This window comes from Sander vitreus, chromosome 1 (genome assembly GCF_031162955.1).
Source record: "Sander vitreus isolate 19-12246 chromosome 1, sanVit1, whole genome shotgun sequence".
NCBI classification, from domain to species: domain Eukaryota; kingdom Metazoa; phylum Chordata; class Actinopteri; order Perciformes; family Percidae; genus Sander; species Sander vitreus.
This window is the reverse complement of record NC_135855.1, coordinates 27,127,650-27,271,828: the sequence shown is the minus strand read 5'-3', so window position 1 is coordinate 27,271,828 and position 144,179 is coordinate 27,127,650. Positions and strand designations below refer to the sequence as shown.

Genomic DNA, 144,179 nt, shown 5'->3' with positions numbered 1-144,179 from the left:
ACTGTAACATTAATAGAGATGCCTCAAAAATCCTGCAAATTTGATTTATGGATGCAGCAGTAGGCAGCACATGTTAAATAAACCATCAGCTAACTGATTATATACACCTTTACCTTCAACCCACCCAAGTTACAGTCAAGTAGTGACTGAGCTGAAACAAGAAAAGACTCTTTTCTAATCAAGGTTAACAAAACAAATCCAGGTTAAGGACAATGCAACATGTTGGTAATGTAAAAATCAAATAATTATTTTCTGCAGCAAAATGAACATGAGCTGAATTAACTTATTCTGCATTATTAGATATTTGGCACTGATTTGTGACCATACTAATGAGGATAAAGTCCTGGCAATCTTTATCTGACCCTCCAGTGCAAACAAGGCCAACGTGGAAACCTTGGTAAGTCCTGTTGAATAGAAGCAATGAGACTGAAAAGAACCAATTTGAAATGCTTGCAAACTTGTTTTAGCAGTGATGTAAGGACAGTACAGTATATACGAATATCATTAGTGAAGTCACAAAAAGACACAAAGGAAGGGAGATTTAAATTACTTAATTATTAAAGATTACCTATTTGGTCTCAGTTTCCAACTTCACATCAAACCAAACGAAGTTCAGTAGCACATTAAATTCACATTTTTCATGCACGTCATAACAAGTGCATATGTGTAAAACAAAAAAAACACACACTGGATTATATGTTTTAGGATGCTCTAGCTAGCCAATTTGAATATGCATTAATATTTGTATACGCAACCCTGTCTCCTATAAATTATACTTCGAAATAATTTAGCCAAATCTGTTTAGAAACTTAATTGTTACATTGTTTCAAGTGTGGTATGACAAGTATAAGTTGCAGGGAGGTGGTCTGGGTGGATAGAGCGCACACAAAACATAGGACTTTAACACACGTCATAGCTTGTGCTTCAAGTCACAAGGTTTTGTAACTAGAGGTACGTTCTGTGTGAACATTTTGCCACATTATCCTTTTTTTTTATGTCATGTTGACAAAAAATAAATTGTGTCTCACAGATTGCAGTTTAGAAGTATGTAAAGCTATAGGAGACAGGGTTGCTGTACTTAATAATCCTGAGATATCCTTTTGTTATGGCAGTGGTAGTCTATATCGTTGACATTCCACTTCCGGGATTGCTCACTTGCATAGTGCAGTTATAGCCGATAGAGGGCCGCAAAGCGAATGCAGAAGTGCCGTTCACCCTGTTACGAGTTGATGAACCACTGAAACGATTTTGGAAACATTATTTTAAGGTACAAAAGAATCTTTGGTGTTCAATCAACATAAAACTGATCATCTGAAGCAGACTCTGTGTCAGGTCAGCTTTTACATTTTTTCTCATTATACCAGTAAGTTGACTGAAGATGATCAGGACATGTTTTTTGAAGAGTCAAAGTTAAGGCTTTGATGAAGAAAATGTGAGCAATACAAACATCCCTTGTTGTGCTGGAATAAAAGTTCAGTGAGCACTTGTGGTCATAAGTGGATGTGCAGGGTACTGTATAAAGACTTATTCTACAGTCTCAAACCTCAAGTCTTAATAAGGCAAACACGTCCTGCTTTCAGATGACAGAAATGGTGTCTTAGCCTACAATAGCTTGCATTGGAGATATTGGAAATGGTAGTAGTCGGATGAAAGGACCTGCTTCACCAGTGGTTGTATAAAAGGAGGCGAGCAATACTTCAATTTGTAGCAAAAACACAGGTATAAAAAGTAAGAAAACGGTCAGTGCTGTAAATTGTGGTTGTGTATTGGAAATAAATGTCATATTACAAAATCAGAAGCAAAAGTGGTTCAATTGGTTTTTGAGTTTATCCCTGAGACTCTTTTGGGCACAATGCAGCTAAAAGCATCAGCTATATCTAAATGAGCTCTTTTTCCCACTCATGCATTAGTAGTACACTGTATGTTAACGCAGTAATTAATAGTTAACACCACAGTGAGCCCTGCAAACATTTTTGTGTTATATACATGCAGTAAGTTTACAGTTAAACTGAAAAAGGAACTGACACTTGAATATCAAACTCTCAATAATCTGGTTGCTGAATAATTCCTTCTTCCCAAAAACAAACATGAAAAAACATCAACACACAGCAGAGTGAGCATGTAGTAAACCTGCAGTTCAAAGGCTCCCACGGTGGCTGCAGTCCTTTTGCTAATTTTTGTTTTTCAGTCGATCTCTGGCATACACCTAAACCATTTGCCCATGCGGCCCTGCTTCTTGGTTTCTCTTTCATCTGCGCTTGAGTCCAGTAGGTCCATGTAGTTACCGTATTCACTGATGGCGTCTTCAACACGAGTGATGTACAGCCAGCTGACTATCACACCAAAGAACTGGAGACAAAAAGAGAGAGAGAAGCTAAGTATAGTAAGGGAGGTCGCCATGGGCGCTTCACACAAATCTCCTTGTTTTCCTCACTTGCATCTTTTCCTTGTTTTTTTAAAAAGAATTCTGTTCTCCCTGACTATAATATTGTCCATTAATGAAAGACCAAAAACGGAAAGAAAAATCTTTGATGATTTATGAAAGTTGTTTTATGCTTCCTTCATTAATCAGACCTACTGGTATGACAGATCCACCAGAATACTTTGAACTAAACGGTGAATCGGAACTCAAGTAAAATCTAAACGTGTTGGTGATGTTGAACCTGAGTTGAATCTAATTTAGGTTTGAATCAAACACCAACAGACGAGTGGTGTAGTCTATATGTAGGCAAGTATACGCAGTATACCCACTAAGAAAGTTCCAGGATTTCCATATACCCACTTAAAAATGCCCAATGACATGCAACAACATACTTTCCATTATATTTTTGATATATTTTGAATTGTTATCTGTGTTTTTCTTTTTCACAACAAAGATATTTCCACCGTAAATTGGTGCATAAAAGCATCAATCAAAATATGGGAAATGAAGTTTGTGATGCTCAAAAATTCCCTGGGGGGGGACACCCAGACCCCACTATGATATACCCCCCCTCCCCCAGAGGCAGATTCTGGCCTATATATATGTGTGTGTGTGTGTGTGTGTGTGTGTGTGTGTGTGTGTGTGTGTGTGTGTGTACCTGAGGCAGAAGGATCCCTAATAGCAGTCCAGCCATAATCTTATAGTTGTCCATCAGCCAGATGAAGAAAGCATCAGTGCAGCCTCTGATATAGATGGCTTCAATCAAGTCCAAACGCTGCAAGACAGAAATTGCTTGTTACTGTAGCATTAGTTTCAGTTACAGTGGATACAGTCAAGGAATTGGTTGCTTAGTTGTTTTACTAGTTTGATGTGCTGCTGGTATTAGATATTTCACTATTCAACAAATACATATTTATTATTCATGTTTTAATTTATAAAATAACTAAAAATGATCAAGTCCCAGCAACATCCTGGAGGATCAAGGATATAGACTAAATACACAGCAACCGTCTAATAGTTTGGAATAACTGTCTGAAAATGCCACTTTAAAATTATAATTGTCTGGCAATTAAAAATGCACTTAATATTTCAAACTGACATTAAAGGAGGGGAGCTGGAATTTAATGAGAAATCAGTCTTTTCTTAATTCAGTAATGTCAGACTTTGAGGCCTTACCGTTTTTTCCAACACCTTGTACCCACACATAGTGTTGGCCACTTCATTAGGCTGAAGGGGAGAAAGCAAAGAGAACAGATAATGTTAAGAGGTAGACTAGTATGTGGGAGACTGACAGAAGCCTGTGAACAGCTTTCAGCCTCAAAAGGGAATCAACAGCAGACAGAAGAAAGCAGGGTTAATGTGGTGAAAACGTCAAATAGACTGCCAGGGAAACGCACACAATGACACACATTATAACTGCCTCTCCCATGCACACACAGATGACAGTCCTGAACCACAAGACTGCTGAATACACCAAAGAAATGTGTATGTGACATTGAGCTTGACACTGACCACAATACTGTTGACCGTTGAAAGCTCAGCTGTAATGTGTGTGTGTGTGTGTGTGTGTGTGTGTGTGTGTGTGTGCGCCTTATGACTTTAAGCTTGTGGTTTTCCGATATTCAAAATATTTAAATTTATTCATATATTCAAATGAGACGACACAAACTGCCAACCTCCTGTGACCGTCTCGCAGAGAAAGAAGAGAAGGGAGGAATGATCACCCTATTTAAGTCATTATACACACTGTATTGGCTTTATTAATCAAATTTGTTTTAGAATTTTTAATACATTACTACAGTATTATGATGACAGTAGTAGGAATGGGAGGGTAACTCACAATTCCACACTGTCACCATTTTTTGCCCATGATAATGCAAAGTGACTGAATGTAATACTGTGTTCTATGATATATCATAATGTAACTAAAATGGCAAAATCTGGAATCAGTGTCCAGTTGTGAGTTTGATTGCAGGCGCTGTTGTCTCTGCTCCATACATTTCAAGGTGGGAAAAACTTGCAACTCTTACGCCTGAGAAGTAACACAATGCAGTTAATTGCTGCATTGTGTTAATTTGAACTTACAGGCCTGCAATTACAAAGATAATTAAAATATTATAAAGTAGAAAACAGCATTGATGTGAACCTAAATATAGACATCATATATTATCTAAATATGGATGAAATGATATGAGCCGTTAAGATTGATTACACAATTGATGGACAAGAAAGACGTCGCTTCTATCCATCTTACATTTTCACCAATGGAGAACATTTTAAAGAATGAAGTGCAGGGAAATGGCAACATGACTTGCAATTCCATAATTTCCAACCTAATAATGTACTTTGTTATATATTATAATGTATTCCTATAGATTTTCAAGAAAGACGTGCTGTCTCTGGCTGTTATGGGAACCTGGTACTACATACTTCCAAGAAAGGAGTATTATAAATAAATCTCTAAATCTGTGGATTTCTTGTTTGCTAGCCAAGACGAGCCTGTTTCAAGGGCAATAGTACCATGCGTCGTCTCTGGCACACATGGTGGTGTGTTTTGTCAGTCTTCCTCATCCTTCACTTAACGTACGTCAAATTTAATTTACTCATTTATAATCCATCTGTGAACCACAATATCTCTATTATGAGAACAATATAATTACATGATGAAATGATAAACAAAGTGGCAGTGGCTCCTGTTATAGCAGAACATATTTTAACTGAGAATCAATCAATTATTAGTTCATTATTCTATAACTTGTACAGTGAAAATACTACAGTAACAATATGACATTGGCAGACTTTATCTACAGTTAACAGTAGTGAGCTGGGTGAGTTTTGTTTGTTCCCTTTCCCTGTAAACTCTGGGGAGTGTAGGTGTATTAATTAAAGGGAGCACATTGTTTTGTGTGGGAGGAAATTGCCTGTGAGTGTGTCTGGCATGGAAAAGGCGTAATCACCATCATAAGGATGATGAGATGTATTTTAAATGCAACTCCACACTATTACAGCTATTCCTATAATGACATACAAACTGAACTGAGTGTTCATGGCTTCACAGACCCATTATAAAAGAAATAGAGCCAGGAACGATGAAAAAGCTGTAATGCAACAGGTGACAGTCCTAGTTGCTGTAATGTAATGCGGTGTTGTAGTAGTGATAATACTTATAAAGGGTAATAGTTATACCTACCTTAGTAGTAATGCAGCAGGTATAAGGGACACCGCAGGCCAATGGACCAGGGGCAGAGCAGTTGTGGTACATGTTGACCGACCAGTCTGAATACTCTTGACCTCCACAACACTTAAACTGCCAGAGACGTGAAAGATGGCGGAGTAGAGACAAGTGCAGAAATTGGAAGGAGGGGAAAAGTAAAAAAGACAGAGAGAGATGGAAGAGGATATTTAAAGAGAATAGGAGATAGAGAGAAGGGACGCAGGGATGAGGGAAAAATAAACAAACAACTTGATAAACAACATGTTTATGATGTGCTGGCGTAATGGCAGTAACATTTTGGGATGAAATGAGCCATAATTAACAACACTTTGCTTTTAATGATGAGTCTGTTTTATGTCAGTGTCTAGTGTACAAGAGGTGGTAGGGCTGGGCGATATGGTTAAAATCAATATTATGATACTAGAATATAGTACAATATTAATTAATTAAAAAATACAGTACAGTTTTCCAGATTACATGCAAACAACAAATCAAGATCATTGCAATTCAAGGAACCTAAAGCTCCATTTGTCCTCTCATCATACTTGCGTACATTTTTCTACTGAAAGGCCTCTGCTACCTATCCTACACTCTCAGCCAGCGTCTGAAAGCAGCAGCCTCACAGACTGAAGCGTTTGCTCCTGATACAATAACACTTGCAGCCAAAATTAACAGATTCATACTTGCACAAAATAGTGTGACACGAACCAAATGTTTTTGTATTGCCCTCTATTTCAGCCATTACTGACAAACCCTGGAGAAAAGGAAATATTATTACTTCACAGGAAAAATAAACAAGCTTTGATAAGCTATCTAAAGGACGTTGATTATTATTGGTTTTGGCTGAGAGGTTTTGGGTCACATTGACTAAACGCTGCTTCAAACAACTTCATTATCAGAGTTTAACTGAGTGTTGCACGGTTTGAATGCTGTTTAGGTGACCACCCTGCAGTAAATGTTCATTTAATTATCATCAAAATATAACCTAATAACCTTATCATAGCAGCAGAAGCACAGGTGTATTTTATTTTATTTATTTAACCTTTATTTATCCAGGTAAGTCGATTGAGAACTAATTCTCATTTGCAACGACAACCTGTCACACAGTTACACATTCATACCTGGAAGCTGCCCAGTACAACCACAGTCTGATCTGCTGGCCACTGAGCAGCTCCACTGGAGCGGTTGAGGTTAAGGGCCTTGCTCAAGGGCACCTCAGTGGTGGTGATGAGGGAGGGACAAGTGCTGCTCTTTCACTTTCCCGCACCCAGATTTTATCCCGTCGGTCTGGGGATTGAACCGGCGACCTCCCGGTCTTTAACCTCTAGGCCACCACTTCCAAATAGCATTAATAAGATGCAGCTGTTATTAAGGTTATTAGTTACACTTGTGTTTGACAGGTCAAAATATGTGTGAAAAGACTATTCATAGGATAGATATGACAACCATCACAGACCAAATGCTTTTCAATATTTTAATTTAAAAAATTCACTGCTGCAATTGATGGCACTCACAATACAGTACAACAATCCTGTTATGCCCCCATTCAGTTTCTATTAGATTTATACTTCCACAGCAGACACAAGGGCTCCACAGCTGCCTTGGAGAGTAAACACTGGCAGAAAAACCCTAAAGCCGCACTATTAGCACTGCTTTGTAGTCATTTACTGAGACAGATATTTTATTGGGAGGCAGAAGGCGAGTCAGGAAAACAGTAAGAGAGAGAGAGCAAATAGGACAAAGGGTCAGACAGAAAGAGAGGACGAGACACGAGATAAAGAGAGAGGACGAATAAATGAATAAGTATGAAGCTGCTCTTTGCCAGGCCCTGTGATCAGTATGCTGACATGATGCCAGTGGGCCAGGAAGTTACTCCCTTTTCTCGTTGGCATGACTCCACAGAGCACCGTTAATCAAGCACCGGGTCAGGTCCGGAACGAGGGTCACAGGAAGGCAAAGCAATTATGATGTGATTATAATGTCAGCAAGTGTTGTGTATAAGTCCAGCAATATTACAATTCACACAGAGTTATGGGTTTAGTGCAGTAGGAGCCACTGTACAGCATAATTCAATCCCACAGTCCTGCAGTAAATCCTATCTTTGGGAAGACTGATGTTGAGTTCAATTCAGCGGGCTTTGTATCCTCACGGGAGAAACCTGAAGGACCAATCTCTCAAAACACGTCAACACCAATGAGGCGGCAGGAGACGAGGGAAGAGACTACAGAGACTGTCCTTGTCACTTTCAGATTTATGACTGGATTACACAACAATTTGTTTACTAAAGTTATAGTAAAATACAACACTAATCAAATGTCATGCTTTTTCCTTCATCTTCATCTGTGTCTGTCTGGCTCTGCTGGTGTCACAAATTAACTTTCTTTACAATTTTCTCTTATTTTTTTCCATTTTTTCCTGTGGTTTTCTATTGTCTTTTCACTGTTGGATGATTTCTTCAGAGGGACCGGGAGACAGTCCTCAGAGTCAGTCGTGTCTCTGAGTATGAAGGAGTAACTGATTTTGTTGCCAACTGCCTAACTGACTGATGACCGGCTGTTCACTGGCAGACTGGCTGACTGAGTGACTAACTTAGTGGCTAATTGACCAGCTGACTGCTTAAAGTGTGGGTAAGACAGAAGTCCGCCCATCATGTACTCCCTGCCTTCATGATTACATGGCATCCATGCAGCGATGTTGAGACAGATCTTCCATGCATGATTCAAGGTTACCATAAAAAAAGCTTTTCAAAACAGTTTTGGCAAACTTATCATGTACTGCCATTCTACATCAAACTCTTTTATATTGGTAAGAAACACTGGTCTTTCTGAATTGCTGATTTCTGTAGCTGAATCTCTCTGCAGTTATGTGGGGAGCTGCCTTTTTTTCCTTTAAAAACGCACTCAGGCCGAAAAAAAAACCCAAAGCAAAAAGCTTACTGAAGTTATCTAATCTATCTTAACTGGAAAAGGTAGATTTTACACAATCCTGACCTTTTTCTACCAGTAAACCACCAAAAATCGGGTCAGAGACAGGCTCAAACTATACAGTGCATGCCCAGCTTAACAGTCTAGGTAGTTTCAACACATAACTTGTCCACAGATTTGATGAATGCCAAAAAATTAGGTTTTTTGTAATAAACTACTACAAGTTTGCCAAAGCTGATGAGAATGTTGACTGGAACGCATGCCAAAATAAATATGGCAAAGTGATTTTTTGACTTAAATTTTAACTGCTCAAGTGCAATTTTCTATATATCTCTCTCCAGCAACAACTATTCCTGGCAGCACTGAAACGATTGACACAGATGGCACAGAGTCTCTCTAAACTGTTACGGCTGCCGTAGGCACTAGGGCTGGGCCTATCGATCTTGTTGTTGTGTTGTTTATATTGTTATATTCATATTTATACATTGTGGCATTTGTTTACTTATTTTGCACAACTGACTTTGTTACTTTACTACCGACTTTATTTTTCACAAATATCTGTGTGCAGTGTATTTTCTGTTGTGTTTTTTATATTGTTATATTCATATTTATACATTGTGGCTTTTGTTTACTTATTTTGCACAACTGACTTTTTCACAGATATCTGTGTGTAATGGAAGGTATTTTTGGTTGTGTTGTTGACTTTGTTATATTTATATTTTGTTATATTATTTTTATACTGTTATATTGTTTTATATTGTTCAAGTTAGTTAATAAAAACATTTATATTTGCCTAAAATCTTTGTCCTGTGTTTTATCATAATCATAATCAACTAACTAAAGGCAAAATCACAAAATTATTCAATGATCGTGATGTTACAAGTAAAAAGTATCGGTATTGGCGATACTAGCCCTGTATTTACTTGGTATCGGATCGATACCAAAATTCCCAGTTTTGCCCACCCCTAGTAGGCACCCTCAGGTGTGTGTTTAACTGAGTGTTCTATTTCTGAGACGCAAAGCAGGCTGTGCCATCCCGTGCTCTGGATTGGATGGACAAGGGAAGTCCCGCCCAGTTCCTGGAGGAGGAAGCTGATTGGTGCGGCATGTGTCAATGAAGTCTGCCTCCAGCTTAAATAGCCTGATTGATTGCAGCTGAGGGCAGCTTTGGGCAGAATTGTGTGTCTTGTTAAGACGTGTGTGTGTGTGTGTGTGTGTGTGTGTGTGTGTGAAGAAGTGGGCCAGGGTTGAGTCTAAACTGATATTTGCATTCAACAGGTTTGTCTTGTATAGTCTCATTAGGCTCAGGGGTGCTGTGAGTATTGTGTTTTTGTTTAACCAAGTACCTTAGTTAGAGAGGATTTTGTTTATCCTTTTGTTTAATATAGTTGTATTAATAGTCTTCCTTTTGAGGATCTCCTTTTGTTATTTTCTGTTTTTGATTTCCACAGCACCCATCGGCCCAACTTTTAGTTGTAAGTTTGCCCTATTCAAAATAAATTTCCTTTCAAATACCAATTACATCTGGTTTTATGTCCTGATACCCCTAGTTACGGGACATAACAAAACTAAGACATTTTTATTTTTATATATTTTTTAAAAGGAGGAAGACATGCAGAACAGGCCGTGAGTCGCTGCGGTAAAGATTCAGCCTTAAAGGGTAAATAGTTTTACTCAACCCGGACCCTATTTTCCTATGTTTTGTGTGTGTGACTGATGGGAACAACAATCTTTGAAATTAGTCCAGTATTGAGCGAGAATGCTGTGACCAGCAGCCCGCAAACCGGGCTGCAATGTAATCCTATAGGGCAAATGTGCATTGTCAATTTCGTTCACTAAAAGTAAATTTCTTTGCCACTGGGAGGCTCATATTGTTATTATAGTGTCTGACAACATTATGGAAAGGAGAGAGACATTTTTTGAAAGAGTAAAATCCTTTTTTTGTTTGTTTAACAGTAATGGCTCCTATACTACCAGAAACCATTTAATAAAACAATAGTTTTAGTGTGTATAGAGGAAACATATTTTCACATACAAATCTGTAAACTAGGTGTTTATTGAACCATATCTAGAGTTGTGATTGTTGGAAAGGTGGAAGCACAAACCAAAATGGCTTTTCATAGTTTTATTTTGTGTCTGTCGACTTTGATTGAAGTGTATTTTACGATGATAAAATTACTGTTTGTTTACATGGATTATGGTGGCTTTAGCTATAGCAATTTCGCAGATGTTTAAAAACAAACTGATTTTACTTTTAACAGAAAGGTCGACCTCCTTAGAAATCCTTTCCATAATGTTGTCAGACACTTAGAATAATAATCTGAGTCTGTCAGTGGCAAAACAAGCACTTTTGTGGATGTAAATTGAAGGTGTGCAATTACCCAGTAATTGACATTGTAGCTTGTTTCGCTGACAGCCGACTGCAGCAATCTTGCTTAATACTGGACCAATGTCAAAGATTGTTGTTCCCATCAGTCACTTAGACACAAAAACAGTAAAATAGGGTCCAGGAAAAAAAAAACGAAGTTACCCTTTAATGATACGCTCCCTACCTCGCTGACCTACCAGGGCGCCCCCAACTAAGACATTCATGAATTGCATTTGACCAAAGCATGGTATTTCTCTATAACATTATATACTACATATGCAAAAATCATAGTTTAATTTTGGAAAAAATTTGACTGTTGTTTGTGCATATGCACCAAACAAAAGCTCGGAGTATTCGGCCTTCTTGGAGACCCTGAATGGAGTTCTGCATTGGGCTCCAGTGGGGGACTCCATAGTTCTGTTGGGAAATTTCAACACGCACGTGGGCAATGATGGAGACACCTGGAGAGGCGTGATTGGAACGGCCTCCCTGATCTAAACCCGAGTGGTCGTTCATTGTTGGACTTCTGTGCTAGTCATGGATTGTCTATAAAAAACACCATGTTCGAATATAGGGATGCTCATAAATGTACTTGGTACCAGAGCATCCTAGGCCGAAGGTCAATGATCTTATGATCGTATGATCTGATCTGAGGCTGCATGTTTTGGACACTCGGGTGAAGCGAGGGTCGGAGAGGTCAACCAATCACCATCTGGTGGTGAGTTGGGTTAGGGGGTGGGGGAAGGAGGAGGCCCCTGTCCACAGACTTTCAACTCACACCTCCGGGGGAGCTTTTCGTGCATCCCTGTGGAGGCTGGGGGCATTGAACCTGAGTGGACAATGTTCAAAGTTTCCATTGCTGAAGCTGCGGCGGGGAGCTGTGGTTTAAGGGGTCTTAGGTGCCTCAAGGGGCGGTAACCCACAAACACTGTGGTGGACACAGGTGGTCAGGGAAGTCGTCCTACTGAAGGAGTCTTTCCGGGATATGTTATCCCAGAGGACTACGGAGGCAGTTGCAGGGCACCGAAGGGCTGCAGCCTCTGCCGTGAAAGAGGCAAAGCAGCGGGTATGGTAGAAGTTCGGAGAAGACATGGAGAAGGACTTTCGGTCGGCACCAAGGTGCTTCGGGAAAACCGTTCGCCACCTAAGGAGGGGGAAGCGGAGAACCATCCAAGCTATGTACAGTAAGGATGGGACGCTGTTGACCTCAACTGAGGAGGAAATAGGGTGGTGGAAGGAGCTCTTTTGAGGAACTCCTAAATCCAACTAACACATCCTATGTTAGAGGCAGAGCTGGAGGATGATGGGGTATTGTCGTCAATTTCCTTGTTGGAAGTCGCTGAGGTAGTCAACTCCACAGTGGCAAAGCCCCGGGGATTGATGAGATCCTTCCAGAAATGCTGAAAGCTCTGGGTGTGGAGGGGCTGTCTTGGATGGCACGCCTCTTCAACATTGCGTGGAAGTTTGGGACAGTGCCTAAGGAGTGGCAGACCGGGGTGGTGATTCCCCTGTTCAAAAAGGGGGACCAGAGGGTGTGTTCCAATTACAGGGGTATCACACTTCTCAGCCTCCCTGGTAAAGTCTACTTCAAGGTGCTGGAAAGGAGGGTTCGGCCGATAGTCGAACATCAGATTGAATGTAACAATGTAGATTCCGTCCTGGTCGTGAAACAATGGATCAGCTTTTCACTCTTGCAAGGATCCTGGAGGGAGCCTGGGAGTATGCCCATCCGGTCTACATATGTTTTGTGGATCTGGAGAAGGCGTATAACCGGGTCCTCTGGGAGATACTATGGGAGGTGCTGCGGGAGTATGGGGTGAGGGGGTTCAATCTCTGTATGACCAAAGTGAGAGCTGTGTCCGGGTTCTCGGCAGTAAGTCGGACTTGTTTCAGGCGAGGGTTGGCCTCCGCCAGGGCTGCACTTTGTCACCAATCCTTTTTGTGATATTAATGGACAGGACAACGAGGCGTAGTCGGGGTGGGGAGGGGTTGCAGTTCGGTGGGCTGGCGATCTCATTGCTGCTTTTTGCAGATGATGTGGTCCTGATGGCATCATCGGCCTGTGGGAATGAGTCCTTGTCCAAGTACCTTGGGGTCTTGTTCACGAGTGAGGGGACAATGGAGCAGGAGATTGGTCGGAGAATCGGTGCAGCGGGTGCAGTATTACATTCACTTTTTCGCACCGTTATGAAGAAAAGAGAGCTGAGCCAGAAGGCAAGCTAGTCTCTAACTTTGACTGTCTGCTAGAAGGTTCTAAGCAGGTAGTGTACAGTGGCTTAGGAGTTTTTTTGCTGATGAACAGCTGCCTGCTGCAGAAAAAAAATTATGCTATGAGAGCAGCAAGAGTGAACCAAAACAGTTCGGCCAGCAAAACAATGAGCTGAAACTATAAAACTTGTAGGTCACTATAAGGGACCCTTCTCACATTGTCACATTGTTTTCATATTGCCATTCAATAGATTGTTATAAAAATAACGATTACAGCCGCTTTAAGAGATTAACGCCAAAAAACTGAAGGACTGTGTCATTTTGATCAGATTTGATTGACAGTAGCCTGGGAAAAAAGCCAACAATCTGTTATCACATTTAGATTTAAATATTGCTACATCCTGATTGGTGCAGAGGAGTACGTGACATCCCCTTTTTCCAACTGAGCTCTGTCCTTCAAACCAATGGGAAGAGACAAAAACACAAATACAGAAAACTTTCATGTGAAACAATTGAGAACTGTTATAACTTTGACAGATAGTGTGTTCATGCATGACCCCATTGATCATACTAAGAAATTGATATAAATGGTAGAATTGGACTGCCTTGGCATACTGAACATCAGGGGAAACTTGCCTGTTAAAGCTGCTAGTCTACAAATGCCTGGAAGTTTAGACTTTTGAATTCAAGTCATTTATTAAAAGCTGACCAGTCCACTGTGACGGGATTTGAACTGAGGAAGGTGCTTGCTAAACCACCAAATTACCCTTCAACACAACATCAAGACACAATCCTGCTCGACTAGTACTGGTGCTGGTCACTTGGCACAATCCTTAATAGCATGTGGCATGTAGCCTGCAGACTGACAGATCGTTTGTCTTTTCTCTTCTGTTAATCAGTGGTTTGGTGCAGTCTGCTTCTTCATTTTAATGTGTGATCAGTCTGCTGCCCCCAGACACTGCATTCCCTTGCGCTCGATAAAAAGTTGGTAATGAGATCTTTAGCTTCAGGCTGTGTGTACGGCAGCATTATGCATTCTGAGAGCAGGTGCAGCGTGATGGCTCTGCACAGTTCTGATTATTCTGAACACAACTTGCTGTGATCATCCAAAGTCACTTCAAATCCTGACTTGAGCCTTGTAAAGCTGAGCAAGTGTGTTGTGTGTGTACTGCATTGTATGTATGAATTCTTTGAAAAGCTCATAGGGACCTTTTAATCCTGTCACGTGTTCAACTGGAAGGTTCAAATGACAGAAAACCAGAAGTGACATACTGTGAGCTTACCTTCTTCTGTACAAAGTCCATGATGTTTTTGAAGTCCAGGTCATCATAGTAGTTCACTATGCCTTTTCGGATGTTCTTGTTCAGTAAATCCAATGTCTGTAAGGGGGAGAGAAAACAGACAGAGTTGAAACACTTTGTGTGTGTTAATGGGATAAAGGATGTCATGTTACCACATTTATGTTGTTTCCACGACACAGCTGATCTACATCAATGTGTTAGACATGCAGCTCTCTGGAGGAAATGCTCTGATTCGTCAAGGTGACTGGTCCACTGAACTGGAATATTAAAATATGACCCTTTGACAGCTCACATCTGTCAGTCACAATCTGGTGTAACAGGGTCTCATTAGGTTAATGCTTTAGTCTGTCCGGAAACTAGAATAAATATTTTCAACTTGGAAATCCACTAAGTACGTTCATGGAGAGCTTTTCATTTAGGGAACTCATCATTTTTTCCCACTAATTTCACTTCACTTTACTATTTGTTCGGAATACATTAGTCTTAATTATACTTTATTAGAGGTGGGGGCAACAAATAATTGGGCTTTTTACCCCCATTCAGGCCTGTCGATGCTCTGTCATTTCTCTCTTTTAATCACAGTTAACAAAAACTTGAATTGGCTCCTCTCATGAGAGTCACAGAGATTAAAAGGGACTGAGCCTTTCATTTAATTTCTTTTCTTCTTCCCCTGAACATATCAGGTCTTCACAGTGACTCTATAGGGGGAGGACCACATTACAATGAGCAGATTTATAGACTTGGAGTTAGTCTACTGAAGCGTTTTCCTTTGAGACAGAAAACACTGAACCATTATTAAAGAACCCACTATAGGCTCACTTATTGTTATAAAATGCACTGCCATATCTTTTTCATCTCAATGTAAATGAGACGACAGAAAAATAAAGATGTGACACTGTATTAGATGCTCAGTTTTATTGTATTTTCCATTAACACACTGAAATCATTATTTTGATAATTGAGATTCTCTTTTGAATAACAGGCATAAACATTGAAAAGCACCACACAATATTATTGAAAAAAGTTATTCTAAGGCTGGCCATTATTATGTTTAATGTAAAAGTCATGTAAATGAGATGAAAGCATATAAGAGGAGAAAAGACAGACTGATACTCAAGCTTTTCCCCAAAGAGCCAAATTAAGATATTCACAGTTTTCATAAATGACATCTCAGAAGACTGTTATAATCATACCCCTTAGGCACTTTTATCATGGCTCATGGTCACATTACTACATTAGCACTATCTCACTTATCAAGGTGTGATGTTTTTTTTGTGTAAAATCTAATGACCATCTAATGATGAAAATCTTATATATGTATATACACATACAAATATTATATAATGTATATATATATATTATATAATATATATTACTACAAAAATAGTTTGAGGCACTTTAATGCATCGTCAGCTGTACCATGATCTTCATGTAAAAAACAAATTCTGACATATCTGATAAGAAAGTTTAGCAGCAACCATGATGATGAAGGGTACAGTGGCTCTCCTATTTGTTTGGATGCAAATTTAAAGCAGTTATCTTTGTTAGAGGATCTTGACAAGAAATAAATACCTGATCTCACTCCTATAGAGAATCTACTAAAGGTCAGCATATTGTAGGCACAGTTAGTATGTGTCATGTGCTTACCAACTCTGATTAATGTTTATAGCAGCTGATGATTAACATATAATACTGAAATGATGATTTGAGAATTTTGGTCAAAACATTTAAAGTATATGACAGTAAGTTGGAGTCTGTTTGAACACTGTTTGCTTTGGATGAAAAATAAAATTACTACAACCCTTACTCCATTACAAAATAGGTAATTATTTAGGGTCTCTCTAGGTCACGTTAGTCTTTTTTTTCCCACAAAGCAATGTTCATAGTCGCAACGCGAGAAAGCTGCTCGTACAGTCACCACTGCATAACAAAACCCGATCATGCTGCATTAGTATGCACGGGAACATTATTGGGTTTTATTGCAGGGAGGGAAATTAGATCAAAAACTGAAGACAGAGATAATAAGTAAGACAATGGGAGAAACAAAAAGGATGCAAGAAAAGGTTTAGGAGAGAGATATTTGACGTTAGAGGGAAGAAAGATACATAAACACAAATACAGGTCAGGAAAGCAGAATGTTTCATCTGCATACTGATATCATTCAAATGATAATTCTATCTACTCTTTGAACAGATCAGTTCTGATTATACTGTCTCTGTGCATTTCCTGACTAGAAATATGAGAGAATAAGATTTCACTGTGTCACTGAATCAAATCAACGTTCATCATTTGTCTAAAATATGCCATTTGGTGACGGTCAGCTCTGAAAAAAGAGAATTATGACATACATTTACTTTAACTTACTCCATCCCATTAAATCATGGTATTTTCCACTAAGTGTAATGTAGGTGGTCATGGTTTAATCATTCATACTACCTTGTGCAGTTAAAAGAGACATGCAGTGTTGAGAGAGCAGAGCTGAGACCAACCAAGAACCAAACTATACATTATTAATCCGATTCATTTTTCTTGGTTTGGAATATTTCCTCACGATAAACAGTATGTCAACATCAGTTTACTGCTGCATAAAGCTTTGATTGTTATGTGTGTGTTTCTAACGGTCAAGTTATTGATCAACACCTTGGACAGCTCACCTGATTGCGAAACATTAGCGCCATTATTCCTCCCAGCAGCTCCAGGATCAGACACAGAGACAGGGTGTACATGAACTGTGACCAAACACACAACAGAGAGGAAGAGCCGTTATACACTAACACATTATTCACTTCAAATTTCAATATTTATCTTTAAAATATATTAATATTATAAAAAAATAAATATAAAAATGTAGGGTTTCTACCACTGCCTCAAAACTATATCTCTTAACAGTTGGGATGCATACGATGTTTTTACATAGAAGCGCAGTTATGGTGTGCATTAAGTCCTTCCACTGCTGGCTTTTCTCAATAGGACAGCGACAAGTCAACACCTCAGGCACCAATGTCTGCAGTCTACTTTTCTAAATATACTGCATTCTATAAGACTACTTGTATCACAGGCATATCACATTTTCAAACATTCCTAATCCTGCGATGTACTTCATTTTGAGGTCAGAAGAGGTCGCTTGTTTTTCTGAAGTCATTAAGTTCCTGTATTTGCAGTACTGTCCGTCTTTTTTTTGCATCCCTGTTGTAGCGTAAAAGAAAAGCAAATGCTCCAATGCCCAAAGTAAACGGCTTTGTTAACAAAAACAAGCAGAGTATGGAATGTCACTGATAGTCAGACTTATGGTTTAACATCTCTGCTGGTTAGAAATGCATGAGAAACTACGGGAACATGACAGAACACACAGAACCCCCTCACACAGAACCTTCATATACATTGCAGGAACATACATCAGCATGAGACTTAGGTCCATGTGACACAGTAAACCAGGGGGCTATCCCATAGTATATGCAATATAGTCACTTAACTTAGAGAAAATGCAGGTCAAACATCTCTTGCCCAGTCAGGTGACTTTCTCACACTCTATCTTCAATCACTAATATACTGTTAGTAACTGTGTTTCCGGGAAACAGCTTGTCATTTTCTGTCTTGTCAGGTACTGCTATTAACCAACAGGACAACAGGAAATTTACCCATTAAGTATATTTGCAACAGTGAAATGGTCTGTTAGTAATCTGTTCATCTTCACTTCATTATCTGCCTTTTCCCATCTAACAACACTTTCACCTCACTTTATAATAAAGCAACCTGAATCTGAAGAACCGACCGTTAATACCATTTCATTCTGAGACACAACAGACAAGCCCTGTGTTATACTGTATAACTGTGTGTTTCTTTTTCCACAGGTGTTTTTTCAAAAGGTATTTATTGGTACAAATGAAGTTAAATATTAACACACTGGTTCATAACTAATGCTGCTTTATGAATAAGAAAATGAACAGTGAAAGCATGCATTGTTCTTAAAGTGTGTCATTTTAAAAACAAAAACAAAGAAAAAATACAACATTTACAGACATACTGTATTCTAAGCATCCCAGCAGCCACTTTGTTGTTTAAAAAAGATACATTACCACTCACCACTTTCAGTAGGGTTAGATTATCCCTCAGTGATCCCAAGACTCCAATGAGCGAAACAATAAACATAAGGATTCCCAGAACGATCAGGATTATAGCTGGGGCCAAAAACACTCCCTCCAGTGTCTTGAAGCGTTGTCTCTCCACCTCAGCATAGATACCAATGGCCAGGATAAAGCCGCCTATCAACTGGAAACACAATAAGAAGTAAGGATGGGTAAGTCATCAGCTTGATCTTGATGGAAAACAAGCAGGTGTCTGAATTCATATAATTTCAGCAGCTTTAAAATATGAAAAGCCAAAGCTTCATGATTTCCTCAATTAGATGTCACGTTCACAGCCACCCGTCGGTTGGGAAAATGACAGGTTAAGTGTAAAGGAATCATCGGCAAGGGAGCGTAAGGGGTTCATCAGGTTATAACATATATCATATGTACAAATCTGATCAAAAAGATGTTAACACTGCAGTTTATACTTTTTATTTTGCTTGTAGATTCCCATTCAAACTATTCATGTTTTTAGCCATGCTAGCCACGTGGCTGTAAGATTGGCAATGATGCCAGTCGGTCCAGACTCTGAACCGAGGTGATGGACCGACTGGCATCATTGCCGATGTTTGAGACATTTCAGTCTTACCTTCAGACTGAAATATCTCAAACACTATTAGATGGATTGACATGAAATTTCATACAGACATTCAAAATACATAAACTAATGACATTGTAAGCATGTAAGTGTGCTGACTTTAGCATTTACTGTAGCTTCTGTGCCCAAATGCAGCCTCACAGACCAGCTAGCATGACTCTTGTTTAATATCAGTGGACCAAATCCAACTATCAAAAAGTGACCTCCCTAAGCATTGGCAGTGGTGGCCTAAAGGTGAAAGAAACGAGCTTGGGACCAGGAATCGCCGGTTCAATCCCCAGACCGGCAGGTTAAAATCTGGGTGGGCCAAGGGGAAAAGTGAATAAGCAGCGCTTGTCCCTCCCTCATTACCACCACTGAGGTGCCCTTGAGCAAGGCCCTTAACCCCAACCGCTCCAGTGGAGCTGCTCAGTGGCCAGCAAATCAGACTGTGGTTGTACTGGGCAGCTTCCAGGTATGAATGTGTAACTGTGTGAATGTGACAGGTCGTCGTTGCAAATGAGAATTTGTTCTCAATCAATCGACTTACCTGTCTCTCTAGTCTCGAGAGTATAACACTTCTGCTTATGACACCATACAGCCTGATAAGATTCTAATTATAATCTGCATTTTCACCAGACTGGAGTGGACTGCAGTAACAGATGATTCAGTGTTGGAATTGTAATTCCGCTTTCTTAAATCAGGTTCTTTAAAGCACTTTAATTTGCGATACAGTGAATGTACTGGGATGCCATTTGTACACTACTCTTCAGCAGTCTTTGTGAATTTAATCCTTCTGTTTAAGGCTTTCATTGCATCCATCCATTTATAAAAAAGAGAATTATGTTGATCATGGTTTCCTATCATCAATATTTCAGAAACATCAGGGTCACTGAATGAACAGGATGGAACATCACCATCATCAAAACACTATCACTAGTCAATAATCACTTTAGCAATATCAAAACAAGTAGGAACTGCCTCCTCTTCTGTGCTCAAATGGAATCACAATTTCTTTTTTTAACAAAACTAGAAAGAACAATTCAGAGGTTTTGAGAAAAGGTCAACAAACCTCCAATTAAATGGGGATACATATAATTAGAAAAACGTAGATGAATGTTTTGAAAACTGAGATCTTTCACAACCTAACTATACAGTAAAATTATCCCAACAGTATAATGATGGTGGCATGGCTTCTAGTGTTTAAATAGCAGTGCACCTCGATCAACTGTCTAATTTGGTATTATGCTACAGACATAAAAGTAGTCTCAACAAGTACTGTATAGCTGCTAATGGATGCTAATTGCAGGCTTTACTCTCAAGCATTTGTAAACAGGTCAGCCACAAGTGACTGACCATTAAGGTCTAACTTTGATAAGAGTGCTGGTATGTTTTAATAAGCCTTGGCTGCATGGTGAGATATTCAGTTTGAGCCTGCAACTAAAAACTTACAAAAACTGAAAACCTCTAAACCACAACAGAGCAGCAACATACCACTCTCTACTAACTGAAGGATAGATCACATTAGCGCTCATTTACATAGAAATTAAAATGGTTAATTTGATCCTTCCTCAAAAGGTCAGTTTAATTACATTATTGTAAATAATTTCATTTAATTTTAGCTTAATTAAATTTAATACAGACCAGAGCTCACCGCACGACAGAGAAACAGCTGATTGAAACAGAAACGTGATTCTTCATTCAAAATAATTTGCAAACTATCCAGTCCAGTGTTTTGTGCCTTCCTTTCCTCATCTTATTGTCACATTAACATACATCAAAGCTGCATCTACACTCTGCATTAAATTAACACCTGGAAGCAACTAATTATGCAATCTGCGACAGCAACTGTCACTACTACAGTATATTATGAGGCTGAAGCAAAACTTAAAAGGGTCAGTTCACCCAAATTACAAAGAAAACAAAAAAATATTTTCCCCCTAGGCTCTAATATTATCTAGCATGGAGATAGTTTTGGTTGTATGAAATATCTGTGTATGATAATTTGGCTGCCAACCCAAAACAATAGAGGTGTTTTTAATTTGTGGTGCTCTCAGCACTGTAAACAATGCCTCAGTTAGTCAGGATAATCAAAACACCTCGCAGTGAACAGTTTTAAGTATAATTACTTTTACTAAAGACAGAATGAATATTTTGGATGAGCTTTGTTGACTCATTTCAATAACTGACTGATAACTGATAAAACAGTACATCCATCAGCATCATAGCAGTTAACAGTGACGGGCAGTCTGCTGAAATGCAAGGACAAATTGTTTGTGAATTATAAACAGGCCTTGCACTCATACACTCAAGTCTCCTGATAGTTTGTTTTATCGTGCATGATTGAAGATGATATGATATGTGTTACTATTCTTATTCTTGATCTTAAAAGGAGACGTGAGGGCAAAAAGAAAAATTCTGGTGAAGCAGATTGCAGCAGCTCTTTCTTCTCCCTGTTAATGTATACTGTAAATTGAAGTAGAAAATGAACACAGTCAATACATGACAACAATTTAAATGACCAAGCCTGTCCCTAAAATGAGCTCCGGGCAAATCTAAAATTAAAAAGGCCATTTACACAGATTCAATTTCAGCCAAATGGCACATGAGTAAATGTAGGACTGTAATGTGATAAGGCAGCTGAAGCAGTAACTGGCCACAAACCAATGGCATATAATGACTTCAATTTCTTTTTTTTTGTTCATGTATCCAGGGAGGGTCAAGAGAGTCTAAAACTAACAACATTTGCCTTTCAAGCACTGTACAATGAAAAATCTATATATTCATGGAAGCTGCTAAACACAATACACTAACACACATGACACGAGGAAAAGACACTCTATAAACGAAAACTGTGGTTTATTATACCTTGGGTTTTAGTTTTGTTCAGGCCACTATTTCTAACAGTTATGATAACATTTTATGCAAGTAATTGCTGAGATCAAATAGGACCAAAGGGGCAACAGCTCTATTCACACGTTTGTGTGAATAGAGCCACTTATTGTGCGGAGTATTCACGGCGAGAGAGTGGGCTTGTTAACGTTTCTAATGATGAAGAAAATAAACATGGGTGAAGAAGTGTGATTTAGATAAAGACGGCAATGAAAATGTCTAACTGGAGCAAGGGTGCGGGAAGGGGGGTGCTGAGGGTGCTGCAGCACCCCATGCTGGCAGGAGCTGGATTTTATATTTTTTATTTTTTAAATAATTACTAATTCGCTGTCTGACATTATTTATATTTTTGTATATCAAATAATGAGGCAAATAGCAAAAAAGGGTTATGGCTAGGTTTGAATATAGCCTACTAAAAATTAACTGTTATAGCTGCTATAGAGGTCAAAGTGAAAGTGAGTTAAGTGACGTGACTCGCTGAGAAGCGAGCAGGCTGAGGCTAGTTGACTGGAACGTTAGTTGTAGAGAAGAATATGTCGCAGAAAAGGATACAAGATTTTTTCTTCCGGCATAGTAATGCGGCTAAAATTAGCAAGATTTCATCTGTAGATGTTACAGTCCACCGCCGAGGCAAACTCTGTTGGGGCAGCTGAAGAGTCAGAGTCTGAAATAACGTTAGCAAGCAACTCGGCTAACGTTAGCAGCACCATCATAGCATCTAACGATAACTTTACAGAAGGATTCGAAAAGCCCTGTCAGCCAAGAAACTTCAGTTATCCTGGAAGGAGGTTCGGGACAGAAACTTTTCAACGGTCTTTTCAGCTGAGATGAGAATTAATGATAAGCCGTTTCTTTGTGTTAGAGTGCCATCTACTGGGCACGATTGGTAATTATCCTGAAATACGGGAATATGTTCAGCTTTCTTCCTGTTCATGTGTGGAAAAGAACTATGGTTTACACGCTGGTTCAGTGTCTCCTGAAACTTTGGTTATTCTGCAAAAAGAATAAGTTGCTTTAAAAGATAATTCCGTTCCCTGTGAGGGCAATGCCTGTAAGTACGATTGTTTTCATTGCATACGTTTTGTGTAACAGAAACCGCTGTGACGTGGTTAGGACACATTTGCTGTGGAGAAGGCGCAGTTAGGAAATTGTTGGCCAGGTCATTGCAGCCTGATTATTAGCATATATTTTCAAGCCAAACATCTCTGGTGTGGTTTTGACGATCAGAAAAGTATACCTTAGCTATATACTGAAACAGGCTAATGATGTCAAGTGCGCTTCTGTGATGTTAGAGTGCGCAGTGGAGTCGGAGTGGCGAGTGCTGTCGCATAATTGTGGAATAGTGGAATTTGTGGCTGCCCAGGCTTTTCTAAAACTTCTCACTCTCACCCATACACTGCGCTAAAATGACGTATTTAGCTGTCAAAATCCAAAACATTTCCTGGGGGAGAGAAATCGTCAGACATCCATTATTTTGTTATTCAGCACCCCTGGTCAAAAACAGGTTCCCGCGCGTCTGAACTGGAGAGACTTGCCTTCTGCAAGCTCTACCCAGGCACCACCCCTCGCCTCAACCAAACCAGTAAGTGAGAATGCGTCTGACATGGAGAATATCCTGTTGTGTGCTGCATGTGTATAAGGGAAACTCAAGACATTGTCCAGAGTGAATATGTGGAAATGGCTAGACACAGGCAGTTCAGACATGAGTGGTCAGATTGGCTTTAAACAAGCTGACAGTTTTGCAGGCGTCTGATTATCTAAACCACTTTATTCAAAAGGTAAAACTGAGCGCAACCATAATGAGGTTTTGAACAAGACTAACCGGTTTTTAGCCAAATGTTAACATCACAAAGACAATGCTAATATGTTGAGCAGGTGTAATGTTTACTATCTTAGTTTACCATGTTAGCATGCTAACATTTGCTAATTAGCACAAAACAGAAGGAACTATACAGTAACATACATCCGAGTTGTCTTTATACTACACACCAGCAGTCATTCAATGGAAAACAGTTAAAAGGTGGAGTTAACCTTTTGAATTCAGTCTCTGAAGCAAAGACAGACAGACAGAAAGACACACACACACACACACACACACACACACACACACACACACACACACACACACACACACACACACGGTTTAGATTACAGCATTGTGACTGCAAACATCTCACTCTTTGACAGGATTGTTGCTAATTGCCGTCTGCCTCCCCATGATTTATCTTCAGCCTTTTCCAAATTAAGATTAAGACATGTCTGTGAAAAAGAGGAGGAGGAAGGAAAGAAAAGGAGTGTTTTTACATTAGGTTGAAGCACTGTTTATAATCCACCACTATGTCTTTTCCTTACATGTCTCTGCTTGCTGTCTGTTATGGTATCTCGCTGCTGGCTGGTCGCATGCCCACCCTGTACTAACTTCTTCAGTCAAGAGGAGAGAGGGGGGCACTTAAAGCCATAGAGAGAGCCTTAGAGCAACTCAAAATTTCTTTGTAAAGATGATCATGAGTAATCATCTTTACAGAGTAAACAAATCTTACTTTAAATAGCTGAGGTAATATAATAACATGGGCAGTTCTCTGTTTATCAGCATGCACTTAGCCGAAGATCACTTAGTGACAATATCAGGGCATTAGTCTTAGGTTAAGTAGTATAACCTAATTCACTCTGCTAAAACAATTTCACAGTGCTATAAGCGTGCTTGACTAACTCATGTGGGGGCATATAGTGCAGTGCTGAAACTCAGATGAAACTCCGAAACCATGCAAGCTACAAGCTGCAGACATGGGACAAAAAATGCACTTATACAAGGACTCACTGCAGGACTGTGACCTCAGGGCATCAGTTGTCTGCTGCTTTACAATTTCACACAAACTAATCTGAAGAGGAATCAACTTCGATTTGAAGATACCTATTGTTTAACAGATTTACCAGATATTCAAACTGTAAAGGAACATTAGAAAGCCATCATTTTTAGCCACACTATTGGCATGGCTCCATGGATGCAATGTCGATCTGTCTGTTGGTCAGTCCTTTACTTTGGTCCAGACTGAAATATCTCAACAAAAACTGACCTCCCTAAGCATTGGCCTGTCTGAGAGACTCTAGAGCTTGAGAGTATGAAACGTCTGCTACTGACACCATACAGCCTAATAAGACACACAACACTGGTGTGAGTTTACACAGAAAATAATAGGGAAAGGACACAGCCCTGGGTCACCCCAGCACTATGTGGATAACAAGCTCAAATTTACTTTCCACTCTGAAGCATTATGCAAAAAAAGGCCAGCAGTGTCTGTACTGCCTGAGGAAACTGTCCAAGTTTTATGTCGACAAGTCCCTCATGATTCTGTTCTACAGATCTTATATTGAATCTGTCCTGACCTTCTCCCTTCTCTGTTGGTTCGGAAATCTTAACATCAAGTCCAAAACTGCACTAAACAGAGTTGTGAAGATGAACAACAAGATATTGGGTGTCCAACAATGCACATTATCAGACCTGTTCCATGGACAGATAGTCAGGAAAGCTAATGCTATTCGCTCCGACAGTTCCCACCCTTTATTTCCTGAATTTCAGTCCTTGCCGTCTGGCTCCCGTCTAAGATGTCTATCTGTAAGGAGTAACAGGTACAAGTACTCCTTGAATAGTGGTCAGGGGAGGAGTCTTCTTTGATCTCTTGGCTACTTTCTTTTCTTTCTTTCTTTATTTCTTGGTTGGTTATATATTCTAGTCTGTTGATTATGTGTTGAGGATGTCAGAAACGTTGATAAAAGGGGTTGGTGATGTAATGTAATGGATGCTGATGTTCTTCTTCTTCCTATAATAATAATAATAATAATAATAATAATAATAATAATAATAATAATATGCGTTTGAGCATAGTTTTGAGGTGCCTCTGCTACTAAAAAATGCACGACAATTGGTATGCCTGTCAGACTTGGTGAAAATTGCAATCTCTGGCTGCAGGTCTCTGGCTTGGGCATTGCAAATTGGCTCGATAGCACCCCCTATCAGTTTTCAAAGTTAAAGCCCCCTCCTTTAACTCTCATGTAGAGGCAGGAAATTTGGTAGGCATATGTAGCTTATCCAGACATACAAAAAATCCTCTTGGACCCACCCCATAAACCCAACAGGAGGCCCGCTGTATTGAAATTCATTTTCAAAATATGGACGATTTTGACCTCTTTTAGGGGTTGTACTTTAACAAACTCCTCCTAGAGATTTTATCCGATTGACTTCAAAATTGGTGAGTGTGATCTAAAGACCTTGGCGAAGCTACATTGCAAAGCTTTTTAGTGCACGCCAAAAGTTGTGGGTGGGACATGGCGTTGATTTTTCATGCTTCGCAATGAAACAGGAAGGAGTTAGTAACTAAACTGTACATTGTCCAGTCTGTTCCAAATTGCTCAGGCTGTATAAGGGTCCTGGCCTGAAGACATCTACATGTCAATATTGAGGTATAATTATAGCGCCCCCTACTGGCAACAGGAAGTTACAGTCGTTACACTTTGATGTCCTCTACCTAATGGGTTTACCAGATCCACCTTAAAAGTGTTCAGGAAAGCTGTTGTTTAAACATGATATACGGCAATATGACGTATACATAGTGTGTTTTCTCTAACGCAACATAGTGGACAAAGTAAGTGGTGCAGAATTTGAAATATGTAATTTCCAATGCTATGCACTATATGGAGGGAATTCATTTTAAATCTTGCGTGCAGTGTCCGACGGTCACGGAAATACACGGCCGCGTCGACTGGGAGCTGCCGGCACCCCCGACGTGCACAGAGTGCGATCACTGCTTGCAGCTTTTATTTATGTAATTGTTTCTTTTACATTTTACATTTATTGTTTATTTCTTTTTAAGATGTTTATGTATGCACCATCCACCAAGACAAATTCCTTGTGTTACTTGGCAATAAATCCTTTTCTGATTCTGATTCGTAGGACACCAATGTGTCTTGGACTTTAGCCTATTCTGATGACAATTAAACCTTGTGATTTTTACATGAAGCACACAGGGATATTTTTTCTTGATAGACACATAATACCAGTAAAGGGTGCTAGAATAAAGGAGACTCAATGAGTAATGATTCCCTCACACACACACACACAAGTTGTTGTTCAGTCAGTAAGGCACAAAGTCAGAAATTACAGTGCATATACAAGTGGTCAAAAGTCCTGCGTTAAACTAGGAAGTCCCAATATGTGCACGTTAAACTAGGAAGTCCCAATATGTGCACGTGTTTTAGTGTGTATCAGTATGAGCCATCAAGTGTGGTCCGTCAACCCTTACTGGGTAGATACAATTTAAGAAAAGCACATAACTTCATATAGCAGACTAAGGTGAAATAAACCCACAGGAACAACAAGTTGGGATAACAGTTCTAAATAAAAATTCTACATTAATTAGATTTAAAAATTCAACTGACATATGAAAGCAAGTTATGACAAATTACAGATGGTAATCATAACAAAATGCTTTTACAGCACTCCAATTATGATCTAGTAATCAAAAATAATAGCTTCATCTTTAAATGTGACTGATTAAAACCTATGATACATTGCTTACTAACTCTGCTCTGCATGCCTACTAAATGCACTGCATTATGTCACTGCACACATTGTTATAACAACATTTCAGAATACCTTTCAGAGGCAGTAGACTTTTGGAATAATCACCTTACATGCTTTGGTTATTGCTTTTTGGTTTGGGTTACTTTTTGTTTTAGTCTACATACAGTATACAGTAACGCTGGATTAGAATAAGTAATTCTCCTTGTACAACTTATTTTCCACAGTGAGCAGGAAATAACTCCTGTACATTGTTCCTCCAACATAACTATTTCACGTGGCTGTTTGCAGCCTCAGCAGCTAGTTTCCAGCACATGGACATCCTGTCCTGCGGGACACTGAAACAGGTCATTTTAAATTAAAAAAGAGGATTTAATAAAAATCTGAAAGCAACACAGTGAGAGACAATTATACTCTTACAGCTTCCTTTTTAAAGTAGTTTGAAAGATCAGTTAATTTATGAGAAAGCCCAAGGTCTAAGGTTGGAAACATGCCACTGGAACGTGTATGGGCGACACAAACGTACCAATAAATCACTACCAGAGAACATGGCCACTGCTGCCAATAAAGCTGCCAAAGACTGGGAACAGCATGCAGTCAATAAAAAATGTGTTTAAATTACTCCCACACACCTGATTTATGAAATATTATGGCACAAAAAAGTTGGGGCTAATTTTAATAAAAACGCTGTGTGTGTGTGAACATCTGCTACTGTCAACGTTTTACTGCAGGATGCGACAATATGAACCAAGCGGCTCTTTATTCTTGACTGTAGCACGCTGAGATAAACCACATTCCTCAGAGACAGCATGTGGTCGCTTTAACATGACTGAATCACCAAGGAGCAAATTAAATATGACTCTGTTTTAGGCCTGCACGATTAATCGTTACGCAAGCAGTTAAAGAGTGTGCTAAGAAATCATTCTGTTTTTGATACTGTACTTAAATTGGTAATTGACAAACTCCATTTCTCTAGAGACTGAAGCTGTAGTTGCAGCATGTTGATTGACATGTTTTAATTATGTAAAGACATGTTCAAGGAGTTCAGATAGAGCCTGTATCAGGGCCATATTTTGTTCAATGTGCTAAATGTCACTATTTTTGGTAGCTTACATGGCCAGTGTGTACTTTATTTTCTTTATTCATTGAAGCCTCTATGTTTACAGGCTTGTGGTGATGCACAATGTGCTATAGGTGCCAAACCAAATCTATGTTTGGTACTGCCAATTTGTTTTGTTTTGTCATGGTTCATATGTGCAATAAACATTACACTTCGTAAGAAACAAAATCGTGGCAGAGAATCGTGATATCAATTCTAAACTAAAAAAAATCGTGATTCATATTTTTCCCATCGTGCAGGCCTACTCTGTTTCACCCCTCCTATCAAGGCAGCATTCATTCTTCATAATAAACCCATTACTGACTCCCTCTGCCTCACCATCCCACTTTCTCTCTCCATGAATAAATGTTTCAGAAATGTCTCACAGAAGAAAGAAAGAAGTGATTTTCTTTGTACATTAAGTGTTATGTCAATCAACCATCTGTCTGCATTAATATACAATCTGTCATGTTGTCTATGAGAGGGAGCAGCTGCAGAGTTGGGCTATGTCACACAAAAACATTTATTCTTTAAATAAAACTGACATAGTGTAAGCCATTGGAGTATCTTGTTTCAGTTATAAAGTAATTTCAAGACATTTGTTGAAACAAGTGTCATCACCACAAATTATATGGCTTTAGGTTACTGCCTTCAAAAAATAAACTGATGCAAGTAAATAATAAATTTTAAGGCATTTCACCCTTGTTTGGGCAAATCGCAGCATCTTAAAACATATGTAAGCCCTAAACCACTTACAATTATGATCCCATGCAGCTGAAGATGTGTGACTGTTAGGCTGCAAAGGGTCTCCATTACCAATACGATTTACTTAAGTTGTGAACACAACATTGCAATATTGTCATTTTTAAGTTGATATGACAACAGACATTTGCTTATTTACACTTCCAGCAGTTACAGAGCAACATTATCATTTATTTGTGAGTTATGCTTATGTCTGCCTAATGAATGCAAGTCCAATAGTCAGTCTCTTTCTGGTCTCTACTGTCTCCTGAGGGAAATATCTGGCTCTTGAGCTGCTAAATGCTCTACTATGTTCACTAGCTAGTCTCTAACTGCAACTGCCTGCTGTTTAATGCTGAGCAGGTAGTGGACAGTGGTTTTTAGAGTTTTTTTTGCTGAAAACAGCTACCTACTGCGAAACTATGAGAGCAGTGAGAGTGAACCAAAACAGTAATGATGCAGGTTATACAGCTAAACAATGGAGCTGAAACTCACTATAAAGCTCTGTAAAGCAGAGGGGAGCTGCATATTCACATGATAATTCTCTGTAGGTTCATCCCTATGAGCGACCCCTTTCACATTGTCATTTTATACATTATACAAAATATCAATTAAAGCCACTTAGCCTATCAGACACTAGCGGCTCCCTTAGTTTGTGCATTTATAAACAAACATAATATGTTAATCATGTTGTCATGTTGCTTATTACCAGTGTTAACCAGGCTACTTGGAAAGTGTAGAGAGCTAAGCTACCAGTTATTCTACATTAAATAAAGCTTCACTACACTGAAGCTAATGTTAGCCCCCAAATAAATGTAGCAAGCTAGGCTACAGCAACATGACAACAGTAGGCCTATTGAAGCTATTTTTTATATAATGGATGTACATGACATACACGTCTGTGTTTGGTGGTGGCGTCAGTGATCCTCAGTTTTATTTCAGACCGCAGCACCAAAGCTCCGCTGCACTTCAGAATTCTCGGGGAAGCTTGTGTGAACACTACCGCACTACTTGATCAATAAAAGAGCTAAGCTACTCAATGAATGAATGAATTGTTTTATTTTCGCTACTAATAAGCTGTTTAATTCAGAAAACAGCTACACTATTGAAAAATAGTTAAACTAGCAACACAACTTCTCAACACTTCTTGCAATACAAGTTGGATTTAGCGCTGTGATGGCTTCGGCAGGGGTTGCTAATGTTGGATACTTTTTAACTTGCCAGAAGGTGTCATAGTGACAAATGCCTGTTCAACCGGTTGGCATGTATTTAAACCGGTTTAGTCTCGTACAACGGGCCGGACTGGCGAAACCGTAAATCTACCCAACACTACTTCAGATGCAAATAAAGATAAAGCCAGGCTTTCGGTCACTCAACCTTCATTTAGGCAATATCTACTCTTGCATTGCTTTAAACCAATCACAATTGTCTTGGGCAATGCTAAGTGCTGGACGCAGGTACGGTGCCTCTGCAAACTCGGGAAGAAACTTGTTTTGGTGGAACATGTGCATGGGATTGTTCTGGTGCTGCTCCCTTGCAGCACCAGAACAATCCCGTAAATGAAACGTTGTCGATATAGACTAAAAGACAGTGATCAACCTAAATCAGTTGATGGGTGTCCTTCAACAGCAGTTATTTTATTTTCGATTAAAAAAAATTGTTTTCATAAATGTATCAAACACCATTAAACTATAGCTGTAGTACACTATTCTGGAGTACTCAATCAATGTATTTGTCACATGAAATCATATAGAAAATAATATGTTTGCATATAGGCCTACAGTATACTCCCACCATGTTCTGAGATTACAGTGCAGAACTATCAAATGATTTAAGAAGAATATTACCAGAAGGAGCCATTCACTTGCTATGCCTTCCCCTTTCTATTATCTTTCCTCCCTTTTCCCCATTACCCAACTTATTTTATGTATTTATTCATTCACTTTACTCAGAAAAAGCCTGACACTGGCTGGCAGATTAAAACACACATAAACCTCATGCGAATGTAACTGCATTTAGATTCAATCATAGTTATTGTATTGTTATTCTTGTTGTGTTGACTTCCTTGTTTAAAACAGCTTCAAATGTTAACAAAATATTCAAGACTCGTGTTAATGTTCCGTCATAAATATCTGAAAACTTTGCTGAATATGCCTGAAATACTAACTTGATGCCACTGTGCAGATTATGTTGTTGGTAAGATATCCGAGCAATTGGCTACAATTACTGTACAGTCATTTAGAGCAATGTAATGCTGTCATTTAGCTTTCTTACATTCACTGAAACATTTGTTGCTGATCTGTCATCTGGTAGCCCACACGTGACTCATGTCTGACCACAGTAGGACACGACAGACTGTTCACAAAGAGCCTGTGATATCCCAGAAACAAAGCCTGAATGTATTGTTCCTCTTTCTTTATCTGCTCTCTCGTTGTGTTTACCCAGTACGGATCAGGCAGGTAAGGGCAGGGTAAAGGTGGACAGAGGAGGGTGTGGCCACATTATAGCAGACAGACGCTTATCAAAGTAGAACACTACTCCACAGGCACCTGTCGCTTCAAAACTGTAGATCACAAAACTGAACGCTGCAATTTGAAAAGGGAATCCAATGTCGATCATTTTCTCGCAATAGTCATATTTCTTTCTATGGAACAGAACACATGGCACCACAACTGAAAAACACACACACACACACACACACACACACACACACACACACACACACACACACACACACACACACACACACACACACACACACACACACACAGTCTGTCGGTATGTCTGTCTCTTCAAGCCGTATTATCTGTGCAAACACAGAGCGCGTTCCTCTTTAACAAACGATAATCATGCCGTTACTCACCCACCAGATGATGGCATAACTGAACAGGATTAATTTGAGGAAAATGTAGGAGCATCGCTGACAGTATCGGATATCGTCGTTGTTGGACATCGTGCCTGACTGAGGACAGTTCACTCCAGCGGCTCCCTGCGCTGTTGACAACACACTTCCGCGTTGTTATCGTCACCACACCTGGGAGCGCACGTTGAGTGAAGGATGGATGGGAGATGGGCGATCATTGCAAATGATAAACGAAGGGGTTTTACGCCATTAAAACGTTTTATGTTAAATGAGATTTTCGAATGATTGATGTGTTAGATGAATTAGCCTACAATTGTTTTTGACCGCAGAACCACAAAATTGTTCCAGGGGCGTATCCAGGAATTATGGCTCATTGCACTTCCTCCTCTTTTCCTTCATTTAAAAAAATAAAAGTCTCAGTGAAGTTATAATAAGCACCTTTTTAGGAGAGGTTTGGCCAAGAAGACGGCATTTACTTAGCCTGGAAATCCAGACACAAATCCGAAAGATTAAGGGTCTGGCAATGAGTAATGAAAATGGCCCAACTTGAGGGGCGGTACCAAGCGTGCATTTGAAAATCTCACTGCACACAATTGGATAACACTACGACCAATCACAACAACCACCAGTGGGATTTTGCTAAGCCCCATACGCTTAGCTACCAGCGTAGCTAACTAGTAGATTAAACTCTTGCCGGTCGGCAAAACAGCAAAAACGTCCTTCTTGCAAATGAACGATTCAAGCGTCGTCTTCTGGTCCTCTTTTAGATAAAAAGCCAAGTCTAACTCGTTCATTGTACTGGCCAAAGCCGTTTCAAACAACTGGTGTTCATCCATAGCCATCTTGCAATGTTTACTAATGACTTTGACGTTGCAGCGCTGTCGTCATCTGTTTAGCTCGCCTCTGGCCCGCCTATATCAGATACACCGATGTGATTGGTGCAACTTGGCTACAAGGGCATAGTTAATGAGCATCATTACTGAATGCCAGAGTGACTCCTAACTTTGTTGTCTACAAATCACCATAAAAAAAGAAGATTTTAAATGATAAGGCTGTTCTCAAGCTAATGAATATACAGCTGTGTGGAACAAATTACATTTTAGTGCCCTGATACAACAAAACAGCAGGCAGCCACCTTTGGGCTGTCTGTGGCCAACTATCGGCCTTGGTGTTTGCAGTGTGTCTGGCTGGCACCATTGGCTCTGGTCGACCCTTGTCAAGAGCCATTCAGCCGATAAAGTGTGTTGAGTCAGTCAGAAGCGGGAGCTGTCTGAGTGGTGTTCAGTCAAGTGAATCACTATTTTCACTCTATTAGTTTGGCTATTCTTTATTTATCACCTCCACCTTTCGTTATCTTCTTCCACAAACAAAAGACCTTTGGCTGACAACACCAGTACAAAGTAAAGTAAAGCAAACCTGAGCAGTTTGAGGTTTTATAAGACATATTCTTAATTTGCATTCTGAGAATATCACCAGACAGTTTAACCAGATTCGTTATGGCATCAAAAAGGTTGTTTTTGTTTGTCTTTCAGTGATATTTTTCTAGACTAGGAAAACAGACTACTGACTAATTAGTATGTGTGAAATGTTCATGCATGTCAGCAGTCAGATGTAGACTTTGAGATGTGTTACATTGTGTGCAAAATTTAACAGAAGACGTAAGGAAGTGTGAGTCAATGCAGCCATCTCTCTTTTTTGTGCTAGTACAGGATGTGTTTCATCCCCTCCTCATTAGTGTTATAGGCCCTAGATAGTAACTACTGTTATGTGTCCTTCTTTCATGCCAAAGGCTTTAGATTCACTCAGGAGACTGTGTATTTTATGTACACTTAAACCAGCTTGGTAACAACTTTTCATTTCCCTGTCTGTACCCTTCAACATGCCCTTCACCAGGCCCTGCTGGCCAATAAGGTTTTACTGAACATGTGAAAGTACACATATGCAGTGCATACTGTACACACACAACAGAGAAAAGACATAATGAGTTAAGCTGAAGTCAGCAGGCTCTATCTGTTCTTTTCTGTGCAAACACACGCAAACAGAGAGTAGATTTCCCCTGAGAGGCTCGGAGAGTCACACATGACATGCAGGAGGGAGAAGAGACACAAAAAAGCGTGAGATATAACAGACAACAAAGGGGGTAGTTACTGTTGGTGAGAATAAAAGCAACAATAAGCCCAATAAAATATATAACAGTAAAGCAGAGAGGCATAGAAACCATTAAACATTGAAAGCACAAAACTAGACTACCTGTTGTGTGTAGGGAAACACAAATAAAGTCAGAGCAATGAACAAACATCCCCACAGTACTTTATAGAAATGTGAACACAGTGTACAAATGAGTGTCCTTTGTGGCACCATGTGCTAATTAATGACCAAGTTAAAAAATACATATTTAGACCCTATATCTCTTTCTAAACACACATGCATTGATGCAGTGCATGTGTTTGAAGATAAACCAGGACAATGCCAAGACTTTGACCAAGTCCCCTGTGTGAGTGTGTATGTTTACATGTACTCAAAGTTTAATACTTTTATCTAAGTTCACATTTTTAAACCATCAGCATATAAAGTGACTTGTACGATCTCTGGGGAGACATTTAAGTGTTGTGTTTCAGATTGCTCTAACTAGAAGTAGACAGCAGCAGTTTGTCTATATGTGTGACTGCCAATAACTGCAAACAAAGGGCTGTACTTTGCAAGTACTTTGACATTGATTATCAACCTCATTTTGAACTCTACAGCTTCCACAGTTCATCTCACATAAATTCTCAACCCCTGGGAGGCACTGCAGTTAATTCAGAGATCACTCAATTCACCTTAGAGCTTATTAAATGTGTGTTCAGTATAGAAACGATAATAAATATTGTATTGATATTATGCGGTTTGACAATAGCTTAGGGGTACAAGAAAAACATGAAGCACAACCTCAAAAAGATCCACATCGACACCATTGACTGGGAGGACATTGCTCAAAACAGAACAACATGGAGAAACAGAAATATTATTGGAGCGACAGCAAAGAATGGAGAGACTCCCCACCAAGAATTGATCTCCTTCTGGCAACACCAAAAATCCATACACATAAGTTTTACCTCTTCAGTCATGTCAAAACCAAATACAAAGGACACCTCAGGAGGACAATCTCACTCAATCCCAAGTGATTGCTGCTGCTGTTGATCGTGGGTTACAGTGCTTTCAGTAAACTGGACCCTTTTGAATGGACCCCAAGAGTTTTGGTTCAACTTCATAGTCGTTAAGACTGCACAATGAAATGCAATTGTAGTCCCCTCCGTGCTACACACAGAAAATGTATAAACATATAGTAAAATATTTAAATCAGAATAGAATAAAACAACAAAATAGGCAATACAACAGAACAAAGTATATACAAGTAGCAATAAATGAAGAAATAAAAAGAAAAACTAAATTATATTTACTCGAAAATATACATTTACATATATATGCATACAAATACACACAATATGTACAATATGGGCAATATCAGTGTAATTTGAAAAAGTGAAAAATAACAGAATAGATGTAAAATTCACAGTTGCAGTGCATTGTATAGAACAGGGTGCAATATAACATGAGTAACACGTAGAGCCGAGGTTTATTTGGTGTAAAGATCCAAGAGAACTTTTGAAGAAGCATAGATAATAAATAGTATATACAATGTTATGGGTAACCCATCACAAGTGTTTTTGTTTTTCAGGGGAGCTGGAAATTGATGGGAGACTGGGGTTGTGTCTTTCTCTTCCTTTTATTGTGTAGCTGTCTCATCCAAGCTGTCAGCCATCTACTTTCCTTGTTTTAGATGGAGTCATGCACAGCCTTCAATTAATGTCACTCCATTTCTCTTTCAATATTTCAAGTTTTTCTCTCACATTTCTCACACACAACTGATCCAGAAAATCTGAGTGCGGACTCTCTCTCTCTCTCTCTCTCTCTCTCTCTCTCTCTCTGTACATGGAGTTGGCGCAGCTCCATGCGCACAGTCGCATGCCTGTGTGTTGGTGCGTCTTACTCTCAGCAGCTTGCATCGTAATCAGTTACACAATCCAGGAGAGACAGAAACAGTGTGAGAGAGAGCGTGTGCAGAGATGTCTTGATGGATTATTGGATGGACATGCTTGCTAATATTCGGACATTATTAACTATGGATTGGACAAACTGATGTTAAAACTGACAACTTAACCGCTTAATCAGGTAAAACGAATGAAAGTAACAGATATTTTGTCTTATGTGTGTACCTATTAGTGTGTGTGTGTGTGTGTGTGTGTGTGTGTGTGTGTGTGTGTGTGTGTAATGCCCGTGATGCATGTTGGCTGATGAATGTATTTGTATTAGTCACAGTTAATAAAACATCTTTTCAATCAAATGTTGGCTGAAAAAAAGTTTTAACACACACTGAAATGGTTTATTAAAACTAACGTGCTACTGTAAGATTAGGCTATCAGTAGTCTGTGGAACTTGCCATAATAGTGATATGATGTATGATTATTAACTAAGGTGACTCTGCTGATGTTCAGCAAGCCAAATGCTCTCACAGTGTAATTTAACACTGGACGTGATTGCCTCAAATCTGAAATGCATAGATGTTTTTCTGGTTCAAAAACTTTAAAATGAAATATGTGCAAACCAAAGGAAAAATCCAGCTTGTACAACAGCTTATATGAACTGCATGATATGTTTCCAAATCAAGTGATATATTTGGTGACTCAAATATCTACGGCTATTGCCTTTAAGAAGAATATGAGAAGATGGAAGATCATTGAAGGTTAAATTACCTACTGTGAATCTCTTATGACCCTCATGACGCACATACAGTTATAGCCTACATAAAGTTTCTGTACCAGGTGAACAGGGAGAAGATTATGGATGCCGAGAGTCTTATTCAACACATTGAACGAGAGATGGCGGCCACTTCTTTACCGTTTTCAGTGACCACCGACTGGCTGGAGGACGGAAACGAGACGATTGGGAATCAGTTCCAGCAGCCCGACTGGCAGGTGGGAGAAACAGATCAGAGATAAAACTGTCAAGAACCAACTCTTTCTTTACTGCTTTCTTTATTACATCCAGATCCTCAAATCATTTACAGCAAACTTTGATCAAATGAGAATGGATAAAATAGTGCACTATATAGTTGTTTTATAAAACCACTACTACAAACCAACAAAACAAGTATGCCATCTTTTTAAAAATGTGGGTAATAGAGATGGTCCTCAGGATGTATAAACAAATAAATAATGTGTCTACCTGTTCAGGGACTGCGGATGGAAATTAGCCAGCCCTTTAAACTGCTTACTGTAGCTACACACAATATATACATTTTTCCCAATCCTCTCCTCTCCTCTCCTCTCCTCTCCTCTCCTCTCCTCTCTCAGGTGGCTCTGTGGTCCATAGCCTACTCCCTCATCATCCTGGTGTCCATCACTGGTAATGTCACAGTGATCTGGATTATTCTTGCTCACAGACGCATGAGGACTGTGACCAACTACTTCATTGTCAACCTTGCCTTCTCTGACGTTTCCATGGCAACCTTCAACACTCTTTTTAACTTTGTCTATGCGCTTCACAATGACTGGTACTTTGGCCTGGGCTACTGCCGATTTCAGAACTTCTTCCCCATCACGGCCATGTTTTCATCAATATACTCAATGGCTGCCATCGCAGTGGACAGGTAAGAAAGCTCTGTTACAAAGATGTGCAAAGACTATATTAGCTGTAATTTGAACTTGTTTCTCAATTACATTGCAGTTAAGTGGATTCTCTCATCCAAACTGCCGTTGAAATGAACCTGAGCACCTAAGAAACGTTTTTGTTGTTGCAAATAACCCACTTAACTGCTACATTACTACACTATCTGTGGTATATTAATGCTTCTTTCTTTATGGATTATAAATTATGGTGTATAAGAGTGGCTAAATTGTAAAATTACTATTCATTCAGATACATGAGCATCACTTGATATCAGCAGCAGCAGAAACTATTCACCCATTACACAGGCAAATGCTTCATGAAGGAGAAATGGGTCAACAAGCAGCAAAGATACAGATGTCATTAATGCAAATTGGAGCATGAATGGTCAGACTGTTAGTTAGTCTGAAACTGCACTTAACATATGATGTTGATATGATATCACAGGTGTTTCTAATGTTTTGTCCACTCCCATTTACATACATGAGAGGTACACAATGTTACTGTAATACAATTCAGTGAAATAAAACACCATCACTAATTATGGCCATAGTGGTAAATCTTCACCTTTCTGACACAGGGTTGAACAGTATAAACTTCATCTGACAGCACAGGTGCACCCAATAAACTTGTAAATGTATTTACACTGCAATGGGACATTTTCCACAGAGGAGAGTTTCATTGGAGCATTTCTTTATTCTCTCATATTTATGCATGACATATATGATACATGGCCCTCTGTGGCTCAGGACAAATGTAGTGATGAATGAGCCATTTATGCTAAGATCAGACCAGGTGTTGCTTATAGTGCGATAAGTCCTCCTCATTACTTTCCAATTTGTGGAGTTTATGGGACTTTATACAGGCATTTTCTTTGGTGTTACCAGCTGCAGCACCAAGCTGCAATGAATAACAATGAATCACATACTGTGAAACAATCTGCATTCATAAAATGATCTCTGCCACCTTCACATTACAGCAACCACCTTAAAGGTTCCACCTACCCTTTACAGGTGGGTCTGATGTGACGTGCGACTTGTGCCAACCAAAACAGGTTTAAGAGTGAACTGAGAATGAAAATGAGAAGTGAGAGTTAAAGTTGATGTAAAATACCTGACAGTGGGTTGTTTTACACAACAGAGCCAGAATAACAGATTAGCCTACTTGATATTCTCTCTTATTTACAGATTATTTGTGTAATTTGTGGTTTATTATTTCTGCTTACATTTTCAGGTTCACTTTATTTTTGGTGTTTGGTAACACGTTTACATATTTTCTTTTCATTTATACTCTACTGCCCTTAATACAATACCACAGAATAAAATTCCATCTTTAAACCATTAAAATCGATTCATGCTGTCGGTCCTGAATAATTCAAATGAATAATTCATAGTTGAATCATTTGATTATTATGGTGATGATACTGAGAATTGTTGTAAAGCAAACGCATGTAATACTACTTCGCATGCGATTTACGATTGATTGCCATGGCCACCGTGGTTATTTGTATTTATTATCATTATTCCACCTTTGTTGAGACAACGTTTCAATGTCATACTGCCATCAGCAGACAAACTAGTTACACCAGAGGGAATTATTTCTTATTAATCCATTTTACATCTTCATTCATAAAAGCTCTTGTTCTTGCACATACAGACACACACTTATGTCCATGATCAGTTATATTGCATATAAATGACAAGATCATGAGTCGTTCACTCGTCAAAGTTAATTCACTTGGTTAAAAGGATTTTTTAGATTCCACAAAATCATTATGACACATATACATAAAATATATTTTAAGTTTGACAATTTAATGCCAATCACTATACTCTTTTTTTAATTCATTGAATTTAGTTTATGTCACGCAGACATGCAGTGAGGAATAATATATATATATATATATATATATATATATATATAATATTCAATTACAGTACTTTGGCAGACGGCCAGGACAGACAGGCAGAGAGTCATTAATACATCCAATGCAGGTTTATTGATGAATAACCCTTTGCCTCTTTGCTATATGACTCTCAAAGTGCCCAGAATTTTTCTGAATTTAAATAATTCAGAAACCACACTGAATATAGAGCTGTTAATGTTTTTGCAGTGTTGTATCTCTCTTTCAGAAAGAGCTCTCTTTCAATAAGCTGATCACCTCCACTAAAGCAGATATCAAGCCAACAGAATCAGTGTAGTCATTTTTATTAACATTTCATTCAAAGTCAGTGCTTCAATTTTCAAGTGACAGCACTAATTGATTTAAAAGGGATCAAGCCTTTATTCATCATCATTATTAGTTTGAATTACAGGGGATTTATCATAAAGCTTTTTAGGTTGAGAATAACAGGAACACATTTTCTCCTTGTAATTTGATATAAATTCTGCATATTGATAAATTATTTTGTTAGAGGCTGTCAAAGACGAACACTTTACAAGAACTTTTAAATTACCTTGAATCATTATTTCATAGCTAATGGTTTGATGGATGAGGGTAGATTTTCTCCTGAAAAGAGAGAGCTTAACTTTTAACCATCTGTGGCACAGAAAAGCATTTATAAAGTCACTCTGGTTTCTTTACGCCTGATAGATATATGAACGAATAAAGCTTTTTATCTTCTTTCAGGTACATGGCCATCATCCACCCTCTGAAGCCCCGCCTCTCCTCCACCTCTACAAAGGTCGTGATCGCCCTGATTTGGGCTGTAGCAATCTCACTGGCTTTCCCTCAGTGCTACTACAGTGTGACAATATTTTACTACCCCAGAACTGTGTGCATGGTCGACTGGCCTGACGATTATGGAGGAACACATCAACTAAGGTAAAAGAACAAGATTAATAAAAAAAACAAAAACATAGACAGACATTTACAACAAGGCAGATCTATACATAAAACAACAAGTTATCAACACAAATACACTGTCTATATGACTGATACACTTGATACACTAGTGTTTATTGGGGCAATCAGTAGCTACACACAAACTTATTATAGTCATACTGACTGTACCATTCACATACTGTACATGTACGCTCATAGTCCTAGAAATTTGGTCATTATAATAAGTTTTTGTGTAGCTACTGATTGCCACACTTGATGTTTTGTGATGGTTTGTATTTTTAGCTCCTAAGGTTTGATGCCTTCTGTACGAAAAACATCTGGACCAAGAACTATTTACTAAAGACTTACCGACACTAGTAATTGCAGGCTTGATTGACTTTTATAAAGGGTTATTATTTCATTTTGTCATTTTATAATCTATCAAGTCACTTTTAAATGTTGTGAAGGCAGTAAGTGGGGTTGGTTTAGAAATAAAGTAAGCTATATTGGCAGAGTATGTATATCAACCAGAGGGACCGCTCAAAAATGTAAAAATTTGTGAAACCATTATAGCTTTATTTTTTCTTTATGCCGCTGCAGTTACCAGTTTGCAGTGATATTGCTGATCTACTTGCTCCCTCTACTGGTAATGCTGGTGACCTACAGTTTGGTTGGCCAATCGTTGTGGGGTGGGCACATCCCTGGAGAGGCGACATACCACTACCACAGCCAGATAACAGCCAAGAGAAAGGTCACTTTATTTTTCTGCTGTCATAAACTTTAAGTCTGGGCTTTTGATATGTCAACTATCATCACAATGCTAAGATAACCTGGGCCTAACCTTTAGCATTGTTAAATTATGTTAGACTGGAATTTAAAATATGGCAAAATTTGCTTACTTTTCCTTTCTCTTTGATTCCTGACAGGTGGTGAAGATGATGGTTGTGGTGGTGGTGACCTTTGCCATGTGCTGGTTGCCCTACCACATCTACTTCATACTGGGATCATTTAACAGAGACATTTATAAACAACATTACATTCAACAGGTTAGCATCTGCCTTTCTGTCTGTTTACACAAATTACATATTTGTAGTCCAATTTATTTATTTACTGGGCATCCTTTTTCCTTTCTTTGTCAGGTGTATCTGACCATATTCTGGTTGGCGATGAGTTCGACCATGTACAATCCTATAATTTACTGCTGTCTAAACCAAAGGTAAAATACATACTGTATTCACACAGCCAGAAACTCCTCAAGTTTCAGTATCCCAAAACTCGAGGCAGAAAACCAATTCTCCCCTCTTTCTGCAGGTTTCGTGCGGGTTTCCGTCATGCATTTGCTTGGTGTCCCTTCATCAAAGTATCAGAGGAGGACAGGATGGAATTGCAGCACACACACACCTTCAGAGTCACCATGACACGCAGCCACCGCAATGACAGTACATACGCACACACCTCCATCAAAACAAACAACACCTTTGACACAAATTTGTCTGTCAGCACTCAGCTAAACAAAGAGAGAGATTCTTGCTTGCAGCTTAAAAAATCACCATTGGAAACATACAGCACACATGCAGTGAAGAGGCCGGACGACACAAAATCCCCAGCAGCCAAACTTATCCAGCACAGCCGCTGACTACTGAAACAATTCATGATGAACACATTCATCATGGGAAGGCAACAGGGTTTTTCTACAGTGACAGTGATAATAAATAGACTGCAGCCAATAAAGACAGAGGAGAGCCTGCTGACTGCTAAACAGAGTGGAGCAAACATGGTGACATTCATCCATGTGGAAAACCTTGAAGTAAAGAGTTGTTCATTGGACCTGGTTTGGAACCAATAATCTTCTTTGTTAAAGAGGAATATAAATTAATGTGACTTTCAAGCTGATGGATGTTTTGCTGTAAATGCCAAAGTGGTCATATGAGCTTGTGGAAACATAGTTATATATAAAGAAACCACACCTGCATACTGGACAACAAGAGAGGCTTATTCCTGCAAGTGTTTGCTGTTAGTGGAAAAGTCTGTAGATAAATCCATCCATCATTCATTTCTTTTACTAAAGCCCATTCTCCTTCCTCCTCCCTCCATCATCTATATACTTTCTTTCATCACTGACTTTTTCTGCATCTGTTGTGAACTTTGGATATGTTTGTGTAACTATAGAGTTTTTTGTGTGGTTACTGGTTTTTCAACAGCATGTAATGGATGAACAATCCACTGGCATCAGCACCAAGCCTTAATGTTTTTATGTGTTTTCTTCTTTTTATTGCCACAGAAATGGGACTTTGAAAAAAGTTTTCTTTTCTCAAAGGGACATTTTCTATTGCATTTGTTTTCTTCAGCAATCACAACACAAAGTTGCAATTACAGTTAACCTTTAGTAGCTCAGTTTATTAAAGAAAAAAAAAAGTATTCTCTAATAGTTAGTGTAGGATCAGCCATATCGATGACCTTATAACAAATTACTTTTATTAAGTTAGTAAAGATCTGTCTGAGGAGCTCTGTGGTATAAATTAAGAAGTTAAGGATTTTTTGCCAATACTGCTGTCCCTACTGTTGGAACTGAAATAAAGAAAAGTAAACTTAAAGTAAATTTAAATTCCAACTTGCTCAACATAAAAATGAACAGGCACATAATTAGCTACTTAGGATGTAACATGTAGCAGCAGGGCCGATATGGACCGACTGGAGTAAGGATATACTCAACATTTTCTATGTCATAGTGTCATCACCAGCTATCAACACAATTTCAGTAGCAGTGAGGGCACCTCTTCCTGTGTCTGACATAAATATCAACATATATCAACACTGACATTAACTGATTATTATACATTTTAGAAGTAAAAAACAAAATTGAATTGACCTTATTTCATAGACTTTGCTGGATCTCCCTCATTATCAGTTATATGGTGAGCATGTATCTGTTACTATACAATGCTTTCTGTCTAACATATCGGTCACATAGTGTACATTCATACAGTATGTTGCTCATATATTGTGACTTCGCTGGTTTATGCAACTGTCATTTTTTATGGTCAGTGTGCAATAGAGTCCAGATTAAAAAGTAAGCGCTGCTACTTAGAAGAATGTGATGTAAAATGTAATCTATTGAGTATATATTAATGTAGAATATGCTGATGAAGTGGACATGTAAATATGGGACTTTATGATGGTTGTGCACATACAGTAGGAACATGATGTTATAAATACTGTCCCCTGTTAGTGTCAACATTTCAGAATGTAGAGGAAAAACCTTTTGATTCCTTGTAACATCTCTTGACTTTAAAATACAGTACACACAGTGACAAAGTGAAACATTTGTATATGTTGTATACACAAAGCAGCAGGGTAGTTGTATGTGCCTAAATAAAATTGATAATATGTTTAATAAATGTGAAAAATCAGCAGTGTATCAAATTATGTATATGAAAGTATATGTTCGTGTGTGCAATGGTCCCTCAGTTGTCTGCTACACATGACAATGTCATAATGTTACAGAGGTCTGGTGCTGCAGTACAGTACACAGTACAGGACACTTCAGAAGGCCTGGTGCTGACAGAGCTTATGATCTTATTGTGACCCTAGTGACAGGGTTGTCTCTGAACACTAACACCACTAAACATAATCTGAACATACATATATATGCAAAATATCTGGTGCAAAAAACTACAACATTGGGTTGACACAGGTTTGTCTTTATTTAGTGACTGATTCGTTGACGGTGTTGGACAGATACAGTCTGGGTTTAGTGAACAGAAGCAAAGAGTGTCTGTGTGACGTGAGGCTACCTTTCAGACTTTTCTATGACTTTCGGGAACATCTGAAGGCCTGCTGGAGAGGCTGAAAGTTTGAGTAGTAAGTAGGAATGGAAATTTAACTTGCTTGCAATGTCACTGCTAAGATTTCTTAACTGTACTAACTTTAGGTTGGGTTGGTGCTAATCGGTCACCACAAGCCAGAATTTTAACTGTGGTTAACAAAGATGGCTATAAAAATGTACTGTAGCGTCTCACAAAACTGCCAATGACCTGTTAGCAAGAAAAATGCCATGAGTATCATTAACAGAAGTACTTTAATTATTGGATTTTATTACAGAGAAAAATAAATATGACTTTGCATGAATTGTGCATCCCAGTCTCAAGGCAGTTCGTGTAAATGTCACGTTATTTTTAATCTATTGATACGTGTTCACGGGAACGTTTTTCTCGTTTTTACGTCGTGGCCTATGGGGTGCCGTTTGTAAAGCGGCTCACGCTGAAAATAACAGCAACATTTTGTCACATTTAGCTTCAAACAATGTTTAAAAAACTGGTATGAATTTTTGACAGTCACTTTTTAGCACATTTACAAAAATATTTGTCAACTTAGAGATATTTTAAATAGTTAAATCTAAATATTAAATGTTACACCTAAATGTTAAATGTTAAATCTAAATGCTAAATCTAAATCTAAATGTTATATCTAAATCTAAATGTTGAATCTAAATGTTTCAGATGAAACTAAATATTTAACTAGTATGCAAATTCAAAATGCCGGTAACCGGATGTGCCAAAATAAAAGCTTGAGGAGGTCAGTGTGTGTTTATAGTGTCAAATAACGAATAAAAACCATCTCATCCGGGGAAATGGACTCTTGGACATGGATTGTCGTGATAATAACTACCTAAAATAATAAACACGTTTGGAGAACGGTTTGGCCTTTACTCACAAGATAAAACCGTTCTCTGCTTGGCTAGAGAGAGAGTAATGCTGATGGAGGACAGAGGCAGTCACAATGATAAAGACATTTAATTTAATGTGAATAAGGTACCAGAGTCAGAGTGCATACTGTAAAAAAGCATAACATGTATATCTCTTTGTTTCCTTTGCCAATCTCAACCCTGTTTTTTGACTGCTGGGCATATAAACATTAAAAACACATGAAATATAATGTTGCTATTATTTTACTAATGTCTCTTCAGGCTCCCACCACCTACAATAACACACCGGGGCCAGCCACGCCCACCACCTCCACTGGGACATCAAACGGCTCGGTATACTTTCATTCTCATGTAACCTAGCTGGCTGTTTGTTGTTTTTTTAATTTGTGTGGTGTAATGTTTCGGCATTAGTTCCAATCATGGTGGCATATTTTACACAACACCAGTGTTTTGATTTAATAAATTGCTTATTGACAAAAAAAGGTTAATGAACCATCTGGTAATCAATCAATCGTATAGAGACCCCATGATGAGTTGATGATACTATCAGTTAGTTGGTTTGCATCTACAGTTTGCATTCACAATGAACTAAAAACGTATTGCTCTCTTGTAATGCACAGGTGTCTGTGTTTTCATTGATTTCAGGTTCACTTTCCATCAGTTCTTCAAAGGCCTGCTACACACTCACGTTTTGTCAGAAAAAACAAAGCCTGCAAACACTATACAAGAGATGTGTGCTTGCCTTTTTCGTCAGCATCAACATTCCACATTCCAAGGGGAGACTTGAGCAAATTTGGCACAAGATGGCCTTATTGGGAAGATCTCCTTTACATCTGACTGGTCTGAAGCACAACTTAAAGAAAAAATGACTGCCATTTTCAGAAAGAACGTTTGCATTGTCTATGGGCCAGTCATTCCCATTTGAGTATTTGAGTACAGTCAAGGGATGCAAAAGACTAATGAAACCAAAGGTCTCGAGCAGTTTTCTGTGGGGTGGAAAAGAAGTTCCCTTGATTAGTTCAGCCACTTGTCTCTATATAATGGCATTAATACGCAAGCCTGTACAGGTAAACAGTTTATATGACAGTACAGAGTTTCAGTTATGGGCAAAATTCAATGTATTAGAAGTAAAAATATGTATGTTGCTTATTCTGCTTCTTTACATAAATAACATATCATTTTTTTAGGTTAACTTAGTGTTAAATACTTCTGCATTGCCACTGGCTTGATGTATAATATATCACACATAACATACTTTTTTCTCCAGGAGGAACCTGAGGAACTCTCCGATGTGACTTTGAAAGTCTTGTGGGCTGGAGAAGGAGAGGTGGATGTGAGAATTTGAAATGTTGTTTCGCAACAGGCTGTAGGCACAGTTGGGCTTCATAGAAATACAGCAGTGTAGATGTTGGTCTGTTTACATTATGAACCTCTGATGAAAGTCTCTCTCTCTCTCTCTCTCTCTCTCTCTCTGATTTCTGCTGAATTTTCTGCTGTCCCTGTTTATCTCCGTTTGCTCAGCCCTGTTTATCTGGAGGAAGATGAGGCTCTTGAAGAGGCAATTCAGCGTAGTCTACTAGAAGAGTGTGATGGACCTGCTGTTAATACTTTAAAGTAAGAGTTACAAGTAATTTTTTATTACGGTAAATATCTTGTTTACACCAGTGTAAACATCGCAAACAACATCGAACAGTTATATCATCGTGCACTGAAGGTGATAGTGGAGTAAATGCACAGATAGCCAAAGGTCTGTTGATCTTTGTCATTGTCTTTTTTAATATAGGTCATCTGAAATGCTGAGCAAAGAAGAAATTGCAGGCCTTCCACAAGCTCACAGTGAGAGAGTTATTACATTGGGAACAAGACAGATCTATATCAGTCGAGCCAATGTTTGGACCACAGCCTTACGTGTGTTTAAGAGACCCAGTTTTGCAGAAAGCTGTGACACGCTCTATGTCACATTTGCAAGCGATGAACATGATGCTGTGGAAGATGCTGCTGACCTTGGGGGTCCCAGACGAGAGTTTGTCTGCTTACTGGTGAAGGCTATCTTCCAGGACAGTGGAGTTTTTGAAGGTTTTTTATAAATATATATATATATATATAATATATTTTGTGGCTACCTGACCACAAATATTGGTTTGTAAATGCCAAAGAAAATAATACAGAATGTGCTGCTTAATTTATTTAATCTTTCAGGCACACCAAATGGATGCACACCAAGACTGAACATGCTCCACTTGCAAAATGGAGTGTATCGAACCATTGGCAGGATGATGTCTACAATAATAGTGCAAGGGGGTGAACCACTTCATATTACCAAATAAATAACTAAAAATTCCAACTTTTCTTGTCATAGGTAAGTAACTATTAAGTGAAATGCACAGTCTACATAGTACTTCTGTAAATGTTGGTTAAATGCATTAATTTGAGAAAATAACATTTGATCTGTAATATTTAGGTTCAACATGCAACCTTGCAGGATGATTTGGAGAAAGCAGTCAGCTGCTGTGACTCATGGCGATATCAAGTAGAGGGGCTTCCACTCGTAGTCACCATGGCCAACAGAGATGTGTTTGTGAAAAATGCAGTTCTATACCATACTGTTGTGCAACGGCAGAGCTGTCTTGATCAACTCATTGATGGCTCGTCCCACTATGGAGTAAGATTTACCTCACAGTTCTGTATCATCTTTGATTATCTCTATCGCCTTTCATTTATGGTGTTGAATTTCCCTCCAGGTTTTATCACTCCTGAGAGAGAACCCCAGCTTGCGTATGCTGCTTGACATACCAGGAGAGGACAAAGGTCAAGAAGCTGATGTTGTAGCTGGTATTCTCAAACCAAGCTGCTCCGTACTGGGGAGCAACAGAAGAGCTAAGGAGGAGTTGATGGTGGTCAAATTTAGGGAGTTTCTCCAATGTGTTGAAAGAAAATATGTATTTGTAATTCAGTATATTATACAATAAGGCAATCCAGGAAATGTACAGATTCATTTTATTCTTTACAACTCATGAAGCTGTGCCTATCTAATGTTTATGTACCACAAACAAGAATACAGTTGTTATCTGATTGCTTTTCAGAATAAAATTGCTTTTTTACCGAAATACCTATACAGTAATCCATTAGTCACTCAATTATTTATTGATTCAGGCTTTCTTAAACCTGAGTATTTTCCAGTTTCCTAGTCAACACTGGTTTCCCTTTGCTTTTAGATAAAGAGCTTAGAGACACATATGGGGACAGGACTCTAACCAACGATGAGGAGGCATTCCTGAAGACTTTGAGCCCTGGTCACATCCTGGCGTTTGCTACAGGGAGCAGCAAAGTCCCAGCCATTGGTTTTCATCCAACTCCTAAATTAATATTTATTCATGATGAAAAAAAACATCTTCCCATTGCGCACACTCATGCAAATGAGCTTCACCTTTTTGTGAACGCAACAACAATGGCTGATGATGATGAATTTAACTACTGCTTCCTAGTAGCACTAATGAATGGATCTTTATTCAGCACCATTTAAACAACGAGATGTTTAACAGCTACCATTAAAATTACAAGGCTTATTTTTTGCAATCACAACTGGAGCATAAGTGTACTATCCTAGTTTTGATTTTTACTGTATATCTACTACTAATTTACTGATATCAGTTAATTTGTAAGAGAACCCCTGCAGTGTAATACACCACTGTATAGTGCAGGGCTCCCCATGTTTGTCAAACCAGGCTGCTGTGGTGTTCTGTGTACCCTCTGCCCCCCTCATGGTAACAACCCTAAAACTTTACACTACAGCCCAGTGGTTGATTGTGTCCATGTGTACGTGTATTTCATAGAGGACATAGTTTGTCCATATTATAAAGCAGTGGTTTCAACTGCAGTACATAAGAGAAGCTGAAAAAAAAATACTTTAGCTCATTTTCCCATCTTGCTCCACATTCTTTGCCCTGTTTTTTTTAATTGTCAAATTTTCTGTTAAGAGAGTGTGCAACCGTAGCCCCTTTGAGTTCATTATAGGCTAAGGACTTAAAGTTTGGCTGTACGTATTAGTATAAAAGGATTAATAGAGCTATCGGCTCTGGTTTCCGATTGTTAAAAACTCTATTCCTGTTTGTGGATGTTAATTACAAAAAGTGTTTACCTCTGTGAGGACTGTATCTGACCCTTCTTTATACTGTAAGATGTTGTACTGTATGATTGGAAGGATATGGAATCAGTCATTGGAGTAATAAATCACTAATGTAGTTACTTTAACCTTGTGATGTATGTTTTTTAACAAGGATTGTTGATGAATCTAACTACCCGAGTTTTTTTTATACTGAAACAGTAGTGAAGGAATAAACTATGTACATTTACTGAAGTAAGGTACTTCCGTAGAAATTTGAAGTACTCTTCCGATTACAATTTTTAATTCCCCTCCTCACCCTTGAAAGCCATGTATATTCAGATTTAGTGATGTTGAATGTTTTGTGATAAACTGAAGAATGTATTTGTTGAAGAAATTCCTTCTCCTATTCCTACTCCTCAAGCACTTTACAAAACCTTTTGGAATAGCTGCAAAATGCATCGTCACAAAGCTGAAAACTGTTTTTTTCTTACCTTACGAACAGCAGTCTTCTCAGAGATACATAATAAAGATACAATAGTTATGTATGTAATGTATAAGATATAAAACACTGACAGGTATTGTTTTACTTCACTGAGTAGTTTTACTTAGTAGTATTTCACTGTTCTTTCACATAACAGGAGTCATCTTGTATTCATCCACAGAACCATTGCTTTTGACTTGACAGAAAACTAACGGATGCAAAAGTGCGTCTGTAGCCTTTTTAACACTGACATCAAGTATGTGCCATCATGTAATTTTCAAACATCTATATGCTGGCAAGAGGCTTTAAATCTTGCAGTTCAAGAAGCACAACATCAATATTTGTTTCACAGTGTATTTTTGAAAGTTCAATAAGGCTAATGTTACCCAGTTGTCCATGTTATGCTGAGATCACACATTTACAAGTTTATCAAAAATAAACTGTTGTGTTCTCTGAAACAATGTTTTGCCATTGTTGTTGTCATTTTGAAGAGGGTTAATGGCATCATTCAGTTCTTGGAAATCCCTGTGATTCAATGGGGGAAATCCTCTTTGAGAGTTTGGTGAGGAACAAAAAACTACCCCTGCTGTTGAGAGTTCTGGGTTGTGAAGATGAGGCAAATCATTGTCCAGAGTAAAAAGCTGAACTGGTGTTCTATTTCCTTCAGATGACATAGAGTGATTGTTAAATCCAGCTTTGAATTCCTCCAAAGTGCGGTTGATTCTGGGTAGAAAGATATAATGGAGACAAAATAGGTATGTTGCATTGTCTATGTCTAGGATACCCAGGGATTCCAGTTCATAAAAATGGGTGCATAAATATGGCTGCAGTTTTTGTTCAAGTCTCGGTTAAAATGCTCGATCCTCTGGTTGTGTACAGAACTTCCTGTTAAGACAGAGCCTTCCCCCCTGCTCGCATGCATGTCCTCCCAAATCTGAACGTTCTCTGCTCCTGATGTGCAGTGTTCTGCCAAACTGTCCAACAGCTGCAGTAAAGAGGTCTCTTACAGTTTCAGCACCATTATTGTTGGAGCAGTGAAGAAACATCTGAGGCTGAGCAATTTTATCGATTCTGCGATATAAATCGATATTTTTTTTCCCAAGAAAGTATTGATTTTTAAGCCGCGAGTATCGATACATAAGTCCCATTCAAATCCCCCATGTTTACCCCCGTTCGCGTTGCAGGGCAGTCGGGACTCACCCGGAAATCTGACGAAAATCTTTTAAACTAACCTTTGTCGATCTGAAATGAAGACAGATTCAGCAACTGCACGGCCTATTTCTTGCTTAAAATGTTTGAACTATTTTAGTACAATATGAGATCGTATTCTGAACAAGCCGCCATGACAGTCTGGCTGTGAATTTCCGGAGAAAAAAGAACCACGTGACGCGTTTGTCCAATCAGCTAATGGTTTTCATTTTCTGGGAAACAATCAGACTGTTAATGGAAACAATACAGAGCAGCGCCGCCTGCTGCTATGGAGACGTATTACGTTTCGCGCACGGGCAGAGCGTATGCTCAAGTCGGCGTTTCTTCGGTGTGTTCTGAGGAGAAGCCATGGTACTATGTTTACTTACCTGGTGACTAGACTGGCTACCTCATATGTTCAGTGTCAAGCTAAAAAAGCTGTCAAAGGAAACTGTTCAGAACAGGCCACTTGCTGCACTTTTTAACTCTCCATTGTTAATTGCAATACTGCACTTTATTTACTTTTCAAAGGCTTGTAAGCTTTCAATAAATGGAACTAATTTTCTCAACACATCTTTGATTCATTTTGTCCAGCATTTGCAAGTTGTCCCCTTTAAATCTTTCAGAAAATAATGTAAGTGTATCGAATTATATCAAATCGTATCGTTGGCTAAATATCGTGATATATATCGTATCGTGAGCTGAATATCGTGTATCGTATCATATCGTGAGATTAGTGTATCGCTACAGCCCTAGAAACATCAACATCCTACTGTAGCCGTCTATGGCACCATGAACAACCAAATTCCACCTAATCAACTTATGATTTCCGTCTACATGCCATATGAAATTTGGATGTGGGACAGAGTATACTCGCCGAGCTATTGCTGTTCTTTTCCTGGCTAGGACACCGATAGGGTCCATCCTTCGCAGTGAATCTCTTACACGTCGTCTTTTGAACCACAATGTTTTTTGGAGCGGAGATGCCCCATAAGCATCACTTCTCCAACATTTGGGTGTTCAGTTTTTTATTTGTGACACTTCAAGATCTAACTGTTGATCACAGATGCTCTTAAAATTTGACGTTGGGATATAGTCTTGCAGTAACTTGTAGAAAGTTGGCCTTGAGATTGAAAGAATAGATTCCGCTTCTGTAAAGGTGGTTTTCAGTGAAAGAACATGTTCTTTCCTCTTCCTCTTCCAAAGCTCCTCTTTGGAAATCTGATGTCTTCCTTGGTAGTCATTCTAGAACACAGCAAAGAATATGACATTTGGCATGTTTCTATAACAAACAATGGTTATTCAAGAGAGAATTATAGACATTATAACAGATGAACATTCACATCCACTCATTATCTTTCTGACTGAAGAGAATTATAGATTGTACTGTACATTTATTTAAGGAATGTTTAAATAAAATGGACAATTAAAAGATGAGAGGTTACTGAGAGGTAAATGAGAAATAAACCAAACAAATATGAACATGAATATTAATGAGTACTTACTGACAGGTCACTGGAGCGAAGTCTGTTGCTGGTAAAGATATGGTAGCGCTGGTGCTGGAGCCCTGAGAAGTTTTAAAAATATAAACAAAATACCAAAGACGTTATCTTGTCACATAATAGTGTTGTGTAAAATATGCCACCATGATTGGAACTAATGCCGAAACATTACACCACACAAATTAAAAAAACAACAAACAGCCAGCTAGGTTACATGAGTATGAAAGTATACCGAGCGGTTTGATGTCCCAGTGGAGGTGGTGGGTGTGGCTGGCCCCGGTGTGTTATTGTAGGTGGTGGGAGCCTGAAGAGACATTAGCAAAATAATAGCAACATTATATTTCATGTGTTTTTAATGTTTATACGCCCAGCAGTCAAAAACCAGGGTTGAGATTGGCAAAGGAAACAAAGAGATATACATTTTATGCTTTTTTACAGTATGCACTCTGACTGGTACCTTAGTCACATTAAATTAAATGTCTTTATCATTGTGACTGCCTCTGTCCTCCATCAGCATTACTCTCTCTCTAGCCAAGCAGAGAACGGTTTTATCTTGTGAGTAAAGGCCAGCAGGTAAGCCAAAGTGAGATGTCTGACTGAGGACAGAGGCAGATTTCCATTTGACCAACAATTTACAGTGTCATTTGTGGGCCTGAGGGGTGACAAGTAGCATCCGTTAGCTGTAACGCTAAATTATATAATTTATGCTTTGCTGCTCAGAACATCTTCACATAATCTTGAACTTACATTTACTCATGAGTTCATCCCACTGCGTCACTTAACCGGTGTGAGTTTTACAGTTTATAGAAACAAATGTGCTACACATAAAGTGCATGGTGCTAGTAGCAAATCTCTACTGGCTACCGTTAGCTAGTTTGGTTAAGTTAGCCTTGACAAGAATCCAATGCTACGTGATTTGGAAAACATACTTACCGAGCTGGCCTGTGGTGGCCCTGCGGCGGTTGCTGTCGCTGTTGACAAATTTTGTATAGCCGCCAGGACGGCTCTGCCGATGTTCTCGGCTGACGCCGATTAGTTGGACATTTTCGCAGAGCGACCATGACCGACAATACCGTACTTGGTCAGGGGCGGGCGGGGATAGGCTCTTGCTGGCCTTTATGCAAGCGAACATGACAGATCAGTCAAAGTGAGCCCCCTCGTGGCTGGCTATAGTGGCTACAGGTCATAAGTCCCGCACTCTTCATAAAAGTGACACTAAAAACTCAAAGTACTCTTCAAATACAGTTTCTTCAAACGTGTTTATTATTTTAGGTCGTTATTATCACGATAATCCATGTCCAAGAGTCCATTTCCCCGGATGAGATGGTTTTATTATAACATATTAGTTAAATATTTAGTTTCATCTGAAACATTTAGATTCAACATTTAGATTTAACATTTAGATTTAACATTTAGATTTAGATTTAACATTTAAATTTAACATTTAGATTTAGATTTAGCATTTAGATTTAACATTTAACATTTAGGTGTAACATTTAATATTTAGATTTAACTATTTAAAATATCTCTAAGTTGACAAATATTTTTGTAAATGTGCTAAAAAGTGACTGTCAAAAATTCATACCAGTTTTTTAAACATTGTTTGAAGCTAAATGTGACAAAATGTTGCTGTTATTTTCAGCGTGAGCCGCTTTACAAACGGCACCCCATAGTGGCCAGCACGAAATACCCTACGGTGAAAGGACGCTCCATATGCCGGGAGACGGCCGCTGGGGACGCGCGACAATAACGGGACAGGGCGCCTCACATGCCGGGAGACGGCCGCTGGGGACGCGCCACAATAACGGAACGGTTGTGATTAGGAAGACTACGGGAAACAAAACACCACACGCAGGACGCGATCCCCGCTCGCCTGGGTGAAACTCCTGTGTTGCTTGACCCATCCACCACCACGACCAGCTATTTTCAGTTCTTTATAATACTCGCTACCATTTTCGTGCTGTGACCACGAAATATGCTTCCCATTGAAATACATTACTTCACATTTTTTGTGCTGGCCACCACGTAAAAAAACAAGAAAAACTTACACGTACAATTACACGTATCAATAGATTAAAAAATAACGTGACATTTACACAAACTGCCGTGAGACCGGGCTGAATTGTGTTACATGAATGAGTCATACAGTAGTTCACTTAAACACCCTTCTGAGTTTTTTGGAACATATGGAGTACAGTGAGTGAGGATAGGGAGACGTTTTATTTCCAAAATGTTTAAATTCCCTTTAAAGTTTCAGCTACTGTACAAAATGTCCTCTTATACACTGTTTTGGCCATTGTTGTTCCACTGGCATCTATGTTAGCACCGCATTCCTGTTTCATTGCTTAGACTGGCTACCTCATATGTTCAGTGTCAAGCTAAAAAAGCTGTCAAAGGAAACTGTTCAGAACAGGCCACTTGCTGCACTTTTTAACTCTCCATTGTTAATTGCAATACTGCACTTTATTTACTTTTCAAAGGCTTGTAAGCTTTCAATAAATGGAACTAATTTTCTCAACACATCTTTGATTCATTTTGTCCAGCATTTGCAAGTTGTCCCCTTTAAATCTTTCAGAAAATAATGTAAGTGTATCGAATTATATCAAATCGTATCGTTGGCTAAATATCGTGATATATATCGTATCGTGAGCTGAATATCGTGTATCGTATCATATCGTGAGATTAGTGTATCGCTACAGCCCTAGAAACATCAACATCCTACTGTAGCCGTCTATGGCACCATGAACAACCAAATTCCACCTAATCAACTTATGATTTCCGTCTACATGCCATATGAAATTTGGATGTGGGACAGAGTATACTCGCCGAGCTATTGCTGTTCTTTTCCTGGCTAGGACACCGATAGGGTCCATCCTTCGCAGTGAATCTCTTACACGTCGTCTTTGAACCACAATGTTTTTGGAGCGGAGATGCCCCATAAGCATCACTTCTCCAACATTTGGGTGTTCAGTTTTTATTTGTGACACTTCAAGATCTAACTGTTGATCACAGATGCTCTTAAAATTTGACGTTGGGATATAGTCTTGCAGTAACTTGTAGAAAGTTGGCCTTGAGATTGAAAGAATAGATTCCGCTTCTGTAAAGGTGGTTTTCAGTGAAAGAACATGTTCTTTCCTCTTCCTCTTCCAAAGCTCCTCTTTGGAAATCTGATGTCTTCCTTGGTAGTCATTCTAGAACACAGCAAAGAATATGACATTTGGCATGTTTCTATAACAAACAATGGTTATTCAAGAGAGAATTATAGACATTATAACAGATGAACATTCACATCCACTCATTATCTTTCTGACTGAAGAGAATTATAGATTGTACTGTACATTTATTTAAGGAATGTTTAAATAAAATGGACAATTAAAAGATGAGAGGTTACTGAGAGGTAAATGAGAAATAAACCAAACAAATATGAACATGAATATTAATGAGTACTTACTGACAGGTCACTGGAGCGAAGTCTGTTGCTGGTAAAGATATGGTAGCGCTGGTGCTGGAGCCCTGAGAAGTTTTAAAAATATAAACAAAATACCAAAGACGTTATCTTGTCACATAATAGTGTTGTGTAAAATATGCCACCATGATTGGAACTAATGCCGAAACATTACACCACACAAATTAAAAAAACAACAAACAGCCAGCTAGGTTACATGAGTATGAAAGTATACCGAGCGGTTTGATGTCCCAGTGGAGGTGGTGGGCGTGGCTGGCCCCGGTGTGTTATTGTAGGTGGTGGGAGCCTGAAGAGACATTAGCAAAATAATAGCAACATTATATTTCATGTGTTTTTAATGTTTATACGCCCAGCAGTCAAAAACCAGGGTTGAGATTGGCAAAGGAAACAAAGAGATATACATTTTATGCTTTTTTACAGTATGCACTCTGACTCTGGTACCTTAGTCACATTAAATTAAATGTCTTTATCATTGTGACTGCCTCTGTCCTCCATCAGCATTACTCTCTCTCTAGCCAAGCAGAGAACGGTTTTAGCTTGAGAGTAAAGGCCAGCAGGTAAGCCAAAGTGAGATGTCTGACTGAGGACAGAGGCAGATTTCCATTTGACCAACAATTTACAGTGTCATTTGTGGGCCTGAGGGGTGACAAGTAGCATCCGTTAGCTGTAACGCTAAATTATATAATTTATGCTTTGCTGCTCAGAACATCTTCACATAATCTTGAACTTACATTTACTCATGAGTTCATCCCACTGCGTCACTTAACCGGTGTGAGTTTTACAGTTTATAGAAACAAATGTGCTACACATAAAGTGCATGGTGCTAGTAGCAAATCTCTACTGGCTACCGTTAGCTAGTTTGGTTAAGTTAGCCTTGACAAGAATCCAATGCTACGTGATTTGGAAAACATACTTACTGAGCTGGCCTGTGGTGGCCCTGCGGCGGTTGCTGTCGCTGTTGACAAATTTTGTATAGCCGCCAGGACGGCTCTGCCGATGTTCTCGGCTGACGCCGATTAGTTGGACATTTTCGCAGAGCGACCATGACCGACAATACCGTACTTGGTCAGGGGCGGGCGGGGATAGGCTCTTGCTGGCCTTTATGCAAGCGAACATGACAGATCAGTCAAAGTGAGCCCCCTCGTGGCTGGCTATAGTGGCTACAGGTCATAAGTCCCGCACTCTTCATAAAAGTGACACTAAAAACTCAAAGTACTCTTCAAATACAGTTTCTTCAAACGTGTTTATTATTTTAGGTCGTTATTATCACGATAATCCATGTCCAAGAGTCCATTTCCCCGGATGAGATGGTTTTATTATAACATATTAGTTAAATATTTAGTTTCATCTGAAACATTTAGATTTAACATTTAGATTTAACATTGAGATTTAACATTTAGATTTAACATTTAGATTTAACATTTAGATTTAGATTTAACATTTAAATTTAACATTTAGATTTAGATTTAGCATTTAGATTTAACATTTAACATTTAGGTGTAACATTTAATATTTAGATTTAACTATTTAAAATATCTCTAAGTTGACAAATATTTTTGTAAATGTGCTAAAAAGTGACTGTCAAAAATTCATACCAGTTTTTTAAACATTGTTTGAAGCTAAATGTGACAAAATGTTGCTGTTATTTTCAGCGTGAGCCGCTTTACAAACGGCACCCCATAGTGGCCAGCACGAAATACCCTACGGTGAAAGGACGCTCCATATGCCGGGAGACGGCCGCTGGGGACGCGCGACAATAACGGGACAGGGCGCCTCACATGCCGGGAGACGGCCGCTGGGGACGCGCCACAATAACGGAACGGTTGTGATTAGGAAGACTACGGGAAACAAAACACCACACGCAGGACGCGATCCCCGCTCGCCTGGGTGAAACTCCTGTGTTGCTTGACCCATCCACCACCACGACCAGCTATTTTCAGTTCTTTATAATACTCGCTACCATTTTCGTGCTGTGACCACGAAATATGCTTCCCATTGAAATACATTACTTCACATTTTTGTGCTGGCCACCACGTAAAAAACAAGAAAAACTTCCCCGTGAACACGTATCAATAGATTAAAAATAACGTGACATTTACACAAACTGCCGTGAGACCGGGCTGAATTGTGTTACATGAATGAGTCATACAGTAGTTCACTTAAACACCCTTCTGAGTTTTTTGGAACATATGGAGTACAGTGAGTGAGGATAGGGAGACGTTTTATTTCCAAAATGTTTAAATTCCCTTTAAAGTTTCAGCTACTGTACAAAATGTCCTCTTATACACTGTTTTGGCCATTGTTGTTCCACTGGCATCTATGTTAGCACCGCATTCCTGTTTCATTGCTGTTACCAAGTAACTGATGAGTCTCACTGTGATGATGAGTGTAGCCAGCACTTCTTAAGACAACAAGGACAACTTATCAACAGCTGTGATTAGAACCAACAACATTGTAAAATACAAGTGCTCTTTGGACATATTTTACAGTACAGCACATAAGAATAGGATTGCTGTCATAAATTAGACCAAATCTGAACATTAAGCAAGCATGTGACATATCCTGCAGATCTGGTAACAGTCCCTCTTTTGTCACCTTTCTTCCCCGACGTGGTTTATTAAATCCTCCACTACAGGACAGGTACCAACTGAAGTCGCTTCCTCTGTGTGCCTCATTATATGAACAGCAAAAAATTTCAACATTGGCCAATACAAAAATAAAATAAATAGCAGCAGTGTATGTATAACATATTGTATCCTATCTGGGTAAGATCTTACATTTCTTAAAGCAAAAATATTCCCTTTCATCTCATTACACATTTATATATCACCTCGTATCCCTTCTACGTCTTGTTGTAGAGACGGTGAGCAGCAGACAGCAGAAACACTTTGGAAACTTTGGTCTAAAACAGTGTTTTTATGTCCTTGCATCCACTCAACATGTTGTGAGGATAAACATTTCTCTGCAATGCATTTGGAAATTGTCTTGCAACTGTTGTACTTGGTATATTGTAACAGGCTGCATTTATCCTCCAGATGGCGATGATAAACAACTCATGGGAGCATTACAGGAGTGTGTGGGCACTTTGTTTCCGCCCTGCACATTACAGGAGTTGAATGTGCATGTTTTATCTCCTTTGATAAATTTAACCTTGGAAATCACAAAAACTTTAAGAGTCTGGGTACATTTACAATGGTTAATCAATGTAATCTAACTACAACATAGTGCCTGACTCTGCTACCTAACATAACAGAGAAAGCTATCGTCCTCTCTGTAGGGCTGGGCGTATCAACCTAAATATCGATAGTATCGATACCAAGATGAGTATTGGTATCGGATCGATACTGTCGTGATGAGATTGATACTTTTGTTGCAGTTTCTCTCCGAGTTCATGCGAGCACAGCGTCTCTCCAAGTGTGTGCGCAGCGCACCTCTCTCCCTCTCTCTCTCTGCCCCATCCCCCTCCCTGCTCTGCCAGAGGCGGAGAGCAGAGAGTCAAAACAGTGAGAGAAGTCCGTGATGATGGCAGAAAGAAAGAGAAGCGCTGTGTGGAGTTTATTCACTCTAGCTGATACGGACACTGCCACATGTGATGTGTGCAAAAAAGTAATTCTCCACTGTGGTAACACCACCAATTTGCATAAACACATTAAAACATTTAGATTTGCCTGAAATCTTTGTCCTGTGTTTTATCATAATCATAATCAACTAACTAAAGGCAAAATCACAAAATTATTCAATGATTGTGACGTTACAAGTAAAAAGTATCGGTATCGGCGATACTAGCCCTGTATTTACTTGGTATCGGATCAATACCAAAATTCCCAGTATCGCCCACGCCTACCTCTCTGTCATGTAGACGAGCTAAAGCAGCTACAGGAGCGTGATACGTTGACTGGAGTGGTTGGATTAAGGACAGAAGACAAGGGGAAAGAACTGGGTGGAGAAGAGAGGGGATACACAGTAAGGTGGGGAGATAACAGCAAGACAGAAGAGATATTTTCTATTTATTGTTTAACTCCTGTCTCAACTGGCAACCCACGGCTGTGATGAGTGCCACTGATGAATTCAACTCACTGTGGATGCAGTTTGTAGAGTGTCCCGTCCACCCCTACAGTGATGTCCAGATGGTCCAGTCCTCGGTTCTCTCTGATCTTATCGACCACAGCCGCCATTCCTGCCCCACAAATCTGACACGCACAAGGTGACACTACCCCACATACCTGCATAACAATGAAAACCCTTGTTATTGCAACATTTAACAGACTGTTGGTGCCACAGTTTGCCAGACAATATAATATCACTCCACAAACATTGAAAATAAATATAACTTATCATGCCTGTTTCTGTTAACTCTTGTATAGTCACATATGCCTGCTTCTTTCACAAGACAAGTGTTGATAACAATGTTTGTAAGGCTCAGATTCTCAGAGTCCACTATATACACTCAATTGCCAGTTTATTAGGTACACCTAGTTTAAACTAATACAGTTTAATATACCAGTCCTGCAATAAATCCTACTTTCATGAAGGTTATAATGTTCAGTTTTGTTGAAACTGTTTTAGAGAGGTATTGATTCATCTTTATGGTCAGTTTGGAGCTAAAGTAGATATGTGTATGATAAGATTGAAGTATCTTTGGGATAAAACCTAAGAGTGGCTGATCCCTCAGATGAGACTGCAGCTGAGGAGGGTGTGGAGGGCTTTTGCTAAAGAAACTGACAGAGCAGACTGAGATGCAATATTATCTCTGACTAATGACAGAGGGAATAGGAGATTCGGTCCAATATTCGGCCGAATCCGAAGACAAATCTGGGCATCTGCAAATGAATAAAATAGAATTTAAAAAAATAGAAAAAAATTAAAAAATAAGAATGTAAAAGCAATATTGTCCAGCCATTCTCAACCCCCCCACATACACACACACTTAAATTATGTACATTCCGTCTCCATCAGGAATAATGTAATAAAAAAATCTCAGTGATTGGCAAAAAAGTACATTTTTAAAAGTTAATAACTGTATCCTTAAAAAAATGTCATTGTTTTGTATGTAAATCCATCAGAAGACAATATTGGCCCAATATTGGCCCGAATCCGAAGCAGAATATATCCTGGATTCAGTGTTAGGATTCGGTGCCAGGATTCGGCCGAATATTGGGCCGAATCCAACACCATCCTCACTCACACAAAAAGAGAGGGGTGAGAGGGAGGGCAGGAGAGTAAAGTACTTGCTATCCTATTAACCAATCAAGTTAAAAGTCAAGCAAGCAACCACATCTCAGGATTCCAAGGTGTTTTACTAATATTTTGAGCATGTAAAGGCAGGGCCCTGATAGCACAGATGAAATCAACTCCACTTCCATCTATCACTCTCTCACACATACACACACACACAAACACACACACACACACACACAGGGCGAGAGAGTGAGAAAGTGAGCAGGCGAGCGTGAGAGTCCTTGTGATTGAAGTATCTTTGGGATAAAACCTAAGAGTGGCTGATCCCTCAGATGAGACTGCAGCTGAGGAGGGTGTGGAGGGCTTCTGCTAAAGAAACTGACAGAGCGGACTGAGATGCATTATTATCTCTGACTAATGACAGAGGGAATAGGAGATTGGGCCCAATATTCGGCCGAATCCGAAGACAAATCTGGGCACCGAATCCAGCATTCGGCTTCGGGATCGGGTTCGGCCGGGTTTGGGATCGGGTTCGGCCGGGTTTGGGATCGGGTTCGGGATCGGGTTCGGCCGGGTTCGGTAGGGTTCGGCCGGGTTCGGGATGAGATGCAATATTATCTCTGACTAATGACAGAGGGAATAGGAGATTTGACCCAATATTCGCCCGAATCCGAAGACAAATCTGGGCACCGAATCCAGGATTCGGCTTCGGGGTCGGTCGGGTTTGGTCAGGTTCGGCCGGGTTCAGGATCGGGTTCGGCCGGGTTCGGGATAGGGTTTGGCCGGGTTCGGGATTGGGTTCGGCCGGGTTCGGGATCGGGTTCGGGATCAGGTTCGGACGGGTTCGGTAGGGTCCTGCGCCCCGGGTTGCGCAGTAAATGAGCGGTGAGGTGATGCGTTTCAATTAGAATAGAATAGAATTCTTTACTGTCATTGTACAGGATACAAAGAAATATGATTGTATTCCTCTTGGTGTTTTGCAAATGAATAAAATAGAATTTAAAAACATAGAAAAAAATAAAAAAATAAGAATGTAAAAGCAATATTGTCCAGCCATTCTCAACCCCCACACACACACACACACACACACACACACACACACACATACACACACACACACACACACACACACCACACATTCCAAGTTGTATGTAAATCGGAATAACTTGCCAAGATACAACCGTTCCTGTTTCAACAGCCACCTACAGGAAGTTGGTCCTCCATAACTTGCGCATTGCGTTAGCTATCAAAATTATTTTGATAACTTTTAGTCACGAGGGTCCACATTTCCAAGTTTTCGTGCAGATTGGTCTCACGGCCCAGGAGGAGTTAGAAGAAGTAGGTTTCCCATATATCGCGATGTGGCTAATTAATTAAAAAAATTCTAACACCGCCATCTAATGGCCGATTCTCTCTAAATTTGGCATGGATGCTCAAGCCCCTATGCGGAACAACTGTGTCATGTTTGGTGGCAATCGGAATAAATCTTGGTAAGATACGCAACTTCCTGTTTCGACAGCCCCCTACTGTAAGTTGGTCCTGTGTAACTTGTGCATTGTGTTAGCTATCAAAAATCTTTTTGTCATGAGCAAATTTGCTAATTAATAAAAAAATTGATCGCCATCGCCATCTAATCACTAAAGGCCGATTGACGACATATTTGGCACACAGCCTTATTGGCACATGATGAACAACTGTTTTAAGTTTTATGTCCATCGGAATAGCCGTTGTCAAGATACAACCATTCCTTTTTCCACACCCATCTACAGGAAGTTGGTCCTCCATAACTTGCGCATTGTTTTAGCTATCAAAATTCATTTGATAACTTTTTGTCACAAGGGTCCTCAGAGTCTATATGCAAGTTTTCGTGCTGATCAGATTCATGCCCCAGGACGATTTAGACAAAGTAGGTTTCCCATATATCAATATTTTGCTGATTAATTAAAGAAAATTAAAACAGCGCCATCTAATGGCCAATTGCCGCCAAGTTTGGCACAGATGCTAAACCGGCCATGAGGAACAACTTTGTCAAGTTTCGGGGCAATCGGAAAAATTCTTGCCAAGATAACACAACTTCTTGTTTAGACAAGAAGTTGCAGTAACTTGCGCATTTTTTCAACTATCAAAATTCTATGGATATCTTTTTGTCATGAGGGTCAACAGATACTACCTGCAAAGATTCAAGAAGATTGAAATCACGGCCTAGGACGAGTTCGAAAGAATGTAAAACACATGAAAAATGCATAAATAAAAAATGGCCGCCTTCAGGTTCGGCGGAGCTAATGAAGGTAAATGGGAAATATGTCCGCAATGATTACAGTAATATGTGTATTAAATCTGGTGAAGATCGGAGCAACTATGTCTAAGTTAAGGCCTTCCACGCATTAGGGGGCGCTATGGAGCACGCTTACAGGTACGGGCCAAATCGCTGTAAAGTCTCGCAAAGCTCCCAGGTGTTTATGTTGGCGCCAATTTCTGTGAGTTTTCGTATATATAGAGGCCGTCAAAAATGTGCCCAAGTGCTAAAACCAATTAGGGTCTCATAGGCCACGCCCACTTTGACCAATCAGTACCTTAATCATGGCAACCAAGAATCTAAAGTTTCGCGTTGATAGTCTTAATTGTGATTGATAGTCAAAATTCTTTTGATACATTTTTGTGAGGTCGGTCTGGAGATGCTGCTTGCCAAGATTTGTGCAGATCGGTCGCACAATCTAGGAGGAGTTTGACAACGTAGGTTTTCGATAAATCACGATTTTTCACGCATATAAGTCTAGGCGGAAATGGGCGTGGCCTATATCAGGCGATTCAGTTGAAGCCAGGGAATACGAAGATATGTGGTTTTTGAATGTGCGGTGTAAGGTTTGGGAGTTATAGGGTCAAACACGTTTTTTCTGAAGTAGCGCCACCTAGTGGTGGATATGTGTACGTTTTTTAATCTTTGTAGTTTTTGCCAGGTCTGACATGTATGCACATTTTTGTGAGTTTTCCAGCATGCTAAGCCCCTCAAAAATGCGAGTGACGTTGCGGAATAATAAACTTAGCAAAAACAGTAGGTCCTTGCAGTTTCACTGCTCGGGCCCTAATAAAAAAAAAACATAGACAGACATTTACAACAAGGCAGATCTGTACATAAAACAACAAGTTATCAACACAAATACACTCTATATGAGTGATACACTTAGTGTTTATTGGGGCAATCAGTAGCTACACACAAACGTATTATAGTCATACCGACTGTACCAAGGTCAAGGTCAAGGAGTCTTTATTATCCCCTAGGGGCAATTCGTTGTGCAGAAATAGAATGCAACATAAACAACACATAAGCCATACAAACAACAGACACTATCAATAGAGGACACAAATAGATACATACTACACAGAAGTCCACGTCTCACATTGAATTATTAACAAACCCTATAGCAGCAGGAACAAAAGAGTTTTTGTGTCTGTTTGTCCTACATTTAGGCAGACAGAATCTGCGGCCAGACGGCAACAACATGAAGTAACTGTTCAGGGAGTGGCTTATATCAGCCAGGACTGACTGGGCCTTCAAGGTCTTTGTCTCATATAGCAATTTTAAGTCAGTCAGAGAGTTGTGGGAAATGTTGCCACACACTTTAGTTATGTATTGCAGCCTGTTTTTGTTTTTAAGAGTGAGGGACCCAAACCAGCTCACAAAGGCAAAAGAAAGAATAGTTTCAATAAAACATCCTCATAAAGGTCTTATCGACATTAAAAAATTTTACGAAGTTTACGATAAAAAAACATGCGCTGGTGTGATTTTTTACAGGCAGTGTCAACTTGAGGCTCGAAGGTGAGTTTGTCATCTATTATAATACCGAGGTATTTGTATTGCTTCACTACTTCGATAGCTTGATCGTTAATAAGGGTGGGAGAGAGGGTGGGGGGATTCTTTCTAAAGTCGATCAGCATTTCTTTAGTTTTTGCCGCGTTAATGTTCATAAAAGACGACTTGCACCACTCTGTAAAATCATTTAAGGTAGCGCCATACTCCGGGTCGTTGTGCTTCAGCAGCGACACTATTACCGAGTCGTCAGCGAACTTAATGATATGACGCCTGGTGTGCTGGCTTTGGATCGCGGAGAGGACGCAGCCCTGGGGGGAACCGGTGGAGGAAAAGAGAACATCGGATAAGATGCTATTCACTCTCACGCGTTGAGACCTGTCAGTTAAGTTATCAGCCAACAGATAAGACTAGGATCAATATTAAAAGTATTCTTTAAGATCCCTGCCAAAATATGTGGTTGAATGCAATTAAAGGCTGAAGAAAAATCAATAAAAAGCAGCCGCACAAAGCTCTTTGCACCCTCAAGATGGGTATAGATCAAGTTAAAAAGAATACATGCTGCATCTTCCACTCCCCGTTTTGGTCTGTAGGCGAATTGAAGCGGGTCTAGTAGATCCTGTACAGAGTTCAAAAGTTCGTCTTTCACGATCTTCTCTAACGTCTTCATAATAAGGGACGTGAGTGCCACAAGCCTAAAGTCATTATTATTGCCTTATTTTTAGGCACTGGGACAATAATTGAGTCTTTCCAAAGGTTAGGAATGGTGTGGAGATTTAAGGACATTTTGAAAATAAAACAAAAAATGTCTGCCAGCTGTTCAGCACAGTTCTTTAATATACGGCCTCCAATGCCGTCAGGGCCAGGATTTTTCCTTTCCTTAACACCTCTGAAGAGTGTCAGGACCTTATTTCTGACAACCTGGACATTGCTCTGCCCAGGGGCAACGTTATTAAAGACTGACAACTCCTCACTAAAGTCATAAGTATTAAAACGATTATAGAAAGTGTTCAGTTCATTTGAGAGGGCACGGTCTGATATGCCATTTAGGGAAATCGGACACTTCTTAGACTGCATCCCCATCATGGCTTTCACTCCCTCCCATGCAGGATGTGAGTTGCCTGTGCTCAGCATGTTCTCAACTTTGTCTTTATAGTTAAGTTTTGCGAGCTTAAGTTCCTTTTTAGCTTGTTTTTGAAATACTCTATATTGAGTCATGTTACCTTGGTTGAAGCTAATATTTTGTTGATTAATTATGCTTTTAACTGATTTGGAGACCCAAGGTTTATTATTTGGATATATGGAAATTAGTTTTCTAGGAATGACTAACTCCTCACAGAAGGTGATGTATGCGGAGACAGTCTCTGTAAGCTCATCAATATCCTTACTTTCATTTTTAAATAGATCCCAATCAGTACAGCAGTAGCATTCCTGTAGACACTGGATTGAGTCCTCTGACCAAACCGGAACCAACTTTCGTTCCGGCTTGTTTCTCTTCAGTACCGGTTTGTAGGACGGAACCAAATACAGAGTTGTGATTGGACATGCCAAATGGAGCTTTGCTGTAGGATTTATAAGCACCTTTGACGGGTCCATAACAGAGGTCCAGCCTTTTGGTCCGTCGTGTTGCATAGGTTACATATTGATAAAAATTACACAGGGACCTCCCTGGCTTACAGTTATTAAAATCGCCCATGACGAAGTTTGGTGCTTCAGGTGAAATCCCCTGAAGCCGCTGCACACACTTCACCATAGCCCGAGTCGCTAGGTCGGCATTAGCCTTTGGGTGAATATAAACAAGTGTTACAAATATCTGTGGGAATTCGCTGGGCACTTCTCCGGGAACCATCACCTTATCGTGGTGGAGAGGTTTGTGTGTCCCTATGAACCTGAGGGCTGTGTTGTCTGGAGCTTGGTGCTCCTGGTAGGGTCTCCCAAGGCAAAGTGGTCTCAGGTGAGGGGCCAGACAAAGAATGGTTCAAAAATCCTATGAAAAATCGAGGAAGGGATGAAGTGACCCTGCCCGGAGGAAGCCCGGGGCCCCCGTCTGGAGCCAGGCCCAGATGGAGGGCTCGTCAGCGAGCGTCTGGTGGCCGGGTTTGCCACGGAGCCCGGTCGGGCACAGCCCGAAAAAGCTACTTGGCGGACATCCCTCCATCCCATGGGCCCACCACCTGTGGGAGAAACCGCTGGGGTCGGGTGCGCTGCCACATGGGTGGCAGTGAAGGTCAGGGGCCTCGACGGACCAGACCCGGGCAGCAGAGGCTGGCTCTGGGGGACGTGGAATGTCACCTCTCTGTGGGGGAAGGAGCCGGAACTTGTGCGGGAGGTGGAGCGCTACCGGTTAGATTTGGTGGGGCTTACCTCTACGCACAGTCTTGGTTCTGGAACCATACTCCTGGATAGGGGTTGGACTCTTTTCTTCTCTGGAGTTGCCCAGGGTGTGAGGCGCCGGGCGGGTGTGGGGGATACTCACAAGCCCCCGGCTGAGCGCCGCTACGTTGGAGTTTAACCCGGTGGACGAGAGGGTCGCCTCCCCTACGCCTGCGGGTTGTGGGGGGGGGGAAAAACTCTGACTGTTGTTTGTGCATATGCACCAAACAAGAGTTCAGAGTATTCGGCCTTCTTGGAGACCTTGAGTGGAGTCCTGCATGGGGCTCCAGTCGGGGACTCCATAGTTCTGCTGGGGGGGGACTTCAACGCGCACGTGGGTAATGATGGAGACACATGGAGAGGCGTGATTGGGAGGAACGGCCTCCCTGATCTAAACCAGAGTGGTTGTTTGTTGTTGGACTTCTGTGCTAGTCATGGATTGTCTATAACGAACACCATGTTCGAACATAGGGATGCTCATAAGTGTACTTGGTACCAGAGCACCCTAGGCCAAAGGTCAATGATCGATTTTATAATCGTTTCATCTGATCTGAGGCCATATGTTTTGGACACTCGGGTGAAGAGAGGGGCGGAGCTGTCAACCGATCACCATCTGGTGGTGAGTTGGGTCAGGGGGTGGGGGAAGACTCTGGACAGACCTGGTAAGCCCAAACGGGTAGTGCGGGTAAATTGGGAACGTCTGGAGGAGGCCCCTGTCCGACAGACTTTCAACTCACACCTCCGGCGGAGCTTTTCGTGCATCCCTGTGGAGGCTGGGGGCATTGAACCCGAGTGGACAATGTTCAAAGTTTCCATTGCTGAAGCTGCGGTGAGGAGCTGTGGTCTTAGGGTCTTAGGTGCCTCAAGGGGCGGTAACCCACGAACACCGTGGTGGACACCGGTGGTCAGGGAAGCCGTCCGACTGAAGAAGGAGTCTTTCCGGGATATGTTATCCCAGACGACTCCGGAGGCAGTTGCAAGGTACCGAAGGGCCCGAAGGGCTGCAGCCTCTGCCGTGAAAGAGGCAAAGCAGCGTGTGTGGGAGAAGTTCGGAGAAGACATGGAGAAGGACTTTCGGTCGGCACCAAGGTACTTCTGGAAAAACCGTTCGCCACCTCAGGAGGGGGGGGGGAAGCGTGGAACCATCCAAGCTGTGTACAGTAAGGATGGGACGCTGTTGACCTCAACTGAGGAGGTAATAGGGCGGTGGAAGGAGCACTTTGAGGAACTCCTAAATCCGACTAATACGCCCTCTATGGTAGAGGCAGAGCTGGAGGATGAGGGGGGGATTGGCATCAATTTCCTGGTGGAGGTTGCTGAGGTAGTTAAACAACTCCACAGTGGCAAAGCCCCAGGAATTGATGAGATCCATCCAGAAATGCTTAAAGCTCTGGGTGTGGAGGGGTTGTCTTGGTTGACACGCCTCTTCAACATTGCGTGGAAGTCTGGGACGGTGCCTAAGGAGTGGCAGACCGGGGTGGTGGTTCCCCTTTAAAAAAGGGGGGACCAGAGGGTGTGTGCCAATTACAGGGGTATCACACTTCTCAGCCTCCCGGTAAAGTCTACTCCAAGGTGCTGGAAAGGAGGGTTCGGTCGATAGTCGAATCTCAGGTTGAAGAGGAACAATGCGGATTCCGTCCTGGTCGTGGAACAACGGACCAGATCTTTACTCTCGCAAGGATCCTGGAGGGAGCCTGGGAGTATGCCCAACCAGTCTACATGTGTTTTGTGGATCTGGAGAAGGCGTATGACCGGGTGCCCCGCGAGATACTGTGGGAGGTGCTGCGGGAGTACGGGGTAAGGGGGTCCCTTCTCAGGGCCATCCAATCTCTGTACGACCAAAGCGAGAGCTGTGTCCGGGTTCTCGGCAGTAAGTCGGACTCGTTTCAGTTGAGAGTTGGCCTCCGCCAGGGCTGCGCTTTGTCACCAATCCTGTTTGTAGTATTTATGGACAGGATATCGAGGCGTAGTCGGGGTGGAGAGGGGTTGCAGTTCGGTGGGCTGGGGATCTCATCGCTGCTTTTTGCAGCACTCAGCCTTCAGCACTCACTGGATCGGTTCGCAGCCGAGTGTGAAGCGGCTGGGATGAGGATCAGCACCTCTAAATCGGAGGCCATGGTTCTCAGCAGGAAACCGATGGAGTGCCTTCTCCAGGTAGGGAATGAGTCCTTACCCCAAGTGAAGGAGTTCAAGTACCTTGGGGTCTTGTTCGCGAGTGAGGGGACAATGGAGCGGGAGATTGGTCGGAGAATCGGCACAGCAGGTGCGGTATTACATTCAATTTATCGCACCGTTGTGACGAAAAGAGAGCTGAGCCAGAAGGCAAAGCTCTCAATCTACCGGTCAGTATTTGTTCCTACCCTCACCTATGGTCATGAAGGCTGGTTCATGACCGAAAGAACAAGATCCAGGGTACAAGCGGCCGAAATCGGGTTTCCTCAGGAGGGTAGCTGGCGTCTCCCTTAGAGATAGGGTGAGAAGCTCAGTTATCCGTGAGGAGCTCGGAGTAGAGCCGCTGCTCCTTTGCATCGAAAGGAGCCAGTTGAGGTGGTTCGGGCATCTGGTAAGGATGCCCCCTGGGCGCCTCCCTAGGGAGGTGTTCCAGGCACGTCCAGCTGGGAGGAGGCCTCGGGGGAGACCCAGGACTAGGTGGAGGGATTATATCTCTAACCTGGCCTGGGAACGCCTCGGGATCCCCCAGTCGGAGCTGGTTAATGTGGCCCGGGAAAGGGAAGTTTGGGGTCCCCTGCTGGAGCTGCTACCCCCGCGACCCGACCCCGGATAAGCGGATGAAGATGGATGGATGGATGGAATTCGCTGGGCAGATAGAAGGGGCGTAGAGATACAGACAAAAGTTCTATATCAGGAGTACACAGTTTTTCTCTGACAATCACCGTATTGCACCATTTCTTGTTTATATAAAGACATAAGCCTCCACCAAGTGATTTTCCCGTCACTGTGGAGTCTCTGTCAAGACGGACAGGTTCCCCAAAACAGTCCAACTCAAAATCAGAGAGTGGATCCTGATCTTTGAGCCACATCTCTGTCAAGGCGAGGAGACAGGCGGATCTGTATTCTGAAAGGAACTTTACTTTTGCCTGAAGCTTGTCCACTTTATTTCATAGGGACTGGACATTGGCGAGGATAATTGAAGGAAGAGGTATCCGACGATGGCCTTGTCGCTTCAATCTTTGCCGTACGCCGCTGCGTCTCCCCCTTTTCCTCACTCCTGTCCTGGGTGCCCAACTCTGGTTCTCTGCGGGGGCTGCCGACCGGATGATCTCTGGTGGAAGAGCTGCCTGGGAGTCCACGATTCCCGCATCAGAGTTACGCAGGAACAGGAGAAACTCGCGGGTATATTGGGGGGACTCTTTTTGTTCGCAGAGTACGCACAAAAGTTTGCATAAGAGCGTAAAAAGGATAAAACATCCCATCAAACTAAGGTGAGTCATTGTTATGACCGTCACATGCAGATCAGTTAAAAATCCAGGTTAGTAAGGACACTAAAACCAGGTTAAACGTTAAAAGACAACACTCTCACTCTGCACTCTGCTGCTGCCTGTCGCCATTACAGCGCTACTCAGGTTAATACTGTAATACATACTGTACATGTACGCTCATAGTCCTAGAAATTTGGTCATTATAATAAGTTTTTGTGTAGCTACTGATTACCACACTTGATGTTTTGTGATGGTTTGTATTTTTAGCTCCTAAGGTTTGATGCCTTCTGTACGAAAAACATCTGGACCAAAAACTATTTACTAAAGACTTACCGACACTAGTAATTGCAGGCTTGATTGACTTTTATAAAGGGTTATTATTTCATTTTGTCATTTTATAATCTATCAAGTCACTTTTAAATGTTGTGAAGGCAGTAAGTGGGGTTGGTTTAGAAATAAAGTAAGCTATATTGGCAGAGTATGTATATCAACCAGAGGGACTGTTCAAAAATGTAAAAATATCTGAAACCATTATAGCTTTATTTTCTCTTTATGCCGCTGCAGTTACCAGTTTGCAGTGATATTGGTAATCTACTTGCTCCCTCTAATGGTAATGCTGGTGACCTACAGTTTGGTTGGCTAATCGTTGTGGGGTGGGCACATCAATGGAGAGGCAACATACCACTACCACAGCCAGATAACAGCCAAGAGAAAGGTCACTTTATTTTTCTGCTGTCATAAACTTTTGATATGTCAACTATCATCACAATGCTCAGATAACCTGGGCCTAACCTTTAGCATGGTTAAATTATGTTAGACTGGAATTTAAAATATGGCAAAACATTTTTTGTCATAATTCTTTTCCTTTCTCTTTGATTCCTGACAGGTGGTGAAGATGATGGTTGTGGTGGTGGTGACCTTTGCCATGTGCTGGTTGCCCTACCACATCTACTTCATACTGGGATCATTTAACAGAGACATTTATAAACAAAAACCCTATGAGTGACCGAGGAAGAGATGGAGTGACCCTGCCCGGAGGAAGCCCGGGGCCCCCGTCTGGAGCCAGGCCCAGATGGAGGGCTCGTCAGCGAGTGTCTGGTGGCCGGGTTTGCCACGGAGCCTGGCCGGGCACAGCCCGAAAAAGCTACGTGGCATCCATCTCTCTATCCCATGGGCCCACCACCTGTAGGAGGAACCGCGGAGGTCGGGTGCGCTGCCAATTTCCCTGGTGGAAGTTGCTGAGGTAGTTAAACAACTCCACAGTGGCAAAGCCCCAGGGATTGATGAGATCCTTCCAGAAATGCTTAAAGCTCTGGGTGTGGAGGGGTTGTCTTGGTTGACACGCCTCTTCAACATTGCGTGGAAGTCTGGGACGGTGCCTAAGGAGTGGCAGACCGGGGTGGTGGTTCACCTTTTCAAAAAGGGGGACCAGAGGGTGTGTGCCAATTACAGGGGTATCACACTTCTCAGCCTCCCCAGTAAAGTCTACTCCAAGGTGCTGGAAAGGAGGGTTCGTCGATAATCAAACCTCAGGTTGAAGAGGAACAATGCGGATTCCGTCCTGGTCGTGGAACAACGGACTAGATCTTTACTCTCGCAAGGATCCTGGAGGGAGCCTGGGAGTATGCCCAACCGGTCTACATGTGTTTTGTGGATCTGGAGAAGGCGTATGACCGGGTCCCCCGGGAGATACTGTGGGAGGTGCTGCGGGAGTATGGGGTGAGGGGGTCCCTTCTCAGGGCCATCCAATCTCTGTACGACCAAAGCGAGAGCTGTGTCCGGGTTCTCGGCAGTAAGTCGGACTCGTTTCAGGTGAGAGTTGGCCTACAAACAGGATTGGCCACCAATCCTGTTTGTATTATTTATGGACAGGATATCAAGGCGTAGTCGGGGTGAAGAGGGGTTGCAGTTCGGTGGGCTGGGGATCTCATCGCTGCTTTTTGCAGATGATGTGGTCCTGACGGCATCATCGGCCTGTGACCTTCAGCACTCACTGGATCGGTTCGCAGCCGAGTTTGAAGCGGCTGGGATGAGGATCAGCACCTCTAAATCGGAAGCCATGGTTTTCAGCAGGAAACCAATGGAGTGCCTTCTCCAGGTAGGGAATGAGTCCTTACCCCAAGTGAAGGAGTTCAAGTACCTTGGGCTTGTTTGCGAGTGAGGGGACAATGAAGCAGGAGATTGGTCGGAGAATCTGCGCAGCGGGTGCGGTATTACATTCAATTTATCGCGCCGTTTGTGACGAAAAGAGAGCTGAACCAGAAGGCAAAGCTCTCAATCTACCGGTCAGTTTTTGTTCCTACCCTCACCTATGGTCTTGAAGGCTGGGTCATGACCGAAAGAACAAGCTCCAGGGTACAAGCGGCCAAAATGGGTTTCCTCAGGAGGGTGGCTGGCGTCTCTCTTAGAGATACGGTGAGAAGCTCAGTCATCCGTGAGGAGCGGAGTAGAGCCGCTGCTCCTTCGCGTCAAAAGGAGCCAGTTGAGGTGGTTCGGGCATCTGGTAACATCCAGCTGGGAGGAGGCCTCGGGGAAGACCCAGGACTAGGTGGAGGGATTATATCTCCAACCTGGCCTGGGAACGCCTCGGGATCCCACAGTTGGAGCTGGTTAATGTGGCTCGGGAAAGGGAAGTTTGGGGTCCCCTGCTGGAGCTGCTACCCCCGCGACCCGATACCGGATAAGCGGACGAAGATGGATGGATGGATGGATTTATAAACAACATTACATTTTTACCCAATCATCTTCTTTGTTAAAGAGGAATATAAATTAATATTACTTTCAAGCTGATGGATGTTTTGCTGTAAATGCCAAAGTGGTCATATGAGCTTGTGAAAACATACAGTGGGGAGAACAAGTATTTGATACACTGCCGATTTTGCAGGTTTTCCTACTTACAAAGCATGTAGAGGTCTGTAATTTTTATCATAGGTACACGTCAGCTGTGAGAGACGGAATCTAAAACAAAAATCCAGAAAATCACATGATATATGATATGATATGATTTTTAAATAATTAATTTGCATTTTATTGCATGACATAAGTATTTGATCACCTACCAACCAGTAAGAATTCTGGCTCTCACAGACCTGTTAGTTTTTCTTTAAGAAGCCCTCCTGTTCTCCACTCATTACCTGTATTAACTGCACCTGTTTGAACTTGTTACCTGTATAAAAGACACCTGTCCACACACTCAATCAAACAGACTCCAACCTCTCCACAATGGCCAAGACCAGAGAGCTGTGTAAGGACATCAGGGATAAAATTGTAGACCTGCACAAGGCTGGGATGGGCTACAGGACAATAGGCAAGCAGCTTGGTGAGAAGGCAACAACTGCTGGCGCAATTATTAGAAAATGGAAGAAGTTCAAGATGACGGTCAATCTCCATGCAAGCACCATGCAAGATCTCACCTCGTGGGGCATCAATGATCACGAGGAATGTGAAGGATCAGCCCAGAACTACACGGCAGGACCTGGTCAATGACCTGAAGAGAGCTGGGACCACAGTCTCAAAGAAAACCCTTAGTAACACACTACGCCATCATGGATTAAAATCCTGCAGTGCACACAAGGTCCCCTTGCTCAAGCCAGCGCATGTCCAGGCCCGTCTGAAGTTTGCCAATGACCATCTGGATGATCCAGAGGAGGAATGGGAGAAGGTCATGTGGTCTGATGAGACAAAAATAGAGCTTTTTTGTCTAAACTCCACTCACCGTGTTTGGAGGAAGAAGAAGGATGAGTACAACCCCAAGACCATCCCAACCGTGAAGCATGGAGGTGGAAACATCATTCTTTGGGGATGCTTTTCTGCAAAAGGGACAGGACGACTGCACCGTATTGAGGGGAGGATGGATGGGGCCATGTATTGCGAGATCTTGGCCAACAACCTCCTTCCCTCAGTAAGAGCATTGAAGATGGGTTCGTGGCTGGGTCTTCCAGCATGACAACGACCCGAAACACACAGCCAGGGCAACTAAGGAGTGGCTCCGTAAGAAGCATCTCAAGGTCCTGGAGTGGCCTAGCCAGTCTCCAGACCTGAACCCAATAGAAAATCTTTGGAGGGAGCTGAAAGTCTGTATTGCCCAGCGACAGCCCCGAAACCTGTAGGATCTGGAGAAGGTCTGTATGGAGGAGTGGGCCAAAATCCCTGCTGCAGTGTGTGCAAACCTGGTCAAGAACTACAGGAAATGTATGATCTCTGTAATTGCAAACAAAGGTTTCTGTAGCAAATATTAAGTTCTGCTTTTCTGATGTATCAAATACTTATGTCATGCAATAAAATGCAAATGAATTACTTAAAAATCATACAATGTGATTTTCTGGATTTGTGTTTTAGATTCTGTCACTAATAAAAATTACAGACTTCTACATGCTTTGTAAGTGGGAAAACCTGCAAAATCAGCAGTGTATCAAATTATGTATATGAAAGTATATGTTTGTGTGTGCAATGGTCCCTCAGTTGTCCGCTACACATGCCAATGTTATAATGTTACAGAGGTCTGGTGCTGCAGTACAGTACACAGTACAGGACACTTCAGAAGGCCTGGTGCTGACAGAGCTTATGATCTTATTGTGACCCTAGTGACAGGGTTGTCTCTGAACACCAACACCACTAAACATAATCTGAACATACATATATGCAAAATATCTGGTGCAAAAAACTACAACATTGGGTTGACACAGGTTTGTCTTTATTTAGTGACTGATTCGTTGACGGTGTTGGACAGATACAGTCTGGGTTTAGTGAACAGAAGCAAAGAGTGTCTGTGTGATGTGAGGCTGCCTTTCAGACTTTCCTATAACTTTCGGGAACATCTGAAGGCCTGCTGGATAGGCTGAAAGTTTGAGTAGTAAGTAGGAATGGAAATTTAACTTGCTTGCAATGTCACTGCTAAGATTTCTTAACTGTACTAACTTTAGGTTGGGTTGGTGCTAATCGGTCACCACAAGCCAGAATTTTAACTGTGGTTAACAAAGATGGCTATAAAAATGTACTGTAGCATCTCACAAAACTGCCAATGACCTGTTAGCTAGGATTTAAAAAAAACATGTCTCAGAAAAATGCCATGAGTATCATTAACAGCAGTACTTTAATTATTGGATTTCATTACAGAGAAAAATAAATATGACTTTGCATGAATTTTGTTACATGAATGAGTCATACAGTAGTTCACTTAAACACCCTTCTGAGTTTTTTGGAACATATGGAGTACAGTGAGTGAGGATAGGGAGACGTTTTATTTCCAAAATGTTTAAATTCCCTTTAAAGTTTCAGCTACTGTACAAAATGTCCTCTTATACACTGTTTTGGCCATTGTTGTTCCACTGGCATCTATGTTAGCACCGCATTCCTGTTTCATTGCTGTTACCAAGTAACTGATAAGTCTCACTGTGATGATGAGTGTAGCCAGCACTTCTTAAGACAACAAGGACAACTTATCAACAGCTGTGATTAGAACCAACAACATACTTTGTAAAATAGAAGTGCTCTTTGGACATATTTTACAGTACAGCACATAAGAATAGGATTGCTGTCATAAATTAGACCAAATCTGCACATTAAGCAAGCATGTGACATATCCTGCAGATCTGGTAACAGTTCCTCTTTTGTCACCTTTCTTCCCCGACGTGGTTTATTAAATCCTCCACTACAGGACAGGTACCAACTGAAGTCGCTTCCTCTGTGTGCCTCATTATATGAACAGCAAAAAATTTCAACATTGGCCAATACAAAAATAAAATAAATAGCAACAGTGTATGTATAACATATTGTATGCTATCTGGGTAAGATCTTACATTTCTTAAAGCAAAAATATTCCCTTTCATCTCATTACACATTTATATATCACCTCGTATCCCTTCTACGTCTTGTTGTAGAGATGGTGAGCAGCAGACAGCAGAAACACTTTGGAAACTTTGGTCTAAAACAGTGTTTTTATGTCCTTGCATCCACTCAACATGTTGTGAGGATAAACATTTCTCTGCAATGCTTTTGGAAATTGTCTTGCAACTGTTGTACTTGGTATATTGTAACAGGCTGCATTTATCCTCCAGATGGCGATGATAAACAACTCATGGGAGCATTACAGGAGTGTGTGGGCACTTTGTTTCCGCCCTGCACATTTTTTTTTTTTTTACAGGAGTTGAATGTGCATGTTTTATCTCCTTTGATAAATTTAACCTTGGAAATCACAAAAACTTTAAGAGTCTGGGTACAGTTACAATGGTTAATCAATGTAATCTAACTACAACATAGTGCCTGACTCTGCTACCTAACACAGCAGAGAAAGCTATCGTCCTCTCTGTCATGTAGACGAGCTAAAGCAGCTACAGGAGCGTGATACGTTGACTGGAGTGGTTGGATTAAGGACAGAAGACAAGGGGAAAGAACTGGGTGGAGAAGAGAGGGGACACACAGTAAGGTGGGGAGATAACAGCGAGACAGAAGAGATATTTTCTATTTATTGTTTAACTCCTGTCTCAACCGGCAGCCCACGGCTGTGATGAGTGCCGCTCCTTTCCCACTGCCGTCCTCTGACAACAGGAAGTTGACGTTACACTGAGGAGCCAGTTCTTTTACTGTCTGGATCATGACCCCGGAGAAACTAGACGGAGACAACATATTACATAACGTTAAAGAGTTAAATTATGAACATTGTAGAAAACAGGAAAATTTGTTTGTCACAAATTAATCTTTTCAACTGCTTTGTAATTTCCACCCTAGGTAAGAAAAATACAGTTATGTAATTAAGGTAAACGTTAGCTGTACTAGAACAAGTCCTTTAGTTTAGACTTTACAGCATGACAGATTGGCCTTGTCACCATATGTTACATTTCTATCTTTGTTTCTTAGACAAAACTATTCACTGTCCGCTCAAGTGCCTGTTACTGATGAATTCAACTCACTGTGGATGCAGTTTGTAGAGTGTCCCGTCTACCCCTACAGTGATGTCCAGATGGTCCAGTCCTCGGTTCTCTCTGATCTTATCGACCACAGCCGCCATTCCTGCCCCACAAATCTGACCCGCACGATGTGACACTACCCCACATACCTGCATAACAATGAAAACCCTTGTTATTGCAACATTTAACAGACTGTTGGTGCCACAGTTTGCTGAGCCAGACAATATAATATCACTCCACAAACATTGAAAATAAATATAACTTCTGTTAACTGCTTCTTTCACAAGACAAGTGTTGATAACAATGTATTGTAAGGCTCAGATTCTCAGAGTCCACTATATACACTCAATTGCCAGTTTATTAGGTACACCTAGTTTAAACTAATACAGTTTAATATACCAGTCCTGCAATAAATCCTACTTTCATGAAGGTTATAATGTTCAGTTTTGTTGAAACTGTTTTAGAGAGGTATTGATTCATCTGTATGGTCAGTTTAGAGCTAAAGTAGGTATGTGTGTACTTGATTATCTCGATAGTGTTTTAAGCCTCCAACGTCGCCTTCCAGGCAGCTAACCCTAACCCTTAACCTTAAACATAACCATTGCCGTGCTGCCTGGAAGGCGACGTTGGGGGCTTAAAACACCAAACACCACCTGATTAACTGGCAACTGGGTGTATATTGCCTCCAAATACCATGTGAGGTTGGTGAGTTTGCGTTGGTAACTTGAGCATGAGACTGGATTACATACTAAATATGCTTGTGTGCTAATGTTAAATGAAATTTGAAAAATGTTTTAATATTATGGTGTGTTGTGTGCACACATATGTATCTCGTATATATACCTTACCTCTTTGACTATGATACTGTCATCACAGGTGCTGTCCAGCCCTAAGTGTTGCAGGATGGATCTCACCTGCAGCAAAGCCAATCTGTCACTGGAGAAAGACAAAAACATAACGTCTGAGCAATTTGCAGAAGAGAAATAAACTCAGGTAAAAAGTCAAGTACAATTTTTAAAGGATAAGAACATTAGCAGACTGAAAGTGAAATAAGTCAAGATAATCAGTTGCAGATGCCGTTCTACACGAGGTGCTAATCTACTGGCACTGATGATGTCACTTTCCCAGCTTGGCCAGATGAGAGACAAAAATCCAGATTACTTTTCACCTCCATTAGTAGAAACCAACAACGTGCTCATGTTCTTACCTCTCTATTTGTGAGAGGAACTTTGTTTCGAAGATGCCTCTGGTCTTCAGTGTTTCAGAAATCTGTCCTCTGAACAGGAATCCTCTCTTGGTCATATCTATCAGGATGTTTCGGACAATTTCCCCTAGATACATGCCGCTACACATTTTCTCATATCTGTAAAACACATGCAAGCACAAAGCATGCACATTATTAAAACATATTGGAAGTCATTAATAAGGATATTAGTCTAGGAAATAAAGGGTTTCTGACTTGAAGAACATACATAACATAACGTGTGTGTGTGATGGGAATTTTAACCTTTGTTTGCCTGGATTGAGGGATAAGTCATCCACAGCGCGGTCATACTCTGTCCTAATGTCGTCAAGACATCCATTGTCACCGAAAGCTCCCCACTCCATGTTGACACACATCCGTCCCTCATCTCCTTCTATCATCTCAATGTTCCTCATTTCCTCCATGTAACATGCATTACTACCAGTGCCTATAATCAGACAGACAGGTTAGATAGATAGAGAACAGAAAACTGAATATTTGTTAAAAAAACAAAACAATAAAAAGGTAAACTAACCAGCGATGAGCCCAATCTCACAGGTGGGCTCTTCATAAGCACAGGTCATCATGGTTCCCACTGTATCGTTCACTATAGCCACTACATCCAGGTCAAATTCCTAAAGAAGAAACATAATATTAATGTCACAGTCCATATTTTTTCACACGCGCTATATTTAACTGCATGATGCTGCTCCTCACAACTTACCTCTCTCCTCTTAATGGCCTCCCTCAACAGTCCCACCACATCTTCTCCTTCACAGTCCGTCGCCTTGAAGCCCTTGGTCCATGTCACCAGGATGCCCTGCACACACAATTGAAAAATGGTGTATCTTGCATATGATAAGAGGATTTCATGGTCTGCTCGGGGCTCAGAAAGTTCTATCCTTGGGTTCATGAAACAGTGTTGCTCAAAGGTGAAAACAAAACTGCTTCTGGTAAAGTTGATATTTTGGAAACATTTGAGGTCTCCTCTCGATGCTGATAATACGTATGCTTATCAGTGGACCCATTTTGCAGACGCAGCAGATTTAACTGCTCACTCAGGGAAGCAAGAGACCGTCCAGCATATCTGAGAGGAAGGCAGAGTTGCACACTCACAGCGTCCAGGCTGGTCTGTCGGCAGGGAAACGAGAAGGTGAAGCCCAGAGGAAGACGAGCATTCTTCATCCCCATATAGTCCAGGAAGTCACTGATACACTGCACAATGTGATCAAACAACTGCAAAAAGAAAGATATGACAATATGTGAAACTACAGTATTTATATTGAAAACATTTGTCATTTTGTTCCATTTTGAGGCTCTAGTAATTGTTTTTTTAACGTACAACCTCCAACATTTATTACTGGCCAGATTAGTATTCTGTCGGGCAATATTAACAGCTGTAGAAAGTTAAAAAAAATAAAATAAAAAATAAAAAAAACTAATCCCTTTGGGTGTTTAATGGATTTTATAGAACACATTAATGAAGTGTTATATGACGGTGGATGCAGCCTTGTAATTTACATATTTCAGAAATTTAAGAGTTAAATTCAAATCTACATTTTTTAAAGACTGTCAACTCGATGCTAATCTCGACTAATCAATCTCTATTTTTGTCTGTCGACCTATCCTATCCACTTACCTCTAAGTGTCACATCCCCAACCTCCTACTGACTACCATAATCTTTACAGTACAACAAGGTAACAGGAGGTTAAATTCAAGGTTTCTCACCCACCCTTCTGACTCGAATGCATTGTGTGCATCACTTTAGTCAGATTAGCACAGATTATTGGGTCAAATGCCTGATGGATCTCACCTCCTCTCCTGTGCCCTGCATCACTTCTAGAGGAATAGCGTAGATTTTGTTGTGCATCTCCACTGTTCTCCTCTTGCCAGAACGAATCTTAACCAACAGAACTCTGAAGTTGGTTCCTCCTAAATCCAAAGCCAGGAAATCACCATGCTCTGAAAAACAAGGCAGGCAGACAAACATACAGAGAGACAGATAGATAAACAAAACAGGAACCATGTCTCACACACACACACACACACACACACGTTTGATATGGGTGAACCAGCTGCTAAGATGCTGAGTAATCATCACAGCTGCTTTCTTTACCCAAAAAACACACATGTGCAGTCACAACTTGCGAGTTTTAATATGTACAGTGTGTATATGCGCGTGTGTGTGTGTGTGTGTGTGTGTGTGTGTGTGTGTGTGTGTGTTTGTTGTCACCTGAGCCATCAGGAGTGCTGTTTACGAAGGTTGGCAGCATTTTGACAGTAGCAGAGTCCTGAGTGCTTTTTGAAAGGCCATTTTGGATCTCTGTCTTCATTCTCTTCTTTACCTGGAGGAATTTAGGATTGTCTTCAATAGACAAGTAACACACAGTGAACGATGCACAAACACACACAAATAAACACACAACAGTATCTCTCTCTGTTCTTACATCCAGCAGTTGTTCGGTCGTCAGGCGGAATTCAGACAGCGTTTGGGCAATTTCTCGTGAGTGTTCGGCGAGTCGGTAGGCCACAGCTGTCACCATGGCTGCTCCTTTGCCACTGCCGCTCTCTGATAGGAGGAATCGAACATCAGAGTCTGGGACCAAACGGCGGACTGTCTTATGAAGACGACGGGCATATCTGAAATACATATAAGAGTTTAAGTGCTGAACTTTAACATTTTTAATAAGAAATGTGGTCTTCTTTAGACAGTATATATTACATAATGATGAATAACATGTGTTGCATAATGTACAATATACAGTAAGCCAAAGAGCTAAGAGCAACTCTCAATGATTTTTGTGGACAAGTAAAGAGCATTGAGATACATAATATTACATTTAAGCGCTGATAAATGAACAGAAATGCATACATTTTGATCTAATCTTTAATCGTAATGCCACTCACTGTGGGTGCATCTTGTATAGAGATCCATCAATGCCTACAGTGGTTCGAAGTCGTGCCACGCCTTTGTTCTCCTTTAGCCTCAGTAGGATGCCTGCCAGCGTGGCAGCTATCAGGTTGGCAGAGCGGAAAGACACAATGGTACAAACCTGAAGGAGGAGAGACATTTATCAAGCAGCATATCCCCACTTAATGAACTGCAGAATAAGGTAAACAAAGCCTTTTATTTTTATTGAAACTACAGTATAGACCTCAGGTATGTTGTAATGTGAATGTTTGCAATTAAAAGCATCTAAATGCCCAAAACACACCAATACAATACAAAAATGATTAATTTGCTCCCTTTTATTTGCTTTAAATAGTTTGTTTGAAAGCACTACATTAAATACTTAAATATATTTTGACCATGTATTGTTTCATTAATTTAAGTGGCATCTCTGAAAAGAGGGATTCACAAGAGTTTTCAGCAACAATACACACATGCTGCACAGCAATGCAGTCGTCATGTGAGGGCTCCACGCCAAGTCTGGTTAAAATCTCTCTGGCCTTGGTCAACCCCTCCTTACTCCTAAACAGGAAAGACAGAGAAGCAATGATGGACTAGAAATATATACTATTTAAAGTTTTATGATTTAGTTTTTATATAACTACTCAATTAAGAAAATGCATGGAATTTTACATGTAGCTTGACTTACTTCTCTATGGCTGAGATGTGTTTGGTCTCAAGCTTCCCCTTAGTGAGCAGCTCAGGGGTGATCCTCCCCTCGAACAGCAGGCCCTCTCTGGCCATCTTCACAAGGATGAGGCGAACCAGCTCTCCTATGTACATACCACTGACCATCTTCTCAAATCTACGACACAGTGACAGAGGAAAATGACACAAACAGGTTTAGATAAATATCACTATACCCTACATACCAACATATAGCTGTTCTCTAATAGTTAAAAAGGTGCCACTAGTTGAGTTTTTAGAACAGCTGAACCTTTTCTACCTGTTTTCAGGTTCACATTCTGACCTTCTCATGGTCAGGCTATAAGCAGCTCACATTTTTAGAAAAAGAAAAACTGACTCTGGGTCCCATGTGCGGAAAAAAACCCAGGGCAGAGAGCAAACAAAGAGCATTGCCTTGATCTCTGCTCATTAACAGAGTGCAGGACTTCTGTGACAACTTGTGTAAACAGCAAACATGCACAGTCATAAATCAGCTACATTCATCTAAAGATAAAACAGGAAGGTTTGAGGTACGTCACTGCTATCCTTAAAGTTTCTAATAACTACTTTGTATTTTGATTATTATTAATTATTATTATTATTATGAAATTAATTATAATAGTCATGTAAATCTTTCTATCTACCCAGAACAATAAACAGCTGGTTGAGTAACTGGCATCTTATCATCAGCTGATTCTGTGGTTCCCTTGCAAGACTGTAATAGTTTTGGTTTGACATACAGCTGTTTTCCGGGGTTGAGAGAGCCTCGGTCTATCTCTCTGTCAAACTCTGTCCTGATGTCTTCGAGCCTGCCGTCGTCTCCGAAGGCTCCCCACTCAGTGTTCACACACATCCTGCCCTCGTCTCCCTCTACCTGGTCAATGTGACGCAGCTCCTCCATGTAGCACGCATTGGTACCCGTACCTAAACACAGAAATACATATCAATAGTTTGATCTACTTTCAATTCTGCTTCTTTGATCAGTTCGGAGAGTATTGAATTCCATTTAACTTGCAACAATGCCAAATACTTGACTTTAATAGGTCCCTCAACTATTCAAATGCACATTGATGTAGTACCGATGATAATGCCGACTTCACAGCGCTGGTCATCGAAACCACAGGTCATCATCGTTCCCACAGTATCATTCACTACTGCCATGATGTCAGCTTCATAGTCCTGAATGAAATTAAAGCACACACGAATAAGTAAGTATGTTTTGCTGTCATCTGTGTCATTCTGCATCCCAGTCTGAATTAAACCAAATGCATTAGGATAAATAAGTTGAGAACTTCAGATTGCAGAACTCAAGTGTGGCACCAAATAAGCACAAATAAGACAAAAGGTAAGACTCACTCCTCGTTTCTGAATGGCTTTGTTGAGAAGCTTGACAACGTCCATTCCCTCCACTCCACTGGTCTTGAAACGCTTTGTCCATGTTATCAGAAAGCCCTGGAGACAACAGAGATAGAGCCAGATGGAAGTGAGAAAAGTGAAGAGACATATTTGTGGAGACTTGGTTTTGTTGGGCAGGGCCTGGACCACACATTATTGTGGATCAGGTCTCCATTACAACCGTGGCAACTCATAATGTAAATGGACTGCATGGTAATCGTCAGAGATTTGAATAAAAGATAATAAATGGAAAATGTTGTGTGTCACAAAGAAGTCAACTATATCAACATCTGTTGATCAATTTTTTATTTCTTTTACCTCATCTAATTTGGTCTGCTGGCAGGGGAAGGAGAAGGTAAATCCAACTGGGAGCTTCTTGTCTTTGATGTTGTGTTTCTCCATGAAGTCACCAAGACACTCAGCCACATGGTCAAACAGCTGGAACAGAGGTGAAAAGAGGGAGAGGTTGTCTCAGGTTGAGCTGAAGAGACTGTGTATGCGTGTCTCTGTGTGTGTGTGTGTGTGTGTGTGTGTGTGTGTGTGTGTGTGTGTGTGTGTGTGTGTGTGTGTGTGTGTGTGTGTGTGTGTGTGTGTGTGTGTGTGTGTGTGTGTGTGTGTGTGTGTGTAAACCTACTCCTGTTCCACTGCCGTGAATGATGTCCTCTGGTGTGTCATAGATTTGACTCTCCATCTGAACGGTCTGTTTCTTCTCATGGCTCACTCTGACGCGGAGAATCCTGAAGTTACTGCCTCCCAAATCCAACGCAATAAAGTCTCCCTTCTCTGTCGAGACAGAAAATGTGGGAAGATGTGGGAGAGACGAGAAGAGAAAAGAGAGAGAGGGGAGAAATGTTAATTTGCAGTTAGGTACATAAGGAAATTGTTGTTGACATTACCTAAGAACACACATCTAATGTAACTCTACACCTCAAGTACCAATTTAGAAAGTAATAACCAGAAGTCATACACATCAGAAAATTCTTGGTGTTGCTGCATGGGACAACGTTTAGAGTAGAGATTTGATTTGAATACCAACTAATTTACAAATAGTCAATCTTTACATGCTTTTCTAAATTTGTTGGAAATGATTGTAGACTTTAATTAAAATGTAGAAATGCCACACCACAGTATGTTGTTTTTCAATAAAGTTTCTAATAATATTAGAAACATTTATTTAACATTTATTTACTTTTACCCAGCAGTGTAGTTTCACATCACTTTGATCTTGTGCCACAACCTTTTGTGCACATCAGAATGCCACAGTTGCAATCAACGTTTCAAAATAATGACAACATATAAATTATTACTTTTAAATTTTATTTTTTTCTAATTACTTTATATTCTCTGTTGGTCGGTGAGAGCAGAGAGAACAGAGCCATGGAATAACACTGAAATTGTTATCTTCCGTGGCAAACTGGCAATAGGCAAACTGGCTTGGAAACTGATTACATGATAGAAAGTGCTTGACCCGGTAGGGTTCAGATAACCCAGCTATGGTGAAAATTTGGGTTATTGCATAGGGTTAGAGGCATGGATGAATTAAGGTACTAACCTGAGCCATCAGGGATTGACCGCACAAACGTTGGCAGCATCTTCAGCACAGCAGTGGGGTTAGTGTCCCGCCCCAGTCCTTTGACCAGCTCCCTCCGAAACCGCTGCGTGATTTCCTTTAACGTCTCATCAGAGAAACGCATGGAGTACAGGTACTTATCGATCTGAAATAAACATCAGATAAAAACAAAAGAGGCATTCATCTTCTTAATCTTAACTATTAACCATCGATCTGTAACTACAACAATACTATAAATGTGCCACATAACAACATCGATAAACACACTATCCTCTGATACTGGCTACGTAACTAAGATTTATTGGAGTTGGTGATAACATAATGGGCCTCATTCAGCAATATCTGTCAAAGTTATATCTCAAATTTGTTCTTAAGAAATGTCCTGAGAAAAGTCTATGTAAGATTCATGAATCTTGAATAAGAAAACATTGGTGAATGTCAGAATCTTCGTGAAAACTGCGCAAGTGGGTTTTAAGAATAAACTTCTTCCTAGGAACAGTTGGTGAATGAGGCCCACTGTCTTTATTTTCTATAAGCATGACTCACTGCCAATCCCATAATGATTTTAGTCAGCCACGAAGATAATCTACTTCCTGAATTGATTCATCCCAGCTCTGCTTAACCCATAAATGAATCAGAGCCACAAAACAAAATAACTAGGCCTTTTTATATTGCTTTATTTCAACATAACGTAATGAAACTTAGGTCAGTTGTTTAATTACATGTCATACTGTGGTCATATTGCAAAGTCAATATCTAAGGAAAAGCACAGCATCATCAGTGTGACACAGCGAGACCAGGATACAGCATACTTGCTCAGTGCTGTTATTAACGCATAATTGCACAGAAGGGTGTTCATTGTGACTTTATTATGGGTATGACCGTGATGAGGCAAAGGAGGAGAGTCTTTGACAAATAAATAACAGGGGGAAAAAGATTTACAAACTGACTGTCTGGTCAGCATAAGGGTATCAGTCGTACTAAATCCAAAGATTAATCACAGCTAGGTGTGCCTTCAAGCAGTAATTAGCGCGTTTCAACCATTAAGATTGCCTGCTGAAACTGCCCGCTGTGTAAATGGTTGCAGATACAGAACACAACAGCCTGAGCTGTCTGAGCTTTCAGTGAAATCCATTGTTGCATTACACTCTATGATGAAGCAAAGACCTACATTATTCGTGTTGCACACCAAGACTACACACACATAACTGCTTAATTATTTTCATTATGACTCTGTAAAATTACAGAGGAATTGAGCAAGATGAACCACTGAATGTGAAGTATGAAACACTAGTTTACACAAACATGCTCACATGATTCAATATCCACACACAAACAATGCTTGTATGTACTGTAACGTCCATGTGATAATTTACTGGTATTACTCATTGTAACAGACATCAGATAGGAATGTTCTGACTTCCTGTTTTAGGAGTCACATATTAACTTTATTTCCTACACAGCTCTGGTCTTTGGTAACTGGTTCAGGACAATGGCAGTTTGGGTGTTAGTGTACTTTGCATCTGCTGGCCACAGACATAGATATAATATAATAAAATAGTAGGGAAAATATGTGTGCTGACACTAAAGGACAAATACAGTGTTTTAAAAAGTTACAATCAGCAGACATTTATCTTATTGTACTTAAAATCACATTTGTATTTTGTTGTCAGATAATCAGCACATATTGAAATAAAAAAGATGTATATGCAAATTTCTTCTTTAAAAAATAAAGACAATTAATTATCATACACAGGTTTTGATATGACCATACAGTATGTGCTAGAGCATGCAAGTTAAGAGTGTGACAAGATTTTTCTGCTATTGTAATGGCTCATTTTGGCTTTCATCATACATTAAAATGGCTCTAACAAATAGACAAACATTAATGATCTGCTGTTTAACCATGCAGTCATATTTGAACAGTATAAACAAGTTGTGAGTAAACATGGATAGAGAGTTACATACATGAGAACAGTACTGTCCAACTGCTAACTACTCTGTATAGGTGTTACATTCCCTATATTCTGTCTAAATGTAGAGTCCGCCTTGAGATAAAGGCTCATTAGCACATGTTCTTGTCATACAGAAGGCAAGGCAAGGCAACCTCTCACCTTCATAAGCTCAGTAAAATACAGTACTGTTACACTGCTGGACCGTGCCAGAAACAGGTTCACAGCACACAGAGTTGTTTTTTACACTGAGGTCTAGTTGGTGGTTTGAAGAGATCTTTAAACTTCAGTGACATGTTGGTGCTTGACAACGATCTCCCCTCATGACGCTACAGCTTGCCCTCAGCATGTATAATTTCAATTAGACCACAAACACACACTCAACCAGCTGTCTTTCCACTCCCTACTGCACCCTGTATCTGTCACTACTACACACTACATGCATTCAGAATATGTTCGTATTTAGAAGAACTATTCTGACAACAATTTAGAATTGAACTAGGTAGAAAATACTTACATTTACAGATGACTACTCTATATTAGATATTAATCATTTAATTAATTTTTTTTTTAATTATTTAAAAACAGCTTCAGTTTTGTTAAACACTCATTGGATAGAGCTGACACAGATAGTACAAAGTAGCAAAAAAAGATTGCTGTTGCGGTTTAAAACGTTTTTGAAAAAAGAGCGTATTTGAAATTCAACTTGGTAAACTAACATCCTGTTGATTTGTCCTTACATGACGCTGTGCCCCTACGGTAAGGCACCACACAGGTTAAACATGCAAAGACAGAGCTTGTTGCATTTATACATGCATGTTTGCATATGGTCTGTTTGACCCAGGTCAGCTGTCCAACCTGAGGAAATGCAAGCAGGGTTGGAAAAGCTACTGCATCACAAATATCTGCAGTTTCTGTCAAGAATTTCTCATGTGAAAAGAATGTAATCTAATGGCTGAATAAGGAGTAGAAACCAAGTGTTAATAAGAAGTTTCTCCAAACTTTGCATTGCCCTGCACTGACACATTGCTACTTCTCTGACACCTTGTTAAAGTTCCATTTATCAATATGTGTGATACTCACATTGAAACAAATGCATCCCTATAATGTGAAATGGTTGCCAGTACTGGTACTAGTGATTCCGTTGGGAGTCAATACTCTAGTCTGCAGTTATGTGCAGTCTGTAGCTCTCTGGGCACTGTGGTTGAGTTCATCTAGCTCTCTCTAACCCTGATTTGCTAAATGATGATAGAAGTGTCCGAGAAGCAGACAAACACTGAGGCCTCAGGTCAGCTAGAGCCCATGATCCAAGGTAACTACACCCTAAATAGTATATTATGTCCCAACATCATAATCACTGAAAGAGTAAATTGCAAATGTTTTAATGAGACTTGCATTTGCCAACTTGAGTTGTCTAATTCCTTAAAAGTCCAAACTTTGGAAATCTTTCCCATCACACAGGATGTTCATGAAGCTTAAAAGGGAAAGCCTTTTGTGTTTCCAGAGGGAGCTGGGTTTGGTTGGGGCTTTCTTTTATTCTCAAACAAAGAAATCTGATGGTGTGGAGTTAGAAAGAAGTGATCTTCCCAGACCTGCAGCCCGTTCCTCATATCTGCCCTACATCTGGCTAACCACATCTAGCACAACACACCCAAATCTCCAACTGTACTGTTGGCAGTAAGAGTTGCATTGTGCATTTCTCCAATCATCACCTTGCCTCTTTCTGTTCTGGGTTGTATATAATGGAAACTGTACGGCCAAATGCAACAGTGTATAACCATTCCCACATAATGTTTTCACTTATGGCATGAGTGACTGTATTCTCAGTGAACCAACCAGTTTATTTATAGTATATGTGCATTCAGCTAACTTGGATTATCAATGTGTTCCTAATCAGCTAATTGAATGACAATGCATTCTTAGCTAGTCTGCTTAAATAGCAATGTGTTACTAGCTGACTAGGGGTGCTGAGTTACAAAGGGGAGGATTAAAAGCAGACATTGTCCACATTTCTCCTTATAAAACTAGGAGATATCCACTGAACTCAGACTAAATTCAGTTCCTGCTGCAGGATAGAAATTAGCATTTATGACTCAGCAAGAAACCAAATCTAAGCACTTTATTTTAGCAGAGCATCATCTGATCTCACAGCTCAGATCTCTGCTGTGGATTCTTATATCTCACATGAATACAGAAAATACTGTGCACAGCAAGTAGGATTCATCTTCATCAGATGGGTTAGGTTTTTCTAATCCAAAATAGGAGTTTCTAGTTTTCCCACGAATGTTAAGCAAAGGGACATTTCCTGATAAGGTGACATGAGGCCTCTGTGGTGTGTGAGTCTGTAAGCATGAATCTGTAAAAGGCCATGTTTTCCCCTCAACACACCACTTTCTCTGACATCGCCTGAAGCCAAGTTACAGGAAAAGATCACACTCTCTCTCTCTCTGTCTTTCCTTCCCTCCCCTTTTCTCCTTCTCCTTTCTGTTTGCATTCCTCCTCTCAACAATGCCTTGTTCTCCTCGTCACCACGAGGTGGTTCAAGCACTGAAATCTGACTCCATTGTGTATGTACGTGTGCACGATGTTGTGCACACACAGCCATTTGTGGAAAAATACTGTCCTCTATGCTGCCCTCTCCTGCACCTTCCTGTTTTCTAACACACACACACACACACACACACACACACACACACACAGACACACACAGACAGTTGGATGCCTGCTAACAGCCCACAGTGTATCAAAGAGTACAGTCAAGGACACTGCAGTGAATTGAGTAAAGTGGGGACACACTCAGCTGTGCGGCTTTTTGACAACTGCAGCTACACACAAATTGTCCTGAGCTGTTTGTTTCACAACTAGAGAAGTTGATGTCGAACCCTGCTCTGCTCTCTACATAATAGCTACACATCTGGCACAGTGTGTGTGTGTGTGTGTGTGTGTGTGTGTGTGTGTGTGTGTGTAAGCCTGTCACCTGTGGTCACATGGTTCAAAGCTGGCCTATTTTAGGTAAGCAGGGAGACGAAGAGAACAGGAGTAAAGAAGGAGGGAGATGTGTTGTATTACACCAGATCCTGGCTACTGATAAATGTATTTTACCTTTACAGACTCTGATTTGACTCAGGCAAACAGCTGGCACACCTGGGAATGACAGCTTTGTGTAACGCCTTGTGCCAATAAAGATTACTCAATTTAAACTGAACTGAGAAAGAGGTTACAGACAGAGAAGGAGGAAGGAAGAGTGATCGCTGTGAACTTTTTCCACTGATACAATTTCATGCAGAATCTGCAGTTGGTGGTGATGTATGACATCATCAGGGAGCGACCTTAAAGGGACCATGCACCATATGTTGACAGCACATACTTTGGAATAAATACAAATTTAAACAAAGAGTAATGAAGACATTGCCAATAGTGGAGGAAAAGAACTAAACAATGACGCAAATGGTAATTTAACTTCCTCAACTTAGTTTTACTTTGTGTGATGAGTTTACAGGATGGAGCTTTGTTTGTTGCCAACAACATTTCATGGCACATTCAATTAAGAAGTAGTGGGAACTGTTGGGGTCTGAGTAACTGGAAAAACACACACACACACACACACACACACACACACACACACACACACACACACACACACACACACACACACACACACACACACACACACACACACACACACACACACACACACACACACACACACACACACACACACACACACACACACACACACACACACGGTCCAGTCAGTTTTATACCAGAAGTCACACAGTGAGGGCTACTCAGCTGAGAAGTTATGAAAGACACACATTCATGGTGCTCAACACACTCTTCTCGTCTTTCACCTTGAACTTATATATCTAATCATGCTTTAAAACCTACTAAAGTAAGCTACAACAATTGGCTTCAGGGACTTTTTTCCCTCATTATTTTTAGGTTAAACACACATTAATGCTACAGGAGACTTTTAACAAGACAAAAAGCATCTAGACATTGGTATGGGAAGATATGAAGACAAGGGAGATGTTTAGTCGTTACTGCTACTTTCTTTAAGTTGATTTCTCTCTTAAGAAAAAAATAATATATGTCTAGGATTTGTATCATGATAATGATCATGTCAAAGGATCAGTTGTTAACAGGCTGCTGCAAAATGATGAAAGGTTGTAAATGTACTGAATAACTGAATATTTGATCTTATTGAAAGCCTCTTAGCTCTTTTTCCTCTTTCTACTCTAGAGCCTCTAGTAGAGCTTTACTGAGAGAAATTGAGGTGAAGGTATAATTTTAACGGGAACATAAAAGAAACTCAGTGACCCCTAAAATGACTTTGCTCTTTCTACAAGTTCTAGCTTCTTTTCCCTCTGCTCATCTGTTCTTTCATCATTGCCTCTAACGTCCTCTCTCCTTTCGGCCACACCTCTCAAAACTTACATCATGGCATCAATCGCACACCCGTGAGTCATTGGTCCTTACACATCTTACTACACAAACACACCCCTGTGCAGTTTGTCACGTCTCACTGACCAAGGTTGTATTAAATCTTACAATGAAAACAAATCTCAGTGTTTGAAATGCCTACTGCACTTATTTCCCAACATGCTCTATGTTGTATTCACTTCCTTAAAGAGACGTATGACAAAACAAATATATATATATATATATATATATATATATATATATATATATATATATATAGTATATAATGATATATACTGTACTGGGAAACTACAGTCTTACAGCAAAAGTATGATGATGACAGTATGAGTAAACTCAATGACCTCTACAAACATATGCTCTCCTCTCTACTTGTACTTTTTCTCCCCACTCATACAAACACAATGTCAAAATGGAGGCAGAAGAAACAGAAAGCACTCACCTTTTTAACCTGATCATCCTTGAGTTCAGTGAGGTAATAGGCTAGTAGCTGGGCCGCAATCATCCTGGTCCTCTTTCTCTCTCATACACACACACACATGCAGACTCACTCAAACACACAAACACACACACACACACACACACACTCTGTCTCTCTATCTCTCTCTCTCTGTCACACACACAACCACCTCCAGTCAGATGGAGAAAAATCCTAAATAAAAAGGTAAAACAAAGGAACTCAAACTCTCCTCTGGCTCTACTTTGTACATACAATCTGTCACACGCTTCAAGAGATATAAAAATATCCCAAGTCCAGTCCGGTGTGGTTTAAAATAGACAGACCTTCTTCATGTGCTGCTAAGACACTACAGCTCTTCCTTCTCTGAGCATGTGAGTAAAGCCAGGAAGCATGAGTGAGACAGCAAGTTAGCTGCAGGAGGCAGAAAGAGAGAAGCAAGGAGGGCCAGAACATGAGCCCTGCCCACTGTCTCTGAGCTCATTGGTTAGAGAATGTGAGTGGCTATGGGGGTGAGTGCCACATCCTCTTTTCTGTGATTGGCTGATCTGCTGACGCCTTGGAGGCACACTCAGTGATGGAGGAGGTGGACTACCTAATTATGGAGGGTAAGAGGGGGAGGGACAGAGAGAGAAAGAGGGAAGTAAGGCGAGGAGAGAATTTGGGGTTTACTGTTCAAAGGAAGGAAGTTATAAAGTATAAGTGACATACCATTCAGGTGGTGGGTTAGTGAACTTTTTTGGGAGGGGGTGGAGATTTATAGTAATACACCGCTTTGGTAAAAATTAGGAACATGATAGCAGTGAGCTCAGGGAGCATCAGTGCCAGTGTTATCTGTGGAGCAAAGTGTGAAAAGAGTTAAGGGGAGGGAGTTATATGGTGCTGTTACAGCATCTGTGTTTTTGTTCAAACTGAATCCAAATGTCATCCACACCTAAACCTATGCCCTGTGTTTGTCATCTCTTCTGGCTTTATTGTCTGCTGTCTGTATGAAGACGGGAGTGGGTTTTACAGTTTTTCCCCAGTTGGTTACACACGTTTTCTGAATCCTTAGCTCATTTTCCCAAAACACACAACACAAAATCACAAACACAAAATGGTAAACAAACAAGTCCCTAGCAAAAGCAAACACTACTTTCAAAACTGTTACATCTCTTTCCAAAAGGTTTTTGCATCAAAATGACACACACACACACACACACACACACACACACACACACACACACACACACACACACACACACACACACACACACACACACACCATCAGTAGGTTCATGCCTTTTGCATTCTCAGTGTTACACTGTAGCCGGTTGTAAAACATGGTCACAGTAATGTAAACCTACTCAAATATAAATGAACAAACACACATATGCAGTACAGTAACAAAAACATTCACGTGATGTATACATGTATTTCCAAAATGCAGTATTTTTGAACACTTGTATTTTGCAGGTACCACTTCCCATATCCAAGAGGAGAAAACCAGGAAAACATGCAGTAAGATAAAGGGTTTACTGTACAAAAATTACGAATGAAAGTGACTAATTTCAATTGAAGCTACTTAACAGAGTTTCAGGAGCAGGGCCACACCTCAAACACGCCTCTTCCGGCATTCCTATACATACAACCTAACCGCTCATCTGCTCTCACTTTCTGCATCCCTCCCTCCCACCCTCTTTATGTTTCTCCTCTTCTTTAGGTCCTAAGGGGGTCCGTAGTGCCTGAGTGCTACAGCGGATTCTCTAGCGAAGCCTCCCCACAACGCAATCAACGTCAAGTCAACCGATGACTACAAGAAAATTCCCGCCTCGCATATCGGCAACTTCATGCCTCGCATTCCAATCATCTTTCTTATTACTGTAAAAGATGATCAACTAACGTTGTCACACCATCAACCAGATACATTTGAACTAGTGAAAACTAGCAAGGACCAAAAAAAACTAAAAGACAAAAACAGACTGATTCAGCCGCTGAAGGCCCCACATCAACTTCACCACACGCTCATCTGTGTGTTATGTTTCGACATAAATAAGTACAACTGTTTTGTCATGTGTTTTGTGTTGCACCCTCAAAAAGCTAATGTCTTTTATTACCTCAGGTGTGCTAATTTAAAATGTATGACCCTGCCTCCCTGTGTGGGTCTGTGTGACTGAAGCCTTTGACCAGGAACACCATAATGTATGTCCCTTGAAATAATTTGACATAGCCTATTTTTTGTCTTAGTTATGTGAAACAACAAAGAACAGAGAAATGTATTTTAAAAATAATGGACAGAACGTTAGCTATAAACTATTGTGTAAATGTGTATATATATATACACACACACATATATATATATATATATATATATATCATCATAATCCAAAAGCAGATCCATGTTGATGACAAACTGCATCTGTCCTGTTGTTAACTCCATCTCTCTCACTCACTCACTCACTCCACCATCCCAGCAGTCAACCAATCAGACAGTCACTTCCTCTGACTACACTCCTCTGTCTCTTCCTTTCAGACAGACGTGACGTCATTATCACAACAGCTGTCTGTTGTTTGGCCTCTCTAGAGAACAACCACAGACACAGATGAACTGTAATGCCTTATACACTTACGTAATATGTCAGAAGTGGAGTTAATTCCACCATAACACCTGTGACATTTTTGCAACAGTGAAGTCAAAGTATTCATTATATTGGTCCTAGTGTTTTTCTATATGCTTTTTTGCTTATTGCTTTTCTGTAAAATACTCACGATAGGAACTTTATCTTTTATCTTTTATTATTTTTAGGACTTCAGGTTTAACCAAGGAGAATGTCAGCGCTCAGAACGAAGAAAGAGCAAAAAAGATGTGGAAATCAAAAGGTCTTCTGTGAGAACGTCTTGACCTGCAGCTCTTTCTCTGTTTAGTCTGTCTAAAAGATATGGCTTAAACAATTAGCCACCTGTTAGCATGTCTCTTAATGTAAAGATCACAGGAGCCAGCAAGCCAGCTAAATTTATATTACAGATCAATATATACTTTATAAGATATAATTAGCCAACCTGCTCCTGCTAAACGCTGAGACATATGACAGTAAGTTAACCACTTGTTAATGCACACAATGCAGTACAGACAACTATCTGCTAACAAATAGAGTGAATCTCTGCAGCGTGATGTTACATGACTACACACAGTGTTTTCAAGCGCCATAGTTAAAGTTTACCTAAACGTTTGTGCTTTGCCTCGTCCTTCTTCACTTCATACATCCATTTCCAGAATATTTTTGTAACCTTTTTCTACAGGCTCATAACAGATAATTCCCATTCCAGCAGTGTTAGTTCCTCCAGACTATGTTACTATCTGGATAATTACCTTCATTGATAAAGTTTCCCCATGAGCAAGCATCCAACAGTTGTCAACACAATGATGTTTTGAAACATTGTAGTGTCTCATTTTTCCATTGTCGACTCCACATAGAGGTTCAAATCTTTGATTCATTGTATCTTTGAAGACAATAAATGGGTGTCAAATGAAAACGAATGCCTGCGCTCCCTGAAAACTATAATGACAAAACAGAGCACAATCCTTCGAGAACAGGGCCACAGCTTGTCCCTTTATAGGTCCTGATGAACCAGCGTCTTAACTCAGCCAATCTACTGGTGACCATTTCTGTTTGTGTGTGTGTGTGTGTGTGTGTCAAAGCTCTTATTGTTGGTTTGCAGGGGAAACAAAGACACCACATACAGAGCCTAACACACACACACACACACACACACACACACGTGCACGCACAAGAAAGTGAATTTATAATAAGATTCACACACCTTGCTCCCTGAGGAATGGTCATTGAGGAAGACTGAAAGATGTGAGGGGCATTTGAGGTATTCAAACAAAAAAAGGTAAAATTAAAGTGGGATGTACAGTAATTTTGCATAAAGTATCCAACAGAGAGGAGGGAGTTTGTACAAAAGTGTATGAAAAGAGAAAGACATTAAAGGAAACACAGGACAAGGCAAAGAGTGACAGAACATGCCATCTTCTGTATCAGTCGCTTTACTGTGCTGCAAGAGCTGCAGAGTCAGCAGCACAGCTGTATTTGCTGCATTGAAGCTGCAGAGTCAGTGTATGTGTGGTTTAACTGTGAAGCTACTAGGTCACTACTAGGACAGTGAGGGATTACCCTGCTGTGTGTGTGTGCGTGCGTGCGTGTGCATGTCGTAGCCCTCAGATGGCAGCATTCTAACATGCTAATCCCTAACAGATTAGTGTGCTCACTCCTGTTAGCAGGCAGCGGTTCTCAATACCTTTCCTTCACTCCTTTCTTTAATTCTTTCTAATATTTCCTTCCTTCATTCTTTCTTTCTTGATGCTTTAGTTTTGCTGTGCATTATTTTCTATATTTCTTGCATGCTGCTTTCTTCCTGCCTTCATCTTCAACACATCTAATCTGTCATGAATGGATTATCATAAATACACTGATCATTGCACTGCTCATTTGCTCATTGGATTGTATCCAGTATTGTCAAATCAGTTTAAGATTACAATGCGACACAACACAACCCCCAATTGTATTTTCTGCTTAAAAGAGTTTTTAAAAAAGTCTAACCATCACATTTACTGTACAGTATATTGTACTCCTGACCTCATAGTTAAGGTCCTTGATTCTATCAGCGATACTAATGTAAAACACATCGGTGGATTTCTCTGTTACTTCAGTATGTACCATGTATACAGAACAGATAAAGACACAGGCAAATGGGCAATGATCCAGCAAGACAGATAAAGCAGACAGACAGAATGGACAAAATGGCACAGACAAAATGAGACAGACAGGCGATCACAAGGACAGAGAGTCAGTCAAGACGAAACAGAGTGTTGGTTGTTTTTATTGTTGGGAAATGAGGTCAGCGGCATTCCAATCCTCCTCTTAACCTTTATCAATACTGAGATACTGCTGACTCTCTAACGCACGCACGCACACACACACACACACGCACGCACACACGTTTCTATTCTACTTTTACACTGCAGTAATTTGTATCAGTAATTTTGTTAAGTTCTTCAGTTCTTTGAAGCAGATGATTCCTTCACACTAACTTAATACATTATTTAATGTCAATCTATTTAGAATATATGGTGTATGTTGTATAAAAGAGACAAAGAGAAGGTGTGTGTGTGTGTGTGTGTGTGTGTGTGTGTGTGTGTGTGTGTGAAGAGACAGTTTAGTTCTTCAGAGAATCACATTTTGACAACTGAAGCTTATTATCAGTTGCCATAGGGAATGTTATGGCAGCTGTATATATCCTTTTAGTTTGGTCTCACTTAAAGTGATAACCTTAAGTAGTTTGCAGGGTGTGATTTGTGATACGAGCGTCCTGCTTCCAAAACCAAGTACTCAGCCCTGGTATCAAAGGCAGAGACTCTAATCAGTGCAATGCTAACACTGGCATCAGGTGACTGAGCAGCTGTTGGTGTGACACTTTTCCCAGAGTTGACTTGGGAATGATAGGAAAGTAGAGGGCTCTGGTGTAAAGCCCTCAAGTACCAAATTTGTGAAGAAAAATATTTTTGTTAGGCCATTCATACATTTATTTTGAATTTCAGATAGTGTAGTGTATATCTAATACAGAGCAGACAATAAAATAAGGGTTTTCGAGCAACAAATATGAAACATTTTCAGGTTAACAAGTTTTGTTGTCATCTTGCAAAAATCCCTTAGTTGGAATCCAGTTCTTAACATTTTATAGGGAACGAGAAGTTATTCCCTGGCAGCAGTGCCTTCATCTTAGTTGGCTGCACAACGCAGCCCAAATGGCTGGGTTCATGGATGGGAAGCCTGTGAGGGATCATGCATTGAAAACCTCTGCATGTTTTATGCTCTTCAGGTCAGGCTCTTTGCTGCCAGGTTGAAAGAAGCTGTTGGTGAATCCATTTGTATCTGAGACAATATATGATGTCTGCAGCTCTCCCAGACCATCAGACAGACAGACAGAAAACTATTAATCCCCAAGGGGCATTTAATTTTTACGGTCTATCCCATCCATGTCATAATAAGTACAAAAGTAACACACTAAGCACTAAGCATTCACATCAACATGCCAGTGACAACAAGAGCATAGATCAATGGTTTGTGTTCAGTAGCCAAATGGCTGAAGGAATGAAAGAATTTGCATACCGATTAGTTTTCCGTGCAGGAACATAATAGCGCTGACCTGACGGCATAACTACAAATTCACTAAAAAGTGCATGGTCAGGTTAATTAATATTTTATCAGCTTTCTGAACCACTCGTTCCTTCCACAGAGAACTGAGGTATTTCTGCTGGACTCCAGTGATTTTGGAGCAGACCTTAACAATGTTAGACAGATAGTTTTTGTCCTTAACAGACAAACCATTAAACCAGCACACAATGAAAAAGTTAAAAGACTCTCGATAAACGTTTCATAAAATTTCCTTGCAGACACCGAAAGAGTTTAGCTTTCTTAGCAGATGAATTCTCTGCTATACAGTATATTCTACTATACAATCTGTGTTCTCATTAAATATCAGCTGTAAATCGAACACTCTTATTTGTATTCAAGAACGATTTGTACATCTTCATCATGTATGATGCTTTGCTTTCGACACTGCCTTTTCTGAAGTCAATTAACAAAAAGCGACAACTGCAACAAGAACAGCGGTGCTGAGGGAACATTGCATTACAGCTTTTGTCTGGCCACAGCTGTGATGAGGGCAGCACCCTTTCCGCTGCCTTCCTCTGATGGCAGGAAAGTCACGTTACACTGAGGAGCCAAAACTCTGGCAGTCTCTTGAAGGACTTCAGCAAAACTAGAAACAACAGCAGAAGAAGAAAACACAATTTTGTTTTTAGAAAGCTTTTTTGAAGAAGCAAGATAAAGGAGTAACATAGTGTTGTGCCTCTAGCACTCCACAACTACAACAATTAAAACAAGAAGAACTCACTGTGGATGAAGTTTGTAGAGTGCACCGTCCACCCCTACAGTGATGTTTAGATGGTCCAGGCCTCGGTTCTCTCTGATCTTATCGACCACGGCCGCCATTCCTGCCCCACACAGCACAGCTGCACGACGTGACACTGCTCCACATACCTGTATAACAATGAAAACCATTATCATTATTGCAACACTTAACAGACTGTTGGTGCCACAGTTAGCTGAGCCAGACAATATAATATCACTCCTCAACCAGTAGAAAGAAATCTTACTGAATGCCAAAGTGAGGTTGCAACAGAGAACATGATTTTCTCGGAAGTGTGTCAAAATTTAAACTCTTAACCTCTCTCTGGTATTTGAGACAAATCGGAGACAAGAACTAGGCCATAGGGTTGCAGAATGATGATATTTTACATTTAAACGCTTACTTTAAATTGTCGTTAACAAGGTTAAAAAGTTTAACATGAATGATGGCTGCATTACATTATGTGTGCCAGACAACCACTTCCAAAGGGTACAGATGACCTCTGCCTAAGATCCAGGGGGGGGGGGCTACCACTAACAAGGCTCAAAACAAGACATTACCTTCGGGTATACAGGCAGGTGCCATTGTGGGAAAACAGTCATGACCAGTTGAACCACGAACGCCGTGCAACCAGTAACCAATAACATAGCTCTAGCAGGGCGTTTATGGTTTGACTGGTCATGACTATTTTCCCAAGATGGCGCCTGCCTGTATACCTGAAGGTAATGTCTTTATAAACTATCTTTCTGTACACTTACAAAGTTTTACATGTAGGGACCCTCATTATGCTACTGTGGAAGTGTGGTGCTATTTTGAGCCTTGTTAGTGGTATGAAATAGCGATTTATTTTTACTCTACCAGTGCCCCGAAAGCCTAGTGTTAAGCTAATCAGCTGTTCGCGCTAGCTTGTCTCAATCTAGAGACACAGTCGATTACCATCAAAACATATCCCAGAGAACGGTCGACTCGGTACACGTGTTATTAACCCCTAGGTTTATTTTGCGCCGGAATTGTCCTTTAAAATTGCATTTTACTTTAAAAAACACACAGACCTTAAAGTTAGTTAGAATTCTGAAACTGCACTGAAACAGCTATTTGTCTACAAACATGACATTTCTTTTTTTCCTGTCTTCTACCTCTTTGACAATGATGCTGTCATCACAGGTGCTGTCGAGCCCCAGCTGTTGGAGAATAGATCGGACCTGCAGTAGAGCCAGGCGGTCACTAGGGGGAGACAACACAGTTACACACATTACAATAAAATACAGCCACACAGTTACAGTCCTACACACCTTAATTCTGCCCTGGTGTGTGTGGTAGAATGAAGGTGTCTTTCACAGATTTAAAAGGCATTACTGGGGACAAAACCTTTATTACTCTTTATTATTCTGTGGAATAGGATATCTGAAAGTGTATATGTATGTATACATTTGCACATGTCTCAAACACAAATAGACATATACACACACAACATACACACAGTTTCTCCTACCTCTCTATTTGTGACAGGTATTTGGTTTGGAATATTCCAGGTGTTTTCAAAGCTTCAGTGACGTGTCCTCTGAACAGCAAACCTCCTCTGGTTAAATCCAATAACACCTGACGAACAATTTCTCCTAAATACATCCCACTGGTCAGCTTTTCAAACCTGCACACTCACAAAGACACCAATTATTTGTTAGATCCACAAAGACCAAAATGGCCACCTGATCGAGTTACCGAACAGCTCAATATAAAGCATACAGAATTACTGGAGCATAAGGCACATATGTACATGTGCATAAAAGTATGCAAGTAATATGGGGCCTTAACACACAAGCACAAAACCATGATTAACAAACATGTACAGGTATGAGAATGTCTACTACTGTCCTGAAATCCTGAGAGACACACAATGATACACACACATGCATGCTGATCAAACACGCACGCGCACGCATGCACACACACACCCACACACACAGTGTTTCTAACCTTTGTTTTCCAGGGTTCAGTGAGTTTTGGTCGACCTCAATGTCATAAGGTGTGATGATGTCATTGAGAGAGTCATCATCACCCAGACCTCCCCACTCTGTGTTTATACACATCTTTGGAATCTCAGAATCCCCCACCCTTTTCTCTCTTTTAGTCCCATCATCCAGCTGTGAGCAGAAACAAATGAGGGGGTTAAATTTATGGGTTATCATCCAAATATTAATTTAACATCAACACAGCGCACTGAAAAGCTAAACACTGTGAGTGCTGCATAAGACTTGTTCAACCTTTTCCTCGCCTCCTTCAGGGGTCCCCTCTTTTCTTTCCATTTTTTCTGTCTTTTGTTCAGCTTTTTCAATATTCTTCAGCTCCTCCATGTAACAAACATTAGTGCCAGTTCCTTTGAAACAGAGTCATATCATCTCTGTTATATAAAACATTACAATAACAATAAAGCAAGCATTCAGAATATGTATTGCTTATCAAACTAAAGCTTGTGTTTAGAGACAGAACCCAGAGTCCTTAGCAACAAACACAAACATCACATTACTTTTACAGTAGTTGTGAGGACCCTGACTGGTGAGAGCTTTTTCTAACCCCAAATTATAACAACAACCATGATAACTACAGGACTGACCACAACCCTAAACACAATTCCAGCCTTAATTCGAATTCAAAGACCTACGCTTGAAAAGCACACTAACTTACTGACTAGCCCAAATGTCCTCAGTTCAAAAATGAGTTCAAAAAATGAAAAACACTGAAGGCCACATACCAGCAATCAGTCCAATTTCACACTCAGGGTCTTCATAGGCACAGCTCATCATGGTCCCCACTGTGTCATTGACTACTGCTACTATGTCCAAGTCAAACTCCTATACAAACATAAACATGTGTGTACACAATCATACAAACACACATACATGGTTGATATTTAACTACTGCTCTACAGTATACAAGAATATAGTGACAGAGTCTGGACTCCATGTATTAATATAATTTACATTCACTTTGTAGTGACACAGTTTTGTGCATCTTGCAGGCTCTATGCTCCTACATGTACATAAACAAATAGGTACATATAGGAAAAATGGCCCATTATTCTTTAAGCTCATCTGACAAAACCCAGATGATCATTATAAACTCTATTCTGTTGTATTTTGACTCACGTTGCGTCTCTTGATGGCATCCCTCAGCATGCTCACAACATCATGTCCTTCACAGTCTGTGGCCTTGAAGCCTTTGGTCCAGCTCACCAATGTGCCCTGAGGAACACACAACGGTTGACGGTTTGGTGTCTGTTTACTTGTGTATTTTTACTGTGTGTTTTTCTTAAAAGCTATTCAATTGATCCTTGACTGATTGGTTGCTATTCCTATGAGAAAATGTTGTCTGTGGTTGTAACAAACTTAACTTATATAACTGAACTCCACACTGATGTCCACACTTACCGTGTCAATAGATGTCTGCTCACAGGGGAAAGAGAAGGTGAAGCCTGCAGGAAGATGAGCGTTCTTCATCCCCATGTAGTCCAGGAAGTCACTTACACACTGCGCTATATGATCAAACAACTAGAGACAGACAAAGAAAGGTTTTCAATGAAAGAAAAGTATCCAGTCTAGTTGCCGTTTTAATGCTTTTAAAGAAAATGAATTTGACCTTCCACTTCTGACAGGCTTTTTCGACAAAATTGCATGTAATGTGCTTCTTTGTTCAGTAATTTACTGAAAATACTCATTAACTCATTAACTCTTTATGAGTATTTAATTTACCAAGCCCCAGTTTCACATTATCTGTCTGCCTACCACTGTCAGTCCTTCTGTCTGGATTATTTAGTAGGAACACTACAACAAAATGTCCTACCTCTTCTCCACTTCCCTGCATTATCTCCAGCGGTATGGTGTAGATCTTGTGGTAAAGCCGGGTGTTCTGTTGCAGACCTTTTTTAAAGTTCACCAACAATGCTCTGAAGTTTGTCCCTCCCAGATCCAAGGCAAGGTACTTTCCAGACTCTGGAAAACAAAACAAAAGATGAGCTTACTGATTATCTGTTTTTATACGATTCAGTTTAATTTATTCATGGACACATTGTGTGTTTTTAATTTTAGTGTCTGACCTGTGCCGTCAGGTGTACGGTACACAAAAGAAGGCAGCATCTTGATAGCAGAGGGGCCTTTACTCTTCAGCCCTGCCTCCAGCCCCATTCTCATCCTGGTCTTGACCAACTGGAGCTGCTCTTGGCTCAGTCTGAATGGAGACAGTGTCTCATTCACCTGCGATACACGTAAGAGATACTGTGTCATACCAGATATGATAGCATTAAGTACAGTACAGAAACACACGCACGCACACGCACACACACACACACACACACACACACACACACACACACACACACACACACACAGCATCCTAACCTGCCGCCTTCGTGATGCCAGTCGTTGGGCGACTGCTGTTACCAGGGCAGCTCCTTTGCTGCTGCCGCTGTCTGAGAGGGCAAACCTGACATGGCACTCAGGAATCAGCCGCCGCACTACTTTATGGAGACGGGAAGGATACCTGAAATGGAAGGAGTCTAATGTTTAACCTCTATTGGTAATCTGTAGCAGCTGTAATAACATCACTGTTGTAATTTCCCAATGTAGAAGTCTGGCACAGTGTAGCAGGTTGATAAGAATCCATAATTATATTCTAATATAGATACTTACGAATGTATTTTTACAGGTCATAACAATGTGACCAATGACAATTCAAGGTGTGTGCTATTAGAATGTGACTAATCAGGATGATAATTCAAGATACGGTATATCCAAATGAAAAAGGCCTATTGATGTGCACCACTGGCATATGATTGTGATTTTTGGTGAATATTTCCATAATAACCTACTGTGGATGCGTCTTGTACAGAGTTCCATCCACGCCTACAGTGATCCTTAATGTCCTCAAATTCCGGTTTTGCTTTATTCGAGTCAAGATGGCAGCGAGTCCTGCAGCCACCAGATTTGAGGACCTGAAGGACACTATGGTGCTGACATGTTGAACAGCAACACAGTCATCAGATGTTGGGGTCAAATCAAGATCCATGAGAATGTTTCTGGTGTTCTTCAGACCATTTTTGTATCTGAAATAGACAAACATGTATGATATCACTTGTTTTTACACATATGGAGAGTGAGAAGGACGGATGGAAGGACAGACAGACAGAGAAAGATAACTTACTCCTCCATGGCTGCTACATGTGCCGTGGTTATCTTCCCTTTAGTCCTCAGGGCATCAGACACATGTCCATCAAACAGCAGTCCGAGTTTAGCCATCTTTAATACAACCAGCCTCACTAACTCGCCCAGATACATCCCACTGACCATCTTCTCTAGGCTGCCATGAGCAAAAAAGAAACAAGAGGGGTTTAAGGTTGATATTGTGTTATACATGCTGTGCCATAACATGTCATATCATGAGAAAAGTCAAAGCCGCTCTCCTCACATTTGTTTTCCAGGGTTGTTGGAGGATGCGTCCACATCCCTGTCAAACTCTGTGATGTAATGATTCAAAGCCCCGTCGTCTCCGAAGGCTCCCCACTCAGTGTTCACACACATCCTGCCCTCGTCTCCCTCCACCAGGTCAACGTGACGCAGCTCTTCCATGTAGCACGCATTGGTGCCAGTGCCTAAACACACAAGCATACAGGACACCCATAATCATACTGTTCAAAGAAACTTGCTCTGGTTTAGGGGTGGGTGATATGGCCCTAAAGTAATATCACGATTATCACAAGATATTTCAGGGAATATCTGCAATAATGAAATCCTTGATGATATGACAAAATACTGAACAATAATTTTTATAACATATAATGGCAACAAAATGATTGTTATAGTTTTATATTTCTGCATAGATGTTAACAGTTTGCCTTCAAATATCCAGTTAAAACCTTTAAAAACTTAAAAGAAAATTGCGTGACATTCAGATTCTCTATAAAATATAAATACATCAAAGTGGACATCCAAACAGTTCCCAAATAAACAGGCAATTACGTCAACAAGTCAGAATATTGTCATGAATTTTATCACATAATATCATGATATTAAAATGATCGCAAATTATGTGATATGGCACAACTCTACTCTGGTTAAATTAATTTTCTATCTTCAAAGATCACAAGATGTTAAACCTAATCTAACCTTAAAATGCAGTTCTAATCCTAAAATATCTATAATCTAACAGCTTTTCACTCAGTCTGGTAAAAATGGTTCAAACACAGAGATTCTATATTTTATGACATTTAGGAAGGCTTCAGTTCAATTATTATAAGTTTTGAGACTGTTGCTTTGTTGGACTGCATTATATTGTCAGGTGTTCCTTTTTCTGCCTCTAACACTCAATGGTGTTTTAAACTCCCAACGTCTCCTTCCAGGCAGCGCTGCGACCATTGACTTCAAGGCACCTAACCCTAACCATTGCCTAATCCTAGTGCCTTCCAGGCAGCGCTGCCTGGAAGGAGACGTTGGGGGCTTAAAACACAGATAAATGCCTCAAACAGGTAAGTGAACTGTATGAAGATGAATGTACTCACCGATAATGAGTCCTACATCACAGTACTGGTCATCAAAACCGCAGGTCATCATGGTTGCTACAGTGTCGTTAACCATGGCTAACACCTCTACATCCATACCCTTCAGAGTGAGTTACAGAGTGAGTGAAGGTTAACGTAACATCGACTACAGTACAGTTTGTATATTAAATGAAGTGTTTCAGAAGTGCAGTGAGCTCTAAGTTATAAAAAGTGGGTGAGGGTTAGTCAGTAGATCTATAGAATGAGCTCCTCATGAAAAAGTCATGTCTCAGTACCTTTACTGGCCTGTCTGATAAATGAAAACTGGTTTGTGGGTCAAAAACAGGTAAGTAACAGTATTTATACTGTAATGAATACAGGTGTCCTACCCCAGTTCTGTCTATTGCTTCTCTAAGGGCCTGGACCACATCTTTACCCTGGAGGCCTCGAGCCCTGTAGTTTTTACTCCAGTTTACCAATAATCCCTACAGAGAAAGAAGGAATATATACAGAATAACATATGCTGCAGGTGCAGGTCAAGAAAACCAGATGACCAGATGGATGTATAGTTACCTGATTTAAGGTGGACTGTTCACAGGGGAAAGAGAACGTGAAGGCCAGAGGATGTTTCTTCTCCAAACTGATGTTCTTCTCATGCAGGAAGTCCTTTAGAGACTCTGACACGTGGTCAAATAGCTACAGACAGAGAGGGAGAGAAGACAGGAAGACATTGTAGAAGAAGGTTCATAATGTGTTAACTTTCCCCTCTCTGTTTATGCACCCTCCTCCAACCCCATACTTCCGCTCCCATTCTTGTTCAAAACTCTTCACCTTCATGTAGATCCTATATGTCTTTTCTGTTCCCTCTAGAATTCCACAATCCCTTGTTTCTATGCCTTTAATTGTCCATGTTTCCTCTCCTCCGTACCTCTGTTCCTCTCCCAATGAGTAGCTCCTTAGGTATGGGGTAGGTCTTCTCCACCATCTCCACTCCTCCCCTCCTAATCCCCATGCCCTCTCTCACTTTAACTTGGAGCACCTTAAACCTGGAGCCTCCAAGATCCAATGCCAGAAACTGTCCTTTCTCTGCATGAGTGGAGAAATGAGGAAACATTATATTAACTGTATTGTACTGTATGTAGTTTATATTCATTCACATTGAACACAGAAGCCTGAAAAAGTGTGAAAGCCATTAATGTGAGTTACCGGATCCATCGGGAGTGGAGCGGACGTGTGTTGGCAGCATCTTCACTGATGCTGCAGCGTTGCTTTCTGCTGAAAGCCCCTTCCTCATTTCAGCCTGGAAACGAGCCGAGATGTCACTTAACTGGTCGTCATGGAGACGCATGGCGTACAGAAACCTGTCCACCTGAAGATTAAAGGAGAAACAGAGTAAATGGTTAGCAAACAAGCAAAGAGAAATGAGGCATACTGATTTACTCTTTGTTTTCTACCTTGCCAACAAAGTAATAAAGAAAAACGAGCAGCAGAACAAAGGTCAATGGAAATTCTATCTTGTTTATTCGTCCCTAAAAATTGGAGTATATTCACATCATAGTTGTGAAGATTTGTCTTTTATCAGCCAATATGCTGGAATCTTTGATCTTGAAAGTTTACATGTGGCAAACATTTAAAATGTCACAAGAGTTGCTGCAGCATACTAAATTCATTCAGATGTAATACTTGTGTCAAAAGCTCAAAGGTCATTTTGTGGTTAACAGTAACTTGATCCAGGGAGTGTCACTTGATTGTGGGACATGTTGTAGGAAACAGAGATGATGTGTGGACTTATTTTCCACACATTGGCTAATCTTCTTAAGAAATTACAAAAATATATGTATATATAAAACAAGCTTTCCCATGCTCAGTCCCGCCCTGTATATTCTATTACTGTGGCGTCATGTATGGGCATGTACTGTATTTGTGTTTGAGTGTGAATGTGTGCAGGGTTTCTAATGGGAGTGTCAATACTTTGCCCCTGGGAGTCGGACAGTGTGTGGTGATCCCATCTGCACTAAGGGAGTAGTGGTGACACTGCCAGGCAAAGATGTTAATCATTGCTCAGGAGAGATGAATGGCGACACAGTAACTAATGATTACAGCACAAGCTACTGCCGTATCTTTTGGATTTAGTAAAAATAGATGTTGGCAGATCTGCAAAACCTCAGCAGGTTAAGTGCTGGATACATAAAATCAGTTTAAAATGTCAACTTTTTATCATATGATAAATCCTACCAGAATTTCCCACACTGAATGATACGGCACTACATTACAGCAACAAGTGAGAAGTACACATTTGTCTAATCTTTTTGTTGAACTTTCTATGATTTGCGTATACGTTTTACAGTAAATGTCAGATAAAGTAAGGCCATACATAAACTTTTCACAGATTGATTGTTTTAAAGGACATTTCAGTTTGAATATATTGCAGCAATCTTTGTCAATATCATAATACCTTGTCTGTAGTAGATTACATCTTGAAAGTAGTCTCTTTAATACTGAGAATTACTGCTACTGGAACACAAGTTTAGTTAAAGTTGTGGAGTAGTTCTTACCTTCTTTGTGGGGTCCTCCTGGAGTTTGGAGAAAAAGAAGGAAATAAGGTGAACAGCAAACATCTTGATGTGCAACACACACCACCATGAAAACCCTTCCAGCTGGTTTGTTAGTGAGTCTGTGCTCCTCTGTCACTGCGTGATACAACTGATACAACTGCACACACGCCAATGAAATTATGATAAAAACGGAATTCAGTGTCTGTACATATTAAGATAGAGAAAGTCAGTTTCTTCCCTCCTGAGTCTCGTATTGTTCTCACTGACTGAGCCCACTGAGCAGAGATCAACTTCCGCTCTAACTCAATGATTAACAAGCCAAACCCCTTGATCTCATCATTTCTCCCCAATCTCTCTTTTCACCCAACCCTCTCGTCTTTTTAGTTTCAGTTAAGTGTCTCTTGTGACCAACACTAGACCTTTACTGAAGTTCTGCAGAAACAGTGAATTACCAAAATATTAGCAGACTTACTCAGCAAAGGTCAAGAAAATGATTTGATGGAATAATGCAGACATGATTAAAGCTTAAAGGAAAACAAAAAGGGAAAAAGCTGTATGTTAAGGGATATAAGTAACTACTGGTATATATTGTAGAGGCAGATCCTGCCACATCCATGTTTGTTAATTCCAACCTGTGACTGATGTCCCTCTTTATTGATGTAGTTTGTCAGTATGTCATGACTTGAAATAGTTTCCCATTAGTACATAGGTTTCTTTCCTGTTTGGTTATAAGTTACATTTTGATTTAATTATTATCTATTATCTAATTAATTATCCCTAATGTTCCACTGATAAATTCACATGTAAAAGTTTAGATTGAATTATGCTAAATGCTATTTAATCTGACCCTTCTTTGAGCATTAATGTTACTTCTGAGTTAGTTTTTCATCATGTATGCTTCATTTTGTTACTTCCTAGTGTGAGCTGCATAACAGAAAATATAAACATGGAATCAAGACTGTTAAAACATATTTTAATTGACTAATGTCTTCACCTTAACTATACAAACAATAACGAACAAATATGGATCATCTGTATCAAGACACTAACAGAAATGAACTGAATTCTATGTATTCAAAATGTTTACAGAAACTGCAATTCATTTCAGATTAGCTCACTGACAGCAATTGCTAAATTGGATACCTGCTCATGCGGTTTTATATTTGAGAATACAGAGCAAAATGAAAGCAAACTGATTCAAGACCTGCATAACACACACATACAGTGCATGTTTAAATGTTTCCTGGTCACAATGCTTCTAATACACTAAGTGACTCTCCACTGAAACATTATGGTAAACCATGTTGCTGGTCAGTTTTCTAGTTACAACTGTGGGCCGGTAGCTCAGGCAGGACACGGCATCTCCCACAATAACCCCCGACAATGGGTCTATTTCTACTAAGCCAAATCCGAGTGAAGTCAGTAAAGTTTGTTGTTGGGCTAATTTGACCGTTTTAATTCTGGGAGTTATTTGATGCTCTCACTAAAATGGGAGAACATAATGCGAGTGTTTAGCACAGTCAAAACAAGTAAATCACATGAAAACATTGAATAACCCAGTATTCAGGTGTCATTCTCAGTCCGGACCAAATGCCCATAATCAAACACTGCTCTTGTGTTCAAACTGCATTTTGGCGTTTTTATTTTTATAGCTTCAGCTCAAAGCTTTTTACGATCCTTCCAGGGCTGGAAAACGGGATTAGTTTGAAACAAACCATCAGATATTATCCAAGGCTTGTATCAGTTATCGATCTTCATGGGAACAGCATTGACCCATTTGTGTTCTCTTCATTTCTTCTTCTTTTTTTGTTTCCCTTTGTTGTTGTTGTTGTGATGCTCTGTATCGAGTCCACTCTGATTGGAGAATTCTTGCTTCTGATCTTCGGACCACTCCCTCTGCAACTGCCGGAGCAAATCAGGAGTCAACAGCCCGTCTCTCACCAGGCGACTAGCCAGAGAGCGGTCCATCATCTCCCCTGAGCCTCTTTGTTCCCTTTGGTCTCTGCTATGGGTCGAATAACTACTGCTGGCACTTCCACTATTACCAACTGATGGCCTGCCCTGTGTCTGTAGTGAGTCAGTGATGGTTGGGTCAGTCGCTCTTATGAGACGGGTGATATTTCGTACGCCCTGTTGTATGATGTCATCAAGTTCCCGCTGGGTTTCCCGAACCAAGGCAATGTCTGGGAACATGTCCATGAAACGATAGCTACAGAGACAGAAATCAAATTCACCACACCATGTCTCGCACACACAACTTATAAATGATTATGTCAAACAACAACTGCCCATAATGATCCTATTTAAGTGACAGGAAGAAGAAGTGAATGTTAAAAACATAACATACCTTAACCAAAGGTACAGATCGAACACATCATGAACAGCTTCTAAGTGAACCAGGTCTTTTATGTTTTTGGGTGCAGACAGAGGCCAGCCAACGTGGCGACAGACCCAGTCAAACGTCAGGGGCTCGTCTCGACTGAACTGACGGGAAAACTGAAAGAGAAACAAGATTCAAATCCGTGCGACACAGCTGTACGTACAGGGCAGTATGCTAAGGTCAACAGACAAGCAACGAAACATTGTCTAAAGCAGTATCATAGTATTAAGAGATTTCTTTGCACACATCGACAACACCAATATTAGAAGTTACAACTTGACCTTGAATCTCAACGGTTACTTGTTGAGGACTGTAATTTAATCCTGCTAATCTTGTTTTATCAGTATGGCCATAAAGTGGGAGAGCAAAAGTACAGTGCCTATAAAAAGTATAAACCCATCTTTGGACTCATATTATATATATATATATATATATATATATTTATTTATTTTTTTTATTTTTTTTTACAACACTAAATAAATTCATATTGTTTGTTAAACAGAAAAACCTTTAAAGCTGTGGCAGGCACTTTCTTTCTGGCATTGTTGGGCAAAACATCAATAATAATCTTTCAGCATATTTTAATTCAAGTGACCTGAGAGAAAACTAGACTTCTGCACCTCCGCTTGGCTCGGGCTTCAGAAAATCTAGTCACGGGAGACGGTAGCCAATTACAGGTAATTTCGGAGAGAGAGACAGCTTTCCTATTGGCTGTTCTCTGCATGCATTGCTGGTGCGACAAAGAAGGGAGAGCTACAGGAAGAGGTCCCACTCTAATCAAATCCTGGTATTTTTGTTGCATTCTACCCACTGCAGCTTTAATGTCAAGGTAAAAAGTGTCTCACCCCCTACATGAGACTGAGAGTTCCCTGAGCAGCTCGTTCAGCAGCAGACTGCTGCACCCTCTTTAATGCAACATCATTACGGTTGTTTTATTACTACTATTATTATTATTATTATTATTATTATTATTAACTAATTATATTCATTTTTCCATTTCCTATGGTTTATGTATATTTTTTCTCCTATGTCTAATTAATGTGTATTTGTGTTATTCTGATGTGTGTACATTTTTCTTTTGAGCTGCTGTAGCACAGGAATTTCCCCAGTGTGGGATTAATAAAGTCTTATCAAATATGAGTATGTCTGATTGATGATTACACATCAGATGTTTGGTTTGATCTCTTACTGTGTCCCCCTGTCTGACCCCAATTAACCCAGACACTGCCGTTACTATTAATGAATAATTTTTCCTTTCCCCTCAGTGTTGCTACTGCTCATCAACCCAACCTTCTCTCCTCATCTCCATTTGGCTCCTTTCATCTCATGCTTTCTTCCCATATTTACTTCTACTCATCCTTACCTTTAGGAAGGAGGTGCATACAAAAGGTTGTTTCTTGTTGATGGGAGCAGTGCAGAAGACGTAGCGTGACCTCAGGTTAAGTGGGATATGCTGAATCATATCAGCCAGAAACTTGAAGTCGTCAATGTTGCAGACAAAATACATACCGTCCACCTGAGACAGGCTGACAAATATGTCCTGCGAGAAAGATATGGGGGGGGAGAAAGAGAAAGAAAGAGCATTCTTACTGACAACTTACATGTCTTTATGAACAGCCCTGTTTTTATTATTTCAACGGTGCCTCCCAAAATTAATGCAGCAACCATTCGAATAAACACCTCAAATAATTCAGGCTGTCCTGAGGACAAAACAACTCCTACCCAGTGCTAGAGAGGAATACTCATTTGACAAAAAAGTAAATTAGAAGAATCCTAGGTAGGAGGATGAATGGATTAAATACTCACGACAAGGTTTGACAGTGTAGCATCCGGTAGATGATAGGCAAACATCTCTATCTGCTCTGCTGTAGGATGGAGACCTGCAGTCTGAGACAGAGTGATAAACATCAGGAACATCATTTTTTGCACCATACTCTACTACGGGGATACACAATGAAGCCGTTTTTTTTTTCAGGGTTTACTAAGGAGTTTGTGTTTGTGTGTATGCTTGTGTGTAAATTATCACCTCTATGGGGTCTACGGCGTGGCTGAGGATTTCCTTCAGAACAGGCAGATCATCTCTGTGCATGGTGGTAACTTCTCCCTCTTTAAACTTGGAGGAGAACCTGGGAAATGTGTCAGAGAGGAGAGAGGTTTAAAAAAAAAAAAAAATGTACTTGACAGAAACTAAAATTACTTGTAAATAGTGTATCTTCTCTCCCACCTCTAACCTTCCTGAACTGGGAGAATACGAGTGAAAATGAGACTGACCTCCCGGCGCGGCCAGATATCTGCAGAGCTTGTGATGTGCTGATGGCCTCCATCTGTTTCTCCCCTTTCTCGTTAACATTTGGCTTTATCAGACTGTTGAAGATGATACGTTTTATACTCCTGGAGAGAGGGGAAGAAAGACAGAAAATTGGATACACATGAGCTGAGTTAATGAAATCTACACAATTCCCTAATAAAAATGTGACATTACGCTAAAGCTTAAAAGGTTAGAGTCCTTTTAAAGCCTCCATGTGTAGGATTAAATCACTTCTGACCTTAGCAGCTCCTAGTGGTGTATGCTGGACATGTCAGCAAACAATAGAAACAACTGTCTTGTTTTAAGGTTTCCCAATGACCATTTTAGATAAACAAAAGGAATACAGCATGGAGATTTATTTAACATCTCCATAGAATGGGGCATACAGAAAGAAGGCTTGATTCCACAAGGCACTGTAATGGCGATTCATTTTTTTTTATATACAATCTTTTCAATTGATTGACAGATTGAAGACCTTGACAGTGATACAGTGTACATAATGGTACTTACAGGTTAAGGCCCATGCCAATAGCATCTGTAGCAACCAGTATCTTGCAGGGATCATCGGGGTCATTGAACTTCTTGGCCTGTGACAGCTTGGTGCCTGTAAACCACAGAACAGCCGAGCTTGGTCTCTGTCAAACAATGGTTTTGTCCGTTTTTATAATGACCAAATCTTTTTACAAATAGAGCCCACTGACATGTTGTGGATTTCAAAGACTTTTTTTGACACACATGACCACCTCTTTAATAAACATGCATGCTTCATGAATGGAAAACAAATTCATAGAGGGGTAGATTTTATTTTTATTTTTTTTATGTTCGTCTTTGCAGCTAACCTTAAGTAGGGTCGGGTACCGAAACGCGGTGCCAATACAGTAGTAACGAGACCGAATAAGAAGATTTTTTTTTTCTTTCAGAAGCATCGCTGCACAGGACGCTACGTTACCGTTAGCTAGTAGCTGGATTAAACACAATGGTTAAAAACCTTGACAGCTTACGTTAAGCGATGTAAAGTGTGACTGTATTTCCCTGTAGAGGATTCCAACACCGGGACGTAACAGTCTGACTGCAGCTGTCGTTCACTTGAAACTGGCCAGCCTTGTGGTGCATTTTAAGTTATTGTAAAATACCCTTTTCCCATCTGGTGCTTGTTTTTGTCGTTTACCAGCAATTTACTGGTGAAATAAGTCATTGTTATTACATTATTAATCAATCATTTAATTTTGACCATATGGCCTTAGCAATAAACAAGCCGTTCTTTAATGTCGCCAACTGTCGTTTTGTGCTCATATATATATATATATATATATATATATATATATATATATATATATATATATATATATATATATATATATATATATATATATATATATATTCATTCAGGCACCGTTTTAAAAGTATCGATTTAGTATCGGTATCGGAAAAAACCCAAACAATACCCAACCCTAACCTTAAGTCTACATAAGGACTGGGGAACAAGTTGACATATTGGGGTTTTTCCTCCTTATACACAAATGTACATCTATCTATACATCCTTCTAAAAACACACAAACTCACCTGGAGGTAGACTCCCATAAATTACAGCACATTCTAGGCCTCTGGCCTCAATCTGTCTACTTATGGAGTAGATGTCATTTTTACTGAAGCAGACGATGCAATCTCCTGGTCTCAAATTGTCTAATGACTCCACAGCATGGTCCAGGATTGTGAATGGAGTTAAACGCTGGTAGGTGTTGACCTTAGGAGAGAGGAAGGAATGGAGGGACAGAGAGAGGGTTACCCAAAGACAATTATAAAAAAAAAAAAAAACACAACATCAAATAACATCAGTGACACTGCCTTCTCCTGCTGCACTACATATTACAGCCTCACCTCCACCTCCTCTCCAGTGGTGAACATCAGCTCTCTGATAAAGTCTATGGCTGCAGGTTCCCCGCACACATGGATCTCCTCTGCACAGAGACCTACACATACACAGAGAAGATGTCAGGGATGCCGAAGTTGGAAACATTAATCATTCAAAAAATAAATGATAAAATCAAAAGGTATGAAGAAAACATGCAAAATCAGTGTCCATTAGGGTTGTTAGAGGAGACCATGCATGTATCCTGCCTGAAAATGTTGCATTAGTGTGTGTGAAAACACAACAAAACAAAAGACTCAGAAAACGCTTTCATTTATTAATTATCATAAATGTTACTATTGCAATTGCAAATATTAAGTGTGAGCTTTATTAACCGAATGGTAAAAGAAAGTTTTAGATGATGCTCATTAGTTTAGTCTTAGGCCAAATGAATCACAGAGTGAGATAGAGAGAGACATGAGGTCCAAGACAGCGCAAGAGGTCCTGTGTGTGTTTTACTGTATGTTGTTAAAATCTGCGTTACTGTGTTACAAACCCAGCAGCGCTCTGGTCCAGGCCCAGCCTCTGGAGAGATCTCTGATCATTTGAATTTCATCGATTACAGCCACCTCATCTGAAGAAAATAAAAATAAACCTGGGCTAAACATTCTGGGGAAAGTCATCTCCCCCCTTGTTTGTCAATGAACACACACAGTGTAATTTCCATCAGTACTTAAATGACCTGACAAGAGAAACATTTGCTTCTAGCGACCAGTCATAACTATCAGTAAGTGTGCAAATGACTTAAAATGTCTGCTGCTTGAAATATCACATGGAATACAAACAAATGAACCACTGGTTTAAACATATTAATGCATACATTTATAGATAGTAGCAAAGTAGATTGATTTTAATTTAACAGAATCACAACTCAAAACTTGTGCCATATAAAGGCTTTCATCTTATTTTTTGTGATTTAAAGAGATGAGACTCTACCTTATGGAAAATAGACAGGAGTCAAACATTCATTTTTTATTCAGCTGATATAATCTGATAAGATACAATTCAATGCGATGTCCAACAGAGAAATGTTTTTGAGCTTTCTTGTTTTATTTATGCTATTAAACTGAAATGTGTGTATGCGTTATGTTTACTTACAAGGTGTGGTGACACTGCACATCTCAATGGTGCAGGCCACATGACCAGCTGCTCGACCATCCGAGTCCATGAAGGTCCTCTCCTCTCCAGTAACCAAGTCACATGGCACACCCTGCCAAAACACACGGGGCAATAGTCAACAGTACAGCATGGGGAGGAAGAGATAAAAGATTAAAATCTTAAAAAACACACAGAGATGGGAAATAGAAAAGACAGAATAGCGAGATAACACAGTTAGATAAAGACATTTTTCTTTCTCAGACTCAAGACTTTTTTCACATACAGTATGTAGTAGTAGAACTCCCCAAGACCTTGATGTGTGAAAGACTGATGTGTCAAGTCAGCGGAGTTCCGCTTCAAAAACCAAACGGATGACAGAAGAAGATAAATACGTACGGCATTGTTGCTCTTCTCAAAGATCTCGTGGGCCAGTAGTTTCAGCGGGCCACAGTAGACTCCAGACTTAGCAGCCAGGTAGCGCTGGATGGCATGGTAGGTTTTACCACTGTTAGTGGGTCCAGCATGGAAAATCACCTTCCTCTGGATGGCACGAGCCTCAGGGTACCTGATGACACACACACATGCACACACCACAAAGTAACAGTGTGCAAGTTGAAACCTACAGCCAGTATAAAGGAAGAAACGGTGTAATTCACTGTTGTACCAGACTGTTAACTCCAGTATCAGATGTATAAACAGCACAAACAGTACATGGGTCTGACATTCCTAGGCATCTCTAATACATACCAGTTGGCTGGGACTCTGAGGTCTGAGATCTTTCTCAGGTCTTCCATACAGTCCAGCATAGGAAAGATTTGCTTGGCGTGACGCGTAAAGTACGGGTATATGTCATCTACATGACCTGGAGAACAACAGAAATTAGAGTTAATTAAAGTTGGAGTTAAATTCATTAATATTATCTCTTGACACAACTCCATCTTGAGGTTTAATTAAAAACCGACAAACCTGCTCCAGAGCAGATGTCACTCAGGATGATGTGCAGATCGGCGGGGAGTGATGTCATTTCCAGAACATACTTCCTGAAGCTAATGAAGGCCTGGTGGAACAGACGAGCTGTATACAGACACAAAAAGACACATAAGGCTCACCATACAAAACATGCTGGTTAGATCTTCATTCTGATATTAGGATCGGGGGGGGGGAGGGAGAAAAACTTCACAAGATCACGGCAGCACGTGTGACCAACATTATGTTTTATGGAAACTCTTCACATTCTGTTTAATTGAAAATATTTTGAGTTCATTAGTCTTCATTTTTACTATGAACGTTTATTCTTCTAACAGATTATTGATATTGAAACTAGTGATGTATCAGCTCCGATACTGCCTAAAACGCTGGTATCGGGAAGAACTGGAGTTTATGCACCGATCCGAAAACACGTTATAAAGCCCTCAAGAAAATCTACGTTAAAGTAGTTCATGTATGTTCTTTTTCCGTTATAACTGACTGTCAAACTGCATAATAAAAGAAAGTTCTGGGGCATTCATGTTTCACAAAGAGTTTAACCTGAGCTAGACCGACAACAAAGATAGAAATCATATCACATCCATACAGGGATAGTATACAGTTGTTAAGACATTATATATGACACAATGGTATCGGATCGTTATCGGCCGATACGCAAGTTCAGGTATCAGAATCGGTATTGGGAAGCAAAAAATGGTATCGGACCATCTCTAATTTAAACAGATATTGCTCTGGTTGATGACAACATTTATAAGGCCAAATAAGTGGCACACATTCATTTCACAACAAGTGGGACATTTAAAATAACCTTAGTAGAGACTTTTTACTCACCATGTATGTGAGGATATTTTGACTATTGATTGATGTTTTAAATTTCTTTATTTTGGAATGTGAATAAATGTCTTTGCATTAAATTTCTATATTAATGAATTTGGTAAATGATCTGCATTCCTACAGACCTTTTATCCAATTTGAGCCTCAGTGTCTTGCTTAAGGACACTACGACCAGTGGGCAGTAAGAGCCGGGGCCGAACCCCAACCTTGCAACTACCTCCTGAGCCACAGCTGCCTTAGAATTTAACAGCCAGCTCAGGTTAATTCAATAGTATAAGGGTGAAATAATAAATGCTGTCATGATTATTACTAGACTATAAAACCATGTTAAATCAATAACATTTACATTGGCGTCAAAATTAGAAGTTTTTGAAAACAAAGTATTGACATCTGTGAAAATATGTTATTTAATTCCTCACCATCCAGGCCATGGTCTGCTGCCATCTTCTGCATCTCCTTCTTCTTATAAAACCGGTTCAGAACTTTCAACAGTTCATCTGAATCAGAGAACAGACAAACACTTTAATGTCTATTCTTAACAGAGAGCAACCAATAACGTTACACACAGTGTTCAACACACTGTACATCTGAGGCATCTCAGATAGCCTTGGCACACAAAAAAAGGAAAATGAAAGCAACAGCATACGTTAATTATCGCCCGTTTTTCTGAAGTGCTGAATATTTCCACAAACCTACAAATCACTTACACTTAAACTCAAGTAAATTCACTCACTTTTATCGAGTGGTTGTGTCAGCTCTATCCCTACGCTCCCATCTGCCGAGAAGTCAGTCTTCAGAGAGACGGGGACAAACAGAGAGGTGTCCGGGGGTTTTGGAGAACTGTTTGATGAGACATTTCTGCTGCAAACCCCAGCACCAGCCTGTTGTTGTTTGTGTAACAAACCAGACCCAGAAGACACATGGCAGCTGCCAGCGGTAGTGCGGCCAGTCCGGGTGGTAATATGGCGTTGAAGCCGAGAAAACAAATACATACACCGGTTTACCGACATCGCTGCGGGTCGTTCATACCCCGGGTATTGGCACCTTCTACGGGCTACGTACAAAATGTGCTATTGTGTGGATTACACACAACAAACTTCGCCAGAGGACGGTCAACACTATTCTCTTCCTGCTGACACAACGTGGGACAGGACCAGTCGCTGTAGAGCTGTCCAGAAATGTGCCTGTGTTGGCATTGAACATAAAACTATTTGTATTCAAAACGTAATGAGAGCTACTCGCTTAAATGAACCAACAGCTTCCAAATAATTCAATATGACTGAACATTTATATTTGTTTTGAATATTGTGTAGCAAAGAAAGAAAAAATATAAACAGGCAAAAAAGGACTACTCTAGCTGAAGCCAAAGATCGTAAATGCAACACTGAAGATTGCCTCGCCATATAAAAATGTCCCGCTTTAGCGTCCCTTTGCCTGCCTAAAAATGTTGTCCAATGTGATGCATTCACTCAAGTTAACTCGCCAGGAAGAACTTAACATCTACACCCTGTAGAAAGGCATTTTCTATGGGCCCCTCCCAGCCTCCCCGCATCCACAGCTATTAACTCTAGCATCTTTTAGGGCCCTCCTCACATGAGGGCCCTGGGTACTCAGTCCCCCTTTTCCCCCCAGTCCGACGCCCCTGGGTAGACTTGTAGGCCTATTTGTGTTTTAGTAAATTCTGTTAGTTAAGAAAAAAGCTATTATGAAAATGTGTGTCTATTCCATATCCTTTCTACTATATTTCAAGACATATGTAGCTATTTCCTTCAAAACCCAAAGTTCGTCACAACACTACCCCCCACAGAACATTGTTTATCAAAGTTTGTTGTGACTACTATGTACAGTGATCCATCAGCTGTATGTGATAAAGGACTTACAATATTTACAATGAGGGAGTCAAGCAATTAAAGTCACTCTGAAACCTCTCACACACTTTCCCCAGAAATTGAAAAAAGCAGACCCAAACAAATGTAAATTATCGTTATGAATGTGTATGACTTTAAAAATAAAAGGACCTGAAAGCTGTGGGTATTTTTCACACAGAAGTCTAGTTGGATAAATGCATTCTTTGTACAAGACATGAGATGTACCTGCTAACAATAAAGAACTGAACTCTTATGTCTATGTTGTTTTAAAGAAACCGTGTTGTTCAAAAGATATTCTGTATAAATTTTCTTTATTCATGATTCATTTTGGCTATATATTTGGGTTTGGTGTATATACACATATCATATACACACACACACACACACACGCACATGTCGATGGCATGATCAGACATTGTGTAAAGATTAACATGCAGTAGATGAGACAGGGGCAGAGTTTTGGCGTTTAAGTGTTTCTTCATTAGCTTTGAAGGTATTTTAAGTACACCAAACAAACCCTACCTGTACAGTGTTTAGAAAGACAGAAAATGTGTCTGACAGGCAGAAAGAAAGAAAGCATTGCCTGCAAATAAATTACAGTTCCCAAACAAAAGAAAACCAGATTGCAAAGGAACAAACATATCTGAACTGTAGATGAGTGTTCAGAGGTTTAAAAAATGAAACATAGAACATGATAGCATGACTTGCTCACGAAAGAGACAAAAAGCAACAAAATAGTGTACTTAGTCAGTCCAATTAAAACAAGTAGTGATATATAAATGACAGTATCATTTCCATTATAGACACAGGAGATCTCGGCGGTGAAGTTGTCCTTGAGTGATGTTTAGCTTCAGCTTCCATGCCCCTTTGTAAGTAAGTTAGGCATCGGAGGGGAAAGTGCAAAACTGGCCACAGATCAGAGCTTAAGGGCAAATTCAACCTATACACGTAACATCACCAAACTGTGTGTGTGTGTGTGTGTGTGTGTGTGTGTGTGTGTGTCTTTAAAGCAGGACCTAAACTGTCCAGTCTGAGCGTCACAGTGGAATATTGTTGGATTTTACAATATGTTGATATGGTATCCCTTCTACTGCTTACAATAGGAGACATGAGCCATTTTTTAACATTAGTAAACCAACCGGCTCAAAAAAATGCTGCAACCTATGAAGAAAGTGGAAATTTCATGCATTTTCAGGTATAAGTAGCCAGACAACTTCTTATTTTTTTCACATGGACTGACGTGAGAGAACTTAAAGGTTCAGTTCACCCAAATTACAAATAAACATATTTCATATAAACATATTTTCAGTTTTGTTTTCTGTTTCTCTCTCTACAATTTCTCCCTCCATCCCAATAAAATGGAGGCCAATGGAATTTAATTTTTGGTGCTGAAAGCACTGAAGTCTAACTCCCTGTTAATCCAGATAATCCACATATCTGGCTTGGAAAAAAATATGTTCCTTTTTTTTTGTAATTTGGGTGAACGGACCCTTAAAATATCTTAGGGAAGACAAACAACAAATGGTTTCTATTCTTCAAGATTAGTCATAAATAAACAGCACTTTAAAGATCAAGCAAAAGGCCCTGTACCAGAGAAACATCTTGATTTAAGAAAAACCTAGGGGGGGGGGGGAAATCGCCAAATCAGTTTGGAGGCAATCCTTTAGTAAACAGACCTCATCAGTGAATACTGCATCAAATATTCAACTTAACAAAAGACTGAAATGTTGTATTGAGCTCAAGAATCTTTTACAAGCAACAACTTTGAATGTATAATGCTTTTAGAGCTGCAATGATTAGTCGATTAATCGATTTGTGAATCGTCAGAAAACTAATTGCAACTATTTTGATGGTCGATTAAATGTTTCAGTAATTTTTAAAAAGGTAAAAACAACAAACATTCTCCAGTTCTAGCTTCTCCAATGTAAGCCTTGGCTGTGTTTCTCTCCATTATGTAATTGTAAATTGAATATTTTTGGACTGCTGGTCAAACAAAACAAGACATTTGTAGATGTTACCTTGGGCTCTGGGAAATTGTGATGGATTTTTATAACATTTTATAGACTAAATGAATAATCAATTAATCGAGAATGTGCAGTTTAATCGATAATGCAATTAATCATTAGTTGCAGCGCTAAATTATTTTATATGATTAAATTATTTTATGAAATAAATTACATTGAAATAATAATGCTTATCTTGAATCAAACACATTTCTTGTATGAAATAAAATGTGGACTGGAACTGGAGAGATGCAAGACTGGAACATGTTTTCATTTTACCAAAACAGCCGCATTTGAAGATGAAATATAAGATTATATTTATGTTAAGATGGACATTTGTTGCACCAAACAGACATGGAAGAGTGCATGGAAGAAGCAGTCTGTGGACTGTTGCAACATACTTACCAACAACTGGAAAACTCTTGATTTCCCAGCTAGACGGTTTAACAAGAGCACAGTGGCAACATCATAGCTCATTGTGAATAAACACAGTGTGTGTGTTGACTCATAGCTTAGCTTCTCATGTCCTTTGCTCAGGCTGATCCCCACGTCTAAAATACTTTAAATCACTGGCTAGCCCAGCCAGACTCTAGAAATGTTGTGCGTGGGGGGATGCCAGAGAACGACCAGGATAAGTGCTGTCCAAATATGCAAACAAAAGAAGCTCCTGTTGCAGAAGAAATGGATAAATGGTGTGGTATAGTGGTCTGTAGCCATCTCCTATTTGCTCCTGTTTTATTATGCATTCAGCAAACTGAGATTGTATGGCTTCACTTGTGTATGAATGTATGTGTGTTTTCAGAGACGCCAAGATCAAATAGGCTGCCTCACTGTTCCTTACTTGGGTCTGTTTGCTTTGCATTCTGGCCTTGACATTCAGCTTTCAGCCTTCTTGGATGGTATGCTTGTGCGTCTGTATGCGAGTGTGTTTCAGTCCTGGGGGAGAGAGAGTGAAGGTGGTCGGACAGCTCACATCTGAAGCTGTGGAGTGGTGACGGGGATGTCTGAAGGTATGTTATATGTATTCATGTATACATTTCTCAGTCCAGGGAGATAGTGTGGCAGCCCTCACACCTCTGGCTGTTCAGCAGTGAAGAGTTGGTGTGTGTCTGTGTGTATTTTCAGTTCATAGCATCACCCTCACATCTCTGGCTGCTCTGCATCAACTGGCTGGGTTCGGGGCTCGGGTGACTCGTAGCGCTGATGGAAGTTTCTTTTCCTGATCTTCTCTGGAGCTTTTCTCCACAAAACAATCTCCTAAACACAGAGGCAGAAGAATGAAGGAATGAAAATTTACAGTAATCCCAATTCAAAATCTAGCGGGTGTGTTTCCATTCAGTGTTTCTCACCAAAACTAATTGTATTTCACCAATGTGTTAAATGTGTTTCCTTTGTTATAAAACATCTGCAGAGACAATATTTTAAATCCTGCATTGTTTGCATCCATGTTTGCTTGGTAGCAGTGCTCTTCTTCACTGCCTTTCTTGGCCATTGCCACGCTTCTTGGGCCGTTGCCGTACCAACCATTATCATCAATGAATGAATCAACTTTGTAATAGGCTTGACAGACAGAACACATTGTAGTAAAGCACCAAAACTAGTCTCTAATCTAATCTGTTCTGAGGATTTTAAATAAAAAGGTTGATGATCAATGTTCTAATCATGTCTATGATGTCACTTTGAATGATTTTAAAGAGCCCCTGTTATGCTTTTTTGGATTTTTCCCATTTTGTAGTGTTATATATTTTTTTGTGTATGTAACAGGTGTTAAAAGTACAACAAAACACATTTCATTTCAAATGGAGCTTTCTCTCCCACAGACAGCACTTTTTCTCAACTGCATGAAAACGCCTCACCCACATTCCTGTTTGAAATTCCTCAATTAATGATGTCATTGATGGAAAAAGCCAGCCCAGTTTTTCACATGTGCTGCCCATAGGTGCTGCCTGAGCAAGCACAGCCCGCCCAGTGGTTGGAATTTGGTTGACCAATCACAACAGAGTGGGCCAGCTTACCAATCCGAGCAGACTGGAACTCAGACAGAGCGTTTCAGGTGGAGGCGCTGCAGCGATGATGAGAATGAGAGTATGAGAAACATAATATGTTTTTTGAACATCAAAGCATGTAAAGCTAATCTAGGAGACCCCAAGAAGACACATATGATGGTGAAAAGGAATATAATAGGAGCTCTTTAACTAATGATAATGTTGAAAAACAAAGATTTTTTAAATTTGTGATGGTCCACATTTCAGGACGACTTAGATTGTATTTCGGGACGTTTCTCGGAGAATGGTGAAAAAAGTTAGGTAAGGACCTGGGGACTCACTACATTGAAAACCTATCATCACTGCTGATGTGGAATACTAGCTTGATGGTGTTTTAAGCCCCCACCGTCGACTTCAAGGCAGCGCTGCGACTGTCGACTTCAAGGCACCTAACCCTAACGCCTTCCATGCAGCACTGCCTGGAAGACGACGTTGGGGGCTAAACACCAAAATGCTCTTGCTATGCCTGCAAGTGTGTTACCTGTTGTTTAAAGTATCTTCTGTCCTCTTCATCTACCAGCACCAGATTAAGGAAGTAGCGTACAGAGAACTTCTTGTTGACATCCCTCATGGTGGGTGTCAGGTCATATCCTGTAAGGAAACAGAAGATAGGATATGCTATCGCTTAATCTTTCAGTACAAATATGCTATTATTACTTGTAACTGCAAGAGAAGAGAAGAGAAGAAAACTTACCTGCCAGGAACAGTCTGATGGGGATTGATTCTCCTTTAACTGGAGCTCCATCCATGATTTCATACTTTGCAACCGTCTCTGTCTCTGTGGTAGTACTGGGACCTAAAATTGAGGACAAAAATGACTTGATTATGTGATAGAATGCGGTAAACTGGAGCAGAGCTGACAGACGTTTCTGCTCTTATTGGGACCTTACAGAAGAGTAAACCAACTACAGAATTTTACAGGTAGAGAAAGCTCAAAAGTGATGAACTTAAATGTTAACAGAGTCATGCTGCTGGTCCATTTGCATTTACCCTTGATTCTTACCTATGCCCGTTATCTCCTTCTTGATGAGCTGTAGCTCCATGTGTTGGATCTTGATCCTGACCAGCAGGAAGTAGATCTTCCCAACAATCACATCCTTAAGGTGGTATCTAACAAAGAGACACACAAAGAGGAGCTGCTTGAACTGACTGACTGAATTTGGATTTGAGGCTTGCCGAGGGAGCAAAAAAGGCTTCACCATAAAAGTTAAATATATTATATTGTCTTACTTTGACTTATTGTATTCAAACTCAATGTGAAGACAGTCTTCTATGCCGACTTCCATCTTGATCGAGTTGTTGACGTCTGGGTAGGTGGCTAACTGGTGGACAATCAGCTCGTATTCCTTCACTAAGTCAGACAGACGACGAACTATTGTCACCCTGAGGAAATACCTGTGACAAGAAATGACAACGCAAGCTTTAAGAGTCGGACCGAAACAATGCTGAATATGCTGTCATCCAAAGATAATTCCCCTCTGTGTCAATCTGTGACAACCATATGAAATTTGCAGGAAAAATAAAATTGAGTCTTTTCTTTCTCCTTCACATTTCTGCATATCTAATTCAAACAACCCTGAATGTGTTTTGGTCATATTTTGGCTAGCCACTGCAATTTTCATGTACTGTTCATTAAAATCAAGTTAAATTGGGCTTTTTCTAAGATATATTATTAATAGCATAGGGCTGCAACTAAACTATTACTGCAATTATCCACCCGTTGACTACATTTTGATTTCCCATCTCCCCAACTTCCCATTTAAAACATTACATCACACAAAACAGTCTTGCATTGCCAGACCTACCTCCACAGCGCTGTAGAGGAGGGTCTGGCTAGTCCACACAACATTCCGGGATGGGAGAAAAACATGCTCTGGTTTATTGGCATTTCTTTAAACCAATCACAATCGTCTTGGGCAGCGCTAAGTGCTGGACGGAGCAACGGTGCCTCTGCAAAATAGCCTCGGGAAGGAACTTGTTTTGGTGGAACATGTGTACTGTACGTTCAAAGGTTGTTTTAGTGGTGCAGTAGAAAACTCAGATTGGACAGATAGTCTAGCTAGCTGTTTGGATTAGCCCTGCAGAGATCTGAGGAGCAGTTAACCATAGTCCTCATAAATTGACCGGAGTTTAGAATGCCAACACAAAGAAAGCGGAAGGTGACGGACATCTGGCCAAAAATTAGGGACATCCGGCGGAATTTCCCACGTCACCCGAACAATCCCGGAAATGAAACGTCGTCGAAATAGACTTTAGAGCTCAACAGTCCCGCCCACAGCGGGTTCCGGAAGTAAAAATACAATGCAATTTCTCCATTGACAATTGGAGTATAAGCCATAAATCGTAACTGTCGATGGTAGACTTAAAACCAGCATGCCGACATGACTAAGCGATTGTATATGCTCATATAGACGCCAAAAGTTCATGGGGCACCAACCTTGTTTTGAGATAAATGTCTTTTATTTGCGATGTCTTGGATAAGTACTTCATTACCCACAATCCTGAACAAACCCACAATCCCACAGTGATGCCTCTGATTGGTGGAACTCATGCTGGTGAGGAGGGGGAGCTGTTGGTACCCAATCTGTGCTGCCTGCACGATCCGTCATGCGCAAGACGATAATCCTGTTTTACAAGGATTTACGACACAAATCACGATCTGTTCCACGCTTCTGTCATTAGCCTCCACCGGGAAGCTAACGTTAGTTTAGCTAACAGCTAATTCGGCTAACCGCTAGCTGACAGCTTGATTCAGTCTAAAATAACGTTAACTCAAACTAAACACTGGGAAAAGCAGGCTACAGCTGACGTAACAGCCGTTATATATTTTAACAGTTATTTTCAGGTTTTATTTTGAGGGTATTTTAAAGTTATTACATGCTGTCTCAGCTAGCTGTTAGACAAATTAGCTGTTAGCTAAACTAACGTTAGCTTCCTTTATTCCGTGGTGCGCGGTGGTTTATGGGATGAGTAGTTCCTTCGCTCGATAATGAAAATATGTACACAGTCTTGTACCTTTAACGTTTTTCGGATTTTCTCTTTGTTTTTTCACTCGAAATAATATGTTGTATGCTTATGAGTCACATCACGTCTGGTTAGCCTAAGGCATGGACTAAAACTCTTTATATACAGATTTTTCCAGACGTCAATGGGAGAAATGAATGGGAAATTTACTTCCGGAACCCAAGGTCTCTCGGAGGAGGGGCGGGACTGTTGACGTCTATACAAAACATGATTAGTTAATGGTCACATACTTGGTTATGTTTCAGCCGTGATTTCAGTTGTGATTTAAACCATAAACTGTACATAAAGATGGACGACGTGTCTCCACTTCCTCCCACTGTACAAAAGTGAAGCCAAAATATCCCGGATACGGGCGCCGCCATCTTGTAATTTTGGAGCCAGAGTCTGTGTGTGCAGCATAGACAGTATATAAGAATGGACCAACAGATCCCGTTGCTCTGGACGGAGACCAGTGAAGGCCTTTAGAAGCACTTTTCCGGTAAGTGCTGAGCTTTACTGCGCAGCCTCCAACTGAGAGAAACGACGTAAATGTGACGTGAGCAACGTGTCTGAAAGTTGTAAGTCTTCTGGTAGCTGTGCCAAGAGAAATCTCAATCATTCCCAATCTTGCAGAGACGGAGAGTGTAGGTATATGTAAGGAGATAACATGGACACAGGCTAATTATTGCTAACTAAAATGCTAGTTAACATTAGTAATTAAACTTAAACAGCTAATGTAAGTCCAAACTGCCTGCGAGCTTCTCCTGACTATACGGTAATTTCTCTACTATGCGACAGTAAGTTGCGTGGTTATGACACAATTGTTAGCTTATTTTTACAAAAACGTATACTACGGAGCCATAACGTGAGGTACAAGGTAATGGAGCCTTTTATACATTGTCGTGTTTCTTTAGAAATAAACAATGGATAAATAAAGTCTTTAAACGCTTCAGATGTAAAGTTATTCGCTGTCAAAGTGACGTCAAAATGAATGGCAGTCAATGGAATGCTAACGTCGGGTGATCGCTTTGTAGCATCAAAATGGCGCCATAGGAGATTCGAGCTCTGAAGCGAAGCTTACCCCCTTGGTGTGCAGTAGTGATTGGGCAGTGGAGCCGCGGTATCAAAGTCCCGCCCATACACCCCTCCGACCAATCGCGAGTAAATCATAACTGTCAACCATGACGTTTCAATAGCATCAAATAACTAATAAAAAATGAACACTTGAACAAACATTCGTGTGATCAGAACTACCTAAAATGACAGAAACCATCTTTGGGAAAACATTATTTGACATGTACTTAGATTTTTTTAGTTTGGCCTATGTCTAATCCGCTAACATGAAGGGGCAGGATTTATGACCTACACTGCAGCCAGCCACCAGGGGGAATTCAGCATGTTTTGCACTTCTATGCATCAACCCCTGATTTAAAACTTCAGAGTAGAGCATTGTCTGAAAGTGCTTGGTATTGTGTTCCAAAGGTTTGTAGCTCTAATGAATCATAAAAGGTAGAAAATGGAAAGAAAAAATGTTTTCAGAAGTTAAATCACATGATCCTACAATTGGTTACGCTGTTAAAAAAAAGAAGAGAAAATCATAAAACAGTTATTTGTAAACCTGTAGCTAGCACAATGTTTGTTGATAACAAAAACGATTGATCAATTATTTATTGTATTTCCTGTACATGAACAATAAAATAATGAATTTCAGCACTACTGATACAGCAAATGTATGCATTTATCCCTGTAGTGAATATCTCGTACTGTCCTCCTCCATTGTGATAACAGCACAGGAGAAGCTAGAGCAAAGTTCTCCTGCAGACTGTGTGCTGCCATAAGACTGAACGTGGATAAGAGATGCTGAAGTTCCCTGCCAATCAAAAACATCAAGTCAGACTAAAACACATGGGTGTCATAAATACACCCTGTGTGATTGATATGATAACAGAACCTGCAGTTTGCCTTATGTCAAACTGTGTAATAAATATACCTTAGCCTGACATTCGCTCCAGTATAGGACTCATAGGGCTTCTCCACCTGCATGAACTCAAAGTCGTAGCTCCTGTTCTGGGTGAGTTCTCCAGGTAGAGCCAACTCTTTCACCAAGTCCACAAACTCATGGGTGTTGCTCTTATCAGAGAACAGCTCTGAAATACAGCAGAGTGGATTTAGAGTGATGGTGTAGAATTCATGGCAGTTTAAACAGGCTACAAAAAGTTTGATGTATTAGTTTAGTATCGATTCCACGCTCTTTCAACAAACTGATCTCGTCCCCCTCCTCCTCCTGCAGATACAGTTGGAGGAGGGTTTAGCTCCACTATGGCGGGCTGCACATGATGACCACATGCTTTGTTAAACCTTTTAGCCACATGAGAAAGCCAGCAGCTGACTGTTGACAAGTAGTTTTCTAGCTATAAAGCATATTAGCATTTCAAATATTTCATGGAGCTAGTAGCGCAAAGCAATTTAGAGGTTACAAGTGTTAAACAGGAATAAATCCATCAGCACCAACCTACTTACATTAGAGCAAGTAAGTTGGGTAAGCTCATCATAACCATAAATAACATTCAACTCTCCATACACTGTACAGAGTTATAAATGCACCACTTCAGGCTTACCTATCTGTCCAACAAACTCAATGCGGATGCCCTGATGCTCCAGTCGCTTTCCTCCCTGCTTCACATTTAGATTCACCTGGAGAGGAAATATTTGATATCAAGTAAAAACATGTTGTCACAAAGAATATTTTTGACTTTGACAGAGAAAACTAGAGTATCCTCTCTTATAGAACACAAAAACATCTCTGACAAAAACTACCCCTTGTTATTTGGATCCTCCAATATTACTTAATAAAGCTGCTATATCTGCTGATACATTTGTGGATCCTAAACAAATTAAGAGGCTTCGCTTCCTCCCGAAGTCAGAGCAAATATTGCACACACATGAAAAGAACCATCATTTCCCACTGGGCTCAGTTAAAGAGAAGATCCCTATAGACTGTGGTATGGCTGAGAAGTCTGTTATCTGCTGACTGAGTATTGTTAACAAATACAATGATAAATTTGTATTAAAATTTAAATTAAGCTTCATGTGTGTAGGACCACCTTACTGAAACTTGTGGAGCTCTGCATCTCACTTTATAAATAATGTAAACTCAGTTTACCTTGCCAGACACAGACTCTCCGTCGTAGAACAGGTAGTGTTTCTCCACTTTGCCATCTTCTGTCTTCAACTCGGCTGTCTTTCTGTTCTCTGCATCGTTCAGCAGTACGTCTATCTCACATACCGGCCCAAATAAACCTCCTAGGAAACTCTGATAACACAAAGTACAGCATAGAAAACAGTGTATTACATAAAGAAACAAGCTATTAATGAAACACATAAGACTATTTGTTGAGTTTACTAATTGGGGGTTTGTCAGAATAATATGCTTAATAAGCCTTTATTCAGAAGAAAAAGTTACTTGCTACATTAATCCTGAAAAGCATGAACTGCACATTTCAAGCAGAATGACAGTTGACTTTTTTAAAACATCTTTCTGGAAATGCTGCAGGTGACAAGACACGGGAGGTCTAGAACGAAAATGAAAACAACAAAATGTGAGGGCAAAATCAAAACAAAGACAAAAACAAATCTATGATCACTATGATATGTGGTTATATTGATCTAAGAGACTAAAATACAATGTCAGTCACAGTTTTCAGGCTGACGTTATAAATAATTGGGACAGGACTGAGACAGCATTCTAGTTTACAGGCACTTGAAAGCTACAACAGACTGAGCAAAGTATATTAAAGTTTGTTGCTGTCTGCAATAATCACACACCACCACAGCTAAGTTCAACATGTATACGCGTGCGTGCGTGCGTGTGTACACATGAATGGGACTGTTGGGTGTGCTAGTCTGGACACAATCACAGTCTGAATTTGTAATCATGTAAAGCCCCCACAGTTACTCCCTATCTGTTATTTACACACTAACTCAATCACTTATCACCAGCTGCACAGCCACATTATTTTCCTCTGAGCTGGCACAAAGTCACAAACACATGCTTCAGCATGAAACAAATCTGAAGCAATAAGCCAAGTCATCGAGATGTCATGTGAGACCAGTCGCTGCCTGGACACGAATGGGATGCTTTTAATTCACTGTATTCCGTAAGAGGAATTCCTAGATCATTTAGAGCATCCTAGTAGAAACTCCAAAATCAACCTTATGAGCTTCACAGGAGCAAACACAGCAACGGTGCTTCAAAGTCAGTGGGTGTCAACCTGCAATTGTCCTTAACTAACTAAATCAGGAAGCGATCAACGCGTATCCTTTAAACATGAACACATTTACGCAATTTCAAGAGTTGTTGCTAACCAAAGCTGCAAGGCCGTTAGCTAGCCAAAACATCATTGAGAAAGCTGAGACGGCCTCGTACTGATGCTACTTCGAACGACCCAGCTAGCTTTCCTGTCAGGCTAAAATATGACATTGCTGCTATCAATTGAAATTGGTGGTCCGTGTAAATACTGGGTTTTTATGAATTAATACCTCAGTTCATTTCAAACAGCTGACGCTTGTTTTTACACTCACCATCTCGGCCGTGTAGACAGTTGAAGCTAACAGCTAGCCTCGATCCGTGTAGCCCGTCTGTCTGAACCAGGAGGTAGTAGCAAGGCTCATGTGACCCGGGTCATGTGTGTGTTGTCAGGGGGAGGAGGCTAAAAAACTCCCCTGGGATACAGTCACAGGTTGAAGACACCAGACACACTATTCACTGTATATATATTACTGTATATTATTAAAAAAAGATTAAGTGACTTTGTTTTACAATTGCTGCTTGATCCAGAAACAAATCCATGACTAATTTTGGGAGCACAGCAGACATCCAATTGCATAATTACTTTGTTTATTTCATTAGTTCATAATGTCATTATAAACCTGACTTAATTCTAGTGACAACCACAGAATCCATATGCCACTTTAATTAGAGCATGATCATACAGACATTTTGAGGCCAATACATATATACTTTATATGTAGCCTATATATAAAGTTGAGAGGAAAACATGATATATTGTTTGATATTCTTTTTTTCAACATACACACCTTTTTTGATAGTGATCCTTTAATTTGGTTATTGAAAAAAAAATGTGTGACCAAAATATGTAGGCTACTGAGTGGGACATTTATTTTACAGTTAAAGATCAGTGCTCTCTGGTGGCAGACTAATGACAATACTGCTTCTAAATTTAAGACATATCTTTGGCATTTATCTACAGCAATTTGTTGTTACTTGTCTGAGTCGGCCAACATATACACTGATACAATACAATATGTGGGATAAACTAATATTTGAATAAAATCTGCCATACAAATTATCTGTATCTGGCTTTAATTGGTGATGTTGTTCAAAATACCCCTCACCCTTTAAAATAGCTTACCACTAATTATTCTGTTTATCGTGTTGTTTAGTGTGCACATTTGTTTTTAATGAAGAACTTAGACAATGCCTATTGTAATTCAATTGTACTGGCTTTGTCCAGCTGTTGTTCTAAAAGCTCACTGTAATGTCCCATCTCATATTCATCTTTTATATGAGTAATAACGTAACATACAATGTACAATGTCTAAGTAAGTATTTATGATTATTAACGCATTACATACATATTCTCTTTATGTTAGAAAAGTAGATTTATAAAGTCATTTTAGTTGAAATATTTATGCAAAAAAAAGCCTTGGAAATGATACAACTATAAAGCATCCAAAGATAATCTCTTTAATGTTCTGAGCAAGTATAAAAGTGAAGGCTGGAGCAGAAGAGGATAAACTCAAGAAAACTCTGTTTACCCATTAACTATCCAAACTACCCAACTGACTGCAGAGATATAATAAACAGTTAACAGAACTGATAGCAAGGCAGTTTTGAAAAAATCTACTGAAAACAAAATTGATACTGTTGATATAAATCCTTTATTGTATTTCAAATGCAAATTAGACAACAGAGCATGTTGAAATGCATGCAAGTGCACAATACATATTTTGAATATGTTTCAGCTCACACTGGTTAAGATTGCGTGAATCTGTTCCTGAGGGGTTTGGGTGTGCAAGATTCTCTTGTTCAACTTTGCAGAACAGCAGTTTACCAAAATATGTTGCATAACCCTTCTGGGTAAGTGTAAAGTGTCACAACATTTGAGACAAAGGGATCAGATAATATAAATATGTATTTTCTTTTGTGTGTCTTAAGGGAACACATGCCTCATAGCTCTAAAACAAAAATGGTTGGAACCACAGCTATACAGAATGAGCAATACGTGGACAAAGACAAACATCTTATTGCACTGGTAATACAATTATTTGAGCATATTCTAAATTTTATGGTAAAAAGCATATTCCAACTTACACATCTTTTCCACAAGAAAACGCAAATACAGGTCACTGCCAACTTAGACTAAATTAAAGTGTGTATATGTCTCAATAATGCAGACCATTTTTTTTTACTTTAGTAGCTACTTATACTCCATTGTTTACAGTTGTACTTCTGTCCCTGAAGAGAGTAATTCCTACCAATAGCACATTTGTTAATGTCTGAGCAACATGTTTTTAAAGGTGGTGATGCAATATTTGTTTTACTATTTGAATAGACAGGGAAGAAATGAAATAGATGCTAGCCTTGTGTGTGTGTGTGTGTGTGTGTGTGTGTGTGTGTGTGTGTGTGTGTGTGTGTGTGTGTGTGTGTGTGTGTGTGTGTGTGTGTGTGTGCAGTCTACAGCTGCAGAAGGTGGTCTTCTCTCAGCTCCTGCTCTGCTGGTTTTGCCTCACCCACCAGAGACCTGCTAGGGAACAACCGCCTCATTCCACTCGTATCCCCAACTACAAGCAGAAAAACAAGCACGGATCAGACTACATGAAGCAGAAAAAAAGGAGGACCTTGAAAACTTTTGAATGCCTTTTCTAAAAAATTACCTTTGTATAGCTTGCCGTCTTCCTCTGTCCTGGACTCGCCGGAGCCTGCCTCACTCTCAGCAGGCACAAAGGCCCAGTCTGCCATGAATGTACTTTCAGCTGCAGAGCCTTCAAAGCCTCCAGACCCGTCCTCAGTCTGCACAGATACATCCCCCTGCGTTTCATCCTCTTCCATCTTTAACTCCACTTCATCCTCCCTTGGTGGACTCTCACCCTCCTCAGGCTCTGCCCTTCTGGAAACAGAATGAGATTTAGATATTAAAAGTTGATGGAGTCTGGCAGGTTGTAGCTGTGTTTTTTTAGAAGGCTGTCCACATTTATCATTTCAGTAAATAATACTCATGTTACCATGCAACCTTATCATCATTGACATTTTCACTGCATAAAAAACAACAAAAAGTAACAACTTCACAAACAAAACATTACACATTGCATCAGCTTTGCTCTAGTTGAAGTTGTCATGACATTGACATTATAGACCAAAAAAATAAATCAAGAAAATAATTGTTAGTTGCAGCCCTGCACACATATCATTCTGCATAGTGACAGTGACAACAACCAAAACATATTTTTGAGTGAAGGGGGGCTTTAAGGGTCCAAAGTTGGGTGTTGCTTTGTTTATGTTTTTTCATACTGATGATATGAAATGACTAATGATACTGTTTGTGTTGAAGCTGTTACTCCAAAAAAGAACAGAGGTATATTTGCTGTTTTAAGCTTTTGGTTCTCTTTAAGCAAGTGAAAAATAAAGAAAGCTTATTAAATCAGCAAAAATGTCTCTTTTCTTTTATAGAGTAACTCTAGAAGCAGTATCAATTTGAAATAAACCAGCCAGTGTAAGAAAATGACAGTTTCCAGTTTAATTATGGTCTTCTTTTTACATGTTATCTGGTACTTCTCACACATAAGTATCGGACTACTGTGGCACATACGCTGATACAAAACAATAGACCAGTAGCAGCCCACCAGGCGTCACAGCCCACTTCCTCTCAACACTTCCCTCTGACTTCCTGTTCAAGGCAAGCTGCAAAAGGGAGGGCTGCTGCTGAGGCCATTGCTGCTTCAGGCAAGCTGAAATTATGTAAGAGGCCAGATAAGACTCCGACTAACAACACTTTACCATCCTTTCCACTTGCTACTTTCTGTCTCCTACACTCGCCTACTTGCCTCTTTTCCCCTTCAAGTCTCTGATCCTAAATCTCATTTTTAGAACTGTTAAAAGGTGCCTCACAACCAAGTCATTTAATTCTCAGTTGGACTTTTAACCAATTTTATAGATCAGACCAGGTGCAATCATGTGATGGTAGTAGCTCAGTAGAGTAGCTTTGGCGCATTGATGCTAAAGTAGTCTCGCATTGCCAGACCTATCTCCACAGTGCTGCAAAGTAATGCTAAAGCAATCAGTCATCCACCTTTTTTATGCTTTAGAAAATGTGATAGGAAGCAGTGTTTTATGATTAAATGTTTGCATTTTTCTTTGGAACTCTTGTAATACATGTACGTCACTGTGTTAGAGTTTACATTATGTGAAGACTATGCTACAGCTGATTAAATTCATTCAAAACACACTGTGTGATTTCAACAACATTGTAGCTGGACTGCAGCTGGATAAAATATGATTTGTGGTATTCATTTTTGAAGTTTCCTTTTTTTTTAATATAAGTCATTAACTGATATAATTGATGTTGGTTAAAAGGAACCCTAAAAGAGGAAATTGAGGGCTTAGGTCAAGACTGTGATACAGACTTTCTCAGTAGTCACATACATTAAAACAGAAATTCTTTCACACACACACACACACACACACACACACACACACACACACACACACACACACACACATGCAGTTCTTAACTGGCTCATTAATTCCAAAGGGTCACAGTTTTGAAGTTCAAGTTAAACTGGACAGAGAGTCTATATAAAAATGATGGTTTAGATTCCTTTCAAGATAAAACTTGCAAACAATTCAATCCTAACTTCTGCTGAAAGAGTTAGATGTTGGATGATTTTACAGTAATCAAAGCTGTGAAGCAGTTGGTCATGGAGAAACAAAAAACTCCAAACACCACCAGAGACCAAAGGGATTAGGGCTAGATGTATATGCCGCTTAAGACACACTAGCTAGATTTCAACAACATTGTAGCTGGATTGCAGCTGGATAAAATATGATTTGTGGTATTCATTTTTTAAGTTTCCTTTTTTTGAAATATAAGTCATTAACTGACAGAATTGATGTTGGTTAAGAGGAACCCTAAAAGAGGAAACTGAGGGCTTAGGTCAAGACTGTGATACAGAGTTTCTCAGTAGTCACACTTTAAAACAGAAATTCTTTCACACGTACCATATGTGCTAATAACACACACACACACACACACACACACACACACACACACACACACACACACACACACACACACACACACACACACACACACACACACACACAGTTCTGAGTAGGTTTAACAAAAACAAACATTTTGGTCAATCTACTTTAAAATAATCTGTAAGCAAATTAAAATGATCTGTATTAAAGTATCTTTCAGTTCAGAGAAAACATTTCTGCCCTTAATTTCAAACTCAGCCATAGACCAACACCTTCTGCATTAATGATGTACACTATACTCCTACTTCTGTACTTAGTGACTACATGAAATAGATCATGATTTCTTTAGGTCTTTCTTTCTCCAGCTCTAACCTCTCTGCCCTCTCTGTCAGTCCCTTTGTCTTTCTTTATCCCTCCACGTTGTCTTCTATTTTGGGTTTTTTTTGGCCACCTACCTCACACTTACATACTCTCTCACACACACAAACACACACACAAATAACATGTATACACACAGAGATAGAAGCGGACAGAGGTTGTGTTGCTGGAATTGGGTTAACCAACGTAACTGATCCAATGCAGCATCAGCATTTCTATATTTAAAGTCTGCATTTATCTGACAACACTAGATTGGTCAGTCAACAGCCATGGTTGTTTTGTTTTTCCAGACTCGCTGCTACAAAGACAATCTCACCTTAGTCTGAGCAACTCACAGAGCAAATAAACCATCACATCCCAAGCTTGTACACTCTCACACTCACAGACACACACAGACAACACATGAATACTTACAGATACTGTGCAGTTGAAGCAGGCAGTTTAGCTGGTAGGTCTGGCCTCCACGCCATTTCTTGACTTTGTTGGGTCACACAGTTGGCCTGGTCACCCTTGGGGTTACATCTCACAAACTTATACACAGCTGTTCTAGGTGCTCCTAGAGAGAGAGAGAGAGAGAGAGAGAGAGAGAGAGAGAGAGAGAGAGAGAGAGAGAAAAAAAGGGTTGTTGATGTTCAGTTTGTGTATTTTGTTGCAACAATACTAAAGAGTGATCTTTCTAATAGAGTGTTTCAGGATATTACAGCATTATTCTGCAACAGGGTAAAGTGGCAGTTGACCTTACTGGCTTCAGCGGTATTTATCCTCTTCAATAATATGTAAGAATAGGAATTAATGGCATCACCGCTTTTTCTTAACACATGGCAGCAAGTTGATCATGGAAATGATCTGATGCTAAGCATTAGCAGTTTTTTTCCACCAACATCCTCTGTAAAGAAATCAGCTATCGAGTGTTGCATTGTTTTTCATCTGATCGGGGGATCTTAAATGTTCGATGATTGATGTTGAGCATCCTGTTTGCACAGTGCTCAGCCAAAATCCCTATTTCCCGTTTTGTTGGTGTGACATTATGGTATCACACTGATACTACTGCCAAAGATAGTCTACCACAAGTTACCATACAGAAGATATCTGAGAGTTGTATCAATATCATTTAATAATACATTTGGATGTTTTTATATGGGTGACAAGTAGTCTGAAACTTGTTTCAGTAAAATGGACAATAATAGTGTCACAAAAAAGGCATATAGGCCCAGTATAAACTGATGATAATCTGTTGCTTGGGTGTAAGTGTTGGTGTCAAGTGCATACTATGTGACACCTATAATAAAATAAGATTTTGTTTTATAACCCTTATTCGACTGAATAAAATCTTGATTTAGCTGCTGCTCTTATTAGTGCTCTTATTAGTGATTGGCAAAATACAAGAAGAACAGAGCCAAAGCAACAGTAGCCTACTTATATACTTTTTCCTTTTTCTTTTTAAATGTAACCCTGTATTAATACATTAATTGCGACATGTACTATAAGGGAACGTGATATGTGGTCTACACATATGCAGTAGACAATGTATAGAAAACTAGAGTAATACTTTGGATATCAATACATTTTTATTTGTCACATGAAATCGTTTGAGGTACAATTCCAGTATAATGTAATCCCATCAGCTCCTTCAAACCTAAATATTGAGGGTTAGCCTAATAAATATTTTAAGTTGAGTCTATAATACTACTACTTGATTTAAAAACCATTGAGTATCAGATATAATTCAGCATATCAAAGGAATGTTATTTTTAAATGTATAAGGGTTTCCCTATGCAGTTTCCTTCCTCTAGGCCTATATAAAAAAAGACACTTTCAGGGTGAGAGTCCAAAAAGCCCCCTTACATGTACACAGTGTTCAACAAGCCACAACGCAACTTCGCTCGGAAACTGAACCTTTCCTCTTTCAGATTGAATAGGAACTAGAGCAGGCAGGGGCTCCCACATGTTTTCCCCTCATGAACCTACTTACCGTGATGATCCTCATATGATGTTATAGTAGGAACAGATTCATTTTGACTTTAAAGTGTTTTGTACATATACCATCAGATCAGCAGTGAGGACTAAGTAACCTGAAGTTAACATAAGAGTCATAGTTACTTACGGTAACCCCATTATTCCTAATTTTGCTTGTCAATCAAAGTGACCCCAATTTTAGGGTCACTTACTGCTCTGATATTGTGAGGATATTCCGGGAAAGCACTTAAACTGTCCGAATGTTGATTACTGCCTGTCTCAATAAAGTCCACATAAAGTCCACAAGCTGCAACCTGTATCCCCGTAACAAGAGTCCGTAAGTATTTTATAATAAAATTGTCGACTTACCCTTTCCGTTATGTAAGGCGAGGCAGGAGATAACGAGGAACAGAATCAGTTTCATCCTCAACTTTGTCTTTCTTTAACAGAAATACCAGGGAAATATAAAGGCACTCCTTCTCGAAATGAAGCTTCTTGTGCTTGGTGGTAAAGTGTTAAGTGTAAACTGTAAAACTCACACAGACAGCCAAACTCCCCCTAAATGAGTTCAGCCCTCTGAGTGCGTCATGGTTTCCTGAGGTCTTCTTGTGCAGAAAGTGGCTGAACATCCTCTGTGGAAACTTTTTTGCTTAAGCAGCCTCAAATATCAGATATCAGGTTGAAGTTTGCGTAACTGCACACTTGGACTGAGGAAATAACAGAAGATTCAATCTGTGTTTCTGATAATAACTTGAGAAGAAGCGACAATTTGTCTTAATTGGCTGCGGGCTCATTTTGTAGTAAGATAAGAAAACGACAGTATCTTTGAAAGTTTCTTATTTTACACACCACAACTCGGCCCATTGAATTTGATCTTTTTAGGTCTCTTCAGTTCATGCAAAAAAGCAATTTTACGCTGTCTCACTGTGTGTGTGTGTGTGTGTGTGTGTGTGTGTGTGTGTATGTGTGTGTGTGTGTGAGAGAGAGAGAGAGAGAGAGAGAGAGAGAGAGAGAGTGAGCGAGAGAGAGTGAGCGAGAGAGGGGGGTGTATACCCCTTTATTTCTTACTTCAAGTTTTCACAAGGTTTAACAAACAGAAAAAGGAGAGAAATACAACTGCTACAACAACAACAACAACAACAACAACAACAAAGCAACAACAACAGCATCACCTTCTGTGGGTAACACAAGTAATTATTAATGTATACTGTGTCTGTCCTGGGAGTCACTGCAGGTCCCAAACCCCTGTCAGCATTAACAAACTTACTCCAAACTCTACACAGCAACAGACCATAGATGGTATAAAACAGCAACAGACCCATCTCCTGAGATAGCACATTATATTACCACTGAAGTGTCCTCTCTTTATAGTATGAGTAAATGTTTAACTGGGTGTGTGTACACTATTAGTGTTGTGTGTTATATTATGTACTTAAGTGTGTGCTTTTATGTGTCAGCGCCTGTTTTTCCATTTTGTGTAGGCCTATTTGTTTTTTTATGCATCTCCACATTGGTGGTTGCTGGTTGAATCTACTTAATTACAGTTTTGAGGAACTTTACTTGAGTATTTAAACTTAAATTTTTCCTCCACTGTTGTGCATGTTTTTGCTAGCTACAATTATTACAGTTACATTGCAAAAGTAATTTTGCATAATGGAATATATGATCATTTTATAATATATAATGTATTTTGTAGATTAAACTACCCAAACAGTGTATGAAGTAGTTAAAACGAGCTCCCCCTAATCACATTAAAATGCACTCTGAGTAGGGCCATATGGCATTATGAGTAGTTCACTTTTGATACTTGAAGTAGCCTATACATGTTGCTGCTAATAATTCTGTACTTTTACTCAAGTAAAAAGGAATTTGACTGTGGACTCTCTATACATCCAATAAATAGACATGTGGTAGTAAACATTCAGTAGACAGATCGAATATGGACACATACTGTACAATAGAGACAACAATATACATATAGGCACATATCAACATAATATATCAAGACCACATGGAGTGGGATGCAAAGTGCAAAAGGTAATGGTAAGATGCATATTGGAATGATAAGTATGTAATGTGTAGAGAAGTGGGTGATTGGCCAAAGTGGGGATGACCCCACTTATCAGTAGAGTGATGGCAGTGGGAAAGAAGCTGTTCTTATGTCTGGTTGTTTTTGTGCGCAGGGATCTGTAGCGCCTGCCAGAGGGCAGGAGGTTAATGCGTTAATTCTAACACAGGTGTTTTTGAAAGAACATCAATATATTAGAAAGACCGACTTTAATTGAATCAGTGTACTCTGTCCCTATATACAGTTTTTTTTCAATCTTCTTTTTTTTTTCTTCTGTCAAAAAAGACTTCAAAGTGAGTACCGGAAAACATCTGCAAGATTGGGCTTTTTTTTAGTTGGTCAAGTTAAACTGGGTATAATTAATTAGCTTTTGGCCCATCTGATTATTGCATAAACCACTGACTGTGGTGTGCTGTGGGTATGGAATGTCATGAGGAGAGTTTGGTTATGTGATCACAATGAAAATAGATAGACAACAAAACATAAAAAGGGACTGTTAACTTTCAGGTCATTTCATTTTTTCAAGGTGGTGAAGGGTAGCTTGAACTTCTCTTAAACCTCAGTATTTCTTTAAATTACCCTATCAGCGGTGTCATCATTAGAAGGAAAATCCACGCCGTCTGTATACAGTGATACATATATTATATATTATTTATACTGTGTATCTGCTTCTTCCAATCCTTCATTGAAATTGTCACTTTTATATTCAATGAAATATTCAAACCCAATTTATTTAAAACGGACCCTAACATTATGTTGAAATTTCCTATTTATTTACCATGTCACACTCATCTTCCTGTATCTACTAATAACATATTGACACATTTTGTCGAAACTAAATTTTATGTTGTGTTTGCCTTAAAAATCAAGCATTTGTTTTGATGCACTTACTAAAGTGTTGGTTTCATCAGTTAGGCTACTTGAATCGATGGGCAGGACTAAGCTGACAACGTCTGTGGTTTTGTGATTGTCACATTCTGTGAGAATCAGCAGTTTAATCTCACATCACATCATCTCACTGCACCTCACTATCAATGTTTATCACAGGGTGCTACACAACCCAGCTTTTCTTCATGGTACATAAGCTAAACTGTGTACCTCACCAACATTCACACGCGCATGCACACACACACACACACACACACACACACACACACACACACACACACACACACACACACACACACAGGTCACTAAGTTGGACTGAACCAAAAGAAGGCCATCCAAACATCATAAACCACAGTTTGTTTGTTTGTGTATGTGTCTGAGTGTGTGTGTGTGTGTGTGTGTGTGTGTGTGTGTGTGTGTTACTGTCAGCACTCTGACAAATATTTGTTGAGTTCTTGTACGACAGACACAGAGGTGGTTCTGTGGCTCCTGCATTCCTCTCATTGACTACCGTTGTGATCTGCTTACTCCTCTTCCTCCTTTTCAGGCCTATTTCTTGTCTGTGTCAGACAAGAAGAGAAGTCGACACAATTAGAAAGAGAGAGAGAGAGAGAGAGAGAGAGAGAGAGAACTGTTTGTTCCTGCTGACACATTGGTACGATGCTGCAGGAAGTGGTAACATCAGTTGCCATCATTTTCCTTCAGGAAATGACACAGTAGCCTACCCAGCCTTGCCTCACACACACACACACACACACACACACACACACACACACACACACACACACACACACACACACACACACACACACACACACACATACTGTAAGTGACATATTTATGAGTAACATACCCAGCTACGCACATTACTGCACACACAGCATGTCTCAAGTCTCTATTTAATACTAATGATACAATGCCTATACAATCACTAATGTAAGAGATATTCTGTTTAATATATATATGAGAACTGTGAAGGTTATATATATTAGCATTTTCATATATTGGATGATCATAATCATTATATCAGTATAACTTTTTTTTTTACAAGGTTGAGAAGCTTGAGTACAGACTTCTCTTAAGAGGTTTAAATCCATACAATGGGATGAGACATTCAAGTTTCAAAGTGATTTTCCCTTCATGTCTGTGTTTAATATACTTCTTCATAACTGGCATAATGTGAATTGTAACCATCAACAGCATCTGCAGGTCACCTGGTTTTTCAGCACATCTGCAGTTATTCTTGTCACTTGATAAAATGAATCTTACAAGAAACGTTCTGCATTAGTATACATAGTAATGTGCCAAACATGAATATGAATGTATTGTGTACTGTGATCTGTATGCGTATTCTGTGTAAGGGTGGATTTTCCATAAATCAAGACAAGCATCAGAAAGATTAGTGAGAGCATTAATGAAAGCAGGAATTGCAGGTTCTGATGCATTGAAATAGTTTCCATTGCATAAAGAAGCCACAAATTGTTTCATAATAAACTGCAATTTACATAACAGTGAATATTTTGTATGTATGGGAGCATCTGCATTAGCTATGTTTCTCCACTTTTCTTCTCCCCAAATTTGATCTACAGAACTCACTACTAGGTGAAAGATGTGTTCATCCTCAGGATACTTGGACTTGAATGACTGTGATGGTGATGAATGCCTCACCACTTACCCAGGTGTAGGTTTTTAAGCCTAAAACTTGCCTAAACTGCCTAACTGCCTAACTAATTGAAGCAGGACTAAGGAGCTTCCTAGACAGCAGAACAAAGGAAGCAGGGGAACAGAGAACACAGGGCTGGAAAGAGCTGTGGAAATGGACTGTGAAAGGACCACCAAAGGACAGGAAAGTACTGGACACCAATGTTGATCACTGTTGAGGAATTCTCTTCAGTTTTAAAGAACCTTTTGCTCTTCCGGGAAGTTTTCCATTTGCTCATGGACTTTGATTTGGATTTTGAACAAACTACCTGAGTTACCACTAAGAACCTGCTGATGGAAGAATAAAGTCTCTGCCTGTTCTTTCAGCTTTTTTGCACCGCCTCACTCTCGTCTGCCCTAGTGACCTCATTACATTACAATGGCCTCATGTATAGTTGTAAATTGGTCATGCATTAGCCCACACATCTGGCATCTGTTGTACTTCCCCCTTACAAAAACATACAACTGAATCTGAAAAGTTGCAGATGTTCTCAAACTCTAATCCAGCATTTAGAAAGTCAGGGACTATACAAGGAAATTATTAGAACTTTTAACTATCAATATGAAAAGTCCCTTTTATCTCTGCCAGCTGTAACACGTGTATGCTATTACTCAATACACTGTGTAGATAAATGAACGTAACATTATAACAATATGGTCCATTAAATGCAGGACACAGCTGTGGGAGACAAACAATATAGACATAATTGACAAAAAAAGATCTAAGTTGAGATATAGCCTATTGTAACTTTTATAGAACATCCTCACATT

At 40.1% G+C, this 144,179-nt stretch overlaps 7 protein-coding genes and 2 long non-coding RNA genes across 12 annotated transcripts in view; 1 reads left to right on the top strand and 8 right to left on the bottom strand.

Annotated features, from left to right (window-relative positions):
• Positions 1-32,472, bottom strand: part of tspan15 (tetraspanin 15) — a 34,239-nt gene extending 1,767 nt beyond the window's left edge. The window contains exons 1-8 of one of the 2 annotated variants that reach the window (XM_078250787.1): positions 32,312-32,472; positions 18,521-18,706; positions 17,092-17,166; positions 14,420-14,515; positions 5,613-5,729; positions 3,599-3,649; positions 3,081-3,197; positions 1-2,349 (exon numbers count right to left, since the gene is read on the bottom strand). The exon at positions 1-2,349 is cut by the window's left edge and continues 1,767 nt beyond it. In XM_078250787.1, the coding sequence (XP_078106913.1) occupies positions 2,185-2,349; positions 3,081-3,197; positions 3,599-3,649; positions 5,613-5,729; positions 14,420-14,515; positions 17,092-17,166; positions 18,521-18,706; positions 32,312-32,401 (897 nt within the window). In that variant the 5' untranslated portion in view covers positions 32,402-32,472 and the 3' untranslated portion in view covers positions 1-2,184. The remainder of the gene's footprint in view (positions 2,350-3,080; positions 3,198-3,598; positions 3,650-5,612; positions 5,730-14,419; positions 14,516-17,091; positions 17,167-18,520; positions 18,707-32,311) is intronic. The other variant, XM_078250795.1, reaches the window with a different exon arrangement.
• A 3,863-nt stretch (positions 32,473-36,335) lies between these two features.
• Positions 36,336-44,204, top strand: tacr2 (tachykinin receptor 2). Its single transcript, XM_078257835.1, has 8 exons — positions 36,336-36,523; positions 37,174-37,326; positions 37,705-38,000; positions 40,647-40,841; positions 41,442-41,592; positions 41,768-41,887; positions 41,981-42,057; positions 42,153-44,204. Exons 2-8 carry the CDS (start codon positions 37,192-37,194, stop codon positions 42,475-42,477), a joined length of 1,299 nt encoding a protein of 432 aa, XP_078113961.1. The 5' UTR covers positions 36,336-36,523; positions 37,174-37,191; the 3' UTR covers positions 42,478-44,204.
• An 8,156-nt stretch (positions 44,205-52,360) lies between these two features.
• Positions 52,361-53,914, bottom strand: LOC144522601 (uncharacterized). The gene is made up of 4 exons (XR_013502413.1): positions 53,756-53,914; positions 53,055-53,126; positions 52,826-52,887; positions 52,361-52,565 (listed from the first exon to the last, which is right to left on the bottom strand). It is a non-coding gene; the product is annotated as an uncharacterized LOC144522601 (long non-coding RNA).
• Positions 53,915-55,853: 1,939 nt separating this feature from the next.
• On the bottom strand, positions 55,854-93,065 carry LOC144518232 (hexokinase-1-like). Of its 2 annotated transcripts, XM_078250751.1 has the most exons (23): positions 92,652-93,065; positions 85,800-85,962; positions 84,882-85,030; positions 84,566-84,685; positions 84,209-84,304; positions 83,932-84,031; positions 83,593-83,776; positions 82,836-82,991; positions 82,621-82,708; positions 82,144-82,289; positions 81,684-81,876; positions 81,470-81,581; positions 81,050-81,198; positions 80,352-80,471; positions 79,960-80,055; positions 79,771-79,870; positions 79,500-79,683; positions 79,200-79,355; positions 78,841-78,928; positions 60,366-60,511; positions 56,503-56,574; positions 56,274-56,335; positions 55,854-56,013 (listed from the first exon to the last, which is right to left on the bottom strand). In XM_078250751.1, exons 1-22 carry the CDS (start codon positions 92,712-92,714, stop codon positions 56,281-56,283), a joined length of 2,736 nt encoding a protein of 911 aa, XP_078106877.1. In that variant the 5' UTR covers positions 92,715-93,065; the 3' UTR covers positions 55,854-56,013; positions 56,274-56,280. The 2 variants fall into 2 exon arrangements, with proteins under 2 accessions (XP_078106877.1, XP_078106869.1); XM_078250743.1 differs by lacking the exons at positions 55,854-56,013; positions 56,274-56,335; positions 56,503-56,574; positions 60,366-60,511 and adding exons at positions 76,161-77,694; positions 77,996-78,141 and having other exon boundaries at positions 92,652-93,064.
• LOC144518250 (uncharacterized) lies at positions 59,392-60,343 on the bottom strand. Its single transcript, XR_013502003.1, has 2 exons — positions 60,133-60,343; positions 59,392-59,555 (listed from the first exon to the last, which is right to left on the bottom strand). It is a non-coding gene; the product is annotated as an uncharacterized LOC144518250 (long non-coding RNA).
• A 5,139-nt stretch (positions 93,066-98,204) lies between the features above and the next one.
• Positions 98,205-106,267, bottom strand: LOC144518245 (hexokinase HKDC1-like). The gene is made up of 16 exons (XM_078250763.1): positions 106,168-106,267; positions 105,078-105,261; positions 104,814-104,969; positions 104,482-104,715; positions 104,012-104,153; positions 103,711-103,867; positions 103,458-103,606; positions 103,046-103,165; positions 102,764-102,859; positions 102,370-102,469; positions 101,882-101,994; positions 101,595-101,761; positions 101,113-101,268; positions 100,757-100,844; positions 99,606-99,751; positions 98,205-99,470 (listed from the first exon to the last, which is right to left on the bottom strand). The coding sequence occupies exons 1-16, from the start codon at positions 106,262-106,264 to the stop codon at positions 99,341-99,343; spliced, it is 2,235 nt and encodes a 744-aa protein (XP_078106889.1). The 5' UTR covers positions 106,265-106,267; the 3' UTR covers positions 98,205-99,340.
• Positions 106,268-109,653: 3,386 nt separating this feature from the next.
• Positions 109,654-119,384, bottom strand: supv3l1 (SUV3-like helicase). The gene is made up of 16 exons (XM_078250729.1): positions 118,952-119,384; positions 118,638-118,715; positions 117,364-117,471; positions 117,145-117,259; positions 116,794-116,962; positions 116,398-116,509; positions 115,796-115,873; positions 115,269-115,360; positions 114,954-115,134; positions 113,900-113,993; positions 113,353-113,472; positions 113,108-113,207; positions 112,888-112,968; positions 112,445-112,621; positions 111,049-111,197; positions 109,654-110,910 (listed from the first exon to the last, which is right to left on the bottom strand). Exons 1-16 carry the CDS (start codon positions 119,226-119,228, stop codon positions 110,490-110,492), a joined length of 2,352 nt encoding a protein of 783 aa, XP_078106855.1. The 5' UTR covers positions 119,229-119,384; the 3' UTR covers positions 109,654-110,489.
• Positions 119,385-120,380: 996 nt separating this feature from the next.
• vps26a (VPS26, retromer complex component A) lies at positions 120,381-131,809 on the bottom strand. 2 transcript variants are annotated; one of them, XM_078250717.1, is made up of 10 exons: positions 131,719-131,809; positions 130,301-130,450; positions 129,756-129,831; positions 129,128-129,284; positions 125,365-125,529; positions 125,138-125,244; positions 124,829-124,930; positions 124,616-124,725; positions 124,105-124,151; positions 123,255-123,346 (listed from the first exon to the last, which is right to left on the bottom strand). In XM_078250717.1, exons 1-9 carry the CDS (start codon positions 131,719-131,721, stop codon positions 124,125-124,127), a joined length of 897 nt encoding a protein of 298 aa, XP_078106843.1. In that variant the 5' UTR covers positions 131,722-131,809; the 3' UTR covers positions 123,255-123,346; positions 124,105-124,124. The 2 variants fall into 2 exon arrangements, with proteins under 2 accessions (XP_078106833.1, XP_078106843.1); XM_078250707.1 differs by lacking the exon at positions 124,105-124,151 and having other exon boundaries at positions 120,381-123,346.
• A 1,270-nt stretch (positions 131,810-133,079) lies between these two features.
• srgn (serglycin) lies at positions 133,080-139,303 on the bottom strand. The gene is made up of 4 exons (XM_078250694.1): positions 139,121-139,303; positions 137,210-137,351; positions 134,095-134,327; positions 133,080-134,001 (listed from the first exon to the last, which is right to left on the bottom strand). Exons 1-4 carry the CDS (start codon positions 139,173-139,175, stop codon positions 133,895-133,897), a joined length of 537 nt encoding a protein of 178 aa, XP_078106820.1. The 5' UTR covers positions 139,176-139,303; the 3' UTR covers positions 133,080-133,894.
• Between the last annotated feature and the right edge of the window lie 4,876 nt (positions 139,304-144,179).

Excerpts from the sequence above, each read along its gene's own strand:
- LOC144518232 (XM_078250743.1), bottom strand. The coding sequence starts at position 92,714 with ATGATTGCGGCCCAGCTACTAGCCTATTACCTCACTGAACTCAAGGAT. Across the intron at positions 84,686-84,881 it reads TTCACGGCAGTGGAACAGGA|CTGTTTGACCATGTGGCTGA; the intron begins GTAGGTTTACAC and ends CCTCTGTTCCAG. Across the intron at positions 81,877-82,143 it reads CTATACAAGATGCACCCACA|ATATGCCCGTCGTCTTCATA; the intron begins GTGAGTGGCATT and ends TATGTATTTCAG.
- tacr2 (XM_078257835.1), top strand. The coding sequence starts at position 37,192 with ATGGATGCCGAGAGTCTTATTCAACACATTGAACGAGAGATGGCGGCC. Across the intron at positions 40,842-41,441 it reads GGAGGAACACATCAACTAAG|TTACCAGTTTGCAGTGATAT; the intron begins GTAAAAGAACAA and ends ATGCCGCTGCAG. Across the intron at positions 42,058-42,152 it reads TACTGCTGTCTAAACCAAAG|GTTTCGTGCGGGTTTCCGTC; the intron begins GTAAAATACATA and ends CTCTTTCTGCAG.
- srgn (XM_078250694.1), bottom strand. The coding sequence starts at position 139,175 with ATGAAACTGATTCTGTTCCTCGTTATCTCCTGCCTCGCCTTACATAAC. Across the intron at positions 134,328-137,209 it reads GCTTCAACTGCACAGTATCT|AAGGGCAGAGCCTGAGGAGG; the intron begins GTAAGTATTCAT and ends TTCTGTTTCCAG. Across the intron at positions 134,002-134,094 it reads AGACGGCAAGCTATACAAAG|TTGGGGATACGAGTGGAATG; the intron begins GTAATTTTTTAG and ends TTCTGCTTGTAG.
- supv3l1 (XM_078250729.1), bottom strand. The coding sequence starts at position 119,228 with ATGTCGGTAAACCGGTGTATGTATTTGTTTTCTCGGCTTCAACGCCAT. Across the intron at positions 118,716-118,951 it reads GACACAACCACTCGATAAAA|ATGAACTGTTGAAAGTTCTG; the intron begins GTGAGTGAATTT and ends TCTCTGATTCAG. Across the intron at positions 112,622-112,887 it reads CTACACTGTCAAACCTTGTC|GACATATTTGTCAGCCTGTC; the intron begins GTGAGTATTTAA and ends TCTTTCTCGCAG.
- LOC144518245 (XM_078250763.1), bottom strand. The coding sequence starts at position 106,264 with ATGGATGTAGAGGTGTTAGCCATGGTTAACGACACTGTAGCAACCATG. Across the intron at positions 103,868-104,011 it reads TGGCATCACGAAGGCGGCAG|GTGAATGAGACACTGTCTCC; the intron begins GTTAGGATGCTG and ends CGTGTATCGCAG. Across the intron at positions 103,166-103,457 it reads TGCAGGGAAGTGGAGAAGAG|TTGTTTGATCATATAGCGCA; the intron begins GTAGGACATTTT and ends GTCTGTCTCTAG.
- vps26a (XM_078250707.1), bottom strand. Across the intron at positions 129,285-129,755 it reads TGAGTTTGTTGGACAGATAG|AGCTGTTCTCTGATAAGAGC; the intron begins GTAAGCCTGAAG and ends GCTGTATTTCAG. Across the intron at positions 124,726-124,828 it reads CATCAGACTGTTCCTGGCAG|GATATGACCTGACACCCACC; the intron begins GTAAGTTTTCTT and ends GTTTCCTTACAG.